The following is a 112,285-nucleotide window of genomic DNA, read 5'->3' as shown; positions in this document are numbered from 1 at the left end:
CTCGTTTCTTCTTTATCTAAAAGGCAAAGTATATGATATTTTGTCTCTTTTCCGTGTAACCTGCGTGTAACCAAAGTAAAACGGGTACAAAGTGGCTGTTAAATACTCAAACACATATAATATTCGGAGCAGAACGTAACATGAGGTGACGATGAAGCTGCGGCTGAATGGAGCAGAAATCAGAAACTTGAAGTTTGGCCGTTCTTTTACAAAACGTCATCGTGACGAGACGCCAGAAATCAGCCGCTGAAAGATGCAGTTATTCGAAAGCTGTGGAGGCATCTTGCATGGGGAGAAGGGGGAGACGTCTACAGGACAAAAGGAGTACTGCAGCTGAAACGGACATGAGGCATCGAGTCCAGGATGCGAGGAGGGGTGGGGGGGAGAGGGGGGGCAGTCGTGGTGAAACGCTTAACATTTAAATGGAGCCCAAACATACAGGGGCCCCGCTGGCACTCAAAAAAGCTGTACAATAAGCATGAAGGGTAAAAAGGAGGGACGTCGCCTCCTCCTCCGCTGCTGCTGCTCCTCCTCCTGTTTCCCTTTGTTTACCAACACTGGACAAGGAGCCGGTTTCTCTTCTGCCGTTTGTGGGGATGGATGTAACAGAAACGGCCACCACACACACAGAGAGAGAGGGGGGTGGAGCCAGGACGAAGAATCAAAGACGAGGGAAGTGACGAGATGTTCTCTCGCTCTTCTCCACCTCCTCCTCATCTCTCTCTCGTTTAGGACGACTCGATGAACTCCAGCGCCAGGTCGTAGCTGAACCGGTACTGTTCCTGGAAATCAACACAGACGCACTGGACTCAATGTTTGAATGGTCACATGATCACAGACAGATCGCTCAAGAGTTCATTTTTATAACTTTTATAGATGAAAATAAAAGAAAGTAGACATAAGTAGTTATATATTGTTTCTAAGGTTTCTATTGTTCTATCCCTGACAAAGTCTGACATGACGATGTATATAAATAAATTCAGATATTATCAATAGTCAGTCATTCAGGTCCCTCTCCCTCTCTCTCTATCCGTGTCTCCAACTCACCGGAGTGTCCACCATGTTGGGTTTGCTGTTCCTCAGCGTCTTCACGGAGTGGAAGACGTCCACCACGCTCTGCCTCTTCGCCATCTCACACACGATGCTGCTGGCACAGAACACTCCGCTACGCCCGCCTCCGTTTCTACGCACAGAGAAAAACGGCTTTTTAGAAATACACCCCTTGCTACATGGAGAAAGAAGGTGTATATATATATATATATCTGGTGTTTACTCACAGGCAGTGCACGATGGTTCTTCCCTCCCCCTCCTCTCCCTCGCGCTGCCACTGGTCCACCTGCAGGATCAGTTTCAGGAAGGAGCGCTTGGAGGCGGGGACTTCTCTGTGCCCCGCCCACCCCAGGTACTGGAACTGACGGACCATCAGGTAGCCTTCCTGAGGCTGCAGAGGCAAAATCACATTCAGAGGAGCTGACACATCTCAACCTTACTCCAGAATTCACATCCAAACTAAGAAGTTTGGCGTTATATTCAATATTTAGCATAATAACTTTATATATCGACCACATGAGAGCAGGAAAATGGCGACAGTGTAAATCTACGAACCCTGGTGAGGTTGCAGACTCTGAAGAGGCGACTGATGATGTCACAGTCCATGGAGCAGGACATACATTCCACCTGGACGGGGCCGTAGCGCAGCATGCCCTCCTCTGGCCAGTACTGAGGGCAACCCTGGGAACAGAGCATCTTAAAAGTCAGCTTCGGAGAAAATAAGAATAAACAGCAACATGTCTTTTATTTAAAATGATAAGACATTGGTGTGGCGAGTTACCTGAGCCAGGTCGATCTCGTTCAGCATCACCAGACTGGTACATCCATAGTCGTAAACCAGACGCCAAAAGTCTTTGACGGTGTTGGGCAGAGGATGCTGGGTAACGATGAACGCAGCCGGCTGCCGGTAGCTCTGCGGGAATCAGACAGAGAAACTCAAATCAGCTCCTTTATTCTTCTCTTAAATCCAGAATTAGTTAGTTTTACAACTAAGCTGAATATTCTTTAAATGCCTTTACTTGTTACATCTCTCATACATTCACACACACAACAGGGAGGAGTGACACAGTTTGTGGAACACGACACAGCGAGCATTCTTCTAACACAGGGGGATGTTTGGTCACATGATCATGCAGTGGGCCTATCGGATGTGAGGGGGAGGAGCATGCATTACAAATACACGTCTACATCTACTGGGGTCAGTTACCTTCTCGTTCCGTCAGTTCAAGTCGGTCAAAGTCCAAAGTAAAACGTGTAAAAGTGAAAAATCCACCCACGGGTTTAAAGTTTCTGTCGACGTGATGAACTGACTGAACTGAAGGTCCGACTCCTCCTGAATGAACATGTGCAGCCAGATATGTGACATGGGTGTGAATCACGGGGGGGGGGGGGGTGTACATGAGGGGAGTCTGATGTGAGGGTCGGGGGGGGTCGGGTACAGTAACATGAACCTGGTGGTGGAACGACACTGAAGCCATGAAACAAATCCAGTATTGGAGATTTGACACATAATCGCATTACCTGGAACTCTTCTGACAGCTTGGTTAGAGAGAGGCCAAAGGTAAGTTTGACTTCGCTAGACTCAAAACGTTTTGCAGCATTTTGCAGTATTTTTTGTTTTCGTCCTCCAACGTCTTTGTTGGAGAGAAGCCAGGTCTCATTCCACAACATGCATTTATTACACGTCTTATTTCAAAACATTAGTATGAAACTGACCCGCCCGCCCGCACTGACTTCTCCTCCCTCTCCAATGCATATTTCTCAATAAAAAACAGAACGGCTAATCAACGTTAACTTCTGATTATCACTGACAATAACCTGCCAATCCGATATTTAAGGTGAGATAGCAGGTCACTGTCAGTGATAATCACAAGTTGATATTTCTCCCCACGGTACAAAGGCAACACGTCGAGACAGAACCAGCTGTTTCAATGTTTGGGTGGCGGCCAGAGAAGCTAATGGTCTTTTCAGAACCTGGATTTGTCTCTAGCCTTCTGCTGCAAAAAACCACAGACACAGCATCACACAAACAGGGAGGGGATTCTGTGTGTGTGTGTGTGTGTGTGTGTGGTGTGTGTGTTACATGAACATGTGTTTTTCTTCATCAGTTTAACCTCTTTAAAGTCTGTATCATTTTCAACAAATGTGTGACTGTAGTTTGGGACCACAGACATTATACGTTCATTTCTTTATAATTTCTTTCACATTTCATTGCTCGAATATCACCCAGTGACCCACGAAATGAAAATGTCCCAAACCACTCTTCCTCTATGTGTTGAAAATAACACGACCTTGCTTTGTGTGCACGTGAGCGTGTGGGAGACTTACATCCATGAGCGCGGCGTTGATGTAGTTGCTGCTTTCTCCATCTATCGTGATGAGGAAGGGGAGGCATCTGTCGGGGGGAAGGCCGTCCATGAAGCGGTTCTTGTCTTGGTTTCTAGGCAACAACGCAATGCTGCAGTCTTCAGGCTGCGGCTGCGGAGTCACCGAGTTCAGGGTCTGGACAAAAAGAGGTGGACGGACAAAGAGACATAATCACACATGAGTGGTGGGGATGTGAGAAAGTACATTTACTTAGCTACTGTACATTTTTCATACATCTGTACTGTACTTAAGTAGATTTATGTTCGAGTACTTATCACTTATACTGCATATATCAACATTTTTACAATGGTTTCAAAGGTGAGTCCCAAGAAGACGAGCACATGTTCTTAGATTATGTTAGAGAATTAGTGTCGATAGAACTTCTGTGCTGCAGCTGCACAGATGAGCCTTCATGAGTTGTTTGAGTTGTTTTGACTGATGCTTGTGGGATGAAGCTGGAGGATAAAGACACTGAACACTGGATTTAGACGTTCTGAAGATATTATTGTTTGCAGAACACACTGAGCAGCAGAGAAGTGGATTGTGCTGCAGGAGCAGCTCCAGAAGTTTCTATTGACATTTGGATGTTTGTTTTGTGCTGTGAAATTCAGCTCTACTGACATACTCACCTTTTACTGTTTCAAACACAGAGCAGCTGAATGTGCAAAAATAGATTTGTGTCACTTCAATGTCTGAGAACAGAGATTATGATCCGATCTTACCTGGAACTCGTCCTTTATATGTGACGAGTTGGTCTGGGAGTCGATGCGGATCAGCTCATAAAAAGCAGCTTTGAACTCGCACACTGGGATGGCTGTTTCTCCACATAGACACGCCTCTAGTATGGCATCATGGATGAATATGTACTGCTCCTGGAGACAGGTAATTCAAAACACAATGTCAAATCATCCACACAAACATTACACTTAGATATTGGCAAACAATAAAACACACACATCCTGTGACAAGGTGGGAAACACAGACAGCTGTGATACCACGTGGAAGTGAGCAGGCAGACGCTGTGAGTGAGAGGTGGCTGATGGGAGATGGAGTCATGAACGAGGTGAGATGACGACTGTGAAAGTTTGAGTTATTTCACTTATGAGTCAGTCTGTGTGGGAAATTGTCATTTTAGGTTTTTCCAAGCTGTGGGTGTGAATGTTCTTGAGGCATTCATTTATTATTAAAATGTACTGACAATAGTTAAATTATTATTATTATCATTATTAATATGTCAATAATAATTCATTATTTAAAAATGTTTTTGTTATACAGCGTGAACAATAAAAACTGTCCATGAAAAAATGAAAGGAGCTACTCATTAAATTGTTCTATATAAATTGTTGTCGCCATAGAAACAACTGATACAGAGTTTTAAACCACAACCGTTACAAAAATCAAGAAGTCTTTTAACTAAAGAAATAATGATTTATCATGATAAAAATCACTTTATATGAAAATGATTATTATCTAACATGTTTCAGCCCTAAAGTCCTATTTGCTGAAACTATGGGAAATGGAGCAGTCACGGTGTAATTCTTGATCCAACCACTGGATGCTGCCAAAGTAACACATTTTCAAATCCCTGCAAAAAGCAACTTGATGAGTGACGATGATTTTTTTCACCTTTGTCCGGGTCAGAACAACATTGTGTGGTTTTCTGTGGAGGGATGGTGTGTTTATGAAATGGGCGCGGTGTCACCTCAGCCTGCACCATGCAGAGGGCCGGGCCTCACAGTGAGAATACTCTTAAGATGGACATGTGGATGGAGGATGGGTAATGCAGTCACCTCAGTCTGTACCATGTTGATCCTCCTGGAGCGAAGAGCCTTCACACAGTTGTAGATGTCGACCACGCCCTCTCTCTCCGCCATGTCCAACATGATGTCAATGACTATGAAGCAGCCGGTCCGCCCTGCTCCAGCACTGCAGACAGAGGGAGAGGGAGGTTTTAAATTGATCTGTGTACGTGTATTTATAAAAGTAATGGTAATATTAATCGTACAGAACGTGGTATTGTACAGTGTGTTCATACCTGCAGTGGACCACAATCGGACCAGCAGATGGTGGGTTGGAGATTTTAACCCTGCGGATGAAGGAAAGTAGTCCCGTGGCGTGATATGGAACTCCGTGATCAGGCCAGCCTGTGAAGTGGAACTGCTTGACTTCACGGACCTCATTGAACCCACGCTGAATAAACACAAAATACATTTTAAGGTTAAGTTCCGAATGATCGATCACAACACAGCTCAGAATTTTGAAGAACTGTAAATTACACTCGAAGACAGTTTATCACATGATGCAAAACGTAAACTAGCAGAAAACCACTCACCCTCTCCAGTGTAAACGTGCGAACCACGTATTCAGCAAGAGGCTCAACCTCCACAAACGTCACCTTGAAGTCTCCGTACACCTCGGCATCATCTGGCCAATACTTATAGCACTTGACCTGTTAAAAAGAGAGAATGCAGGATTAAGTATTTAATCAAATTCAGTGTAATTATCATAATAAAACATGTTCTTGTCTGACTGATATATAGACATGCGACATCTTAAAGCATGATGGGAGTGTGCACAACTTACCCTTCCAACCTCCACCAGATTGGTCACCATGACGATGCAGGCGGACTGCTCCTGCCACACCATCCTCCAGAAGTCGTACACGGTCTCATGAACAGGACCTGCACACAGATACACACACATATATATATTCAGCACTTTCTATGACTTGCACCCTGTGTGTGGCAGCATGGGTTCGAGCGTGTTGTAGTATTTCACCTTGAGTAGCGATGTAGTGACTTGGCCTCTGGTAGCCCTGAAAACACAGCACAACCAAAAACAACTCAATATGCATCAAAAATAGATATTTAACATCTGCAGTGCAAGATTTTATCTGTCAAAATGAATCTTGCTTTCACCTCAGACGAGAGAGAGACATTACGAAGCATCTCCAAGATGTTTGACGTAAAGTTAAGAGTATATAGTTTTATTCAAAACTGCATTAGGAGAGTTGGTCGTTTCCAGGAGGTGCGATTTGACTTTTGCACTTTTACTTTTATGCTGCAAAATAATTATGATCCAGAATCTACCGATGATCTGCATCGCTACCTGTCACCTTCCTAACAGCAAAGAGCAATGACAACCACTGAGCGGGTTTTCCTGAGGGTAATAAGGCAAAAATGGCGACTAAGCAAAAGCAACGTTTACAGCTCACAGTGAGGAGTAAGAAACGCTGGTGAGAGGTCGAGATGTGGAGGAACAGTTCATGCAGCCGAGGCCCCAGCAACTCAAAACGTACATTCACCGTGTCGCGATGCACGTGAAGGTGAGAGTGCATGGAGGGATGTGTAAAAAAAAACAAGCGCGGCATGAATGCAAAGAATCCTCAGTGATACTTACATCCCTGTACAGCCAAATCTACAGCCCAAGCCACAGGCAGAAAGAACGAGTGGAGGAAAGAAAGGAGGAAAGGAAGGAAGGAAGGAAGGAAAGAAAGAAAGCACAACAATGTCAGTGAGTGTCAATCAGAAAAAAAAAGCTGCATTGATGTAATGGGAGTTTGATCAGGCCATGCAGAAAATAAAACATGATCTCTAGAATGAGAATGAATATAAAGGGCACATCCGGACGTCAGGTCACCACCTCACTAAACACTACTGGTGCAGATTAGATCTATTTCCAGTACAGTCCAAGTTTAGTCCCAGTCGATATTGACTGGATACATAGTGGTGCCCTGTCTATTCATTCTGATTCTAGCTCAATGTGAGCAGCACCATGCCTGCACCAGCTATAATGGAAGTTCATGATACCATAGAAGAGCATGCGATAAGCATAACAGCATAAAAAAAAAGCACAACGTGAAAGACCAACATGCAGATGAGTGTTGTGAAGGTGACAGTCAAGTGGAGGTGATGGAAGATGAAAGATGGAAGATGAAAGATGGAGAGATGGAGAGACGGGTTCGGATGATAAATGAACACATGATGAATAAAAAAAGTTTAGTAAAAGTTTAGTAAAAATGAATAGATGGACAGTCCAGTTAAAAGATGGATGCAGTAAACCCTTGAATCAGAAATGCACTTTAATGTGCTTTAATGCTGAGAGTTAGATGAGAAGATCCTTCCGACTCTCATGCTTATAGGTGAATTATGAAGCTACAGCCATTAGCCATTTATCTTAGCTTAACCTAAAGACTGGAAACAAGGAGGAACAGAAAATCCACCTACAATTAACCTAAATTTGAGTTCATGTAGTACTGGCTGTAGTTGACAGTTAACTGACCATCTGAAATCCAATCCTACTTAAAATAAAATCCCTTTCCAACTTTCAATTTCTTTAAAACTGTGCTTAATCCAAAATCATGAGTATCTACAAATCTACTGTTCATTTAATGTAAATCACATATGAAGTGGTTTAAATTGTCTGGACGGGTAAGAACCTATAACCTCAGGATGAAAGGGTGAGTGAATGGACTTGGGAGGAAGACAAGAAGGACACGTGCTGCATGGACGATGCGTGGGCTTGATGCGTAAATGGTGACGATGGGATGACTAGAAGACGCAATAAAGGTATAGAGGCCTGACATACGAGCGAGGGAGTGTGGTTTCGTTGGTTTCGTTGGGAGCCAATAGTAGCATTCGATGCGTTTCCACTTACATCGATGTAGTTGGCGTTGATGTAGTCGGAGGAGGGGTCGTCTTCGATGGGCTGAAGAATAACCCTCGAGTGGTCATCTACAGAAACACACGGGGGGGATGGAAGAGAGAGACAGTGAGAGAGGTGACGGCAGCGAATGAGTGGTTCCCCTTTTTTAAAATTTTCCCATAAAGCCCCTCTTGTTTTGGTTTTCTTTGCTTACATGCTATTATGTTCCCGTAGCGGTTCTTGGTGCGGTTCTGCTCCTTCTTGGCGACGTCCCAGGAGGCCGACTGGCCCTCGAAGAAGCTCTGTATCACCAACAACACACAAGAACATGGGAAGGAAAATTACACGTCATGGATCCTTAAACATACCCCCCCGCTGAGGGGGATAGAGGGGCTGGAAGGACGGTTCTGCTCTGGTGGCGCTTGACTGTTAATAAGGCAGAAAACAACCTCAATTAAAGGCAATTTAATCGTAACCTTCGTATATCATTTTAACATAAAGCATCAAAGTTAAATTACAAAACAATAAAAGCCTAATGTGTCGTACATCAGCTGCTCTGACACCGGAAACATCTGTGTCTGGGTTTGTACTTGAGATAATAACCAACCAGCCAATAACACTTCTGTTACTGCTCCAGGCTCTGGTGTAAAGAAAAGTCCTGATCATAATAATCTTACTTCATACTCCTCCTTAAAGCCGTAGCTGTCGGAGGTTTTCATCAGGTTGATGTGCTGCAGGAGGTCGGCCACTCTGATGGCCGGGTGGAGCTGCCCCGTCTGATAAGGAGACTCGGTGCCTTCACAGTGATACCGAGGAACATCCAGGAGCCGACTGTTCTCCGCTGCCGAGGCGCTGTGGTTCTCATCTACAAGAGGGGACGAGTTCAGGTTAAATGATTATTTACCAAAAGCTGATTTTCTCTCTTCCCCACATCAGTACAAACTTTTGTCTCTGACCTAAAACCATCAGAATATTCTGCATTTCCCCAAAACCAAACAAACGCGTTGTCAGTCTGTCTCTTTCCCTTTGTACTCACCTGTGATCGGAACTACAAGTCAAAGCAGCAGAAAAAGAAAAGAGGAAAAAGGGGTTTGTGAGGATTTAGTTAGCTCCAGGTTCAGTTTGACCACTTTACTCCAGCTACACAGAGTGCAAAGGTACATTTATGATGGAAAAAGACGGGAGAATGTCACAAAACAATGGAAAATGGGCAAACGCATGTAACCAGGGGCTTCACTACAGGACAGGAAAAGCCAGGGGGTCCCAAACTGAAAGGGGCCCCCAAGAACAGCTGATTATGTCATCTATGTTACCTTAAATGGGTCAGAAACATGGTCGGAAACAATCTCGCCACGTCGCTAACTTTCTGCCCAAAGCTTCGTGGTCATAGAGGTTTACTTGAAATCAAACCACAGATAATAGAACTATTTCTTATATTGTGCAGAAAGTTACAAATTGAATTATGAGTTCAGAGTTTGGACATAATGAACTTTGAGAAATGAGAAACAGTTTGAGAGTTAGAGGTAATTCAAGGGTCAAATTTCTTGCGCGATTTCCACCGTCTCTGTGCTGCGGGGAGGTAACGCGAGGTGACAGTGGAAATGTAAAGACTGACAGGTTGCATAATGGAGTAGCTCGGGGGTTGCAGCACAACCGACTGATTTCATCAACACCACAGTTCATTAACTGACACTGTTTGTTTAATCCAGCTGATGCTTTCCTCTGCTCCAAGGACACGGCAGCTCATTACGGATTGTTAAAGGTTTGTTAAGCCCTCATCAGGCCAATTAACGGTAAACTTGACCTGACACCGCCTCTTAATTCGCTACTTCCTGCTAGTCGCCCCCCCCCCCAGTGTGATGTGATTGGCCGGGACGGATTGTAACTGCAGCCTTCATTTTGTATTAGAAGCTATGAAACAGTTAATTAACACAGTTTGGTGGCGCGGTGGATTGCAGATGCCTCGAAGACACGTTGGAACTCCACATCGCGCCGCAGCGTCGACACCAGAGTGAACGACAGATAAACACATTGCAGTCGAGCCGGAGACATATCCCAACTTGGCAAAAACCTACAGGTTTCACGGTTCAGATATTCAGACTGGGGCAACAAAACAAGCCCGGGGACTGACACAGATGGCTCGCACTCAGGCAGACGTCTCGATCCAGCGCATTGGAAATTTAAAAAAAAAACTAAGACGCAGAGCTGCAGGCACAAAGTTGTTCGCTGTCACTTGATGTCACAGATTTTAATCGGCGGCGCCAACGTGAAAATTTGTCCTCCTCCTTTCAAGCGTCAGTTGCTGTCGTTATTTGGGACAGGAGATGATGGCGTGCCTTAAAACAACGCAGCGCTGTGGAGATAATGAGGTCTCTAAGGGAGAATGGTGGTGATTACTGTGAATATCAATAACGCTCGGTAGGAGACAGAATCCATGGATGGAGTTGGGAGTGATTGAACCCCGGCAAACCACAGGACGACAGATGAAGTGCTTGGCTGCTGGAGGTTTTGTACTGGCCATGTTTTACACAGACAAGTTGGCAGTGGGAGGCAGAAAAGAACTAGATAAAAGACGAACACACAGTTTAGCTTCCCCTTAGATATCCGAATCCATTGCACTTATTTCCTTTGAGACAAGTCTTAGAAAGTTGCTGTGTTTCCATTTAATTTGTGGTAATACTGCAGTGAACTTACTTAAACACTTAGTACTTTTAATTGTAGATTAAATACAACGTACAGATACTTCAAACGAGCCAAACTATCCACCTGCACAGGCATAGATGTGGAAGCACGGGGTCACGACAGGATGTAATGGAGGCTTTGACCACGTCCGACAGCCACAGTGGGACTTATGTAATGACGCACAGGGACACACAGGACAGGGGCTACAAGCGCGGGGGGGGGCTTCATGACACTGATGGGTGATCGCTACAGGGCGTTTCTGGTGATGAATGGGATTTGTCCAACCATGCTAGAGGTCTCACCTAACACAGCAGTAGGAACCAGAGGGTCGTTGGGCACTGTAGAAGGAAACATGGTGAGGAGACGCTTTCAATTTCAGCAGAACTCAAACACAGAGGAGGACCAGAAAGTGTGTGTGGTGGTGGTGGTGGGGGGGGGGGGGGGGGGGGGGGGGGGGGGGGGGGGGGGGGGGGGGGGGGGTGGGGGGCATTTAGTGCTTCCCACAGAACCAGGGGAGGAATGTGTCACTAGATATTCTCCAATACACATCTTATACCTTTATTGACAAAACCATCCACAATCTTCGCTCTGTGGTCCGGTAAAGCCATGAATTCTCATGCAATCATTTCATTTCTTTGCAGATGATGCACTATTCTCTCGTTCACATATCAGACCAGAATATTCACCCTTTCTACAATTCAGGTGCCACAGGTGCCACTTATAAGGTTAAAGATAAATAACAGCGTTGCTTATGAACCTACATCTGTTGTTGTAGTTGTGCGAGTCCATGAACGTGACGGCCATCGGGTCTTCTCCGTGCAGAGTGCTCTGGTCGGCGTAGCTGCGATCCATGGCGTTCACCATGTGCGTCATTTCCTGCCGCGTGGTTCCGATGGCGTCCTTACGTTTTTTGGCCAGTTTCCTGTCGGGGGGGCAGAGACGGACACAGTCAGGCATCTCACAGACAGAAACACAAACATCAGCCAGCCTGCAGAACACAGCCTTACTGGGTAAATGTTCAGATCTTCATGTATAGTGCGATATTGAAATCTTTATGTCTTTTTTTTTTGGTAACAGTAGCTTAGCTGGGGGCTGCAGGCTTCTGATTCAAGATGCAGAGTTTAGAGAAGAAGAAGGGAAGGGAGAAGAGAAGAAGAGAGGAAGAGATCAAGCAAGGAAAGTAGAGGAGAGGCTTGTTTATAAATGGCAGCATTAAACAGGCTATAGGAACAAAGGGAAAACAGCATCTAGGGAAGTGACTTAAAACCTACGGTCAAGAAGCAAAGGGAAAACCTGTTATCAACCTTGGAGCTATAGATGAGCTGTCAGAGGAATTCCACCTTAACACTAATTTTATATGAAATCAATTTCTAGTCGTCTGAAACTCTTAATCTTTTAAATTTCACAAGGTGTCTGTGTTATCTGAATCAAAACTTCATATCAAAGCAAATATAAAATATAAGACACAAAAATGGGAAAATAAAATATTTGGTTTTCATCTGACAGCTAAGATAGAAAAAAATCCCATTAAAACAACAGCGGGGGGGGGGGGGGGGGGGGGGGGGACTATTCTCTATAAAAACCATTTGTAAAACCATTTACCAACCAAAGTACCACAGTTAGCATCATATGAGCTGGAGCATGTGAGGTCTTGTCAGTCCAGCGTTTTAAAAGAGCAGGATACTGGTTTTTAATGAAATACACATTTTAGGGATGCCTAATTTAAAAAAAAAAAAAAGTTAAACTTGCATTTTTCTTCAAAGAAGTTGTTTTTTACAAGCAACTGAAACTTTGTCTCTATCATTTCGCCTGTTGAAGAAAAATAACAGCTTAAAATCTAAAAGGTGTCCTTTTCAGTTTTAACTCCCAGGAAAAGCAACCGCAGACGACTTAATGTCTCGAACATGAGAGCATGCAGGAGCACGATGGACCCAGAGCCATAGATATACATCAGTGACGACAACATCTCTACTGGTGAACTGATGTTTTTCATGTTGTGCTCGAGAAAAAGTTAGCGTCTCACTTGAATTGCAATTTGAGTCCAAACGCGAATTTTGAAAATAAAATCTTGACAGCTGGGAAACAAAATGGCTGCAGCTAATGAACGGAAGCAGAGGATGGATAAAAAAAACAAAAAATTTGATTTTCGGTCGTTGCCAAACTGATACAATATACGGCTCTGACTTCTTCCCACACAGAATGCATGCTGTGTGGGTTTGTTGTGTATTTTTTTTACCTCTTGACCCCAAAATACACCAACTCCACCTCCAAGACCGCACACACACACACAGACACACACTCTCAGCAGAAAACATAGATTGAACCACTGGCCACGTGTAGCTGTTTGTGTTATTGGTCGTCTCACAGAAAACATGAAAAGAGTCGAGAAGGAGAGTTTGAATTATGCACCACCGTTTGCTGTCAACTGTACAAACTGTAGAGGACGGAGACAAAGAAACAGATATAAAGAATGGATGTGACCAGAACTAGGGGGGGGGGGGGGGGGATATCATTAATAATTCATTATTAATAGTAACTGACATTAACTTAAGGGGTTTTCAAACTAGCTACAAGATATAAAAACGGATTAGATGAATCAATAAAAATGACTTTATATGTGTGGCATTGCTTCTTTTGCTTCATTAATTATCTCTATTTTCATGTTAATGAACAGTTCTCCACCTCTTTTTAAAGTCAGTGCAGGTTTTGTGGATCTATTTTGGTCACAGAGAGACAGAGAAGAGCAGGAAGTCCCCAAAACACAAGAAGAACCGAACTCAGAGCTACCGACACAACACCAGACACCGTGAGTCCCAACATGGAGGAGCCGCCTGGTTTCCACCGACAGTGAGAGACGCACTGTGCACGTGTAGCAGAGTTTTACCATGATACCTGTGACTTGATGGGCGGATGGATGATCACATGACTACATGCACACAAAGAGCTACAAGTCACAAGTGCAGCATTCTTTTTTCAAATAACACGCAAAAGGCCCGTGTCGTCCCACTCTGGCCTGCTTGGGTCTGGTTTGTGGCCAACTTTGGCCTTCATGAGCCTGCTTCAGAGCAACTTTGGAGCATGTAGAGGACACCGGGGCCTGAGGCCAATTCACTGTCAGTTCAGTCCCTTTGGTGAAAGATGACATTTCATCAGCTAGTGAGTCAACATTGGTTTGTTTCATGGGATTTTTATGACGGTTAAAACATCATCATTCGCGTTCCAAAACCATTCTGGATGTTTTAAGGGTATAGTATAAAATGTGTTTATATAAAAGTGTTGAACTGACTGACATGAAAGTGAATTGACCCCCGCCCTGGTGAGGCATCAATGAGGATGGCTTTGGCTGGTTGGTCAGAGCTGAAAATGTGTTTTGTCTTGAAAAAAGTATACTGCATCTTTAAAAGAATAACAACAACTAGCCACTAAGAGTTCGCCCAATAAGGTACCAGCGGCTGGGTGAGCTGATTGTTTGTTTACTTACAGGTAATAAGAGTATGAATAGTAGGTCCTCCTGGGGGTTGTGAGCCAATCAGAAAGCAAAGAATGAGACACAAGGGTCATGAATATGCAAATAAGGACAATACTTGTCCTGTCCCAACCAGCAACAACAGAAACAGAAGAAAACACCTTTCGATTGCTACAACTTGAGGGTCATGCAAGGGGTTGTTGTAATTACTACGGGCCCTATTTCTTTAGTAATAATGAAAACTCAAATTTAATACTGAATAAATACTATAAAACAAGCTAAAAGTATTACTACAATAACAACAAACTATCAGGATTAACCTCTCAACATGCTTCCTCTCCTTTTCGGGTGTTATATTTAAAGTATTCATGCAATATTTTCAAATCTGCTTCCTCAAACCTAATTACAGATTTAGCCCCGATCAGCCAATCACTCTCGCTGACCCCTAACATTTGGTCAAAGCTGAAAACAGAGCTGTCGGAGCTGTAACAGCACGCGGCTCGCTTCCTGTAAAGCAAGCATGATGTCATAGTGATGTCATCATGTCCCACTATTTTAAAGATGCAGTATTGTTCAAAGTTGTAAAGGTTCAATGACGATGACGATTGATCTCCCCAGAAACCTTCGTGGAAAAGAGAGAACGACTGAACAGCTTCACTTCGTCCTCATGAGGGTGACGTGAAAATCAGAAATGCGTTCATTACATTTTATGAGTGCTCTACTGCTACATCACAATTTTGTCATAAATCAATCTAGAAATGTCTGAATGAACTTAATGTGGCTGAAAACAAACTCAAAATGGGACCAGAAAGTTTCAAGAACTTGTTTTAAGTTACTCGAAGGTCATTTTCTGTCCCATTCACTTGTTATTTCATCTGGAAACATCTGTTATATGTTGATGAATGTTTGCTGCAGCACAATCAAATATATCCTCGTAAATTACACAAAAAAAAGAACTAAAAACAAAATAAATGTATAGAAACATACTTGGAAATATTACATTTCAAACAGTAATGCTCTTTTTTAAGTTAGTAGATAGATCAACCTGTCAAAAATCAACTTTAGTGAGAACTTCCCTCAGGCTCAGGTAAATGATTGTGGTGTGAGCTTCTTTCACTTTGGTTGAGAACAACAACAGACACTGAACTCGGTTCCTTCAGGCGTTGCATTAAATTACACAACAGTGACATACTGAAAATGCATTATCTCTCAATTTGGACCAATTAGTAATTAGCAATTAGGCCTCATATCAAAAGGCCTAAAAATCCTCTAGGGACAGATAATGTTCAGTCAAACAGGTTATCAGGCCACTGAGCGCAAACTGTGGATCAAACACAGGCGATAATATGTCTCGTACTTCAAATACTGGACGGCTTCCTCAATAAATACAGTATTTATAAGCTACACTTTAAGCTCAGGGCCTCACTTTAAGATAGACAATTACACTTTGACACGAGAGCTGCGTGAGCCGGATCACATGAATTCATTACGAGCATTAGAAGGAAAATACGCACGTCAGGAGCTGCAGGAGCGGATAAGTGCAGTGACCAGAGTTCAGTTCTGACTGTGATTTAAAGTCTAATTGTTTTTTGGTTTGCTGAGTGAGATTGGGATTGGTGGTTGAGAGAGAGTTCTCCTGGTTGTTCTCTAAAACATCTGGAAATACTATTCAAACCAAATCCTGTAATCTAGAGTTTCCTGAAAGAGACATCTTCCTAATTGACCATGATTAATATTGAAGTTTTTTATAATGTCCAATTTACAGAGTGGCCAAATAAGCATTTCACCTTGTTTTTATTTAACTTTACTCTGTACAATTACTTTTCATAATAATATGAAATAAAAAAGACTTGACATGAATGTATCTGTTGAATTAAATTGCTGATTAGTCTAATTTTAATGAGGCACTTAGTTTCCCTTGACAACAGCTTTTTAATTAATGGTCACAAGAAGAGCGCCGTGTTAAGGGATAGTTAATTACTGCAAACAAACACACTTAAGTTGTAAATGTGTTTGTGCACAAATTCAACCTAATCTGACCGTTCAACCTAATGGTTGACACTGAAAACTCTCTCTGTTTTCTTACCAAGCCAATAATCCAGAAAATTGGGTGTGGACATTTGAATTTTGCTGATATTTTCCTACTGTATTCTAACCATAGACTGTATATAAGATTCTAACATGGATGTACGTAAACTGTGAAATAAGACATAACATGTGGGTCTGTGTGTCTGAGGCCGACCCAGCAGCACTGAGGTGGTTCACGAATAATGCTGCTCTCATGTAAACAGCTTCTGGAGACACCAAACAACTGCTGGGGCTTCGTGGACAAACACTAGTGAAATCCTTTTATTGTAGAAACAGGACATTTACTCTAATCTTCACCTTCTTAATACTTTCTGAGAAACATTCTGATAAAACACAGAAATAACAGCAGGTTGTTTTCACACTATTGTCTTGTGCTTTGCTGAAAAAAGGACCTGTGTGATTCAGCTTCTGTGTGGTGCTCGTGCTGTGATTCTGTCCAGCCACCACATGGGGGAGCTCTGAACCAAGTGAACACAACAGAGGCCAAAAAACGTTCCAGTGACACCAGAACCGACTCCGACACCTCGAGATGCTTCTGAGATGAAGAACGAGGAGACACTGATGTTTCTAAATATTCTCTCAGCATTAATGTTCACTTATTTCTTTCTTTTCCATTTCTCTGAACAAGGCTTAATTATACCTGCACTTTATTACACTGAATGAGAGAGAACTGCTAAAACCATGTCTGTGTGCTCCACTGGCTTCAAATAATCACTTCTATGTTTCTATCGGACGTTTTTATGTCTTTGTTTCCATAATCCGTTAGTCTGGTGAAGTTACTTGACATCTTCTGCTTCAGGATTGATTTCACCAGCTGCTCTGACTAGTTGTTTAGTCTCGTTTGTTTCATAAGCTGTAGTGTACACGAAATAAAAAGAAAAAACCTCAGATCTAAATCACACGACAGCGAAGCAGCAGTTCCTGATTTAGAAAATATATTTCTGCGTGGATCTGGTGGAAGATAAAAACCTTCAGCCTTTGCGACATGCAGTGATGAGACCCGGTTCTGAGGGGAGATCAACGTTAATGGTGGATGGATGGAAGATGGCGTTACTACATCAAATACTGGACCAACACACAACAAGAGAAATGGATTCAGGTGCACGCCGGTGTCCACGTGTTCTTGCATCTGCATGCGTGTCGGTGTGCACGTGGAGCACTGTTCACAGTGAACTTCGTCAACTCCTCCTTAGGTCACGTATGATGTTCATATCACTCACCTCTTCTTGACCAATAGGATGGCTACCAACACCAGCAGAATAAAGACGAGAACCCCCGCACTGATCCCAGCGATCTTTACCACCCGGTCCGTCTGTTTCGCCGGGTCGGGGATGACTTCTGGCTCCTCGGTAGCACCTAGGTAGGGACAGTAAGAAAAACATCAAGTCTGAGCCTCTAACGTACCATCATCAAACTGCCAGAAGTTTACATTTTGTATTATTACGAGCAGATAAAATAATTAAAATCGTAAAACCTCATCAAATGAAAACATCCATGAACTACAATGGCACTCGGTGAAGCTCATACCACCACCAAGGCCAAACAGTCCAATTAAACTCAATCAAAATGTACCAAGTTTCACACACTCATAAATATCAGTCCCTTAAATCAACATCCATGCATTATTCCCAGGGAAATCAGTGAGAATGATGAAAAACACCCAATCTAACAATGTTAAAAGAAAACGTATTCCTGGATCCGCCCCCTGATCCAGATCCACACCAAAGGTAATGGGTTTTTCCCGGAAACAATACAACATCCTCCGACCAAGTTTCATGGAAATCGGGTAAAAAATACCACATCCATAAACAAATCTATCAAGTATTAAGTATTTAACCTAAAAGCATATTAGTGTAATAAACTGAAAGAAAATCTAATTGAAAGAAAAATCAAACAAACATTTGAAATGACTTTATGATACAAGAAGAAAAAAGTGAAACTGTTTCTAATCACACAAACCTTCTGTCTCAGTTCAAATAAAAACCAAACCCATCAGTAAAATAAACTTTCCAGGAGCCCTGAAGCTGCAGCTCAGTAAACCGTCTCCACATTTCTGAATTTTCCCTCACGTGGCACAGTCAGTGAGCCAATAACACAAATAATGTCAGATCTTGGCTCTATTCTGAAGTATTTACACAACCCGGCGTCACCTCCGGCTGGCACCTGGCAAACACTGCCACCTGAGCGACAGGCCTCAGGGACGATATCTCCCTGAAGACGTCTTTAACAGAATGCCCTCACATCGGGAAAAGTGGTGAGCGCGATATGGAGCAAGTCCTGATGAGCCATTTAATCAGGGAGGTTTAATCCGGCCTGTGCTGGAGATCAGGTAAATATCAAGACTCTAGATATTCAGTGTAAAGGTAAACGTCACGATGCAAATAAAGTGAGGGGGTTTGTTTGAGCAGCTTGTTTGACTCATAGATTGAAATACTGACATTAACAGTTAATTTTGGTTGTACTGAACCAGTGAACTCTGCACACCTACTCCTCCTCCTCCTCCTCCTCCTCCCAGCTGCAGACACACTAACAAAATAACACAAGACAATGTGTATAAGCATAAAGAAATGTTCATATTTGATTGTGTGTCTGGTACTTCGTCTTCTCAGTGCATTTCAGGCGTCATGCACTCATTTGAAAATGTGATTTAACCTTGTGTATAACATGAACTCAAACTCGTTTCTGTTCCTGATTCAATTCAGCGAGTTGACTCAACTCTCTAAATTTTGGGAAATTATTTTTTCCAGGCAGACTGAGGTTAAAGCCTGTTGATCATAGACAGAGAGCGAGCGAGAGCGAGAGAGCATCTGTTTTCATGCTTCTGAGCTCTACTTAGTGATCTGATCTCATAACGCCAGAGCAGTTCATACTGCGACGTAAGAACATTATCATGCATTATGATAATCCAACACAAAGACGTGCACAAAACTCAACATAATGCAATACGTCTATCAAATAATAATCCACTTCTAAAAGCTGAATAGCAACAAGATAAAAAATAATCTGCCTCTTTCTCTTTATATCTCTCAATATTTGTGACCTTAACATATTGTGGAGTTATAACGTTTTTCTGGCACTAAAGTCTTTGGCATGTGCTCGTCCACAGTTATTACGCAACAATATTCCCCCAGCACACAGTGTAGGTTTGAGATTGATGGATGAGGTATGAGCAGAAATGTCAGGTGAAAAAAAATTGCTTTTATAAGATAATTATTCTGTATTTTTCTTTCTGTTCCGCTCTGAATAGTTTATATTCACAAAATGATGTTTTTCATTAAATTCCTCCTTTGTTTGTATATTTCATGGTCACAATACAAAATAAACTAACTCAAAATAAATCCGTATCAATTTATATGCATGAGTTTGTGAAAAAATATTATAAAAAAATATCTTAACAATATTGGCCTCAAAAATCAAATATCTTGGTAAATTTATCTTGAATATTTAGTCACCAACGAATAATAGTTGTACATTAAACAAAGTTACAAAAATCTGGTTTGCTTAATGGAGCAAATTTGCATAACACTTGCTGTTTTAAACATATTTTATAACTGACCAAGAAACCTTTGGTATGTAAAAGGGACGAGACAAAATATAACAAAAAAAGGAAAAACAAACTTCACAGGGTTCTGAGTCTGACCTCATAATGTCGGCGGTAGCTCTTAATGTCTGCAAAAATTATCCAGGTCAGTACACTAACAATCATAACAACAAGTAACACACCGCCACACACACACACACACACACACACACACACCGACAAAAAACACCCTGAGGCAGCAATGACAATACACAATACCCCAGATGACCTAATAGGACCATCATCACTTAATCCTCCATCCCGGACGCACGGTTGAGCGCACACACACAGACACACACACACACACACACACACACACACACACACACACAGGGACATAAAAAAAAGAAGGGACAGTCGTCCGACCTCTCTGTCCATTAGAGCGTCTTTCTCCCAGTTATTAAAAAAAAATCTAGAATCCTCTCTAAAGTCTTTGAGCTTCACTCAGACGCCCTCAGGCCACAGAGACCAGAGACCAGAGACCAGAGACTTGTCTCTTTCTGGCAGATTTTGGGTGAAGAAACCACCTGTTCCAGTAACTGCTTCTCTATGGTCAGGCCCCTGATGTCAGATGGTAGTGATGATGATGACGCTACTCTCAGCCGGTTTTAACCCAAATAACTTGCTTTGTTGATTAATCAATTTCTTGACTGATAAAAATGAATTGGCTCTTTTATAATTTATTATAATTTTCTAGCCAATAAAACATGGGGATTACTCAGTTTCATATTATATATAGTTTCTATATTTTTGTGTATTGATGCAACCATTTTCAATACCTATTATAAAATGATTGGCGGTTAAATTGATCCTGAAAATAATCAATAGTTGCAGCCTAAGTTGACAAAGCGACAGACATTACTGTTGTGTTCTACATTACGAGCCACGTAAACATAAAATTGTCTCCTCTGTTAAAAGCTCTCCACTTCACAACCACACATCTGTACACATCAGTTTCAATGAAAACATGTTAATGTGTTTTTCTGTTTATCCTCGTTCTTACTCCGCGCGGCTAAACTCTGATCCGTCAGCCACATTCCTGAAAACACTGTGTGTGCACACGTGTGTGTGTTCTGTGCATGTGTGTACTTGTGCGAGGTTGCCCCGGGGATTAACTCCGCACCATTTAAAGCCAGTCTGATAATCTATAAACATATGGCTACTTGGAGAAGCATCAAATGTTAAACTCCGAGTCCAGTTAAATGTGCAGATAGACATACATGACGTTCACATGTTTTCTCTCTCTAGCAAGCACAAATATTATCTTATCCTCTCTAATGCTCTTAATACAGACTCATCTCTGTCAAACACCACTCCATTCAGAAGTAAGGGACTGAGAAGATTATGAACACTGACTGCATCAAACAGTCTGTCACTCAGGAATTCAACCAAATAAACATCGTAGCATTTGATCGTCAAAGAAACACAGAGAGATTTGTGCTCTCACCTTTAGTCGCCAGCCTCAGACACTGGGTTTTAGTTTCCTGAAGAGAAAGACACATTAAGACCAATAAGTCCACAAACAAACACAGTGAAGCATGAAACCAAGAGATTGTGACTTTCTATGTTAAGAGTAACCACGTGTGTATTTACCCGCTCTGTGCTGCTAACAGCCTGAAGGTAGATGTTGTAGTTCTTCCTCGGAGCCAGCGGAGGATTCCAGAAACCCTGGAGATAAAAACATAAAAAGTGATTATCGACTTTATATAAAGTGAAATACAGGCACTGATTTCACTTGTTAACTCTTCTACGGAGAAAATACTTTCTGTCCCTTTTCGTTTGTCGCCCGGTAAATTCAGCTCAACACAAACACTATACAAAGTGTAAAGTTACCACAATCCAATTCTCAATATCTCGAATGCAAATGTTTTAACATGTTATATCTCATTTGCGTGAACTGCACTTGCTTGAATTAAGAAAATCCACGGTTACGGGTTTGTTACCCTCTTGATTGTGAGTGTGCTGCACAGTGCTTCCCTCTGTTTCATATCTAATGATTTAACTATGATTTATTGCTTCTAACTTGCCTGATACGTCTTGTTGTCGCCCACAGTGAAGGGGAGCGGCTCAGGCAGGTTGCTGGGGGAAAGCTGGGCGGCATAATAATATGGAGATCCACCACTGGACGCACTGTGGTAGGAAACTGGGACCTGGGGAAGATGATTTATTAAGAACAACATGTTAATAAATCTGACGTAAATAAAACAACATCAATCAAATTAAAGCTCAACAGTCAAGTTTTTTCTGAAAGTAAAAGCTACTCTGCTCTAAAATCTAACTTTTTTTTGCAGTGGAGAAGTATGTTTGCAAATAAACACATAGAAAAGCTTTATATAGAAAAGCTGCGATGGCCTGGCTTCTTACATGTACTGTAGAAACAGATTAATAATCACCTCGTAACAGTCAGAGGAAGCTTGGCGTCGAGTCCGCTGAGGGTTCACCTCCTCCACCACAATCTGGTACGCACTGTAGACACAAGTAGACAATGTTATCATTATTTTAATTATTTCAATACACTCATATATACAAGACACTAGAATGAAAAATGAGATATCAATCAACTCTAATTTCAAAAACAAGCTCTGTAGTTACATGTTTATGTGGTAATCTGATCCCATGCTAATCCTAGAAAATAACAAGTGCAGCGTATTTGTTTTTGTTTTCCTTTATGCTTTAATTGTTGCTCTACATTAAGGATAAAACCCCCACTGGACAATATGCAACCCAACCTAATGCCAAAGGTGAGAAATATGAATTCTAACCACACACGTACCTTATAGGAGCTCCCTTGGCCTGTGCAGGTTTGAGCAGGACAGTGATGGTTGTTGCAGTTTCATTCAGAAAAGCCTCCGACCCGTCGTACTCATCGATTGTCGGGGCTGAAAAACGAGCACCAGAGCGTTCACGTCACTTTTCCTTCTATCTAAACGTGATAATAAAACATGAAGCATCAAATCTCATTTTCTACCTGAGATGTTAGTTGACACGTTGAGCGTGGTTGCGGGACCAAATCCTTTGGAGGTGGACGCTCGTATAGAGAGATGATACGTGACGCCCGGGTGGAGCTGGGGAAACAGGTGGTAGGTGGCGTTCGAGGGCAGAGACGCCGTGAGTCCCGGCCGCTGCAGAGGCACCGAGGGGTCGTATGAACGTATGCCGCTGTAGCTGATCTGAGGCGTTGCAGAAAGACAGAAACAAGTTTTTAATATTTTTCCAAACATGTGGCTCCTTCATCAGCTCCTTCTACTGCTGCGGCCGTCAGTACCTCGTATTGTATGATGATTCCATTGGGCTCAGTCGGTTCCTTCCAGTAGAGAAGAATTCTGTCTTCAAACGGAGTGGCTCTCAGCGACTGACTGGGAACTGCACCTGGAACTGTTGACATATACACAGAGACAATTATTCAATGCTAATGGAATTAAGATACTGTTAAGATAATGAAAGAAATCCACCAACGACCGGAATACACACAACAGTGATGCCTTAAACTGTGTTCTTTAAAGTTATATCTTTCCTATTTAATCAGCCATATGATGCTGTGGTAATTTACAACATCCTACAACTCCTTTTTGTACTTTATTCCACAGCATCTGTTACCTAACCTGTCAAAATACCTGTAAACATGCTCTACAGATAAAAACAGGCATTTACCATCTTCATCAGTTTGAATGACGGTCTCGTCGCTCTCTTTCCGTCCCTCTGGATTGGTGAGGATCATCTTCAGGCTGACGTTGGTGTAGGGCGGCAGGTTTCCCACCAGGTGGCGTGGTGCTGAGAAGGAAAAAAACATGTTTAACAATTATTTATTATTGATTTAGTTTAACAACCAAAGATATTCAATTTACAACGATATATAGCAGAAAAACGCTGCAATTCACTAATCAATCAATAATGATTTGTTTTAGCACTAACTGCATCAATATCGCTCTCGTCAGATCGGTAGTAAAGGTCGTTCTTAGCATAGATGGATAAGATTCCCAACAATATTCGGTTAGTTTTAGTATTATTAGTTTTCAAGGACTCATTGAATATATATGAAATTGTGTTTCATATATATGTTAAAAAGTAATTGATCCATTTGAATCTATATTTCAGAAATTAACAGAGTCAATGATCCCACTGAGAATCAACAGTCCATAAATAAGGTGTTGTCTTATTAATCAGACAGTTTTAAATTGGTATTTAATCAATAAGTTATGAACAATATATTCAGTTCAAAACCCTCATAGGTTTTGTTGTATAATATAAAATAGCAGTGAGTAAAACTGCATTAAAACGTTGGGTCGTACCTTTAGGGTCCATGTCCAGACAGTCGGCCTTGCTGCGGTTGCTGGACGTCATGTAATGGTAACAGATGGTGACGTTGAAGGTGTGACAGCGGGTGATGTTGTAACCCAACGACTCCCAGTCCACGGCGATCAGACGGGACCTGGTCTCTGCGATCTTCAGCCTCTTGGGGGTTCTCATAGGTTCTGCAGGAAGAGGGAACACAGAGGGAAGGTCAACCACCATGACGAGGAGCAGCGGCGTTACGGGAAACGTTTTACCATTTTGTGATGAATCCACACGCAAAGAGACTTCAATAAACTTTAGAAGGTTTATAATTAATGTGTACGGTACTTGCAATGTACTTGGTCTTGCCAAAAAAAGCCCAAGAGAGCTGAGTCAACTGTTTCCCTCTATAAAACGAGGGTTTTACTAACATCTATTCCGGCTCCTCGCTGCCATTCAACTGCTCCTCAAATGCAATAACTTCTACGAGGCACGTCTTTGATTTCCATCTTTTATGTGTAATCAGGACTGTAATAGTCAATATAATCTCCTCTCCCGCCGGCCTGGGGCTTTAATTACCTTAACTGGCTCATTTAACTGGATCAATACCCCCCCCCCCCCCCCCCAGCCCCCGTCCACATCCCACCAGCCGAGCGACTCCAGGCCACACAGCCCAGCATTGAGATGTAAATGGCCGTGCATCCTCGCACCACTGGTGGTTTCCTCAGCTATTCAACAGTGAGGGTGGACCACCTCACACAGAGGAGCTACTTCTGAGGCTCCCCATCTGCATGGAGGACCTGCCCTTCTCTGTAGGAAAGCCATTATCTTCAGCAGCCATCAATCGTTGCAGAAGAGCGATTTCTCGAGTGGAGGGAACCACTTCTCCGGCTCGAAAAAGATATCTCTCAATCAAAGAGGCTGCTATTACTCCACAGGACAAACTGCTCCTTCTACTAATCACACAGCGGTTACCACTTGATCTACAAGAGTTAAAGTGCAGCGTACACATCTGTGTGCGAGTGTGTGACGCCTGACATGTATTCAAAAAAAGTGGAGCTAAACTTTGGGGCTTGAAAAGTGTAGTTTTCTGTATTTTCATCCTCTGCAGGAACCACGTTTTTGTTTACAACACATCGAAACCGGCGTTGGTTTAATTTGGGGCTGGAGAACGCCCTGAGCAAGTGACTCTGATATGTGTGTTCTCACAAAACAACCCTACAGAAAACTTCAGGAGAATATCCAGAGTTCAGTGCATGACTGAAAGCAGCTTTATATATGTTTTAAGACATTTTTAGAAAAGGTTTTCTTGAGTTAATTGGGGCATTAGGTTATCGTGACAAAGAACCCAAAAGAATACACAATGTATTTCGGATCAATAAGAGCCAATTATAAATATGCCTTGATTAACTCTGATACTGATCTTTGAGATTGGCTCTGGACAACCCTGGGCAAGCAAAACAAATTTAATTAAAAGTTCTGTTTACTGTTCCTTGTAATGAACTGACAAGATTTAATTCACAGTGATAATCATTTTTATCACCTGGTGATGTTCTATCTCTGCCTCGCTGTCACCCTCCTGCTCCCGTAGTCCTTCCCATATATGAAAATCTCATTTTAAATACAGATGGAAGTCTCTCCACAACCCCCTTCTTGTCTCATTTTCTGTTTTTCCCTGGGTCTTCCTCTCTCGGGGGAGACAACACAAGGACACAAACTTGTCGCTTGTTCTGACAGCCCATTATCTGCCTGTCACTCACACACACACACACACACAGACGCGCACAAATGCACAGAAACTCACATGCACGGCCAAACACACAGAAAGGCTTCGGGTTGTGACCGAATCAAGATTAAATCTGAGCCGAGCATGTAAAGGTTTATTTATGTGCGTGTGCATGTGTGTGTGTGCGTATGAGCCTGTGTGTGTGTGTGTGTGCAGGTCTTAATAAAACTTCTGTCAATAAGAATGCATTGTCAAGGTCAAACGTGCACTCACTCACAGAGCTGAGGGCAGAATACAGATTTGAGGTTTGCTAAGTCATTTAGATGCTAATCGCTCCCTAATAAAGAGACATATAGACATGTGAGAGAAAACCGAAAGAGAAGGAACACAGAGAGAGGGATGGAGGTCGTGGAGATCCTCGGACGGACAGGTAATTGTCTGCCGAGCTGCTGCACAAATATTATTGCTCAGCGGTGTGTGTGTGTGTGTGTGTGTTAATAGCTGAGGGGTCGGAGCATTTCATTTTAGCCTCAACCTGTTATTAGATGGTTGACATTTAAATAGAGTGAGAGGGAGACCTGCTGTATTCTCTGCCTGTCTCTCCACCACCGTCTCCTCTCTCTCTCTCTTCCTCCATCCATCCATCCCTCTCTCTCTCTCTCTCTCTCTCTCTCGCTTTCTCTCCATGCTCAAATCAATACTTGTGATCCTCATCATAAACCTGGCTATTACACACACACACACACACACCCCCCCACACGCACGTACGCGACTGTGGGAGTGCAGGGCAGTCTAATAAATTGTATTGATTTCATGGTCTCTTGATGCTAACAGTGCTTCACACTGATGGTCCTCAACGTGGAATTAAAACAAAATATATGACTCACTGCCTGTCTGACAAACACACAAACACACAAACACACACAGACACAGAAAGAAAGAAAGAAAGATAGAAAGAAAGAAAGATAGAAAGAAAGAAAGATAGAAAGAAAGAAAGATAGAAAGAAAGAAAGAAAGAAAGACAAGAAAGAAAGAGAGAGTAAAAACAAAGCGTGCATGTAAAAATGAAAGTGGGTCTGGAGGGAGTGAGGGACAGATAAAGGGAGCAGAAGATGACAGAGGGAAAGAGAGAGAGAGAGAGACCGAGAGGGGGAATGGGAAAAGACGATAACTAGTTTGGAACGTGGCCAGGGCGAAGCGGGACCCGGTCCAACGGTAAACCACAGAGGCTGCCTTGTCCTCTCCTCCTCCGGTCGACAGACAAACGGCTGGATTCATGTTGGAACTAAAAGGCTTTGTTCTCCACAGATGGAGCTTTGAAAACAATAACAATACCAATAAACACCAACAATAACACCGAGCACGGCAAGCTTCATATCAGCACAATCCAGAGGTTGGAATTAAAGAGCACACAGCAAAAGAGAGAGAGGAAATAAAACTAAATTAAATAGAACTACGCTGAGGGCAACAACAAAAAAAAGTCTCCTGCATCATGAACAATTAGGAAGAGCCAAGAAATATACAGTAAAGAAAAGAGGAGGAAAGAGAGCGGAGCCTGGAGAACAGAGGGAGGGAGAGGGTGAGGAGGGAAGGAGAGGAGAAAGGGGTGACAGGAGACACAGCCAAATCCAAGTTAATCTGTCCAATTAGTTCCTGGTAATCCTTCCACTGTCATGAGGAAGACAAATGAAACTCCGCTCATTCGTTCTCATTGTCTCCGTCTCCCTGGACCAGATTTAAAAAACATGAAAGATGCACATTTCAGCCGGACCATGTTTTTCAATTTGCACTTTCAAGCCCCGTGGACTCTGATCTACCGACGCGGAGGTTAATTATGAAAAAAAAAAAAGCCGATTCCGTGCGTGGGGGAATCGTTTTGAAATCAGGATGTTCGGAGCGAGGAAACAAATTCTAACTGGTGATTGATGATGAAAGAGGAATGTTCGTGAATAAAAATGACATTTCAAGACATCTATATTTACAAAGAGAGGTAAAGAGGGGAAATTAAACACTCTTCTAAGGAGGAAGCTGAACTATAAACGATGCACACAATCAAAGGACGACAACATTCTACATATTTACTGTGGAGAAATGCCACAAAAAGACAAAAACTAAGTGTGTGTTACTTTATTACCTTCGTCAAAGAGGTCATGTTTTCATCATAGTTTCTGAAATTAAGGGCCCGACCCTTAAAGCGTCGCCCTGCTGACGTCGTACGTGTGAGTTTTCAGACGTATGAAGAGGAACATGTGAAATATTGTGTGTGTGATTCCGACATCCTCTGTGCTTGTGGGTCTGAAAATGTGCGTTTTTGTGATTCCATTCTTCCATTAATCCAAGTGATGCTGAGTTCGTGCAACACAGGAGAAATACTGTGACTCCTCTGAACTGTGTGTGTGTGTCTGTGTGTGTCTGTGCACTTCTATACTTCTTAGTGCATCTCTCTTCTGTGAGTGCCCATGCCCGTGTAAATATGGCTTTGGAGTGTGTGTGTGTGTGTGTGTGTGTGTGTGTGTGTGTGTGTGTGTGTGTGTGTGTGTGTGTGTGTGTGTGTGTGTGTGTGTGTGTGTGTGTGTGTGTGTGTCTAACCTGCCATGACCAAGAGGTTTTCAGCAGAAAATTCAGGATTTGGATTAAAAGCTACTTCATCACCTTCCTCTGTGTCACACACACACACACACACACTCTATGTGCACACTCTCACGAACTCTTCACTTCAAGTTGATTATTTTTCACCCTTTAGACAAGAGCAATAAATCACCACAGAAGGAAAATCGAGAGGAGTGGGAGAGCAGCGGAGACGGAGGGGAGCGCGAGAAAGAAGCAGAGATAGAAAAGAAATCAAAAAGAAGAGTGTAGAAGAGAAGTGAGGAGACGAAACGCTGCCTCGCATCACATTAACTGCTCTGCGGTGTGCGATTCCTGCATTTGATCAAACTTTATTGGTTTTTAATTAAACAGTGTTTAGCGTGGTGATGGATCGGGTCTATGTCGGGTGTTTGTGTGCGTGTTTCATCGTGTTGCTGAGCGCGCATGTCTTCATTACATTGTGTCGGACTAAATATTCAGTAAACTACAGGTGGTGGGATCAGACAGACCGAACCACACAGGAGAAGCAAAGGAATCATTAGCATTTAAATAACTTTCTAACCTGCGTGTACCTGTCGCTCAAAACACTAAACTCTGGGTGTGTGTGTGTGTGTAAGTCTGAACTGTTTAGGCTATCTTGATGTGGACATGTAAACTCTATATTAAATATATTTATAAAGTAATTAATAATATCTGGTTGTGTGGTTCAAAGGTAGAGGGGGTTGTCCATTAATTAGAGGGTCGGTGGTTCAATACCCGGCTCCTCCAGTCCATGGGAAAACTACTGTACCCCACATTGCCCCTTTGGCCGAAAGTGGTTTGTAATAGAAAAAGTTCTGCATATAGAAGTAATGTCTGAATGGATGGGTGAATATGCCACTGGTACTGGATAAGACTGAAAAAGCGCAATATAAATACACTCTAATATTTATTATTGACCTTTTGATCAATACTACTCTCATATCCTGGGAAAAAACTGAAATGAAATCCACCTACCAGCTTCAAAGCTCACTAGCTAACACCAGTGTTTCCCATGAATTACCCAGACTGCCATATTCTAATTTGTTCTTTTTATAATATATATATTTTGTGTGTTTTGTGCCGTTGCTTTATTGTAGAACCGTGTGCACATTATATCCTGTTTGTTTAATCTGTGTGGAAGTGTAGAAACTCCACGTTGGGGATTTATCGGGGGGGGGGGGGGGCGGCGGGAGGTTATGTGCTATTTCTTGGTCGGCTATTGTCTCTGCAACCAACCTAAGCCACTGGGCATGGAGCTGGGATGTGGGGGGGGTTTTGGAGTGGACGGCACTGTGATGCACACTGACCCAGATTTATCCAGGCACTATCACAGGGACACACTGGAAACCACTGAGCCTCACAACCTCCCAGAAATGACTAGAGCTCGATCCATATATCTGATATGAACCTTATAGTATGTCGATATGAAAACTTGTATTTTACAGGATAAATACTGAAGAAAAGAGATTCGAGTATTTCCTATAATGTCGAATGTCTTTTTCAGCCTTCTTTTGAGGAAACTATCCCAAACTGTGGAATAGTTTCACTCAGAAGTGGCATTTAAAAAAAATCCTTTTATAAACTGAACAGGAAACTGGGTGATGTCAGCACGAGGACATTTGCTTTAGTGTCAGTAAACGCATTAGAGCAGAAATCGCTCTGAACACGATGAAAGGTTTCTGATCATGTCTCGTAAACTTGATTATTTTCTCGTGAGTAGACAGAAACTATTCAGATGCACAGGATGATTTGATTCTCTCAACTCATAAACCCCCCCCATTCAACTGCTTTGGTCTGATAATCAGCAGATTACGACAATGACGTTAACGGCTTTAACACAAACGTGCTCCTGCGTGAGGGAGGACCAGATTCATTTCCTCTTCCTGTCAAACAGGAAACTGTTCAATACACGAGTCGCCTGAACAAGTCTGTGACTTCCTCAATAAACACACACACACACACACATATACACACACACACGAAGGTTCATTCAAGCAAACACACACACACACACACACACACATGTTGGCAGACATCAGTCAGGCCCTGTGGTTATGGGTTTTTCCTCAGTTTCATCTTTCTCCAGCGCTCTTTCTTTTCCAGCCTTATTGTTTTTCATCATCTCTCCATCGCTCCCCTTTTCTGTTTCTCATTCAAGCTCATTGTTTCTCTTTCTGTCTCTTTCTCTCTCGCATCAACCCGCCCTCCCTCGCCCCCTCGCCCTGTCTCTCTCCCTCAGGCTAGCTGTGTTTATATTTCAGTCGTTTATTTCTACAAATGTCAGACAGTGTTTCTGCCCTCCGTCTATTGATCCACAGAGAGAGGGAGGGAGAGAAAGAGGGGAAAGGCGGCGACAGGGAACGAAGTAGAAAGTCGAGACATGCAGAGGGAGGAACGGGGGAAATGAGAGAAAAGAAGGGGAACGAGGTGAGAGGAGAAGAAATAAAAAGAGCCAGATACAAAACGAGCGAGGTGGAGAGAGCAGCCAGTGTTTTAATCACTCGTTCTCTCAGATCACGGACCGACTCTCCCCTCCTTCCTTCTCCACTTGTATCCCTCGACACATCCCTCCTCTCCTCTCACTGCCTGCTCACAGTACAAATATCACTCCCCCCAACTAAAATATAGATACACAGATAAGAAAGAACAGACTGACAGACACACACACAAGGAAAAGGCTGTGTGCACAAGCAGACACACCTCCCACTAAGTTTCCTACAGAATCCAGTTTATCGTGATTTAGGTGGACATCCATCTTTAAAACCCACTTTTACAAAATACATTATAGCAAATACTGTATAAATCACATATTACATCTATTGCTGATATCGATTTTGTTTATCTTTGCTTCACTTGATTTATTCGTCTGCTTAGCTCAGTGCACAACTGATGCATTTCTCCATGTTCCTCCACAATGTGTCACTTCCGGCCTACCTGCACATTTGGTCCTGGTGATGAGCGGCGGTCCAGATTTGCCCGTCCCTCCCTCTCCGGGTCTGGTCAGTAACACTCGGATCTCGTACTCCGTGTCCGGGTCCAGATGCCACAGCTTGTAGTTGGGAGAGTTGACGGCGTGAGTCTCGATCCAGCTGCCGGATGTCATACGGTACTCGACCTGAAGGGAGAGGAAATCCAGTATTTCTTGTTGTGGCTGCTCAGTATTAATTAGAACTTGAGTGTTGATGTTGGGCTTTGATGAAGATTTACTGGCTTTTTTAGACTCAGTTTGGAATATTCACTTTTTGGCTTTCTTGAGGAAACTTTAATGAAAAGAGCGACACTAATCTTTTATGCTGAACAATCTCAGTCATAACTTGCAATTTAGCCTCATGTCAGAAATAATTTCCATCTTTGGTGAAAAGTAAGACTGATGATGAGGTGGAACCGTTGCCTATAAATTATGAAGTCATATAAAAATGTTAGATTGTTTTTTTAATCTGTACGTGCAGTAACTTTGGATGAGCCACGCCAGCTGTTTTCCTTTCCTTCTCTTCATCTCCCAACAAGAAAACCAAAAAGGTTTGTTTCCTTAAATGTGCCGCGAAGCAGCCGTTTTATTTCCCTGCTCTCCGCAAACCAATACGACTCAGTGAGAGAATCAGATGAACTTGGTACGGTCACATCCTTGGGGATTTATATTGTATTTTCTCAACAGGGTTACACGGGTGTTGTTACATACAGGTTATTGGTTAAAACTGTCTTATTATCTCATGGAGGAACAAACCTCTTTCAGGATAATCGGTCCGTCTCCAAATATGGAGTTAGCGTTGAGTTGAATCAGGAGGTAGGTCGGGCCGACGCCCAGCAGCTGGGGGGGTGCGATGGGGTGCGGAGGCTCTGGGGAGAGAAAAACAATGAACGGGGTCGTGAATGGTGGTTTCAAAGAGATGAATGGAAAGACGCTGAAACAAGGTCAAACTATAACAGAGGAGGGCTGAGGCGACAGCAAGAAGAAGCCTCGTCAGTGTCACGGATGGGAAACGTCAGAACTCAAACGAATATCTGAGACAAACACATAAATAATGGCGTCTATACTGAATGATTGATTTAGATTATTTGGCGGTTGATGAGGAAGAGGTGGCACCGATGAGGAGCTGTGATGAGTTTAAGAATTAATGGTATGAAAGAAGAAGAAGAAGACGAAGAGTGATTACAGGCTCAGGAGTGATGGATTCTAAAACGGTTTCTGTTGAAACCATAATTAATGACCACGACCAGGAGATGCTCGCTCCTGCTCGTCCTCCCCTGATTCGTCCAATAAATCCTCTCGTAGGTTTCCTCATTTATTGTTATTACACACAGGATCCTGATAATGAAGTCCGTCGGTGCACAGGCGGAGAGAATGACAAACGCCGAGTTAACCTCTCGCGCCCCCCCCCCCCCACGCACAAACCTAAAATTGGCTCTTCAGTGTTTTTTTTTTTTGGGGTGGGGGGGGGGGGGGGGGGTTTTTCTTATCATCCTTTACCTGCTGCAGTCTTATCGTGTATCTCGTGGCATTCAATTCAGACTCTTGTGTTGAGAGAAACGTGAAAATGTCACTGTGGTCCGACCCAGGCAGACGGCCGTCGTGACTTTTATGTTAAAGTGACTGGTGTGCTCATTCAGACATGAGATTAACATTGCACTTCAGTAATGAGGTGCCTGTCTGAGAGGGGCTGTGAAGAGTAATTGCTCGATAACTGCAATATAAATACGTCTGGATTCTTCCTGCACTCTTCTTGCTTCGGCTTCTGGCCGCGGCCGCTCACGGCGTCGCTCACGTACTCTACATCTTCCAATGTAAAACCAATTTCACCAATGTTTTCTCTCTAACTCATGTAGAAGACCCACGCAGACACAGAAATCACAAGGGGATTTGAACCGGCACCACTTTGCTGTGAGTGCTTTCCACTTTAACGCCGTGCTGCCGTACCCAACCCGAACATGTGTTGTGAAAACTCTCTATGAAAAAAACACTGTGTGTATGTTTGTACTTGAGTGTATCAGAGCAAACTGTCACACGTCTGTGATTGACAAGTGCAACAAGTGCCACACACACAACCTTAAAACACGTTGCATCAAAGGTTCACATACTTGACACACACGCAGATCAACACGGGCATTAATAACACACACACACACACACACACACACAGATATGCACACGCTGTGATTTGTCTCACATACAGTAAATTATCCAGATTTGATCTTTCAGGCACAAACACACTGCTGTGCAATTGGCAAGAAGATAGAGGGAAATGTGTGTGAATGTTTTTTTTGCAATCCAGCATCTATCAGATCATATCAAAGTGAGCGTTATCCAAATTGTGTGTGTCTGTGTGTGTGTGTTACCGTGCATTTGGTTCCATTAATAGTTATATTTTGCATTGCTGTTGTCTCTTTTTCTCTGGATGCGAGTGTTTGTGTTTACTTTTTGTGTGTGTGTGTGTGTGTGTGCGGCTGTCAGAGAGGTGCAGACAGGGAAGTGTTTTTATAGCAAAAGATGAAACACTAGGTTGACAGCACATGCAACACAACGCAAGCACACACACAGACACACACACACAGACACACACAGTCAAATTCTGATAATGAATGTTGAAGTGAAAACCAACAACGTCAACACTATGTCAGCTCCCGACGCCATCAAATACACAAAGTAAACAACTTGATGATTAATAAACAAATAAAGAAATAAAACTCACTAAGATTTATTCAAGCCAACAAAACAGTAGGTTCGCCCGCTCGCAGCATGTGTGTTAACCTGAATACATGTTTGTGTTCTACTTTAAAAAATCTATTGAATATCTAAAAGATGAATAATAGACATAAGAATGAAACAGTAAAGAATTTAAGTGGGTCATTATGTGACTCCAGAGATTGAGCTGAAACGGGCTCGTGCTTTTCATTTCTCTTTTTTCTTTTTATTCTCATCACTTGTCATTTGAACGGTTGACCTAAAAAAAAAAAACACATAACAAATCATCAATGGTGTTGTTTTTGAGATGGGTTTGTTGTCAGCGTCTTTTTTATTATTAATCACGTGTGAACCCTCTCATCATTTGTCACTTTTTAGGTCAAATCTAAATGATAATAACAAAACAAATCAAAATCGGGAAAACGTCAAAAAATGTGCGTATTGTTTCTGACCTCACTCGTCTCCTTGATTCATTTGTTTTCACTTTCTTCAATGGTATTAACATTAATAAAAAAAAACACTCCTGAGGCCTTGGTGGATGATTTAAGATGTTACGATTTAAGATGAAGTGAATAAACGAGAAAAAAGAAAAGAAAGACGATAAATATATTTCATCGGTGCCCACTAGGCATGTTCTCCTGTTGTTGTCCATCGTCAGCAACCTTGTCAATAAAGTTTAGCTTTCACAGAGTGCTGCTGACATCACTGTGGTTCTCACTGGAGGACGTCTGACCTCCAGGACGAGCGGAGGCCGTGTATGAGTAAGTGTGTGTGTTTCAGTCGGATCAACAGCCACCAGTGGTCGCAGGTTTCCTGTAGTTCCGTAACGCCTCGAGCTCCACCTGTCACCATCACTTAGAGTGAGAGGAAGTGTGTGTGCGTCTGTTTGTGTGTGTGTGTGTGTGATAGGTTAAAAGTAAGTAAAATGACATTTTAGAAGTCGACCATTACAGGTTTAAGACAGTTGTCTAAATTCAAGTCAGTTGTGTGTCCGCTTAAGTTAATATGTGTGTGTTTGTGTGCATGCATGTGTGTGACAGAAATGCTGCCGAGCTTTTTAGGCCATGAGTTGTGTGTAATGCAAGCTGGCATGGTGATGTATTGGGTATCGGTGTGTCTGTGTGTGTGTGTCTGTGTGTGTTTGTGTGCCTCTGTGTGTTTGTGCCTGTGTGTGTTTGTGCCTGTGTGTGTTTGTGCCTGTGCGAGATACAAGCTGGCGTGATGATGCGCTGTGTCACCGTAGGAACCAGAGGGCACGGCTTTATTAGAGCTCGGCTCTGACCAAATCACTAATGACACACACATTCACATTCACACACACACACACAAACACACACACACTGACATATCCATAAACACGCATGCATATACAGACACACACATTCAAATGCAGTTATGTTCACATACATAGTCTTACATATACACATATTTACATACATACATACACACACATATACATACATACATACAGTAGACACACATACACACATTTACATACACTTACATACCAATAGAAATAAAATGTACTGATAAGTGTATTTTTTGTCACATCTTTGCTTCCTGGGGGGGGGAAAAAATGTCTCCAAGTGTGATGTGGGATTCCCATGTCCCCGCCGCTCTTGCTCCCATGATGCACCTCTGTCTAGAAAAATGTGCTTCTCCTCTCTGATCTCGACAGCTCCCGGACACGGAGGGAGAAGCTATTCGCACCATCTCTGTCATCTGCATGTTATAAATATCAATAGACCGGGCCTGTGTGTACCTGCACCGAGGCAATCTCACGTCGCCCAGCGGACCACTTTCCAGGCTTTGAAGATGAAACCCTGGTTGCTGTCCTCCTGCCAAACATCTCTAATGTACAAAAGTCGTATTCTGGCAGCTCCCTGCGATTCCTTCTCCCTCTTTTTCTTGTTCTCCAGAATCCTACCAGATTCCTCCAGTAACATCCCATCCCTGATCTTTCCCCCCTCACGTTATAGATAAATATTTAAATATTCAGAGTAAAAAAACATTAGCAATGCAGTTTAACTCCGTCCATATCCGCGGTCGTCAATGTCCTGCAGGAAGCTGCGAATCTCCGACTCGCAAGAGCGAAATAAACACATTCCCTGTTTCTTTGATTTCTCTCTGGCTCTCATCTCCCATCTGATATTGCTAATAAATAAACATGAGGCTCCTCTCCTTCCGCAGTTATACATGCAGTACTCGTTCTCCCCTTTATTGTGATATCTCTCTAACAACCAGACTCCGGATCAATATTCATAATCACCAATATCCCTCAGAGCTCCAAAAGCATCTTTTCACTAGATTGCGAAAGTGGCAGCTTTTTCAACGCCTGGCCATGAAACGCTGCACTGCTCACTCTATGCATCTTCTTGAACCTGAATCTATTTTCATATATGTAGATTGGTCCTATTCATGTTTAGACACATATCTCCTGCTGTGCAGATTCCTCATCTCTATCATCTTCGCCTTCTCATATTCAAGAAAGAGCCTCACAATAAATAAACATTAGCCACTTATGTATTCTTACTAAATCAGCAAGGTCCTGCAGAGAGAGTGTATCTCTAAAACTACTTCCAGATCTTATGACTAAAGGAAAACCTTTTCATTCCCGGTGCGGATTTGAACCCTCGCCCCGGCTGTGTTGGCGTCCTGCTCGGACCACACCACGCCTCCGCCGGACGGTGTGCGAGCTCCCTAATCTGAGCCACACCGGCTAATATTCATATTCATGGTGCTGGCTCCGGCTTTGATTTCTCATTTCATTCTCCTCTGCCATCTCTTATGCAGAATAATAAACACGTCTCCGCTCAGCTGTTCACATATTCAGACATATTCCTGATTCTGATATGGATATTCTCGGGATAATGAGCTGACTATTTACATTTAACTTTTTCTCACCATCTCCACTTGCTCTGTTTGCATCCCCCCCCCCCCTCCTCCCTCCTCCCTCCCTCCGTTCTGTCACTCCGGTATCAGTCTTTCTGAATCTCTTTTTGCCTTTACCCCCTCTCTCTCTCTCTCTCTCTCTCTCTCTCTCTCTCTCTCTCTTTGCCCTCCCCCTCTGTCTCTCTCTGGGAGATGAATCGAATATGTAAGCTATTGGATGTGAATGAATAAAGCATCCCGTCTCAAACACACATTGGTGACACCTTATTAACCACATGTCAGCTGCATATGACAGCTGGAGCACGCGCGCACACACACACACACACACACACAAACACACACACACACACACAGTTTCCATTCACACACAACATGTGCACATTGACACAACTGCAGCAGGCAAACACACACAGACACACACAGACACACACACACAGTACAAAACACGAGGCTGGCGTGCAGACATCTACATACACACACACACACACCACCTCTCCTCATTAGCCAGACACAGTGAATGTGCATCTGATTGGAAAGATGTTTGACATTCTAAAAGTTGCAGTGCAAAGTTTGTCATGGCACAAAATATATATATAAAAAAAAAAAACACACAAATGTGGTCAACAACAGGGTCATGATTTAAATAAACCCTCCAACACATAGCAACTGTCCAATGTTTGGCTTAGTCACTGTCGAGTGTCCCATTTTAGCCCCAGAAAAACAACAAATCGCAAGAGAAACTAAATATCGTAAATAACCTCCTCACCTCTGACGATGAGACCTGCGAAGTTAGACACCCCCGAGCCGCGCTCCGATTGGGTGACACAGCGGTACAAATCCTGATCCTGACCGGTGACTTCTTTGAGGTGGAAGGTGGCGGCAAAGCGTCTGTGGTTGATGTTTTTGGTCAGAGCCACGGGAATATCTTCTCCATTTCTCCTCTGGATCACAGACGGACGAGACACAGACAGATAGATCAGGTGCCGCAGGGGTCGTGAACGGTTAACTGCCTTGCTCAAGGTCACAAGGCAGCACTGGACCACACACACACACACACACACACACACACACACTCACACTCACTCCCCCCTTCTGCCTAACTGACAGCAGGTTTGAAGGTCATGACTACAATAGAGCCATAATGAAATCAGGAGCTATTAAAGTCTTAATCATGTTAGCTGCTAGGATGTATGGCCTGGAGTCGTGTGTGTATGTGTGTGTATGTGTGAGTGTGTGTGTGTGTGTGTGTGTGTGTGTGTGTGTGTGTGTGTGTGTGTGTGTGTGTGTGTGTGTGTTTGAGAGAGAGATGAACACTGTGAGAATAGCAGATATCTAAAACACGCGAATCTCACATAAAACCAAACCTTCATGGGAACTGCGGGAAATATTGTGTAGAACCTCTTTCAACACACACTTCTTATTGATAAACAAGGTGTGCATTTGTGTGTGTAGCTTTACCTGCAGCCAGAGTTTGTTGTTGGACGTTTCTCGTCCCGTGGCGATACACTGAAAAGTGGCGTTCTGTCCGGCGTTCACCTCCACGTCCCCGAGACGCAGAAAATGAGGGGATTTATCTGCAGGGAAAAATGGTCAAGCAGGGATATTAGAATAAGTTCACAGCAAGGTTGCATTATTCTGTGTTTTAAAATGTGTTTTTCAGTTTCATTTCATTGAGTCTGCTAAAAGTGGAAATGAGGCGACGGAGCCACAGGGAGCTATAGATACAAACAGGTCGGCTTATCACGGACGCACGTACACATTTACGGGCCTTTTTATATCCCTGAGGAGTGTGTTCATTATTACTGCGATTAGATTTCACCAGAGTCAGATGAAACCAAAACACGGCGCTGCGTTGCCACTGGGAGGAAACATCAATGTCACATTCAGTGTGTATAATTCACATAGCCTCCAGTTCTTAAATACTACGCTAAAATATGAGATGAGGCTTTAAACCCCGAAGATGCAGTTCGGCTATGACATTTTTATTCCGGGGAGGTGATTGCAATCATACATAGCAGCTCCCCTGGTGAATGAAAAACACACACACCCTTCCACACACACAAGCTTGCACACATGCATTCATGCACACACAAACCTGTGTGTCCAGAAATGCAGCTGTGAGAATGAATGCTTCCACTGTGGAGACTAAGTACTAATTCCTTTTCAAATACGAGCTCCTTCCTATTAGGAGTGCTGCTCCTCTGACCTCAAAAGACTCACGCTCTTCTTTTTTATAATTACTCAGATTCCTGCTTCGCATTAGTGACAAAATTAATGTGCAGATATTTCTTTCAGAGGAATATCGACGAGGTCTGACAGAGACAAGTGCAGCAGTGATACCAGGACATCAGAACCTGTGCGCGGGGACGACGCGAGACAGTTTATCTCTCTGACTTATAATCAATAGAATCTATTAAGAAACAAAATTCCCGTCAAAGATTTCGGTGCCGCCACGAGACAGATGACCAAAAGGAGTTGTAATTGGTTCCTTTCAAAAACATAGGGACCCTCCAGGAACCGGCCCCTGGCTTTGAATTAACACACGCGTCTGTTAACAGATACAGTTCTTCACAACTTTTTTTTTTGGGGGGGGGCCTCGAGCAGCAAGGAAACACTCAAGCAAAGGAGAGAAGAAGACTCGACACAGAGTGAGAATTTAAAATGGATCGCAGCCCTCATCTCTTTCCTGTCAGCGCCAGACAAGACAGCTACTGTTCGCTCTGTGTGTGTGTGTGTGTGTGTGTGTGTGTGTGTGTGTGTGTGTGTGTGTGTGTGTTTAAGAGAGAGAGAGAGAGAGAAAGTGCTGAGTGGTCAAAATCTTCTCTCTCCATGATTGCCCTAATACTGTCTCATTTCCCGCTTCACTCTCTCCTGTTCCCTCTTTCTCTCCCTCTCACAATCTCTTGCTCTCCTCTTTTTTTTTCTTCTATTCCTCTCATTTCTCTCCACGACTTGCCTTCGCATCCCTCCTCTCCGGTGTCACCTTCCCACTTATCTACCCATTCAGCTGCAACAGAAACCATCCCAGGTACAGTCTAATTAGTGGCCAAAGCTATCAGCGTCTATTCAGCGAACTAGGACTAATTGCTGGCATGCTAATGACTCACCGCACGGGTAGCTGAGCACCTGAATGTCGTCGATGGCGATGAAGCCGGCTTTGCTGTCCGAGACCTCGGCTTCAAATATGACCTGTGGACAGAGAGGGTATCTGTATTTATTTGTATTTACAAAAAACATCTTTGCAAATAGCACATAACCAAAAGAAGGAAATCACCCGTCAGAGCAGTGGGAACATTGAAAGTGTACGAAATACAACAAAATACAACAAAAGCAAAAATGTCTGAAACTGAAATGACATAACCTACAAATGCTCTGCTTGCAAATCACAAACCAAATAATAAACTGTGCCTCTGAGCTGCAGTTTGAGAAGCATGGGGTGATGGCTCCACTCTGAATCATCACAGAACACCGGCATTGTGCATAAAACTGGATAAATACAAAGCTGCCGTCCTGACTGCAGCTGGATTTACAAAATCTGGCCAACAAATCAGGAAAAGGATAAATGAGGTACTTTCTGCTGGATCACAGTAATCTCCTTTGGTACACACAAAATGGCTGCCAAAGAAACGATAATAAGTACTGAAAGCCAATGTGGTGAGGTGGAGAATAAAATGTGAGAGCCCATCTATTTGTTTTTCATTATCCTCACGTTCTGTCTTTTTCCGGCTTCATTTCATCTTTACGCGACTTGTTTTGCTAAATCTGTTTCTTCACTGGCAAAAATAACACGTACACACTAATTTCTTTACTTTTATTTGTCACAACAGTTGTTTGAAATATCTCCACAACTACAATGATCCCCATAACGTACTTTGTTCTCTAAGGGCTGCTGCACACTGGAGGATTTTAAACTCTTGACTGATTGTTTAAAAACGTGGGCGACCAAATACACAAAGATTTAATGGATTTCTAATCTTCAGAGCCCACACACCTGTCGATTTGGCCAGAACGTCAGACCACACACCTGCCGTTTGTAGGAAACGATTTCACAGTGGAAATTCCAGAGACTTGAAATCTCACAAAAACGTGCTCAGTACCGCCACCTTCTGAACCGGAGTGTGGAACGCTCACTCTCGCTATTGAGGGATTCTGTCGGAGCCGATTATTCGAGATCGGGGAGGCTCCGACTCAATCTGTAGCATTAACAATATTTTGTAAACCCCCCCACACTTCAGGATTATCTTGGCAGATGATGATCCCCCACCACGATCTCCATCTATCAACACTATCACTATGATTCCTTTGCTAACCTGCTTCTCTAAATCCTGTATTTCCAGCAGTGTGTAAATTCTGCATTCAACAGGTGCTTCAGCTCGCCACCATCTCCGTTCATCAACTCCTGGTCTGAATAACGAAGATTCTCCTCATCCTCATCCATCTCAACCAACTCATCCCCCCCCCACTCGCTCCTCCTCGTCCATGTGTTCGCCCTCCTACTCCCTCTGCTCGTCGCCATCCCCTTTTATAAACATTTCTCAGCCCCTAATTTCTCTCTTTTTTCGTCTCCTCTGTTTTCCAAGAGTGTTTACTCAGAGAGCAGCACTGTAATGAACAGAGGAGGAGGAGGAGGAGGAGGGAGCGGGGGTCGCTCTCAGAAGAGAGACAGAGGGAGAAAGAGAGCGAGGGGGTGAGCCGTTGTTGTCATTCATCACCTGTAAAAGGAAATCTGCCGTGAACTGTTTACCCATAGCTTATCACCCCCTGCTTGTCACACACTCCCCCCCCCCCCCTCTGCCTCCCTCCTCCACCAATCTATCTTGTCTCTCGCTCCTATCATCTTTCACTCATCGCTCAGCGCGGAGCACGGCAGAAAGTCATCAGTTGACTTTTAATACCTTCATCTCTGTCTGTGTGACGACCGGCTTCGCTCGCTCGCCCGTCCGCCCGTCTCTCCCTCCACACTCTGCTGATCATCGCTTGTCATTATGTGCACGTTTGTTTTGGAAGCCGCCATGAAAAAAATCAAACGTCTCCTTCGTCTGCACGCGTGTGTGTGAATTTGAGACTTTCTCTTCTTTCTAAATCTACTTCAGTATAAATAAGCAGGGGTGTGATTAGGTCAAGTCTCATGTCATCACTGTGCGGTTTTAACCTTTCTCAGGAACGTGCCTGAGAGATAATGGTTACATGTTATAAATTGGTGCCGTACAATTAAAATCCATTTGAACTGAGATGAGAGTTACTTATAGCTTGTGTTGGCAAGTTCTCACGTGGGCAAAGCGGCTGTGAAACGCTGAAGGCTGAGCTCTGACACATCATCACTCCAGAGTCGGGTTGAGCAAACATCCTCTTATCAACCAATCACATATATCATTTTGATATATGCAAGTATGGGCACAGAATCAAAAATGTTTAAACCTGCAGGGAGGGGATTGTTTTTTGTTTTTTTACATTTCTTGTTATAGTCTGAATCCTCAGATATGGCAGCTGGGGCGAGGCGCCACCTGTCTCCAAACACGTACTTGTATTTACTTGAGGAAATATATGTTAAACCGGGGGGGATGAAAAACAGCAGTGGGATTTTGAATAGAGATGTAAATGAAAGACAACCTTGCCAGAAATTCACTGGAAATAAAAGTAGACTGTTGTGTATGAAATGTCAAAAACGTTATTAACAGTCCATAGTTATATAAAGTATCGTAAGTAAATAAGTATCGTAAGTATCTGATACCACGTTTTTAAAACTACTAATTTCTTTAACCGTAAATAACTTCTTCTTCATCGCTTCATATTTTTTGGTATATTCTTATTTTGGTATATTCTATAGCTAATAAATTACTGACTCATCGATTAACAGATTAATCACAGCAGCTCTTGATACAGTAGGAATTTAAACCTGAGTTTGGTTAACTTGTGATTGTTGAGGAATCCTCATTCACCTCATGTGATGTGAAGTAAAAGTAATAACAAGGTCTACCTAAACAGAGCTGTGTGTGTGTGAGAGTGTGTGTGTGTGTGTGTGTGTGTGTGTGTGTGTGTGTGTGTGTGTGTGTGTGTGTGTGTGTGTGTGTGTGTGTGTGTGTGTGTGTGTGTGTGTGTGTGTGTGTGAGCGCGTGCCTACACATGTCTGCATGTGCCGAGTCTTCCCTGTGGTGGAACCAGTCTCATTACAACTCAAGCCAAAGTGCTAACACAGAAACATGTTCCAACGTGATAGGAAATAGCTTCATAACCACAAATCTAATAACCTGTTTCATAGCCTGAAAAACCTACATAAGCCTCAGCAAACCCGGATGATTATGTTCAATTAAAACATGTTGACACACGAGTTTCAGGACGGTGATCTGCTCCCATAGTCACCAGGGGGGGGCGGGGGGGGGGGGGGGGGGCACCAGATGGGCCATTTGGAGGATACTTTCTCACTTTGCCTTACAGTAATATTATATGGTCCCCAGGCTGTGTGTGTTAACATAATCAGTGTGTGTGTGTATGCCTGCGAGAACAAGCCACCCGACAACGTGCACACATTTGTCAACACCAGCCAACACACACACACAAAAACACACACACAAAGAGAGACAGATCACATTGACTGACATTAATTAACAATGAAGAAGAGACAGACAGTAATCAAATTAATTGCAACTGTCCTGCGATACGTGTTACCTCTGTGAAGCTTATATTTTTTGTGTTTATTATTAAAAACACGTAAAGCCACACACACACACACACACACACAAATACACACACACAGTTTTCCCTCAGTGTCTTTTCTAGCCTCGTCGTCACCTCCTGAGCCTCAGTCAACACAAATAAATCAGCTGCCTGCCTCACAGCATGTGTGTGAGTTTGTAATCTGTGTGTGTGTAGTCACATGAACACAACTGGAAATAAAGCAGTACGTGCATGACAAAGGAATCATGCGTTAACACAACTTGACACGGCCGTTGGTTGTTATTTAAGGGAGTTACCTGATATTCATTAGGCCAAAAGGTGGAAACAGCCAGTTCAGCCCTCAGCCAGTCTTTACCTGCACGACAACGAGTCAAGTGAATGAAAATCACAACCGTGTCAGAATATGAATGAATGAGGTGTACTGTGAGATGGTCGTTACCGGTGTAGGACGTCACGTTCCATATGGGGTTGGCCAAAGGACCCTTGTTCACCTAGAGGGAGAGAGACACAAGACAGGGATTAAATATTTCACACAAATATTTAAATGTTTATAACTAAAGTCCATCCAATGTATTGTTTTTCCAATAAAACTGTTCAAAATGTAATATTTGAAAACTCTGTAAGTCCGTTTCCAAAACAAGAAGGTCAGAGGTCAGTGCAGATCCTCTGGGTAAACCACACAATATCTCTCTCAAGGACACTTCAGCAGAGATCATGTTTGCAAAAATAATCTGCAGTGTGAACTGAATTTATCATATTTATAGGCAGCCAGAGCCAGTAAATGGTAAAACCAATAAAAACTGCAATCTCCTGTTAACCTTTACAAGAACCTTTTTTTAACAACTTCCACAAATTTCCAGGAGGATGAGATGACAGACGAGGAGTTTGATTGTTTGTAATTTGTCGAATCTGATTCATTTTTCCATAAAATAAAATAGTCTTGTCGTCAAATCAAAACATTTCATCTAAACATTGTGATTTAAACCTAGACAAAGATGTAAAGGGACATTTTGTTTGGTTTAAACTGAAGACTTTGACAAACTTATCTTAAGTGTCCCATGAAATCAAACCAGCCTCACATTAAGACAAACAAACCACTATATCTTTATTCTGTTCTGTGTGGGTGGATGTTTCGTACCTTCACCAGGACGTTCAGGGTGCCAGGGCTGGAGCCGTCGGGGCTGGTGAGCAGATAGTTGAAGTCGATGCAGTGGGTGTCATTCTCCTTCATGACCGGCAGCTGAAACCGGGCCTTTTCGCCGACGTCGTACTGAGAGACGTCCACGTACATGAAGGAACCTGCACACGGAGACAAAGACAAGGTCAAAAGGTTGAAAGAGACACCCACACAACCTGAAGATCATTTTGTTGTGCAATCAGTTACACAAAATTGTGATATTTCCCTCAGCTGATTTAGTAAAGTCAAAACCTCCTGTCATCAGCTGAACAGCCTCTTGTTTTAAATGGAGTTTGTTTAGTGCGCAGGTGTCGGGTATTGAATAATCCTGTAATTCAGAGTCAGCGATAACAAGTTAATCCCTTCAATCCTTTAAAAGCTGTTTGGGATCTTTCTGTCGCTTGTTGGTGAAAAGTTCTGAGGTCAGAGCCGACTCTGAAACAAGTCAAAATCATCATATAGAAAAAATAGAACATTTTATGAAACTCAAAGTATCATAGGCACCACTTCTTGTTCTGATTACAGTAATTTATTAAGTTTCAAGAAAACAGTTTTCAAGTTCTGCTCCTGAAACGAAATGATTACTGACGAGCGTACAGACTGTACTGATTACTGTATTTTCATAGTCCATGCAGATTTTGGAGTCTGACCAAAATGACGGCCTCCTGAATTACCTCATTCTGTTTTGAGAGGTTTGTGCTCGTACATCACAGACCAGCGGAGGTTCACTGCCGGAGCAGACGAGCAAACGCTGCCCTCTGAGGAGGTCGTTAGTGAACAGACACAGTGTGTAGTACTAAATGTGCTTCTGTGTATATGAACTGAGGGAATAAATGTGTTTTAAAAAGTTATACACTAAAATTTTGGAACTACTTTCTTGCTTGTTTGTACTTTTTCCAATATCTTCAGAGGTTGAGGCCACCTGTCAGGTCAGTGAATTTACTTTAAGGTAACAGAGAACTTTATTTAAACTTTAATGTTGTGTTGAGATTATTTCTTTAGTGGGTTTTGGCGTCTCTTCCACAGTTGTGCGATACTTGTCACTTTTCAATTCACTGCACTTGCTGACAAATAAAAATCCTTGAATCTAAATCAGGGTTGGAATCTGTCAAACAACCTGACATATGGATGGTATATACAGTGAAACTATGTATGCTAATAACCATTAAAAAACATTGCTTGTTTTTATCTGCTGCCGAATATTAAACTATCAAGTGTGCTGCTGCTGGCTTGTGGTCGAATAAGCTGCTGGTAATTAACTTGATAATAGTTTTAAATTCAACTTGTCTGTTGTCGGTGTGTCTGCTCTCTGCACACGCCTGTCAGTGCTTGTCAAAGATTGTTTGTGAGAGGAAGAACCACCACTCTGTAACATCACGGTACACTGACAAGTGTCTCTGCAGCTCCAATAAATCCAGCAGAGTGAGACCTCGTAAACGTTGTCGTGGCATGTCACTGACGGGGGTGGCATTCTCCAAACTGAACTTTCATCGATATGATTTATAAAAATAAATCTCCATCGCCACCTACCCGTCACACATACTTGCCTCCATGAGGTATTATAAACATAAAAACAAAAAGATGGTCGACAAGACAGCTCCCCACAACTATCTTGAACTCTTCCTCCATGTTAGTGGATGGGACACGTCAAACATGGTTTCTGTCATTTTAGGTTGTTCATATTTCTGCTAAGTTTGCTTTTAATTAGTTATTTGATAATATTAAATTGAGTGAAACGTCATGATTGACAGCTGAGACTATCTGCCGATGGGTTGAATACAGCTGGACCTCGATACTCCTGTTCAATCTCCCTTGGACCCCAAATCAATCGTCAAGTCGTCCATCGACATACACTATGGTTAAAACGTTGTCAGTCCTGGGAATTGAACCTTTTGCCACCACATTTCCGTGGAATCCCTGTTCTCTGCTGTACCTTCCCACCCGGTTTGGCCTTCCCTCCTTAGCTAACGTTTTCTAACCGTGAGTTTCCTGTAATGGAAACAAAAAGCTTTGATTCCACCCTTTTATGTTTGCATGTTGTCTCTCTGCTTTCATTCCTTTTGGGCTTTTTGTAGAATAATCCCCCCCCCCCCCCCCCCCCCCCCCCCGACACATAAAACAAACCGCCTTTCCTATGACTGTGTCGTTTGTTTCTCCTTTATGATTGTGGGGCTGTTTCTTCACTCGTAGAAAACAAATAAACAGAGAAGAGAAAAATCCTCCTTTCATGTTATATGAAAACCTTCCACTTTTTTCTTGACGCCGTCTCTCCTTTCATTTCTGTAAATAAACGGTGCGGTCTCGAGGTAAATGTAAATGTGTGAGAGAAGAGAGGCAGATCAACAAAATTAATATTAGTGAAGCTTCATCAGAATAGTGTATAATGATAAACTTGCAGCCAAAAAAAGCATGTTGAAACCAGTCCACGCAATTTGCACAGGCCCGTTAACTGCACTCGTTTCCCACAGTCTGCAACATATTATTACCTGCGAGTAGCCAGCAGTGAAACGTTATTAGTTGCATTTTCACAGAGGGGCCCCGAGGCTATGCTTTTCTGCTTTGCTTATTTTGTTCGCATTATGTTTCTCCTTTCTCTGCTGAACTCAAACATAAATCAGTTAGCTTTGTTATGCTAGCATTCTTTTTCCAGTGCTATACCATATACCTACAGTATGAGAGCAGGAAATGAAGCTCAACATAATGCTTTATCAAAATCAGTTTACCAGCCCATCCAGATGTTCTGGTAATCAGCTCAGAGCTCAACCAGATGTCGTTCCGGGGAAAAATAGGATGAAATGTGATATTTTTCCTACCTGATGTTTAATCTCACATTAGCTCCTCACAAACTAGGAGAACGTCCACGCTAATACTGGATGGAGATCGTTCACATAAATATAAATAATCTCTGTTTAAACTATCACACGTGTGAACGTAACAAAAGTGACACGTTGGGATGCGGATGTGGCCTGAGAGAGAGTAGCCATGGTAGTGCCGGTTAATCCCTCAGATTAGATTGTTGACTGTGTCGGTAGCTGTGAATGATGAGGGTTGATTGCATTAGGCTGAATGACAGGTACACAGAGGTGTGGTGGTGAGTCCTGCCTGCTGACAACTACACGCCTGTCACAGGGACAGGAACAGTTTAAGCGGTGTCAATACAAGTTCTCCCTGCCTGCTGAGGACAGTAAAAACTTTATGGATGCTTTGAAGGCCCACCTGCGTAGTCGGACTATGACACGGGGGTCATAGAGAGAGACACAGCTCTACAATAACGCAACAGTGCAATTTTCTAAGTTAGAGACTTTATATGTTGTTGTGAAAAGGTTTGTTATGGAACCGTGGTGAGACGAATTATAAGATGTCTGGCTGCCACTGTCAAGATAATTAATGGAAAACACTTTAGTGATGTTTCTGTTTGAACAATTGAGGTGGATAAATAGAGCGACTATCATACATTGATGTATTGACAATATTTGACAAATGATTAATCATGTGTCATTCCTCAAGCAAAACAGATGATGTCTCCAGCTTCTCAGATCAGAGAATTGACTAGATTGGCTGTTAGTAAAAACCCTAAACTGAACAAAATAGAACGGAAACAAATAAATCAAAACAAACACGGGCTGCAACTAGTGATTATTCTCCATTATCCACAAATCTGCTGATTTAGTTTTTTCAATTAATAGATTGTTTAGTTCATAAAATTAACAAAAGAACTAAACTTTGTTGCTAAATGTTTTATTAATGTTTCATTTGACTCAGAGTCCCGAAAATTTGAATTTGCAATAACATATGACAAAGAAAAGCACGAAATCGTCTAATTTCGGAGGCAGGGATCAGACTTCCCCCCCCCCATTGTTTCACTGTTTTGGCTTGAAAAGTGAAATAATCAAAATAATACAACGAGTTAGAAGAGAAACAGGAAAGAACAGCGCACAATCACAAAAATATTAAATAAACGGAACATAATGGAGTCGAACAAAGAAGAACAGAACAGGACCAAATTAAATACAATTGAATAGAATTAATTGAAGAAAATAAAGCAAGGACAATATAATAAAACACGATGTCTGTGCGCCAATAAAAAGAAACACAGCACTTCTGGGTAATTCTATTTTCAAATTATAACATAAACAATATGCGCTTCACAATAGGCTGCAGAACAATGGTGATTATCAGTTATTGTTTAGCTAATCTACTGTGAGAAAACACTGTTCTCTGCAGAATAGAGCAGAACATAACAGGTTTTTAACTGGTACACACACACACACACACGCACACGCACACACACACACACACACAGTATCAAACATGTATCCCAGTTATTGGTTTGGCACTTCTCCTCTCTCCTCTTCCTGTCGTTTCCACCACCCAACCCCCACCTCCACAGCAACACACATTTCTACCCCCGGCCATTGAAGTATTATAATAATCCTACTTCCTGGTTCTGAATGTCACTAACAAGCCTCTGTCCAAACAGGACTTCAGCCAAACAGGCCAGAAACAAGACGAGGCCAGCACCACTCTCTCTCTCTCCCTCAATCTACATCCATCCAGAATGAACACACGATGGATGTCACTCCTATTCCTTTATTTTCTGGCACTGATGCCAAGATGGTGACATGAGAAAAGTGTCTTGAAGATGGCTGCCAAGATGGTGTGCCAGCTAAAAATACTCCCAACAGGCTGTGGGCCCCAGATATGTCATAATAAGACACAACAACATGGCAAAAATATAACCTTTAGCACTTCAGACAATCATAACACTGCAAGCTGCAAAATCACAACAACAAGTGGATTAGCAATAGGTAGAAATAGGTGGATGATATTTATAAGAGTAGAGGGCTGTCAATTCTACAAATCATTAAAATGCTTCAGTATCAGCGAGGGAACTGAACATTAATAACGCCTTATCTGAGAGAAAAATTCAACACTGAGAAATATGACTAATTAAGATTGACAGTACATGGAACTGATACAAGCAGACCTGGTGACGCCAAGAACATCTGACACTCGAAGTCTGCCAGTTTCTAAAATGGCTGATGTCTCTGAACTGCCAATGTCTAAAATGGCCACCACTAGAACGTCAACACAAGATAACGACGAGGCTAAAAACAAACAAACACGCTCTTGACAGCCTTAAGACCCAGATACAGTTTGTCACATACAGTACAACAGCAGTGTGGCAGACAGAGGACACGGTTCTGCAGCAAGAGCCTGCTAACGTTAGAGTTATACCTTCAGTCTTTTTATGGTGCCGACCAATTTCGGTGATGCAATTAGCTAACGACCCCAAGGAGTAAATTTCCCCCACAAAACACTAATAACAGCTAATAGCAGCTCCTTCAAAATGCAGAAATGCACTTTCCCTGCCGGCACCAAGAAGGAAGCATGCATGAGATGATTTGTCTTTCATGCATCGTCCTTGTGGCCAGATTTACTGTCAAGACCTCTCAGGTTTACGGACCAATCACTGCTCTTCGTCCCATGTGTCCACGTCAAAATTCAACGATGATCAAGTATTTTTTTCGAGTGTTGGAATAATTTGCCCCTCAAACTTCCACCCTTTCATCCCATTGTTCATTTTAGGATTTACTTTGATGAATGTTATTATGATGGCATGATTCATTGATATTGGATGTTTTGCTAGGTTGTCTGTGTTACCTTAATTTCCAATAAAATTAAGTCAAAAGTAGTTTTTTCCTGTAAAATATAAGAAAATAACAAAATAATTAAAACTACGGCCTCCCAGTGTCCAAAGAAAATCATCCAATTATTATTTAAGACAGACAAAAAGCAGTGAATCTCCACATTTGAGAAGCTGCAATCAGAGAATTCTTGGTATTTGGGCTTGAAAATACAATAACAATTATTTTCTATCACAATGCCACACAAATAAATTTAACTTTCTAAGTCTAATTTAGATTTAACTGAACTAACAGAGTGGATATAATACACCTAATGCAACCCGGAGCTTAATGTTCAGGTCTTGCAGAGACTCATGTCAAATAGATTTTAATTTGACACTGTTTGAGCTGCTGTATCCATCATTATTTGATCATTATTAAAACACCCAGTGTACAAGGAATCAGCTCTGCAGCAGTTTAAAAGCCTTTATTCTCTTTCTTTACCGGAGCGAACACAGTGAAAAACAAGAGGACAGAGGGAGGCGCGGGGAGCAAGGCATGCCAAATAGGTTTAGAGTGGTACTGGCTGACAACATTATGAGTCAAGAGTATCTGCTTTAGTCCACTGAGCCACTGCACCACAGCCCATGAATGTTCGACTGGCACGACGCACAATGCCAGCGTAGCATCGAGACCCTGCCACGGCGACGAGTGCCAGCATCAACCCTCAGAGAAATTACACAGAAGAGTTTTATCTCTATTACAAAAACTGCCAAACCATCCCTGCACACTCGATACTGCCTCAAGCACAAATGGCGATTAGCAACTGGGACGAATCGATGTAGGTTATAAGGAACAAAAGTATAATTGTTGGCTCAACTACCCGATGATTGGGCGTGAAGCCACAAGATGGCTCCTCTACTTCTGCCAATACCTTTGACAATATATGACCCTGTGAACTACTAATCAGCAAAATAAACTCCCTCCCTCAGGTCTTTCAGATGCCAAATGCTCTTAACATCCCCCCTTAATAAAGGGCGTCGGCATCTCTTTGTTTTCAGGGGTCAAAAGCTAAAAAGGTTTAGTGCCACTAGCTCCTCTAAATCATGTCAGGCCCTCAGGGACGCAGCAGCCAGCCAGGCCAGAGTACTTCTAAATTACTGGTGGCTATGATTGCCAGAGAAAATAACAATACTAATAATGGCCGTTACCCACGTGTCCCTGGGCAAGGCCTTTAAGCTAGCAACTCAGCCCCAACCCATTTCCTATAAGTGCGTCCAAATACAAAACCTAGCCAAGTGTTGTATCTGCAATCTCCTGCAGCCATGTTGTTTTCCATCCAGTGCACCGCTGTCCCCGCAGCCTGCCGGCATTATTAACACATCAAATGTCAGTTCACGCTCCCACACCTTTAGGCAAAAGGCTCTGAACCCCCCCCCCCCACAGCAAGGGACGTCTCCAAATCATTAACCTGCTGTGCCAACCTCGTGCCCCCACTCATTCCACGAAAGCTTCTGCAGGCCGGCGCTGCTGCTATGCTAATGCCAGGCGCTCTTGGGCAAGGTATTTAACCTGTTCAAGCTGCCAACTCTGCCCTCTCTTAAAAGCAACACCTCTTGGTATTAATAGCAGCAAATGCAAGAGTTTGGCCTTGTACCACTGGGCAAGGCACCCGACGCTTGTGTTATCGCTCAAATATATGCGGGACCACATGTGCAAGAGAGCTACACACATTTTGCGAGGAAATGTTTGTGTGTGTGAAAACCGTAAAGAGCTGGTGTTGAACCGAACCTTTCTCTAAATGTCAGCGAGCCTGGGTTGTCATGATGATAAGCATGAGAGATAAATAACGGCATTACATTGTCATGGTAACAAAGACATAATCTTCCACAACAGACGAGGAGGAGAGGAGACAAAAGGACGGGAAAGAAACGGAAATGAGGAGAAAGGAGAGGAAGAGGAGACAAAAAAGGGGAAAGGGGGATTTAAAGGAGAGGAGAAGGCAAGAGGAGACAAAATGAAAAGAGGAGAGAAGTGGAGGGATGGAAGGGGGCGGAGGAGAGGACACGAGAGAGGTGGAGAAGAAACTCCTGAAAGACTTTTTAACGGTCACCGTCATTGCTCGGACAGCAGTGGACATTTCTACCCTGTGGTATTCAGGTTTTTGTAAAAGCCAGCAGAACGATCTCAACACCGCAGAGCTGCTTATTGTTATAACAGTTTGCTTTTAACACTGTGAAGTAGGCAACCTTCCCCTGTTCACTGCCATTGATTAACGACCTCATATTCTGTTAATTAGACCCCCAGCCCTCAGGCAGAAAGATTTAATTTCCCCTTCATCATCATCATGGAGGAGGGAAAAAACAACTGATTAAAGAGGAGAGGAAGAGAAGACGAGAGGAGGAAGAGGAGGAGGAGGAAAAAGTACCACAACAACATATATATATACTCTTCTTAGACCAATGTACTATTACATGTTACATAATTACATTGTTAATACAGAGAAACAAACTTGGATGAAGCATTTTATTGCTGCATTGGTTAAAGTTGAGCTTGTTTTAACTACTCTATATAATCATGAATTGATTGCATCATTATTTTATATTTTAAATCCGGTGGTCATCTCTAAAGTGTCGTTACATTAATCTGGAGGGTCGCAGATGATTGAGGGCGTATAAAAGAAGAAAAAACACAAAGTTATGTCACAAAAATCAAATATTTCTATAATCTTGTGAAGCTTTTGGTCTTGAATACTTTTGGATTCTAAGTTTTTAGGATTTTTAGAGAGGAAATGTCTCTTGGTTGTTTTCCTACCGACTAAAAACCAATGAAGAAGAGAAGGTTTGGTGGGTTAGAGGATGAAGAGGAAAGGATCAATCTTTACCGTGTGGCAGGTCCGGTGAGACGTAGGGCACATCCTGGGTGTTGATGTGTGTCCAGTCAAAGTCATCATAGGGATCTTGCTGGTAATCACACTGAGTGAAGCCCTCGTCAAATGTGCAACTTCCTGCAAAGAGAAACAACAAAAGATTTAGTTCACCTCATAAAAACAATGATTTTTTATTATTTTTTTCAACGCCACACAACTTCCTCTCTGGTCTGATCCGGTAAAACTTCTGCTGTGTGTTGTTTGTGTGTGTGCGTGTGTTTGTCTCGGCTCATTAATGAAGCACCAGGAGTCTGAGCTCCGACAGTCATCACTCAGGGCCAGTCAGGATCACCTCTGACTCAACCACCAGGGCCCTTCAGCTGATCATCTGAGCCCATCGCCGCCGCCCGGGGACACGCATGTGTGAGCTGGCCGCCCGTGGATCCGCCTAAACAAGAAGTCGCACTAATACAGAGAGACGCCACTTGTCCCCGGCGGCGAGCTAAACCAATCTACTTGCAATGATATGTGGCTGGTGCCGGCGATATTGCTTATAGGAATAGCATGTTAGCCGGCTGATTCATTGACCTCGTAGTGACGTGCGTCCCTGTGTTAGTAAAATGGCTAAAAGGAGCGATGTGGCGAAGAAAAGCCAGAGTGGCATCTGATTCAAGTCACTGGGAGTTAGTGGTCATTGTGTCCTCTGTGCCCTTCTGTAGGTGGGGGGGCAGGGATGACATCTTCTATATCAAATAGTATGATAGTGATATATATCATGACAATTGTACTGCACACAAATACATAGAAAAACCTCATATTCTCTTAAAAATATAACGCTTGGATCGCTGTCGGTGCTTGAGGAAACACTTTTCATGCAATGTCATATCATGTAAATATGAAAACCAAACAGGTAAATCTCCTGTTCAGCAACAGTGACTCGGTCGTGACAACATTTAACATTCATTTCAAATATCAATTACCTTCACTGTCCTTTAATCTGACTGTTATTTCCTTGATTAATTAATTATATGGTTAATAAAATGGTAAAAAAAAAATCAACTATTTGAAAACAAAAGTTATTAAATTTATTATCTCAGAGGGCTGAGAAAACTGGAGCAGTTCAGTGATTCTTTTGATGCTTTTGTTGAACTGTTGAGCAGTCAACAAAATAGCCGTTCTAATTAAATCCAATTCATCCTCAACAATGAAAAAAAAGATAAGATAGCATTGTTTAAGTGCTGACGTTGTTAGACAAATTAAATTGGCAAAGGAACAGATAGATAATCTAACTCCTTACGTCAAATAAACATGATAAACTCAATGTTTTGACCACAAGGATTAAAAACTACACAGAACTGAAAACTAAAGACCAGAAGTTTTATTTCTTTGTTCTTTGTAGCTCTTCTACTTTTCTGAAGAGTCACTGAGAAAAAAAGGAGATATACAAGAGCAAACCACCCAATGGAAAAAACTAACAGCGCCCCGGCACTGCAGCAACATAAATCTCCCCGCGTTCAGTTAGTGCTACAGCTCTGCTACGTTTGTCCTGGAGCGAGCGGCGGCGGCTGTGATGGAGAACAGAACGACAGGCCCTCAGATACCCCACTGATCTGAGCTCCTGCTACAGAGGGATACCAAGAGGTGACAGCCACCACCGGAGGAGAAACAAGTTAACATCAAACTAAGTGACTGTCTTGGGCTGCCGGCTGTACGGCTGGCTGTGACTCACAGCCTCCGAGACGCACTGGATCACGTTCCTCGTGGCATCACCCTTAAAACCAGCCTCTCTCTCTTCGTGCATTTCACTTCTCTCCCCATTCAATTCAATTAAGTCTCCGTCACAGCAAGTTTACCTCAAGTCGTAGAAAATGTGGAGGGGGGGCACAAAGAGGAGCACAACTTGAATTTTTACACTATTATATTATAAAACCAAACTTGGACGCACACTATCTAATTCCACTGCTGTCTAACAAATGTTCCTGTGCGTGTGTGTGTGTGTAAAACTCCATGACTTCCTGTCTCCGACAGTGTGTGTGTCAGTTTACATCTTGCCGTCAGGTTGCTCTCTCTGCGTGGCTCCCCAAGAGTGTTATTCAAGTGTGTGTGTGTTTATGTGAACAGAAATGTGCTGCACCTACAAACCTGATATATATTTTTAAAACAGAAAACCAACTATTATATATATATATATATATATCACTATATAAATGTTAAATATCACATAGAAGTTGCAGTGACATTAAAAAAAGGATGTTTTAAATGCAAATTCACATTTAATTCAGTTTAAGTAAGTGTGTTTTAGGGCTACGGTGGAGAAGTTTGGTGTAAATCCTGAGTATAAAACCTGGCTTTGAATGTTTTCCAGGTAAAAAATCAGTAGCTGTGAATTGCAGAACCACTTATCCTTGCTTTACCTACCAAAACATTTGTTTGGCCTTGCTTCACCTTGCCGACGGTTCAGAGAACATACAGAAGCTCTATTTAGTTTCCAAGCTTTTTAAATGCAATTTCTGCCCCTGAAAGCAGTATACAGTGAACGGCAAAATTGGATTGAAACCCACCATGTTTAAAATATGTGCTGTGGGCTTTTAACTGTGCACACACACACACACACACACAGTGTTCCACTCAGCTCGCAGTAGAGGAGGTATTTCGCCTTGGCTTAGCGGTGAAGAAAAACATGTCCTTGTTTTAAATTCCGCTTTACCGACTGGTTTAAAAGAACCTTTCTCAATTGTGGAGCATTCCTCTCCTTTCATCTGAACACCTCTGACAGACCTTCACTCTCAGCGGCTGACACACCAAGCAAAACGACTGTGTGCTCCTGTTTGTGCGTGTGCTGGAAAGGGGGGGCTTACAGAAACTGAAGTAAGAGTGAAACTATCTGCACACACACACACAAAAACCACATGCTAACTCGCTCAAATTCTCAGTTAACACTTTCCTCAATGTCCTGCCAACTTAAACCCCCCCCCCCACACACACACACACACACACCAACAGAAACATGTATCTGACTGTAAATCCTTGTTGCCAATAATGAAAAGAACAGACCCCAAAAACTTATTCTACCTCTGCTGAGAAAAGCCATGTCTTCCCCCAAATGCTGTATGGAGTTCACATCAGTCTATTTCTGGAGCATATGTCTGTTTCAGATGTTTTAACCTAAATGTCATGAATCAAAAGTTCTTAATCGTACCTAACAAACATAGTATTCAATTGTGGAGTTGTGTATCTGCCCCTAAAGAATTGAAGTTGAATTCCTGAGGGAAATATGTGGCACTACGTTCTCCAGCACCACAGCTCATGGGGCCACATCTCTGGGAAGATTCCTCTGGACGCCATCGTAGACTGAGTAGCCCGCAAAGCCTGTGCAGAAACCCCCCCCCGCTGTATTGTGCATGCGTCTGCGGATTTGACCTGGAAACAGCTTTAGTGGATTCCTCTCCTAAATGATATGTGTCACCATTACGCAAAATTCAACAACTCCTCTTTACCCTGACAAACCAGTCACTGAGGTTTTTATAGTTTCCTGGAACATGTCTCATCTTAACCAAAAATCTCTGCGATATCCCCCCCCCCCCAGGATACTTGCTGGGAATATCTGTGCTGCACTTAGCTCGTTAGCTTCGTCACCGGCAAGCAATGAATGCTGGGAGAGGTCGGACAAACCAGCATCCAACCAGTCCGTGAGAGAGCCTTGAAAATGGGACAGCCTGGTTGAAAAGTGCTGATTATTGTCGCTTTAAATGTTGCACATATACTGAATGTGTGTATTTGTGCTGTGTGGCTGCATGTGTGTTAACTGTGTAATACGATTTAACAAATCCCTACAATTGTTTTCAAACTAAATGCACAAATGTGTGTCCAGATGGGTCATTACTGCCGCCGTCCCCTCCATTCACAAGGACACGGAGACACACGGAGAGAGCCCGACTGCATGCTAATCACTTCCTAATCAGCTTCTGTGATTGGCTGCCTCGCTAATGAAATAATGGTGACTCATTTACATAATAAAATAATTAGAAGGACTTGATAAAGGCTCAAGGGCACAGAGAGGAAACCACACACACACACACACACACACACACACACACACACACACACACACACACACACACACACACACACACACACACACACACACACACACACACACACACACACACACACACACACACACACAGTGACACAGGACAGCCGCAGTCTTTTCGGAGAGATTGTTGAATGGCATCAGACACAACATCTGCCACCGCCACTCAAAATCATTTGGTGCATTGACCCCCACCCCCGGGAGGTGAGTGGAACAAAAGTGGTCTGACCGAAACTGTTCGAAAAAACACGGGTGCACAGGGGCCTCAGGGGAGCGGCGGCGAGGACGATGTCCATTCCTCAGTTATTAGCTTACATCAAGATTATTAGCTGGCAACACGGCGAGGACGTGTAACAAAAGCCAGTTTGATTAACTTTCCCTCGCTCCGATGTGATCTCACCGATCTGCAGAACAGGCAGTATTAAATCTGATCCAACAGCTGAAGTCTGCTCACATAGACGTTCCAGGGACGCGTTTAAATCAAATGAAGGTCTGAGGTGTTTTGTTTTTTTAGACAATTCCAGAAAATCTATTATGACAAAGAAGCAGATTATCAAATCTAAGAAAGTTAAATCAATACTGGTGCCCTTGTGTGGAACATTCCTCCAGTGAGACTGTCTAATGTTGTTTTCTTGGGAAATTTACTCGATCACAACAGTGGCACGGCCTTGACGTTGCAAAATCACTTAAAATAAATAGCTATACATTGCCTGAATTCAATAGAACAAATTAAAAACAATGCTTGTACATTATCTGCCTCATGTCATATTTACTACCATTACTGTTTTAAGTCTAATTTTTGTTCCACTGAATCCAGCTGTTTAATCACATAAATGTTTAAAGTCCTGATAGGGATTGAACAGTAGATGCTACCGAGCCCTCAGACAGGAAAAATACTCAAAACTTGCATTTCATTCATGAGAAGATGAGTTAATGTAAGGATAACAGCTGAGGGCGGCGGCTCTGTGAACTGTGAAATTATGATACAGCAATAAGGTTCGGGAGCAAATACACGGACGCGGAGCTCTGCAGGCAGGAGATTCAGGTAATGTCAGATGTAAAAGATATTAAGTGATGTCAGCGACGTATGTGTCTGCAGAAGGAAACTTTTCCTCTTTCACGAGACTTTCTCACTGAACACGCTAATTTCTTCTTCCTCTCGATTTTGACAGTTGAGACGCTGATGCTACAACTTTCAAAGTCGTCGGATCGCTGTGCGGCTCACGCTGCAGGACTGACCGGCAACGACATATTTTGCCTCTTGAATCTTTGACCAGTTCACGCGCAGCAACTGGCAAATGCCGATCGAACGCCGATTTTGCTCCGATCTGGGGCTCTTGTCAGCAACTTCCAAAAAAGTGGCTAAAAATCATGCGGCGTGAACTTGACATAAGCAGCATAACTTACATCTCAACGCCCCCCCCCCTTCCCAAAACCTCACACAGTTCTTTGCTTCTCTGTCTCGCTCGCCCCTATCTGCCTAGTATTTCTCAGCCGAGCTCCGTCTGCAGGCAGAGATATTATCACCAGAGAGGAGATAAGACGGGATGAGTGAGAGAGGATGAAACAGGATGGAAAGAGAGAGGAGGCGGGGGGAAAGAAACTGAGATTGGCAGAAAGAGAAACGGGGAAAGTAATTTTGGGGAGATCATAATAAGCCTGTTGATTAACGACATGATACAGTAAACACGAATACATGAAAAAGATCTGTCTTCAGTCGCCGTTAGTCTTTCCATTCATGTCCCTTTATTATTTGCTGCATTAATAACGAGGAGGGAAAAAGACGAGACGCTCTCCAATTTGCGAACGGAAATATCATTTCAAGGACAATAATTACATTTACATCATTAACATCCAATTCCGACCACCAGTAATCCTGTTTCCCTCTCAATCATTCCAATTTAGCGGAGTCCAGTTAATAATAACGTTCGCTGACCCGGATTTGTGATGCTATGTGGCTTTGTGGGACGTTTTCTCGCCCGAGTCTTGGGCTCAGACAAATGAAGGAGGTTTAAAAAGGAGAAGAGAAGGAAATGGGAGGAAGGAATTAATTAAAAAAAAACAATGGTGTCCAATAACAATTATACTAACTTTCCTATTGCCCCTTTGATCTTTCTGCGAGTTGAGGTGTATTACACTTCGCACTCCTACGGCTAGTTCCTGTTTGTTGTTTGTATTCTAAGTGCATGTGTAGCACGGAGAAACCCCGATGTCGACCGCCTCAAGGACACTAATAAAGTTGTACCTTATCATTTACTTTCTCTGTCGCCCTTTTTTGTTCCCTCCCTGCCTGTGGTTCTCTCTCTCGCTCTCTGAGAATAGGTGAAATTAGCCTGAAATGATACAAGGTGACATCAGAGAGGCTGACAAACACACACACACACACACACACTCTCTCTCTCTCACTCGTCACGCCTCAGTGGCCCTTGCAGCGCAGCGCGACGCCATCAAAGCCAAGACCCATATACACACACCTCGCCTGTTAAACATACACACTGGCAAGCGCAATCACACACCCAAATACACACGACTTGCGCAGCAACGCACAAACACACACCCACGCATGCACGCGCACACACACACACACACACACACACACACACACACACACACACACACACACACACACACACACACACACACACACACACACACACACACACACACACACACTCACACACTCACAAACACACACTCAGAGCGGTAGTTTAATTGGAAGTGCTGAAGGCTGAAGAATTTCTCCTTCATCTCACGATGTTGTAATTGAATCTGAGGCGTGTGTGTGTGCGTGTGTGTGTGTGTTCAGCTGATTCAGGAGTTTCCATTGACAGTATCAGTAAAACAGAATGTGTGTTTTCCCTATGTGAGGAGCCTTTTTGTCCTTCCATCCCTGACTATCTCACCCCACTCCTCTCTTGCGGTTAATGCAGCTTTTCAATTCAAACTCAACCTCAAGCGCTTTTCAAGTGCCGCGCTATTTTCCACAAACCGATGATTTTTGTAGCGGCGGCTTGCTGGAGCCAGCCATGACCTCCATCTCTGCGTGCCGGCATTTCACTGACCGGCGTGTCTGGACCGAGTTTTTGATGAAAAACCTTCATTTACGAAAGCCAACGATTGCGATTCTTCAAACTTGAACTGTGTGTTCCTCTGACCTTTGCATGGACGTTTGCTGTTGTGATCTCTGCTTGGACAGGCGCAAACAAAAAGCACCATCAGCGCACAATGAGGCATGAACGCCTTACTAATGACCTGCCATCACGGTATCACTGTCCCCCAGCACAATAGGTAGGGAACTGAGCTGTGAGGAGCCGTCTATTGATGCCACGGCCCCTGTTGAGCAAACTCTTCACTTTTCACGTGGCAACCTTATCATTAAAAGGTTCCATCTGAAAGGGGAAAGTCACATATACTCAGGGGAGGGATGTGATGTTGCCTTTTGCAGGGCTGCTGCATATTCAATGTGATAAAAAGACGACAGCTCTGAGAGTGTGTGCTGGTGCGAGGCTGAATTATTGACGACACCGTTGGCAAAACAAACCAACTCCAAACTGACTGTTTTGTCAAAATCAACAATAAATACAACAATGTTAAATGGATATAGGCAGAAAATACCCTTTTTGAGAAGCTGAAACAAATTAATATTTGGCATTTTTTATTGACAAACATGTCTCAGAAAGATAATTTCTTGAGATTGATTAATTGGCTGATAAAAATCTGGCCAATACGAACCTCTTACAGCTATGTTAGTATCAGAGTTTATGTTTGTAGGTACAGAACAATGCAGAAAAGATGTGCTTTAACACTGATTTAAATTATTATTATTTAATTTTACTTTAAGAAATTAAATTAAGTTTATTTTCTTCATTCACTTTACGAAAATGATTTATTTATCATAGCATTTATAATTTAAACCATTAAAAAAAAACAAGAAAAATGCTTTTAGGTTTTTGCTGAAAACTAATGACTAAAAAAAAAGGTGAGGGCCAAAAGTCAAAGACCACTTTCACTTGTGTGTGAAGTGTCCCACTGAGGCTCTAATTCCTCACGCTGGTGACAATGAAACAACATGAATGACCTGTAGACAGTCAACATGGCACCTCAACCCTAAACGCACCACACCTCCGAGGCAACGTCTGCTTTCTCCATTATCTTCTCTTTATTTTTCTATTTGTCAGTGCGTGTTTGTGTGTCTGTGTGTGTTTGTGTGTCCAGCTGTTACCAGGGGTCGCAGCCTTCCAGCGACTCTATCTTTATGACATTCACCTCTCTTCTGTGCCGCCTCGCTCTGCCTCTCGCGCTCCCCCTGTCTATCTCTCCATCATTAATCTCTATTGCTATTCAAATGCTGACATTTAAAGCAACTTCACATGCCGACTGACTGGCCGACTGGCTGGCAGATAAGGCCGGGGGAACGGGGGGGACAGGGGAAGGAGGTGAGGGGGACGATAGAGAGACGGAGAGGAGCGCTTGTCGTTCACAGAGAAAATTGGGAAAATCCTCCTCACCTCGCCTTTACCTCCCTCCCCCCCTCCTTCACGCCTCCCTGTCTGTGAATGAGTTCATAAGCCCCCGGAGGGAGTCGGATTTCACTCGTTCTCAGGGAAGCTGAACCGTCCCCTCCTTTTTTTCTTGTGTGTGTTTGTTCACCCATTTACCTTTTCCCCACACCCACTCTTCTGTTTACCGTCTCCCTCTGTCGGTGAGGGATAAAGTTTGGTACTGTGGGCGTCTATTTAACAATTCGCAATTAAACACAGAGCTTTCACAAACACTAACACACTTCATCTTTTGTGGCAAACATGACAACTTTTCTTTCCCTCTTCCACTGGAACGAGAGCCGAAACCGACAGGGGAAAAACTGTTTTCCGGCTGCGATTGGGTCTTAATGGGACTCCGGGCATTGGTGTCCTGTAACGTCACTGAAATCCTAACCCATAAAGCATCTGAACCCATGTCAGTGTGTCTCATCTCGATGAGTCAGAGGGGAGTAATTACTGAGCCCTGGGACGGCACTCGGCTCAGAACTGAGAGCACAGCTGGTATTTTTCTTTCAAGTAAAATCCCCAAAACAACAAGTCTCAACTGGCTTCCTCGCTCCATCCTTCACCGCACACTTGACCCCAGAAATGCTGACTGGCTGACTAACTGCAGACACTCAGGCTGTATAAACTTTAACCACGATATGACTCAAAGAGGGAAAAATTCCGGGGGAGGCCGTTAATATTTAATTGACGATCTCCTCGCCAAGCATCTGAAGATGATGCGAGTGATGTGTAATTCATAAGATGTAAGCAATAACCCTGCTGGGTTTTACTGTACCGCTCGATGTCGGACCCACTGACTGATACCAAAAGATGCTGGACTGTAAAGGGATCAATACGGGACGGGATGGGGTCCAAAGTGATTGCTGGTGGTCGGTGGGCTGCATTTGGGCCCCCGGGGCTGCAGCATCTGACTAAGTTTTGATAACTGGTGACATGGGCGTTACCACTGACACACAAAAATGAACCAAACTGGTTTCTCTGTTTACAGAAAATCAAACAGGCGGTGTGGAATGAGCCTGAACAACGTGTAACACCGGTAACACAGGCCGACCCTTAACCACACATCATGTTCTCTGATAGCTGAGTCATTGTTTAAAAAACCACAACAGGAAAAACACAATCAAATAGGAGGATTGAAGGATTTAAACGGGCCAATCACAGGGCGGACAGGAGGCAGTTTGTTTCTGAGCCAATCGGGCCACAGCTGAGGTTTTGGACTCAAAAGCAGGTCTGGTGTGGACGAGATAAGAGCAGAACAAACACACATTAAACAGCAACCCCCACAGACACACACACACACTCCAACAGACACACAAGGTAAGTAAGGCCAGATGGAGAAGAGAAGAGGAACATTTAGGCAAAAACAAAAGGCAAAGTGGAGTGAATTAAAAAAAAGTGAGGACGAAGGGAGGAGGCAGGAAAGTGGCAGAGGGAGAAGAGGAGGAAACCCAACTGAGAGTTAAGAAAAAAATCCCATCCGAGAGCCGTAAGCAGGTTAAATCTGAGGCAGCTAGCTTAGCAAGTCAGCACAGGGGCTGGTGGCACACGGAACTGCCTGACTGTCCAGCACGCCGGTTCAAAGGCTGGCGGACTGATTTAATGACTGAACGACTGGCGGGTTGGATTTAGTCTGTGTTTGTGCAGCAGAAGCACTTCAGTTGTTCAGCCTGTCGGACAAAAAAAAGCGCTTCTCCACACCGACACACAAAGAAACAACCTGAAACAGCACTAATACTGGAGAGACCGACAGAGAGAGAGAGAGAGGAGACAGGGAAACAAATAAACACACATCTAAAATATCTAACTTCAAAGGAGAGAAGGTGCCGAAAATAACAACTGGAAAATGTTTCTGGGACTTCTGAAACCAATAAAAAAAATCAAATATATATCTGAGGGTAGAGAAGAATAATGTGTCAAAGAAGCTCTTTTATCTGTGGTTGTAACACAGTTCTGTCGAACAACAAAAGATACCTAATGATAGCATTTACTGTCCTGGAGGAAATGTACTTTTCACAGAAAGAGGCCATATTACACAGCAGTGGAAATCATAGACACCCAAACAAAGGGAATAGCATTCAAGTGGGAATAACATGCGAGCAGGCCAGACAGCTACCAGAGCTCCCAGTCTGTCTGAGGCTGTCTGCACAGAAACATGCATTACACGTTTCTGTGAGTCTGACAAGGCAGTGGAGGAGCCGAGGATAAAGACTTGTATATCTGCAATGACGACAAATATATAAATAAAAGACCCGCAGCTGTACGTCACCGGAGCCAAGACCGCGTGTGTAGAAACGACTTAAAACAAATATTTACAGCTACGCTAATACTGGCATTAGTCTGTTTACACCTGTGACGACAGGTGTTTATTAAAAGGTTAATGTTTTATACAACCTGCATGTTGTGTTTTCTAACATCTCATCAGGTTTATTGCTAACATCTGGACAGACGGGATAAATCTGACAGTGGTGAGACACACGATCGTGCAGATGTTTTAACAAAAACTACAGGTTAGCCCGACTCATTGCTGCAAAACAGTCACCAGTCTGCAGACAGACCTGAATTTTACATTTGATGCAACCAGGCCTTTTAGAATAAAATGACTGGCTGAGGTTTTGTGTTTCATGCGTCGTCCACCTTAATATAAACTCTATGCTTTAGTCACAAAAAACAAATCACAAATGTCGTTTAAGTCCCTGAGAGAAATGTCTGTTTCTAACTTCAAGTACTGGAAATAAGTTCCCCTGTTTAAGTCATTATAGATAGAAATAATCACCAAAAAACAGTAAAAACAAATTCCCAGACCTGATAAACCAGAATTTTTCAAATTGTGCGCATGTTGCTTTACACGTTTAAATTTTAACGGCCATTCCTCGGAGCGTAGCAGAAAAGGGAAACTACAGGAATGCAAAGACACTTCGACTTTCTCCTGCGTCTCTGTTCTCCTCTCTCCTTCACAAACACACACAATCAGTCACACTGGCCCGGAGACTGGAGGGAGCGCATGCTGCGGCGTGTGCATGAATATCTGGGTGTACGTTGTCACCTTCAGCTGTAAAGTGTGGTCAAACGTCACTTATGGGGCTGAAAAAGAGAGCGATGTGAGGCGGAAAGAGAGCGAGAGAGAGAGAGGGGGACAGAGAAAGGAAAGGGCAAAATAAATGCAACCGAGACCTCCACTCTTTCCTCCCTCCAGGTCCACGACGTGTGTGTGTGTGGTAAATGAGTTCGGGGAGTTGACGTCTCTTTACGATGGCTGTAACTGGCCCGAGGACAGCTGTTATTACACTTTACAACAGGGAAATACTTTATATGAGTGTGTATGTGTGTGACAGAGAGTGTGTGAGCGTCAAAGAAAGAAATGGAGAAACGCTGTGGTCATGTACTTGTGTCCTTGTGTGAGTTTAATGATATGGAAAATTAAAGATGTTTTCGATGGGACTCGTTTGGAAAAGGAGCCAATTTGGCAACTGATATTAATTCACCTTGATTCAATACACTCATGTCTAGTTACAGCAACTATCATGTTTCAGTGTGTGTGTGTGTTTGTGTGTGTGTTTAAATATGTGTCTTGGAGCTAAGGAGTGGCTCATGGGAAGGAGAGGCCACTTACCTACAGGGGAGTAGGAGTGGTCTCTTAATAGAAATACTGTTTGTGTGTGTGTGTGCGAGCTCGTCCATTGTTAAGTGACAAAGCTGAGCGGAACCAGTTTCTGACTCACATTCAGGTTACAGAGCTTTGCCTCGGGGACACACACAAACACACCAGACACCAGACACCATTGTGGAACTTGTCCATTCTCTGGATTCTTTATCTCCATCTGCACATATTGAGGTCAATAGAAAAGTGCATTGGGCTGGTCTGGGCTGCCTTTAACGGTCAGAGACATGACTGGAGGGTTGCTGGTTGAAATCCCAACACACAGACACCCAGCGCCAGGCAGTAATGAGTGGCTGTCCCTCAGTTGTTGAGCACAGAGCACTTGTGAGTGAGCAGCGGGGACTCGGGGGTCACTGGAACCGTGTCAGTCTTTCTGGAGGAAAAACTCACGAGGCCTCGGATGTCAGAGCGGAGCCGTGTCCTTTTCTGTGGCTGTCAGATGAACACAAGCACAGTCGACTTCGTCAGAGCTCAGGATCTGAAGCAAAGTCCCAGTCGTCATTACGCTCATTACAGTAAGTTGTAGAGAGCGAAAGTCGTCTTTGTGGATAAAGTCAGCATCGAAGACAAACGGGTTTGTCTGTCCCCAAAAAATAAAATGCATCAACAAAGCCATTTTGGTGAAAATGTTCCAGTGACTGCAATAATTATTAAATTATACTTCTACTCCCTGTATTTGTATTGCTTCCTGGGTCGTCATTATTGTTTTTCTAAATAACAGAACACAACACCATTGATTTGAATGCTCTTGCAAATAGGGCTACAGTTGTAGATGGTTTTAATTATTGATTAATTTGCCATTAATCACCTCCGTCGAGGAGGGTATGTTTTCATCGGCATTTGTTTGTCTGTCTGTCTGTTAGTAGGATTACGAAAAACCTACTGAAACAATTCCCATGAAATGTGGTGGAAACAATCGCCCCATCATGTGAAACCAATTGTGAAGCTGCGACTCACAGAAAAGTGTAGCGGATGCACTTGTGTCTCGTCAGCACTGAACAGATTCGGTGACTCTTACTCCGGCTGACAGCAAACACTGTCTCCTGTAAGCACAAAATGTTTCCTGACCTTGACAGAAAGTCTGAATGTTGATTTGGGGACAGCGGTGCATGAATGAGCAGCTTTCTGGAAGTGCTTGTTGGAAATGTCAAAAACACAATGTTTTGTTTTTGTTTTTTGTACAAGTCGGTAACCTTCTGCGATACAAGGATTCTGCCTGAACTCGTGTGTACTGCAAAGTTTGTAAAGTGTATCAATGCAAAACTGAATTAAAGGTTCCCATATTGGGGACTGTGTGAATAGATGTTGATTATAGTTTTAATTGTCCCAGTAGGTAATAAACTTGAAACAAAATACAGTTAAAAGAAATTCCAAGACAAAGTAAACCCTTCCTCTAAGGACTGCAGCCATGTCGCTGACCCGGAAATGTCCACTTCATGGGGAGAGTGTGTGGCCTATTGCTCCAGGGCATCAGACCCTGTTTTATCAAGCATGGACCCATACTGCGCTGGACCCTTTAACGTCAACGTCATGGGAAGAGATACAGAGGAGGGCAACACTAATGTATACACAGGCCGCACCCGTGACCCGAGACTTGGACACGAACACAGCAGAGGCTGCACAAAGCGAGTACTGCAAGTCAGCTCACTGTGTACTCTTCATACCAGCACTGATTACTTCCATAACATTTCATGTACGCAGCACAAAAACCCTACAGTTCTCTCACACACAGTCCCACTGCCAGCTAAGAGCTGCATGCGTGTCCTGTTTAGCCCCAGCTGAAATGAAAAGAGGTGCGACAGGGACATTTTCTCCTGCAAATTTGTTCTATAACTGAAAACAAATAGTCAGGGGAGTAATATTTTTACTTTGTTGACCCTTATGGGTACATTTATTTTTGCGTGCGCCCGTCGGGGAGGAGGAGCAGAGGTCAGGATATGATGCTGAACATGCTGCCCTGAAGCTGATGAAGAATTATTGTTTTGGAGACATGTCAGCAGTGCTACATGTTACTGAGGATTGCAGATGAACACACCCCAACCCAAAATATCCATTTGTCTCCAAGAAACAAATATAATCTTGTTTTTCAGGCTCAAAGTGTTTGTGTGCAGGAAAATGATATTAAGGATGACGTGCTGCCAGAGTAGAGCCCCTCAGGGATTCATGACGATCACCAACAAGAAGCAGCCACTTTAGAGAAAGTAGAGAAAGTAGTGTTTCTCTAGATTCAGCAGATTCAGCATCATCAAATAAACAAATTGATTCATAAGAAGTGGGTCACTTACTGCAAATTGATGCTATTTAATTACTTAACAATTCTTTAATCTATGCTAATGCTGTAATGGCGGCAGTCTCCAGAAGTTAATTTGTCCACATTTTGCCGTCACTGCTGGTAGTAAACTGGTGATGGATTAGAACCAATCAGGACCGTGTCATCCGCTCTAAACGTCTCAGTTTTTGCTCGTCCATACTACGACGCAGCCGTGGAGTTTTCAGACAAAAACGAGGACAGCAGCATTTCCAAACGTCTCTGATTTACTCGCTCACAGACTCTGGAGTTGGCAGCAGGCGTAAAATGTAGGACTATAAAAGGCCTGGACTGGTGTGAAGGGTTTTGATCGGCACAAAACTGCACAAACCTCCAAATAAAACATCTGGTTTTGTTGTCTGCGAATGATCAAGAACATTGTGTTTTATGTGAGAGGTTGGGTCACACGTATCTAATTCACCTGGAGAAGTTATTTCCCCATTGGCTGAGTGGAGAGCCTGTGAAACTAATCAAATTCCGGTGACTTGAAAAGCAATCATCACTTGAGCCAGTTGACTTTACATGGGAGCGTTTCTCCAGATCATGAGCGCGGTTATTTTCTTACTAGGTGAGAACAAGTGATTGAAGACCACCGGAGCAAAGTGCAGGAGCTGCCGATGACCACCCTCAGGGGGACTGTCCCACATCTTTTAAACTTTCCCACAGCGTTGTCCTTTCTCCCCTCGTCTCTGTCACATACGAGCTTGTCATCCTCTTGTTTTGTATACATGCGCACACATTCACGAGCTTTCATTCCCATTGTGGCACGTACGCAGCAGTGTGTGCCAAGTAATTAACGCTGTTTGTGTTTGTTCTGTGAACAGTTTGGAATCTTGATAATGGAAAAACAAGTACAGACCGGCCCGGATTTTTCATTTATCCCATCTCATGTCCATCCATCCATCCATCCATCCATCCCTCCTCCGATCCTCCTCCTCTTGATCACTCATCCCTCCCACCGAACACACACACACACACACACACACACACACACACACACACACACACACACACACACACACACACACACACACACACACACACACACACACACACACACACACACACACACACACACACACACTCCATTGCTTTCCTCCTCCACCTCCTCCACCTCCTCCCTCCATGTCAGTGCCATCGTTCACGGCAGCCAGGCAGAGAATGCTGGTTCCTCTCTGGTTTGTCGTACAAGGAAACCATTGGTTGTTGTACAACGACACAACAATCACTGCTCTGTTTGGTTGTTGACTTGTGTCTGGGCCGAACACACACACAGACACACACACTTTCTCTGAAGAGCGCACACACAGGCGAATCCAGAGCACAGTCTTTTTCTTGCTCATGTTAATGTAAGTAATCAAAGTGGACAAGGGGCTTTGTAATGTTGAGAGTGAGTGAGAAAGATAGAGAGAGGCAGGGGGAGAGAGGGAGAGAGGGAGAGGGAGGGAGAGAGAGAGGGAGAGAGAGGGGGATCATCTCCTTTAACTGTCCGCTCCTCTCTGCCTCCTGTCCTGCAGGCGAGGGGGAAGGGAGAGAAGGGGACGTGGGAGAGGAGTCGGGGGGGACTGATAGTGACACGGGCGGAGGAGAGAGGGGATGGACGGACGTGATGAAAGACGAGATCAAACCAGTTTCCCACTTTCCCGACATTAGCAGCCCATTCTGTCCCATAACTGGGATCACTACATTTTTCTTTCCTTTCAGAATAAACAAATCCCCTGGACGACATCACCGGCGCGAGTCATTTGCCGTACCAGGCTCTCTGTGAAACTCCGGAGATGGACTGTAATTTTCCCAAATCACAGCACGGTATTACCACTAAAAGCATCAACTACAGCACACTGACTCCATCCTTTGATTTACAACAGATCCACGTCCATCAGAGACACGGGCGGAAGCTGCTCTTAAAAGTTGTGCCGCAACAAGAGAGACGCAATTTGAGAAAACACGCACATTTACAGAGTAATTGGCCTGCGCAGCATTTCTGGCAGGTGAGCTACTCCAATCTGGCGGCTGCTTTTTGGACGGCACCTCTAATCGTCCAAATGTATACGCGCGTGCGCGTGTGCGCGTGTGCGTGTGTGTGTGTGTGTGCCATGCCCAGCGGAGCAGAAGTCCGTATAATCAGGCCGAAAAACGTGCATGTGTGTTTCCACGTCTCTTTGAATGCGTGTGTGTGTGTGTGTGTGTGAGTGTTATGCCGAGGGCGTTGTGTAGAATCCACTCAAACAAACAACTTGAAGTGTATTAAAGCAGCTTCCTTGGACTGAATATGTAGCCATGGGAAATGTGGCGAAGTGTACGTGGGTGTGTGGGTGTGTGAGTGTGTGTGTGTGTGGCCTGAGGCAGCGCGAGTGAGTGAGGAGTGGATAGCTTCATGCCTGGATGGACATGAAAGGTAGAAAGAGAGAGCATGCCCACATGCCCACACACACACACACACACACACACACTACAAACAGGAGAAAGCCTTTTGACATAGGATTCATGTATGAATGCGTGAACAAACAGCCACCATCTCCTTTCAGTCGAGAGGACACAGACGCACAAACACTCATCATCACTGTGCAGAGAGAAGCCGAGTTTTTCAGTATGTTCGAGCTGACGATGGAGGATTATTCATATTTCATCCCTCTGGACTTCTATCAGGGTTTTTGTGGGAGATTTTTTAACAACAAATGGATCTATTGTAGTTTTTTCTTCATCATCATTTCATTAGCTTGAATAAAATTAGGGCAAAAGCAGCTGTATTTTTAAACATACTATTTATATTGTGTGTTCAATAAGTGAACATCAAATAACCAAAAACCTGAGACGTATACAACACATAAGAGGAAAGAAAGATTGAAAAATCCTAGAGTTGTCATTGATTAAAACGAGTAGCTGTTTCCGGCATAAACAGAAAAACAAATTCGAGGTCATGAGGATAAATCATTTGCACTAAACTCTTCTCCGGATGAATTTGGAGAAGAATAAAGTTGAAGGTGCTTTGTGTAATTTTGTGGCTTTTTTACCGTGATAGCATTAAACAATAAGTGTTAACTTTGCATTTAAAGTGGCTCAGGCCCAGTTGGCGGCTGCACCACCTAAGCAGCAGCACTGTCACTGTGTATCTCCTCTCACTGATCTTTGGAATATTAAATGGGTGAATCTTTCTGTAACAGCAGAAAAGCTGAATGGCGTATATTCCTCTATACACACTGAGGCTGATTTCATTATAGATAAATCAGGTTCATCTATTCAATCTCTCTTTCCTTCTATCTGTCGCTCCCTTTCCATTTCTCCCCCTTTCTTCCCCCTCTGTGTTTTTATTTCCCCCCCCAATTCCTGCTTTCTCTCCCTTTCCCTCTCTCCTTTTTCTTTCTTGAGCCTTCGCTTTTGCTTTTTCTTAGTCTTGTATGTCTTTCTCAATTTCTGTCATTCCCTGTATCGGTCTCGTCTGTGTAATGTAATAAGTATGCACACGAGGAGAAGAGAAGAGAAGAGAAGAGAAGAGAAGAGAAGAGAAGAGAAATGAAACAGTGGCGAGAAGAAAGAGGAGATGAGAAAGAAGAGAGATACCAGGGGGAAAACTGAAAAAAAAAAAAGAAGTGCTGCGTTAAAAAGCTGAGTCCACCAGAGCAGTCACAACAAATTCATCTCTCTCTCTCTCCTTTCTTTCTTTCCCTCGCTCCCTCCGATACAAGCTGGCCTCAGTAATACAATAAAGGACTTGGCTCAGCTCTGTGCGTCTGTATGCATGAAAGTGTGTGTGTGTGTGTGTGTGTGTGTGTGTGTGTGTGTGTGTGTGTGTGTGTGTGTGTGAGGTAGACGACACCTCTTACTCCCTACTCTCTGTCTCATCATTGCAGCTGTTCCACAGAGGTGTGTTTCAATATATCACCCTGTCACACACACACAGACACACACACGGCCCCTGCTTAATAAGCGGTATTCAGAGCTCCTGGGTTTATAGAAGCTGAAACTGCACTCCTGCACAAAGCCGGAGCCTCTTTCCTTCCTTCAGTCCTTTCTTTATTTCTTTCCTTTATTCCCTCTCTTCCACCTTCTTCTTTCCTTTGTTTCCATTTCCCTTTTCCCCTCATTTTATTCAATTCGAAGTGCTGTGCTGTTTTTTATTAATATCTCTGCTTACTGCACCAATTCATTTCTTTTCTTGACCCCCACTTCCTCTCGCTCTTCCATTCTTTAGAAAAACCTGAGGGACGCGATGTGAGTTGATGAGTTGTATAAAAAAGATTTAGACCAGTGAATCAGTCAGTCACCATCAGTGGAGCTGAAGCTATTAACCAGAGGAGTAAGGGACATAATGAACTAACCAGTATCTACAGGCTCCCTATGGAGCTACATGTCTAAATTTAACACAAATGGAGCTGAATCAGTTAATTGCTAAATTGATCTGGCCCTAATTACTTACAATTATCAACAATTTGTTTCAGTCACGTTTCAAATGAAGGAACACTGAAAATTCACTGATTGCAGCTTCTCAGATGCTTTTCTTCGGCTTTTCTGACTCTTTTACGAAGTGGTCAGAAAAGACATCACTACTTTCACATATGACGAACGCAGCAGGAGATCGTCTCGTCCAAGTTGACGTCGTCCTCTGTGTCCGGACATTTCACTGCTGTATTCTCACATGGGCTGACTCTGACTTTTAAATCGGGGGCTGGCAGGAAGAATTTCCAGAGAATGTCCGCAGCAACCGACTTGAATGTTCAGCTTCTCCCATCCAGCCATTTCAGGAGAAAATCCAGGAATCAGTGCAGCATAAATTTAACTGTGGCCTGACTAGGTATCACATGTGAGCGATCTGTCACTGATCCAATGTTTTACAACAGGACGGAGAGAAAACAAAAGGACAGCAAAGAAGAGAAAGAGGAGGAAAAGGAGCCGGAGGAGGAGTGTGGACACCTGGATGAGTCCTGAGGCTCCGCGGGGAGGAGGGGAGAAATGGAGGAGGTCGGAGGATGGGCAGTTTCCCTCAGCTGTTCCCTTGTGTACGTGTGTACGTGTGTGTGTGTGTGTGTGTGTGTGTGTGTGTGTGTGTGTGTGTGTGTGTGTGTGTGTGTGTGTGTGTACGGTCCATATGGGCATTAGTGCTGGAGGAGTTGAACAGGGGGTCATACCAGATGGACATACACAGACTCGCACACACAAATTACAGATTCCACCAAATGGCATCATGTAGCCACAACTCAGCAGCTCTCCTGCGTGCACGCTCCTCCACAGACACTCTTCTCACTTTCTGTTCTCACTCGCATACGAGCAGACGAGGGTTTGGCACGAGAAGCCGAAACGAGAGGTTTTTTTCTGTCCAATTCTGTAAAACACAACAAAGTTAAATCCTCTTTTCTTTTTCCCTGCTCTTGCTCTTTGAATTAAATGGGGCCAAACTGTTCTTGTGAGCAGTGTTTCCCATTAATTACCAAGACTCTGGCGGGCTGCCGCTTCTAATTTGTCCCGCCACAGTTTCATGGTGAACTGAAACATTTTCTTTTACACTTCTCTTAAGAACATGGGAGTTGGGCGCTGTTGCTTCCTCGTAGAGCTTGTGCACAAACCCCATTGTCTGCGATGGGAAGCGCTGGGAGGAAACCTGCCACCTCCCGCCTGGCGAGACGCCGACTTCACTGGTTTTAATCTTCACAGACATTATGTTGTTTTGCACCTGTACATCAATAACAGGTGTTCTGCCTTTGATCGCAGACGGGGAAACACCAACTGTAACGACGCAGGCTGGGACGTGGCCAGAAGAGCGACAGAGCACTAATGTTCTCATCCCATACAGATTGATGCAGCACGGTTTTACTGCAAGTTAATTTAATTTTGGATTTTAAAAAGGGGCTGCGATGATGGAGTATGATTACTTTGAGAGATTTACTGCAGCAGGGCCTCAATTAGCAGGAAGTATTAAAAAATGCCAACTGCAATATCCCACAGCCCCTGATGATGTCTTCAAATTGATCGTTAAGCAAAACAAAGAACCAAACCCCTGAGATATTTAATTTACTATCATAGAAGATGAAGAAAACCAGCAAATATTTAGCTCTACTGGTTATTAGAGATGTTGAGATCCAACTTTTATCTTCCCAATACCTGGATGATACTGACTCTCTACTGGTTGTTGTCAACTTGTTACACATGAAAACCTAAATTCAGACTTTGTACATCATCCACTTTTTGTTAAGAGCGAATCCTGCAAAGCTCTCACGGGCAAATTGTGCCTATTGACCCCGATCAGCATCTCACTCTCAACACAGAAACTCCCAAACATACAAACACACACGTCCTCCCTTTCCGACACACACACACACACACAAACACACTCCACTTAATATCCTCAGCGTTTGACTCAACCCTCCATTCCTCATCTGGTAAACTAGCTGCATGTGTGTATGAGAGTGTGTGAGGTGAGAGGTTAAACGATGGTCATTAAGATTCATCTCTGAGTTCACTACCAGCAAACGGTAAAAACCTCCCACGCACTCGCACGGAATCGTACGAGTGCGGCGTCTCTGTCAGAGTGCAGCAATTGTCTTTCCTCTCCTGTTGGTCTCTCCCCTGTCGTTTAGGCCAATTCAAATCTCTGAATGCATAATGAATGCAGTAATCATCGCCCTATACCCGGGGATCACAACAAGCTACTCATCTCGCCGCTTCGCCGTTTTTTGGTTTTTAAATTCCAGTTTTGCTAAGTGATTTCAGCGAGAGGTGAACAGCGTGTTTTGTAATTCCTGCATGAATCACTTTCTCTGCAGTCGGGCCGTCTCTCCGTGGATCTGTTGTGACACGTCGTCCAAACATTTCATAATGTTCGCCGGCGTCCTGCTGCCTCCCAGGATGAATAAAGGAGAAGAGAGTTGCAGATAGAGGGAGGGGGGGGGAGAAGAGAGGGAATAATAAAGTGATGACCGAAGTCATTTCATCTTCACACCTACGGACTGGAAATCACCAGGCAATTTCCTGGTTTCCCTGTGCTTACCACACACAAAGTGCGTGTGTGTGTGTGTGTGTGTGTGTGTGTGTGTGTGTGTGTGTGTGTGTGTGTGTGTGTGTGTGTGAGAGCAAAAGTTTAGACTGAAGAAAATGAGACAGTTTGCCAGTTAGTTCTTTGTTAGTCAGTCAATCATTTAGTCACGCACACACACACACACAGACACACGCACACACACAGACACACACACACAGCAGGATGACGGAGTGGACCCTGTGTCAATCCCAGCATGCCTCTCTGCTCCGAGGCAGGAGATTCTGTCATCGCCACAGTTACTGTCAGGACACATCACTGGTAACCGTGGCAACTAATTAAGACCTGCCTGTCAGGCCTGTGGTCACCGTGCACGTGTGGAAGTGTCTACAAATGGACAAACACACTCATGTCATTAAGTTTCTATAATAAACGCACGCACACACACACATGCTCCAAGTTACTGTAACTGCCAGTAGGTATCACATCAGCATACTCAGTGCATTACTCAACACGACTCCCCAGCCATTAGTCACACACACACACAGACACACACACACACACACACACACACACACAGACACACAGAGACACACACACACACACTTGAATCCTTATGAGACTTACTCATTTTATTGGTTTCATTTCCGTTTCAGTGCTCATCAGATATTTAATCAGAAAAGTGCTGGAAGTTGTGTAAAGTGTTTGCTATGCACAACATTTAAAAGTGTGACTATTAGAGTGAGACAACTTCAGTTCATTTACTGAGGTTTAAGTGTTGTTATTAATTCAAATGAAAGAAAAATAACCAGGTATTACTTTGATAATCGATAAACTTTGAATATATTTGTGAAACTTATAAGTGCTTTTCTATTTTTGGCCTATGTAATATAATATAAATATGACATAAAGAAGAATTCACTATTGTTTGACATTTGAGAGTCTAAATTCTCAGTTCAAAATAGTCACTGCATAAGCAGAGATTATAAAAATACATCATAAAGTATAAATAGCTAAAAGTAAAATCCTCATTTAAAATACAATACTTCAGAAATGCAGTATAGTGTGTACTTAAAACCTCTAGTAAACTGCAAGTACCTGAAATATGCGCTTGAACACAGTACGCCTACTTGATGTACTCAGTTTCTGCACCACCGCTGAGGCTGATTAAATCTATAAAATTGCCTTTGATGATGATGGACTGCTAATACATGTCTGCCCGTTAGCTAAACAACATTAAAATCGTGTTTCGGCCAGTGGCTCTCTCTCTCTCTCTTACACGGTAAAAGGAGTGAGCGTCCACATCCGTCCACACCACATTAAACAGTAATGTGGGTTCACTGACTGAAAGCTGTGTGTGTGTATGTGTGTGTATTCGTGTGTGTGTACGTGTGAGTGTGTGTACGGTCAGTAATGAGGTGTAACTCGTGCGCGTCAGTGGAAGTTGAGTGATCGGCGTAATGAGCAGCAGAACATAGAGGATGGGGGGGGGGGGGGGGGGGGGGGGGGGGGGGGGGGCACACAGGAGTAGAAGAAAGAGGAAGAGGAGATGTGCGGGAAAGAGGAGGAGGATCGTGTATTAAATTCTTTAGCATAACGATTGATTACACATGTAAAGGCCGCCTGAGTCTCTACACGTGATGTTTCATGCTGCTGGAGATGTGATGCCTGATGGGACAACTCATAAATAATAAGTCAGGGAAAGTGATGATTAAAAATCTAGAAATTAAAGCATCTAAATACACTTTTTAAAGTTAAAAACATGATAATTAAAAGGCCGACTTTGAATGGATGAGGCCAATATTGAACTTTTGATGATTCCTTCAGGCTCTCACAACTTTTCACAACTGGAATAAACCTTGCATTTGGATTTGTAAGATTTATGTCGGGTTTAAAAGGTGAAAAACTAAACCTCGACTGATCAAAATGACTGATGCCATTTTAATCCCTCACTCCATCTTCCTGGTTAAATCTTCAACGGCTCCAGCCAAAAGCTGAAGAATGTGAAACAGAACCAGCCCCCCCCCCCCCGAAAGACAAACAGACTGATTTCGGAGCAGGAACCCACGAATCTCTGCACGGGATTCCAGCCAGTTAACAAAGTAAACACGCACGAGAACAAAGGACAAAGTCTCCATGTGGGTTAGCGCAGGTTAACAACTCGTAGTTCCTCTCCTCTTGGTGCAGGTCAAAGTGGAGCGCAAGTATCGCTGCAAACGGAAAAAAAGCAAATAGTGCGTTCTGGTTGCTTTTTCCACTGAGCGTGTTCGAGCATTAAACCCAAAACCGGGCGCAGATTTATGAGGAGGGGGAAGAAAAAAGAAAAACCTCGCCTTACAGAGCGAGATCTGACAAAGAAAAATCCGAGCCCTGCATCCTATCAAGCCGGCATAACTTTCACTCCCTCCCTCTGTCTCGCTCCTCTGTTGTTATCAGCAGATATGGAGGAGGTAAGGAATGAAAGAGTGCAGCTGCAAGTGTTTGTTGTGTCAGTCCGCTCCGGTCTGAGCTGTTCCTGCGTAGTTCCTTATCACACTTGAAACAGCTCTTGCTCCCTCTCCCACACACTTTTCTCGTCCCACTTCTATCCCGTATCATTTCATTCTCATCCCATTTCATTCTCCCCTCCGTTTTCGTAAAAAGGATTATGGAGCAAAGTCTGTGTCACTCAGATTCGAGGCCCTGTAACGCAACACATCTAAATAGCTGCTTATCGCGCGCTTGTGAGCCAATCGACAATTTTACAAAACACAGTGCTTTCATATCCACTTCTGCTGAAAGTAAGTTACACAACACAACGACGACAATAACGGAGCAGAACTTTTTCTTCTCCCCCTCCAGCATATCTCTGTATATCTGCTGCCGTGCCAGCTTTCAACGAGATGGAAAAAAAACGGTCAGAAATTGCAAAACTTTGCGGAGCTAACATCCATGAAAAGAGACTGGTACCAATACAGTCCTGGTTGTTAGCCGGCGGGTTCAACAGACACCTCATCACAGGATTCAATTTCCCATGCACAGGGCTCACAGGGATTTAAAGGAGATCTGATTCAATACTAAGGCAACAGGAATTTAACTGCCACAGTCAAATATAGAAATGAATTAATTTCACCTCCGCACACACACACTGTGCTCGGTGTTCACTGTTGTTTAAAACAAACGTCATGAGGTCATTTTTCCAGACTACAAATTACCCCCATGTAAAAAAGATCAACTCTCTAATTTATCATATTGAAAAAGCCCCAAAAATGAAATGCAGTCGTGGTCCCATGATAAATTACACTGGAGTGTGTTGGACCATGCTTCATTACATTGTAATGATACAACAAATTGATATCACAGCCGCCAAGAAAACAGTGATTTACAATTCACTTAAGAAATCACAGAGTGTGCTTATAATAATAATAATAAAAACTCTGTCTTCTGCCAAACCCACTCTTTGTTCATTTGGAGAAAGTTTGGATTCCTACATTGTTCTCACTGGTAGGTGAAGGTTTTAACACAGTTTGCTAGGATGTGTTACAAGGCTGTGGATTCTTCTCTGGTTTTAATAAAATATTTATTTGGGATATGTTTAAAGGTTTTGTGATTTCCATTTGAAAATTTTGTTAAATAAACTTAAGACAATTAAATGTTCTACATCTTTGTATGTGTGGGTTTTTTTTTTATTCGTACAGCCACCAAAAGCTCTTAAAAGTGTTTTTAGTGCAGAAAGTCACAACAAAATATCATTAGGTTTGTCTGTTGGAACTTTAAAACACCGCTCAGTGGGACTAATGAAATCTGGCATCTTTGAGTGAGTGAAGTGAAGTGAAATAACAAACCAAAGAACAAAGATAAGTGTCCGCTTACTGTGTCAGCCGAGCTGCTGATAAAAATGAAGAGGACTTTTCAGCCCCGCCGCCCCCCCCCCCCCCCAAATATTCAGTCTTATCTGTGTCCTTGACAAAAGCTTTGGGCATAAACGCTGGTGAAATACGAGGTGTTCTGTGCGTTATGTCGTTATGGGCCCGTATATAAGCAAATCTCAAGTATTTCCAAATAACAGACACCGGACCAATCAGTGGGCTCGTGTGTTATCATTCGTTCAGACATTTCGTTTATCCACGCTCAGACAGTTTGGGATAAACGGTAAATGAATGGTTGTTGGTCACAACCACATATCTACAATAGGGCGGGTTTGACACGATGACTGAGAGAGGAGCGCCATTGAAGTATTTTCAGTAGTCCTGCTTATACCGAGCGTCTTCATGGCCTTAAAGAGACAGGAGCTTCAACCAAGTGTTTCAGACAGAGGCTGAAAAGAGGAGCTGCAGCAATGGACAGTCTGAGGGGAGTTTTCTCAACATTGGAACCTGTTCAAGTAGTAACATAATGATAAACCTGACTATGAACAGAATATGTCTCCTTTAAATAAACTTGACACAATACATTCTGCCCACACAGCGTTCCTTTAATCGAACGTCTACCCAACTGTGTCCAGATAACGCCCCATGGAATTTCGAAATTGAAAATGAGAGGCTATCGAAAACACTGCTAACAGCAAATTCTTATTGTTGTCCTGACTAGTGTAGATGCCAACTTTGTTTAGGAACATGTGGTTCCTCATCAGAATTTGACCAAGCATCCATCTTTACCACCACCACCACTTATAGATGTGTCTTACACCGCGAGTACAGGAGGAACCACTCGGATCTACTTCCTGAGAGAACAGTCCAACGGGGTGAAAAGTGTAGAATAGACAATATCCTATTATTAGCAACACTGCAGATGGATAAACCCACTAACAGCAGATTATTTCTGCTTTAAGCCTTCAAGAAATAAACACTCCACCGTGACCTGTTTTTATCCACGTTCACGGGCTTCCACGTCAACATTAGCACCAGTTGGATTAATATAATTATGTGCCGCTCGTACACACAGTTCAGTTGGAATTGAATTCACTAAAACCTGAAGTGAAGTCACTCTCTCTTGTCTCCTCTCTCCACCACTGCTGCTGCCTCGATTAAAGTCTCCTCTCTCCCACTCTTTCAATCTCTCCTGCTCTCTTTGGACCACTAACCTTGATTCACTGTTCTCCGCCACTCTGCCTCGGGCTGGCACACACACACACACACACACACACACACACACACACACACACACACACACACACACACACACACACACACACACACACACACACACACACACACACACACACACACACACACACACACACACACACACACGAAAATACACTGCGGCATACACTGAATGGAAGATATACTGTACACATGTACTTGACCATGGTAAAGTAGAAGTGGTTTGTTTGGGGCCAGTGTGAGGGGAAAGTGTGGCTAACCGAAACCACATGTGGCTGACTCGCTCGCTCTCGATCCTGAGGTATGTGAGCCTCTGGAGTGTGTGTTTATGTGTGCGTCTGCGAGTGTGTGTGTGTGTGTGTGTGTGTGTGTGTGTGTGTGTGTGTGTGTGTGTGTGTGTGTGTGTGTGTGTGTGTGTGCGTGCGAGGGGGAGGTGTGATACGGGGCAAGCGGTGGAGAGAGAAGCAGAGTGAGCTCATGCCTTGACTTTAACCTTTATTTATCCAGGGAACGGTCGTGTTGAGCAGACAAGCTGCTTTCTTTGCCGTGTCGCTATACGTCCACACGGGAGCTGCTCTACTGTAACCACCGTTTTCTGCTGGTGGCCGCTGCAGCGGTGCCACCAGATCAGTCAAGTGCTTTGCTCAAGGTTAGAGTTGTTAACACTATAAATAGTACTTACTGGAGCAACTTCATACTGCTGTTTATGTGTTAAATAGGACACAGCACACAATAGTTATTAAATGTTTGCATCAATCTCTACTTTGAGTCTATAATCTAAGGGACTTCATTTTGATAAATATATAACCGTTTTCAGACGTGTACCCCAGAAGATGTCCGGAGAAATTGGGTACAGAAATTGGGTACAGACGAAATTCTGAAATAAACTTTAGACGAGGATGCGATTGCCAAGAACTACCCTTTCCCGAGATATCGAGGATGGAGCGCCTCTGCACCCAGGACAGTAAATGTCTCACGTTCTGCAGTAATATTAATCCCTAGTGTAGATATGAACGTGGTCGAAGAACAACGGGCAGGCACGGCCTTTCACATTTTTTTTATTATTTCTCTATCTAGCTCTGAGTGAGAGAACAAACGGGAACAAAGACACAAAAGACGACAGTAGTTCAGTTCAGAACCTGCACTTAACTTCATATCGCTCACTTTGTAATGAGGGACTAACCCTTCAAGACAGAACGACGCTGTGTGTTAAGGTAGTTCTGTGTGCATGTGTGCGAGTATGTGTAAGTGTGTGTGTGTGTGTGTGAGGTTGAGTGCAAGAGACAGTTTGTGTCATGGGGAGGTAGCGCTGTATCTGCTAACCGCTACTTCAACGAGACAGCTCACTTGGCTCACACACACACACACACACACACACACACACACACACACACACACACACACACACACACACACACACACACACACACACACACACACACACACACACACACACACACACACACACACACACACACACACACACACGAATGAGATGCACACAGACACTTCATTTACCTTTGGCCCGATATAGACATTGTGACAGTTAACCTAGCCACTTAATACAAAGAGACAGTTTCTTCTACAAAGACTTATATCAGGGGGGCAGCGGTATGTGTGTGTGTGTGTGTGTGTGTGTGTGTGTGTGTGTGTGTGTGTGTGTGTGTGTGTGTGTGTGTGTGTGAGTCAGAGTAAATCTGGCTGAATTGAAAACAGAGCAGAGAGAAAACACCAACAAAAGCATTCCAGAAAGTGGGTGAGAGAGAGAGAGACACAGCCAGACCTTGACGTCAGGACGGGGGGGGGGGGGGGTGGGGGGGGTCTGTCCTGGTGTGACACTGATCATTTGACCTAAAACTATTTCTTAACTGTTGGCCGGTAACATTCTCACTTTTTTATCTCCTAATAAACCCATTTTTCAGTTCAGGTTGAAACAAACAATCTGGAGATGCTGCTTTGGGGTTTTCGATGCTTTTCAACCTTTTAAAAAATGAATCAATGATGGAAAGAGACATTATTTGCAGCATGAAACACTTTTTAAAGATGAGTTCATGTATTTCTATCCTCGCTCTTTCCTATCCACCACGAAGACCCAGTAACATCTGGCTTTTATCTACAATGGGAACAGATACAATCGACTTTCTCTCCCGACTCAAATAACTCTGCGGTGGACACAGGTTTGTCTCGGCTGCGTTTGGCAGTTGTGGAAATATGACACCGGGAGGAACGTGCTAATTTCTTCTTGTTTTATATTTTGGCAGTCTCATGCCGCACATGTTGTGGCACGGTGATGCACATTGAACCTCCGGGCATTGCCGCGTAAATAGCCAAGAACAATTGGGTTCTTATTGTTTGTTTTACATCTTGGGAAAATTGTGCAACAGCAAGTTCTTCTTTGCAAGATGCAGCATTGACAAGACTCCACTGATGGCAATGGGAAAGGAGTTAATCTAATTTATTAAGCCAGTAAACCTTGTTTAAAATAAGTATTAGATGCTCAAAAGTTGAACGATTGGTAGATTGAACTGTCAGTTCTTAGACATTTAACCAAAACTGTGATTTGAGTAAATGTTGCTTTCAAAAAATCCAAACTTCTACTTCAGTTATTGAGTCAAACTACCTTTTTTTTTTACTTAATTTTTATGACCATCTGTTGTTCTGCATATTCACTCTGTTTACAAGTATTTCCACCTTAAACAGTCTGGAAACATGAAGTCCCACCCTTGCTCTTGTTGTGGGGGGAAACATGGAAACAGGAGAAACAGGGAGGGAGGGAGGAGAGGGGGAAAAAGAGGTAGTGTATATGCGTGGAGGAGGACAAGAGGGGAGAACGAGGGGGTCAGAGAGGGAATGGCAAGTACATGAGAAGGGGGGGGAGGGTTCGATAAGCGCCGTGTTGCTTTGTTTAGGTTAGTGGGCCATAAATTCCAAGGGTAGGAAGGAATGGAGGGGGGGGGGAGGGGGACAGGGGATAAAATAACCGTTAGGAAAAGCTTGGACGACAGAAAAGGAGTGAGTGAAGTCATATTTGGAGAGGAGAGGAGGAGGAGAAGGAAAAGAGGAGAGGAGAGTTTGTTTGACTAAACTGACTGATTTTGCTCGACTCCACCAGACACGGTGCCGTCTGCGTAATATCAACATCCCAGGGGAGTGAGTGAGTGTGTGTGTGTGTTTGTGTGTGTAGCGAGTATCAGCTTTATAAAATACACCTCCACATTAAGAATCCCAGGGCTACCTCCCAATGAAAGCATCACATGTCCTATTTTGGTGTTTTTCTTGGTTCACATGTTGCTCCGCAGACCCGAGTCCGTTGGGAATTTTTTCACTGCACTGTTTTCTTATCACTTCCAGTGGAAGGGAAACACTGTTTGCACCGTTCAAACAACCCTGCAGTTCACTAATCGGAGCAGCAGAACTCACGGTCAGGGTTTCCCACGAGCATTTGCTCAGCGCGGCCCACTTAAAAGCACAAGTGCCTCTGGGAGTTATGGTCTCAGTAGGTGCTGTGAAGCTACCATCTCTGGAAACCGTGGAAAAACTATTGTTTGGTTGCATGAATGCGTAGAAGTAGAAGTGAAAGGAAAGAGTGTTTGGAGGTGTAAGGTCACAGATCAGCAGGCAGCCCAGAGCTTTAACAACCTCAGTTAAAGCTGTTGGTGGTGCTGCATATTTTAATTTTAATGTAGGCCAGTCAAGGCTCATTTACGCTCAACCGTTGGACACGGAAGCGGTCGGAGCCTTCTATCCATACTCTGAGCTCATTTCGTTCGTACCTGCGCACGGCTTCTGAATGCTTACGGATACAGATGAAACGGAGCAGTACCACCGGAAATCATCGGGGGGCAGTGTAGCCCATAGTTCAAACGAGACGACCTTCGCGACACGACGAAGTAACATCGTATATATATATGTGTTTTTTCCATCTCTGAAATACACTTCAATGCTACAAGAAAAATATTCAAAGAACATTTTTCACGATTGTCTTAAAAAAAGTTTATGCACTAAAGAGTTTTTGGTTGTTGTAACCATAACTCTTCTTCGTACTGGCCGTGAAGATCCATTTCCAGTGTTGCTCCGGTGGAAGAGATAAGATACAAGATCTACAGTCCTTGTTCTGTGCAGAAAATGCATTTGAGGGCTGAAGGTAATGCAATGTGTGCTGCCGCAGTGTCAGTTAGACAAATCGAGTGGGTATGAAGTCCCTTTATTTTCCATAAACATGTATTCTTTGCTCAGCCAGGGTGAAGTGATAACACCACAAAACAGGCATTTTATAATAAAACGGACTTTAACTTTGTAAAAGAATGTTTGGTCGGAATAACTCGACTTTTCTAACTCTTCAGACTTTTAGCACAAAACCAGGGACTGATATCCATACTGAGAATACCGAGGTAGCGTTTTCTTGTAGCTAGCTGCTAACTCCGCCTCTGCTTATTGGTGTGCGATGTTTCCCCGTAAAGCAAACCAGGCGTTCTGGGAGTTCTGTGGCAATTTCAAGTTTGTGTAGCATCAATATGATTTTAAAGATGTTACTTTTTCGTTAAATTAACTACATTGTGTTGCTTTAAGACAGGCTTGAAAATAAGTGAACGTATAATTTATATTAGTTGATTATTTTTTACAATTACAGTAATCAATCAGTCCATTAACTGTCAGTGAGGAACTGTGAAAAGTGTCCATCAGCATTTCCCAGAGTAAGATACTTAGTCATTCTAGATCACCAAATTTTAAGTAATTAATTAAATCATTCAATAAGTTAATGAATCAATGACTTAATCATCTTTCTGTTTGAATAAATTTGTGTCTTCTTTGACTTGTCTCTTAAACTAAACTGGGACTTTAAAGGGACGATTGTTGGGGGGGGGGGGGGGGTACTGAATTATGATTACAGACATCAAAGCTTAAGAATCCAGCTACTTACATATTCATACAAATGAGGCTTGTTTTGGAATTAATAATGAAGACATTATATACGACACTATATTTATATATTCTGAAAGCTCTCCCATGGGAAATAATGTAAAACATGCGACTGGGTTGAACTTTCAGGACTGAGACGAACCAGCCAGACGTCTGACGGACAGACAGATGTTCAACATTTAAATGTCCGTCTCCCGACTCTCACACACGGCCCCCGTCTGTTACAGCGATCGGCTGTAAGGTGCGTACGCCATCGCTGTCAGACTGACCATGTGTCTGCAGTCATCTAGTCATCTGCAGACAGGAGGGACACACAGACAGACACACACACACACACACACACACACACACACACACACACAGGACGAGTGGCTGGCAGACAGACCGACACAGATTAGGATGTCAGACAGACAGATAAAAGAACTCGGCGAAACACCATTTAGAGGGAAAAGACAGCTCAGGAAAATATCTGCTGCAAGATTTAAATCTCTGCTCACACAGACAGACCGAGGACCAGCACCGTGGTGATGTGAAGATACATAGTCAGGGATGGAGATGATAATCTTAATGGACCGGTCATCTGTCTGTAAGCTCCTGGTTCACACACACATACACACACACAACCGAGGGTTTATATATCTCGAAAGCTTATACCGCTCTTGACATGAAATCAGCTTAAAGAGCGGAGAGTTATCAGCAAGGAATGTAAGAAGAGTAAAAATAGTGTCCTTGTCTTTTTGATATCAGCGTATACATACTGTACGAGGCTGAAAGTGACTGCAGCACAATGTCCTCTGGGAGTTAACACAAGACTACACACACACACACGTAGCCATAAGCAATCCAGGATCAGTAAACCAGAGAAAGTCTCGTTCCTGATGTGTGTCTGTGTGTGTGTGTGTTCATGACAGATGTCTTCTTAACTGTACTAATGTAAACCACTTCAGCCACTGCCCAGAGCTACACGCACACACAGACACACACAAGAGCTCTTTGGACATGTACACTGTAGATCCAGTCCACCTGAAGGCAAATACAATGAGGCTGAAAACACACACACACACACACACACACACACACACACACACACACACACACACACACACACACACACACACACACACACACACACACACACACACACACACACACACACACACACACACACACACACACAGAGATCGGCCGTCACATTAACTCAATGCAGATAAAACCGTTGTCTAAAGTAAATAAAACAAAGAGCATCTTTTATGTAAGGTTTCTAAATCCTGATATTACCTGTCACTGTAAATACACTTTCCGTGACTCACAAGGAGCTTTGAAGGAGACGAAAACAGCAACAGCACGTGCCTCCGGAAAGTCAAACTTTGGATCATCTCCTCATTGAAATTCTTCTTTATAGATTATTTTGGGCATTTCGCCTTTGTTTGGAAGTTGAAAGGAGAGGAAGACGAGGATGAAGGGTTGAGGAAAAACAAGGAGACGTGTGTGGGAGCAGATCTGTTTTGGGTTTTGATTTTTGGTTTCACATCAGCAACTGAGTCAGCAGAATCCCCCCCAACACCCGATATGATAAACACACAGGACAATATCAGGGCTTGGTTACAGTGACAAGAGGAAAACTGCAGATTAACTGTGAGGTATCACTTTTATGCTTCATTTAATGGCAGAGAACCATTTTGCCTAAAGTACAGACCTCCTTCACTAATGTGAGAATATAAATAACAAAAGAACAGAAGAGGTTTATGTTCACTTTAGGCTTTTCTGGCCGTTTTAAGTCCAAAGACTCAACTTATCAATAAATGAGTGGATATGAAGTTTGTGTTTTACATTGAGTATATTTATACATGTGCATTTATTTTTTACATATAGTTATTCAAAGAAATTGTTTGTTGGTGCAAACATGCGACAATAAAATTCCTTAAACGTCTGCTAAGTGGAACAAAAATGATTATGAGCTGTAATGTATTATAGTGTAAATGAAGGAAGGAAGCCGGGTTGGAGATTTATATATGTTGAGTGTTTCTGGGTGAAGCTTCGTGGGTTTTAATTCCCGGATGGAAAATTAAAACTTGATGGATATGAGGGTTTGATGTGGAGTCTATTCACAAACCATCAAAACAAGTTGGGGGATCTCCACCCTTTTTATTGAGTCATGAATGATTCACAGCAAAACAAGATAATTACAGATTTGGCCTTCAGAGAGGTTTCAATTCAAGTTAGACTCTGGGCTGTACCACTTGATAAATCTGACCTTATCCTTTAAAAACACTACACCTGTGTTAGTCTCTACAAACTATCACCTATGAACCAGAAGACCATCAAACACATTTTCGTCTCAGAGGATGAATTAAGGGAAATCTCCTGAGATCAGTGAGCGCAGATGCAGAAGCTGTCAAATCCATTTTCAAGAACCTGTCCTGCTTAATGTGAACCGACAGGATTTCTGCCCCAACGGCCGACCATTAGCTCGCCATTATTTCTGTATTAAATAATTTGTGTTTTCAAGCGGAGCACTGCCCAACACACTCTGAGCTTCTCTTTCAGTTTTTAACGACTAAGCAGAATAATACCTTGTGCAAAGTTTGACAGTGTAAAAATGAATTTGGCTTTTTATTTCTTTTTATTTTGTACATAAAGTTTATAATTGCTCAGTTTTTTTGGCACAGCAAAGCCTTGTGGGATACCACATGCACCAAACTCCGCAGTGACACAGCGATCTCTCTGCCTGTCCCTGCTGTGTGACGCGTCTGTGGTGTATTTTACTAACCTGTCACTTTCCCGAGAAAAAAAAAAAAAACAGTCCCTCATTAACAACCCACCGCCATGAGTGTGTTTGTGTGAAAGAGAGGGAGACGGAGAAGAGGAGAGAAGATGACAGAAGAGAAGAGAAAAGATGAAAAGAGGTGTATTCGGCTACTGAAGTTACTCAGAGCTCTTTTTTATTAAAGACCAGGCTCAGCTAAACAAACGGCACCTGAAAACTTCCAAGACTCCCAACAGCTGTCGGACTTCACACAGACAGACAGCGACAGGAAGGGAAACACGCAGACAAATGGCAAATGGATTAACTGACAGCCAAGCTGGCAGAGCGGCAACGACACACAGCAGCAACGCTTCAAATGTTTCATTGATTCAATGCAAGTTGGACTTTGTAGAAATTATTTCCAAGGAACGGAAGAAGCTGCAGACGTGACCTGAAAGAACCAAAAACCATCTCAACATCGAATCGGCTGCGGTGTGTTTGTTTAAATATCACTGTGTACAAGGCTGAGTTGTGCGTTCGTGTGGTGTTGAAATAATCGGACAAATTAGTTCCAGACTCAAAACAACTCGTAAAGTCTGTGAAGATTTTGGTACACGAGTTGCCAAATTGCTCTGCAGCTCTAAATAGTAGTTTCTAATGTGAACTTGTCAGATGTTACTTTAGTCACTTTCAAACTTTAGCCAAGACGTTTTTAGGACCAATTTACCCTTTGTTAGTATATAAATATTGCGATGAGCATTCAAGGTGTTGTTTAAACCCTCCAGACACATAAATACAACACATTTTGTTTACAGCCTCCATGTTTTTTCCCCAACATTCGTCTTCAAAGCACACAAACACACTCAAGTTGGACATTCTGAGGAGCATGTGAATGCACAGTAAATAACGGCTTCTAAGAGACGCACAGAAACCACTATACATGTAAATGAGCTTTAAGTCCAAAAATGCAATGGTTAGTGAAGACACAACAGCTAAAACATGGCAGGAGTACGGTTGACAAAACTAACAATTAGGGATCAGGGAACACTTAGACCACTGCAGCTGATCTCTACACATGGAAATGAAGGGAGGTTAAGGCACAGACCCAGGGTTACGTGTGACGACAACAAAGACGATGACTATGACGATGACGATGACGTTGACAGGTGAAGCTCAGCTCGTGGCTGGCCGGTCATAACTCACCCTTCTCAGCGCGCCCCATGTGAGCTGCGTCCGGTAGAGGCAAAGCAAAGAATAAGAAGACAGAATTAGTTTGGAAGGCATGCACAGGTCAAACACATGCACATCAGAGAAAAGCTCTGGACGCAATTTGCTGTCCAAGCACAATGTTTTCCATGATTACAGGCACATGCCGTGTAAATAAATCAAGCAGAGAGCCCAGCCAGATTTCCCAAACCCTGATTAACAATAAAGTTTACAGAGAAACTGTCAGAAGGTGAAGAACAAAGAGTGTTTTTTAAAGTTTTCTGCAGGTCATTAGCAACAACACACACACACACAGTGGGAAAAACCCGCTGCTTTAGTAGGAAGCCATGTTGTCATAAAACACAGTGCATATAAAAAGGCATTCAACCCTCTTGGAAATGTTCAGGTTTTTACTGTCCTATCGCCTTTACTGCAACATGTGAGAAGTCTGGCTTCTCCTTAAAAGAAAAAGGGGGATCTTGTAAAAAAAATAAAAGCTGTAAATATCCTTGCAGAAATTGCCAAGTTTTAATGTACATGCAGTTTAAGAGGGAGAAAAGGGACCAGGGGCCTCAGAAATAATCTGCAATAAAAGTAAACACCTCACAATAAATGTACAACCTCTCGTTTAGCACAAATTGGTATTTTAAAAAAGGTTGTTTGTGTGGACAACTGTAACTTTAACCTTTGACCCACACACGTCCGACCTCAACCCTTCCCCTCTGCTTCACCTAACCCCTGTGGTAACCAAAAATAATGGTTTTCCCAAGACTGTCGTCACCTGCCTGCATCTGTTAATCTCTCTCACACACACACACACACACACACACACACACACACACACACACACACACACACACACACACACACACACACACACACACACACACACACACACACACACACACACACACACACACACACACACACACACACACACACACACACAAACCAGCCATGCCTCCATTATATATACCATTATCATCACACACACACGCACACACACAACTGGTGCTGAGGCCGCTCACATCTGTGTGAGTCAATGAGTGTGTGTGCGCACTGTAATGTAATTAATCAGCTGAGAGTGTTGATTACTTAATCTGTCATTAGCCAGCCGTGTGTGTAAGTGTGTGTAAGCGAGTGTATGTATGTGTGTGTGTGAGGTAGCAGTGTGTTTCAAGCCCCCTCCTTGTACCGACAGCTGTGACCAGAGCCAAACAGGGCAGAGCGGAGATTGATGATGTTGGACTAATACCATCATTCATCAGGGATGTGATATTTCAGGGATTCTGGATTTGTTTGGGATGTGCTGCCTCCTTCATTTCCATAGGGACTGTGCCACCTTCTAGCTTCACTTCCTGCTGGATGACTGATGATTTACATCCATCATCTACCAGTGTATAAAGGTTAATCCTGGCCACAACAGTCAGTATATTCACATCTGTCTCTTTTTGTGTAATTTGTGCAAGTGGAAATGTTGCATATTAGCTTAACTGAGGGGGTAAAGTTGTCATATAAGACAGAGAGAACACAATAAAAGCTCAAATACAGACGAAGCCTCCATGTCACACATTTTCTGGAGGTCTGATTGTCCAAAAATGGTCACAACAGCAGGAAAATGTCCAAAATAATCCGGTGAAGGGTGGAATCTGGGTAGAACATGCAGGAGGCAGGAATCACATGTTCTTGTTTACAGCACATGGACGCCAGCATCGGCCGTTATCGCCAAATGCTCTTGAATCTCATCATCTTTCCAAGTTGATATCTCCTCGTTGGCGACTTTTCTACCTGTACAACACCTCTTTTTCATCCTGAGATATTTGTGTCTGCGTGTTAGAACTGTCATTGCAGTGAATTCTGCAATAAGACAATATTCTGCTGTATTCTCACGTGGGCTCACGCTGACTCTGACATTTCACTCGGGGGGGGGCAGGCAGAAAAAGTTCTGGGAAATGTTTGGAGCAACTGACTCGTACATTCGCGTTCCCACATTCGGTCCCTCTGGATAATTTCGGGAAGATTAAGAGTTCAGCGAACGTCTAAAAGCAGCCAATTAAGTCTCTTCTCCACCAGAAAGCCCCCAAAAAATTAAAGAATAAAACATCTCTGGTTGAAGTCCAGGCCGAGACTCTTGTTTCTCCTACTCTTTTGCCATAATTGCTGATATACAACACCACAGGGTACTTACTGTATATCTCAGCATAGACAAGATTAATTAATTACCAGTCATCTTATTTAGGAAGCAGCCGTTACATCAGCGTGCAAAACAAAGGGACATTTTTCTTTTACCATGTGCTGAGCCCAAATAACCCACAGACTCACAGCACAATTAATGACTTCTTTTAAAGAGTTTTTAAACAACTCAAAATGTTCTTCACCAGATGCAGTAAAGTAGAAGCGAAGCAATGTTGCGAGGCAGAAAAGTCAACAAAGGAACTCTGTGATTTACGAGCATCGCTGGTGTTCGGTTAATTGCGGCCTCTTGTCGTGTCCTCTTGAAAAACGAGGCGCTGATTCACGCCAGAATTCCACAGATTTGGCAAAAACGCGTGGCATGTTTCAAAAGAACACACATCCAGTGGCTAGCATGACACCCTGCGGTGTGGTTGAGATGTTTTCCCTGACAGGTCGGCGTGTCAATCATGCGCTGTCCTCCGTGTCGCTCGCTCTTCGAAACTCTCTGACAACTTAACCTAAGTCGCTGTGTGTCGCTAATGCATTTCTCAACCCCCTCCAACTCACACACACACAGACACACACAGACACACACATGCTAATGGGGGATTAGCTAATGAATTCTCTCAACAGATTAATTACATTGCTTGTGTGCGCTCAGACTTCATCCCCAAACAGCAGAAGAAATGAGCCAGTACTTTTCAAAGAGATGGGTTTGTGTTTTTTTTCCCTCTCCCCATTTTCTTTTTTTTTTTTTTTAAATCTATCACTAAATTGAAAATCCGTAGAAACAGATTGGCTCTGGGCAAAGTGGCGTTTTATTTGAAGAAGAAGACATTAAGATGGATCTGAGGGATGGCGGCGAGAGGCATTACTTTTAACGAGAAAATAAATAAAAACGGGCCTTTGATTTGGCGCCATTTTAACATGGCATGAGTAGAATGAGGCGTCTTTCTAAAAAAGTCTAAATGAGAGGCGAACATTTCACATGCTCGTCTGTGTTACCACTGTACTCCGCGGGGCTTCAAAGCATCGGCCTCCCTCTTCCTCTGTAAATGACAGCAACACACATTCTCACACACAGACACACACAAAGAGGCATGACAGAGAAACACACACTGACACACACTGACACTCCCTCCTGCCGTTTTCACAGTCTCTTGAGTGGAGGAGATGCCCACGGCCAAAAACCAATGGTTGCACTTCTTGTTATTTTCCTCCCTCTCCTCTTCTTGTCCTCTTTCTCACTATCACTCCCTTCCTCTCGCCTTTCTCTGGGAAAACAGACAAATTTTTTTTTTTCATCTTCCAAATGGAGCGGGAAAGTAATTATAATTAAACCAACTTGGTTCTAATGCTCAAAAATACTAAAATAATTTACAATTATAATTAAACCGGCTCAGTAGCGGCGGCGGAGGCCTTCTAATTCGTCTGGAGACGCTAATGGAAAACAATTATTTCACTTCATTAAGATTACAGACGCCGGAAATCTGTGTCACAACTCGATCAGAGAGGAGACACATTTAGAAAGTTGTCAAATTATCATGAAGTCGGTCGTCGACTTCGCAAAAGACTCACATTCATTATGCTGACTTCCTCGGTGATAAAGCCAAAACCAAACAGCCTCAGAAACAGCACAATAACAAGAGATGAGAGTGAGACAGACATATTTACATAAACGCCATAATTTATAGTTTCCCTTTGTAAATGGGGAATTAGAGACAGAAATGAGGCAGATCCAGAGACGACGTGTTAACGCAGACTCTGTCGAGACGTGACGCGTTTTTACATTCCTGCTGCTGACGCATCCTGTCAGTGAAACAGGAGGCTGGTGAAGCAAGAAGACACACGTTTGATTCCCCCAGTGATTTCCTTTCATCGGCAACTTAATAATCGCCACTTTTTCTCAGCGACGGGTCACGTTGGCTGCGTTATTGATCCGCCCATTAACCCCGTCAGCCTCATCACTTACACATACCGTGGTGAAATGATTGGATAAAAGTGCTGCCACAGAAATGACCGATCCACAAAATCCCCCACGCTCTGCACCAAGGTCTCGCTGGATTCACAGTATAAGGCCATTAATTCCTATAAACTGGTTCCTTTCATTGCAATTAAACATTACATTTTCCCCTAAAGAAAATGTATTCTGCAAGAGAAAAGCGACTCTTTTACCCCCGTCCCCACACTAATGACAACCCTCCTCCCACTCTATGTTAATGCAGCATCCAGCCACCAGCATTTACTTGCAAATGAACGGCACTCTAATTCCCAGAGAGGCCTCCAAGAAGAAATTCCACACATTTGTTACCCACAGGACCAAATGGCTGCAAGGGCGGAGGGGGGAGGTGGGTGGGGTAGATACACATGGGGTATATAGAGGCTTCAGAGGGGGGGGCTCACAGATGAATTGGTAATTAATGTGTAATTTCTATGCAAATCATTGACAGGCCGGAGCCGGAGAACAGTGGAGCAGAAAACGACATTGTTACACAGTTTCTGGTTATTTCCAGCACTTAAATGGAGCGTGATGTGTCCTTTATTACATCCTGACGTGGCCCGGGTGTGAGTTTTTGGAGGTCAACTTGGAAAACAGCCGTGTGTGTGCGTGTGCGTGTGTGTGTGTGTGGGGTTCAAACAACAGCTGAATACGGAAATAAAACCGCACAGCAGCCACGCAGACACAGGTACAGAAAGAGTTTGCGTGACTTGCAGGGAGACATGTCTTGTCGTGTGTTTTCTCTACGTGGTAACTTCCTCTGCGAGTTCCTTTATCGGACCTTTGCAAACGCACGGTCCCGTCACAGCACCGGGCACATGCACGCACCGCTGCAGGGTTTTCTCCGTGCACCGTGCGTGTTTCTGCAGGACAAAAAACCCCGAGTCCTGCAGCGTGCATCCCCGCAAAAAAAAAACACGCAGCGGTCATTTCACGCATTCTGAATACTCAACACCCCGTATCTCCGCAGATTCCCTCCGATTTACACTTTTATCACGGGATGAAACCCCCAGGAAATAAAAAGTAACCGCTCTCGCATTCCTCCAACAGGCGATCGGCGTGCACGCTATTTTCCCAACCATTAGGTTTTAGTGCGTAAAAGCGCAGATAAAAGTTGGAGCATGGATCGTTTGGTTCGCGAGGAGCTCACGCACGAAGCGAAGCGACCGCTGCCTCACGCACAAGAGCAACAGTCCTCTAGTCATCTCTTCACACCACTATCATTATATATAATTAAGTATGTGAATGACGAGAAGCTGCACGTGCATTTAAAAGGAGGATAAAGGTCGGAATAAACTCTTCTCGGACGCAGCTCCACGACCTGAGAGGACCGCGGAGTGGAAAACACCACAAAGTGCAGGATCGTTATAATAAACACGTATGATACAGATCATCCATGTGACGTTACATGTGTATTGTGGCTTTTACGCAGCGATCGTGCACACATGCAACTTTTTTCTCCATCCACGCGCTGCACGGATGAAAAGTGGACGATGTTTTCCACGCACAGGATCAACCACTCCTCTTATGTCTTCTTATAATAAATGTTATTATAGCATTACAATATAAAAGAGATGAGACGAATGTTGTGTGTGATCGCGGATGCAAGTGAATGCACCTCGGATCGTTTGTGTTTTTCGGGATCTTTAAAAATCAGATCAGCTGTTTTCTAACGATTTGACAGGGAGTCCTGCGATGAGAACGTAAAGAGTCAACTAAGTTCTAAACCTTTAGGATTATAACAAAGTTCGCAGTCTGCGCCACGAGCACCGTGTTAGTCATCGGTTCAAGTGAGAGCCGAGCACCTCGCACGGGCTCGGGTACGCCACTTGCGTAAAAGGAGAGAGACATTTTTCGCGTTGTAATTGCAACAAAAAAAACAGAATTTACCACGCAAGAGAAAGTGCGCAAAAGGTGACAATTGTACGTTTCCAACGCGGAGGTTAACTTTTTTCTTTATTTCCTCCCGCACCTAAACACACCTGTGAGGAATGCGTGAGCAGAGAGAGGGGGACGAAGAGCAGGAAAACGAACCAACTTTAAGAAACCGTGCGTGAGAAACATTGCGGGGACTCTGTTTGCGTGTTGTCGTACCTGTCGGCATCTGCGCGGACACCGTGGAGAGGTGAAGAAGAAGAAGAAGAAGAAGAAGAAGTCCAGGACGTTCACGGGAAAGTGTATCCATGTTTTCAAACGTGGCCCGAGTCCGTGACAGTCTCCCCCACCCCCCCCACCGTCCGGAACAAGCGAAAAAAGGGGAACCGAAAAAGTAAAAAAGTTTGCTCTTCACTCCTCTTCCTCCTTCACGCGTCTTTTCCTCTCGCTCGTCCTCTTCTTCTTGTTATTCCTCCCGTGGAGTCGGACGCTCCATTCTCTCCTTTCTGCGCTTTCTCGTACGCTTTTTTTTTTTCTCGCTTGCTTGCGGGCTCCCGCGGACCCGAGTGAGGGAGCGCGGGCACGAGAGAGAGAGAGAGGTAGAGAAAGAGAGAGGGAGAGAGGGAGGTGTGTGACGTCACGAGGCAGGAGTCCGCTTCAAAAAGCAGATTAAAAGAAAACAACGTGTCTCGAAGCGAGGATTCGTCGTTTTGTCCGGTTTGTGCGTTTTTCTGTCGATATATACTTATTTTTATCAAAGTCACATTATTTCATTATGTAGAAATCCCCACATCAAAGGAATAGTTCACCCAAATAATGAAAGTTCTCTCTTGACGTATAGGGATAGTTCACCCAAAAATGAAATTTCACTCATCATCTGCTCATCACTATGCCGATTGAGGGGGTGGGATCTAAAATAATAAAATAATAGTGTGTTTCATTTTAACTGTATGATTGTTTTTTCTCTGTTTACCGTAGAACGAGGCCAAACTGGACAAACTAAACACCTTTTGAGTTTTTATGACAACTGAAGGCTACCACAGGTTCACTTTCTTGTTTGGAAGGGGAGGGTGAGGTGAGGGGTATTCAGCTGCAACATGCAACTTCACCACTAGATGTCACTAAATTCTACACACTGAACCTTTAAAAGTTCTACATGTAGCTTTTCCTTCCGTGTAACTTTTGGTTTTGTTTACAACACATGGACACCAGCGTCGGCTCTTATCACCAAAAGCTCTGTTGACATTTCCGTTGGTGTCCTCCACATGAAGGCTCCGCTTTGTCATCCAGAGATATTTGTTTTCTTTCTGTTTTTTCATCTGTCACGTATTAGAAGCATCATCAGCACCTCCTCTAGCTCGTGGTGAATCCTGTGGAGGATCCTGCTGTGTTCTCACATGGGCTCCTCCGGAGTTTCTGCAGTCTTTATACTCGGGGGGGCCAGATGGAGAAAGTCTGGAGGCTCTCACTCGGACATTTGCGTTCACGCATACTGAGGAGAATGTGTGGAGGATCTCCAGAGCTCAATGCAAGTCTGAAAGCAGATATAAAACACAGATTTTTCAGTGAAATACAAATTTTGGCCTTGGAGTTATATTCAGAACCCAAGGTGATTTCTTTAAATGGATAATTATCTGACATAAAGTGTAGAATGAAATGTGAATGGCTACATTTTTCTAGTCTTAACAGCCACTCAAAGTGCTTTACAACTACGAGTCACATTCACACATTGACACGCACATTCATACAGCACTTCTTTACTTCCATATATGCAAATGTATCGCACTTCTCTATCAGTCATTCAGTGACGGCCGTGCCCAAGGACACTTTAACATGTCAAGTGAAGGAGCCGGGGGTCAAACCCACGACCCTCCGCTCATGGAACGGCTCGCTCCGCCTCCTGAGCCACAGAACAGAAACAACTCATAACCTCCTCATGTCAAGAAGCACAACACACATCCAGATACAAAGGGAGGAGGAAATTCAAGTGGGCCTGTGTTACATCACCACACAATGTTTGTGCTCATGTTCATTTCAGCAAATTGAACTCATGAACAAAAACAAAAAAAGAGCAAAGAGAAACATAAGAGAATTCTGCAGGATCTGCAACCTCATCAATATGTGCAGCCAGGGGGCGCTCCCCGCTGATTTAAAGGAGACCATGAGGACTGTTAGTGGACTGTGAACACAACTGCACCTTTCTTTTATTTTGTAGTAAAACTTTTCTATCAAATTGAAAGTTAAAGGACGACCTTTACATCCCCTGTATAAAAATAAACGTGTAAACTTTGCTCACGTTTGCGGTTTATTTCATCTTTATACAATTAGCTTATCGCGCTTCGTACACCAGCATGTTAGCAACCATTTCTGTTCTTTCCCGTGTGAAGAAAGTCGCCAACAGCAGTGACAGCCAAGCTTGTCAGACGTGGGTTAGATAAAATCATGACGGGCCTTCACAACATAGATGTTTTGATTTGCTGCACGGCTTGAGCTATAAATATGGTGCAGGGAATGTACGAGCAGGAAACAGATGTGCATTGTGTCAGCGCGTTTTGTTTGTCAAACTATTACAAGAATAAAGTTATAATTTAATAATGGGGGAAAAGTCCAAGTGATATTACGAGAATAAAATCTGGATCCAAAATCTTGAACCCCTTTAATACCACGTAGATGTAACCGATGATAAACAGTTGACCAATACAAAACATTTCCTTCTTCACAAAAGAGTTAATTTCCTAAAAGTCTGTGTGGTTCTCTTTTTGGAATCGACTCAGTTTCTTGAACAATTTTTATAAATCCCGAAGATAATGTTATGCTGAGCAGCCAAAAGATGAAGTATTTAGTTGTTTTGTGAAACTGAATTATAAAATAAGTGATGCTCCACATTCTTCATTCAACGAAGACAACAGGCTCATCTGATATTCCCCCTTTAAAATGACTCTATTTTAATACATTTATGAGTTTTTAATCACATAATTCAATTCAATTCAAACTGTCTGACCTGGAATTAAATGTCCTGCAAATTAAACCTGGGACCAAATATCACTCTGAGGTTTCTACTCGGCTTCAAAATGGGAGTTCTGCTGTTGTCACGCAGTGTTGGCGCCCGGTCATTATACTGAATCCTCACTGTTGTGTTTGCTGAAGTTGCAGCTTCATGTGCAGTTTCCTTCTCACACACATTGCTGTCGTGCCTTTCTTTTGTATGCACTGATGCAGGCAGCACTGATGCAGGCGGCTTTTACATTTGCAGCTTTGTTCCATGGGCTTGAATCATCCCAGTTCACCTGTACTTCCAACATAACAAATGATTTGTTCATGGGTATACAGTGAATACAACCCTGTTTGCTGTCATGGATGCTCCTACGATACACAGAGTATATTTACCCGCTGTCACATCTTCAATATTCACATTTATTGGCAAATATAGTTGCACAGATCTTGTATCTCGTGTAACGTCTGTCAGATGTGTGCTAAAGTGAATGTAAAAGTGGATTTTGTCATTGAAATGTTCACATGGAATCAGTTTTTCAGTAGAATTTGAACCAAACATCGTATTTCACAGTGGGAAATCTGCTCTGCGGTGATTTGAAGTTGTTCATTTCTCTTCCACCCTTGTTTTTTTCCATCACGTTGCAACTCTAATCCAGCTTCAGGTAGCAAATAACATGGCAGGCAGTCATTGCTGTGTAATATCAGATCTGGACTGAAAGTTAGTCTGCACGAAACATTTCCTGTGCTGGAAAATGGACAGCGAGCACAAATAGATTTTATATTTGGAACTACTGGACGACCCTGTTCAACCCCGACACAGGTACATTGTTCCTGTGCAGACAATTTCCAGCAATCTAACCTGTCAGCGCGCTCAGTGGAACTCACCAGTGCAATTCTGAGACCAAATGTGCTCCAACCAGTGTCTCTATGATGGATTACACAGGAGCTTCCTCTGTTTTCAGTCCAAACCCCCGTACGGACAGAAAATAACCTTAATATCAGACAATTTTCCGGTTCCCATTCAGTGATGTATTTTTACATCCAATTCCAGGCTGTGGTTCAGTTCAGTGTAATTCAGCTCAGTTCAGTGAGGGCAGGGTTACAGGGAAAATTGTGTTTGCAGTTAATAAAAAGGCAAATTTGAACTGCCACATTGTAACAGGATGCAAATTCACAAACTGGTACATTAAAGCTGTTCTCACTGGCCCCAGCTGCAGACCAGAGCTCGGCAACGGCCTCATATGGATGTGATTGAGAGGAATATGAATTTGTTTTAGTGAACTTTTGCTTTGTCATAATGATAAACAACTTCAGGTCAAATCAAAAAACGATCAATTCTCAGCTGATTATGTCTAAGAAACATTAACATAAACACTTTTAAGCAGTTTTCTGGTATATATCACACTCAGGATGTTCAACTGCTTACTGTTTAAAATCTGTGTGATACAAGCTGGAACATGTCATATTTTCTAATGGCTAATGGCTTCAGCTTCCTCTCTTCAAACACTCTGGTGAGTCTGCAGTTTTTGGCCTGGCTGGAGGAATGGAAGGAGGGAGAGAGGGAGGGAGGGAGGGGGGGGGCTCAAGGTTTGGCAAAGTCCACCTGTTGTTCTAACTCAGACTGAAATCCCAGCAACAGATCGCTATTAAATTTCACACTGATGTTGCCAGAGGAGGAACCGCACAGGGTTCGGTGATTCCCCAGACTTCACCTCTAGCACCACCATGAAATTAATTTTCTTATTTCCCTGTGTGTCAGCTTGGCCAGGGTTTTGTTTTCACTCCCGTCTGTGTGTGAACAAAATAACTCAACAACAAAAACATGGATTTTTACCAAACTTGGTAGGATGATAATTTGGGAGATTATCTCCAGATGATTAACTTTTGGAGCTGATCGGTGAAAGAGAAAAAGTCAAGAATGACAACAAATATGGTCTGAAATGCACATTTTCCAAGAGATCTCTGCAAATTATCAGGCTAGAGACACAATCTAAAGCTTATATTGATCAGAAAATGATTCCCTATCATATAAGTGAAATCGTATGATGAGTGACATCAAGAAGAAGTCAGAAAATTATGTGATAACCATAGTTCAAAATGTATCTCTGCATCTTAGAGGACTATAGTCATGATGGTATTACTGTGAAATAAGACAGGGAACACAGTGAGCATCATACCTGCTAAAGATCGTCCAGGAGAGGCCTCAGATATAAAGTCAAGTTCCTCTATGACCCCTTCTTGACTGAGCGCTCTGTGACTTGCTTGTTATTTCACCACCTGTTAAGGAAGGACAACTCCTGTCTCTGTCTGTCATATAGTTTATTTGAAGTTAGACAGCAAAGTCAAGAGAGACGGCCCCTTGTCTTGTGCTCTTGGTTTCAGGTACATTCAGAAAGCTGAATAATTTGCAATAAGTAGAAAATGGAAATGCAAAACCCATCAGCCTGCACCTTATACCCCGGCTTGTCCTCTCAGTTTAGGATAAAGACTTGAATTGTGGCTGCTTTATAATGTACAGTATACGACACGGCCCTGACTCCGCTAACCAGAAATGTGAAGTTGACCTGAGCGTGAATAGAAAACAGCAATTTAAGTTTTACTTTTCTGAAAAGACACAACCTTCACTCTGTCATGACAGACGACAGATTGTTCAATGTTTGAATCACCGAAAAATGGATTTTCTTTAATACAGTAAAAGTCAAAGCAGAACATAGCAACAAAACCTATAACTGAATAGAATAGAGTGATTGTTTTAAATATAATATGATGTTTCTTTTATCCTTTTCCTTTCATTTCAAAGTGCTTGATTTTAGATTATTTATTATTTGATCCATTGTCGATATGAATATATTGATTCAAGCAGCTTTGGTGAGAGGATCCATTTGTATGTGTTGGTGAGATTAAATTATTGAGAATTTATTCAAATTACCGAGGACTGAAAACTCACCTCAGGCACAAGACTGGACCTAACATTATTTTCGGATGAGGAAGCTGTGCCCTTGTTTCGGTAGCGTGGCTCGATATGAGGGTCATTCCGTCCTCTTTCATGATGTGACGTGGAAAATACCTGCTCTCCTCTACAGCTGGTACAGTTTGTCGTGATTGTCTATCAACCTTAATTGAGAGAAATCTGTCAGATTGAGGGGACTGATGTTTATGAGTTTATGTTATTTGGTGCATATTTATTGAATTCAAGGGGACTACAGAACAAGTATGTGCTACAGAAAGCCGTTCTTGTGTTTGGGACAGGACGGCAGCACCTTTCACCTCCGATCAGAGTCAAATAAAAGAGAGAAAAATCTGGATGAAAGTGTTAAATTAATTAAAACAAACACTGAAGGACAAGAGCCAGAAAGCCACAGGAAATAGATGAGAAAGAGGAATGAAATCTGAATAGAAAGAAAACGTAAAAAAAACAGAACACCACTGCTAATTTTCCCCTTCAGAAAATGAATAAACAGAAGCAAATCAAAAAGTCTATTGAGCAGGTAGAAGTTAATTTTTGAAAGAGTGCAACTGAAAAACAGGATTTCAGCAGCGCTTTCATTCTCAAAGATTAAAATTTAGGGAATTTTGTATTTTAAAAAGTAGATGTTTGCTATTGACCTTGTAAATAATAAACAGTTGGTATTAAATATATTATGTATATATCAATATTATGGTCAAAATATAATCACACACTTTATTATGTGTACTTTTCAAGATGCAAGTGAGTCAAGTCCAAATCCAAGTCAAGTCTTAATGTTTTGTGTCTGGTTTAAGTTTTACGTCTGGAGGAGAAGAGAGAAGGAGAGGAGAGAAGAGGAGGAGGAGAGGAGAAGAGAGGAGGAGGAGAGGAGGAGGAGAGGAGAAGAGAGGAGGAGGAGAGGAGAAGAGAGGAGGAGGAGAGGAGGAAGAGTTTTTCTTTTTGCAGACAGAGCTGGTGAAGCTCCATGTTAACACACATACACAGAGATTTAGAATTTGGTGTCTGTGTGTGAGAGATATGCTCGTTCATATTGAGTCTCAAGGTCGCAGCTGTGGTAAGAAACCGCTGTGTGTGTGTGTGCGTGAGTGTGCGCGTGTGTGTGTGTTTATTTAAAAAAAGACAGATAGTGATAGAAGGTGTGTGAGCGTTATTTCTCTCATGCATACTCAGGTCTGAGGTATGCAACCTGGTGTGGGAGTGTGTAAACACACGTGCGCACAAATATGTACTTTTGCTCACCCGGAGCTCTCACTAAAGGCGAAGCCAGTTTTTCAGCTCTTCCTTCAACACAGTACCAGACTGGTATTGTGCTCTGGTACAGACAGACGTTGCAGATTTCTCCAACTATCTGAAGGAAACTTGGCCTGAAAAGATTACGACAAAGACACAGATTATTTGGAACATTCCCAAAATGTTTGAAAGCAATTTTTTGAAATCAGACGGAAGATCTTTACTCAGTCTCTCAACTTGACCTTCTATCAACTTATCTGTCGATCAAAGATATAAAAAAAGCAAAACATCTTTGAATCACCACTTTCTATGCAGGAGAATATTTTCCACAGGAGTTTGTACAAAAACCTGAAATTTGCTCCAGGAAACAAGGCGAAGCAGTTTTATTTATAAAGCAGAATTTCATACACGGAGGTTGTTTCAAGGTGCTGGACAGACTAAATTTAAAAGAAGTCCATTTAAAAATCAAAAAGCACAAAACATCTCTCAGGCAAAGAGATTAAAAAGAGTATAATAAAAGAGGAAAATAGGAAAAACAAATTTAAAGGATAAAATCTGTTGAAAGAACTTTAAAAATAAGTCGAAGGAGAAAGTTAATACAAATAAAATATATACAAATGTGTAAAATAATGAAATAAAAATAGAATGATACACAATAATGGTATGACCTTGAATTTTATAAAATAGTTAAAGGCATTTGTGAATAAAACGTATTCAGTGTAGATAGAAAAAAATAAGTTTATGTCACCTGAGTTCATGTAAATGTGTATTTTTGTATCAATGTTTTTCCTGCAGAACAAACTTTTCCTGTATCCTTACAACAGACCTTACCAAAATAAAGCTACAGTCAAACACCTCACTAATGACTCAGCTTTGCACACGTGGTTTATTTGCACGGTGCTGACAATGCACAGAGAAGGAAAAAGAAACGATTCCCTGTTGGACAAACTTGAAGAAAACATTGTGGAGGCAGCTGAACTTTATTTTTGGTCGCACATTATCTTCCAAATCTATATCCTGCCAATGTATGTGCATGCCCACAGAAGCTATGCGACAAAAGACGTGGCCAAGGATGTTAAATTTAACCCAGATCATTCAGTCCCTGTCCTATTGTTGTCGAAAATGAAATAGTTGGAAGTATGACGTTTTGTGTTTTGAAGCTTGTTTTGTTCTCTCGCTGTGCAAAATGTTCTAATTTTTAAATTAAAATGTTCTAGTTTGTCCAGGAAATAGTTAGAAATGAGAAGAATCACTGACTCACTTCGCTAAAAGCTGTGACCTTGATTTAAAGGGATAATCTGCGAGATCATTCATTCTGATTTGTTGTATTTTCCACGTTAAGACGAACATTTTCTTTCACGACCGACAAATATTAGAAATAAGACTTTTCATAAAGAGGTCACATGTAGAAGTGAAACAACTGGAGACAGAGAAACAGCAAATATTGGACTAAGTCACATGTTGTTACTTTAAGTCATGTGTCTATGTAAATGTCAGCAGCTGTTTTATAGAGCTCTGAAGAATCAGTGTGTGTGTGTGTGTGTGTGTGTGTGTGTGCATGTGTGTGTGTGTGTGTGTGTGTGTGTGTGTGTGTGTGTGTGCATGTGTGTGTGTCTGGTCCATCCTGGCCTATAAAGCTGGCACTGCCTACTTGTCTGATCTCCTGTTACCATGGCAATGCCAACTATGGCAGGCCAACACCATATGGTTGCTATGGTAACTTTCCATTTTTTTTTGGCCGATGCTGGTGAGCCAGGTGTATCAGCCAGCTGGTGACGACAGGTGGAGGGTGGGAGTGAGTGTGTGTGTGTGTCTGTGTGTGTGTACTTGTACTTCGATCTTTGTGAGGATTAAATTATAGACCTTTTAGAGAAGTAAGGACACTTTGTTTGTTCGTGTCAGGGTGAGGACTTGACTGTACTCACAAAGATACACGAATCGTCCAGTGTAACATGCCATAATGAATTGTGTGTATTTATTGTCCCGTGTCCCGTCCTTCCACCAAGTTTCGTGAAAATTCGTACTGTAGATTTTGCGTAATCCTGCTGACAAACAAACAAACCAACCAATCAACAAACCAAAGGACGGGGGCGGGAACATAACCTCCTTGGCACATGTAAAAAATAGTTAAATAATACATTTTTGTTCGTGTGCTAGCTTGTAGTCGTCTTTCACTGCATAATTAGCTTGTTGTTGTTTCTTTGTTCGAAACCTTCTCCAACTGTCCATGAGCTTGTGTATGTTGGAAACCCACAAGTAAACCATGGCTCCACAGCACCTCTAGTGGCACACTAGCAGTATAACTAAAAACCTGGTTGACCTGTTTGCGTCTTGCTCTGATGTCTTGGCAGCCTTTTGTTTTGATTGGAATTGTTTATAAGAACTTATCAGACGCCAGAGTCAACAGACGGCATTGTTGAAATACTTCCATAGAAACTGACTGTACTCGCGCTGTCTGATAAACCAGTTTAGACTGGGATTCCGCTCAAGATGTTGTGATCGGCCCGTTCAATTATGCACCGACTGCTTCGCTCTACCAGACTGAGGATTTGTTTTTTTCCAATACACTCACTGTACCTTTCGCAGCAGCCGAGTGGTAAAGATCCGATTGGTTTCATGTGGGAGCAGAAAATCTTTGGATGTTTGTGGGAAAATGTGTCTGTGTCCTAATTCTCATATCGACTCTACACCGGCGGGTGTTTCGTCAGACCAGGAAAGTGAAAGCGATATCTCTCCTCACATCTCAGAACAGCAGATCTCTTCCTCATAAAGGATCTGATATGATCTAATTGCATTAATCTTGTAATTTCCTACACTATGGTGCTCGCAGCAGGTTTGTCTCTCGAGGTTGGGGATTCTGCTCATGGCTGTGGCCCCATTGGCGAGGACTCGGGGGTTGTGCAGCGGAGGGTGGAGCAGCATTTCATGAGCATTTGGACGAGCACGTTGTTGATCATCCTGGGATCGTTGAAGGGTCAGAGTTTCCCTGAAGAGCTATGACCTTAAGTCTGCTTGTGAAGAAAGAGGAGTCCAGTTGAAAGATAAAACACGTCCATTATCATTTGCAGCCCAATATCTGTTTTGGTTTGTTCTTTAAGATGAAGACGCTGAAGAGCATCAGTCAAACTGTGACCTTGAAATGTTTCTACCAATTAAAGGTCAAGAGTTTTTCAGCAACACGTTTTATTTACTCACCAAGGTCCTCTACAAAGTGTCTGATTTACAGATACGAGAAATATGGTCACAAATAGATTAAAATTGAAATATACTTTCTTTCAAATACTGTTTCCTCTGTGGATTTGAAACGTCCCCTGCTCTCTGCAGCACGTTCACAAACTGTTTCCTCATGTGCTTTCATTTCATTTTCATTTACAAATAACTTTTTTTTCAGTTCCCAGTTTTTTTCCATCTGCATCACACCATATTTTTTAAATTTCATAATGAATCAAATTTGCAAAGGAAATGATCTTCCTGGTTAATAATTGAATTGAATAATCTAATCCCTCATTCAATCTGTCGTTTTACTGTGGTATTGATACAGAATTCATAATTCATATGCCTCATATTTTAACATTTCCTAGTGGACGATGTGACTCCCCTAGGATTATGCAGTGTATGAAGAATGGGTAAGTCCCAAACTCGGGGTCATAAGGTCTATAATTGACATTCACAGCGGGCCAGGAAGGACGGAGTACATGAGAAATTACATCAAGCTTTTGGAACCTGTGTAAGAATTTGCTCTTGCCAGAGGAGGTGTGTGTACGTGTGTGTGTGTCTGTGCACGTGTGCCTCTCAGTGTGCACGTACATGTACAACACTACAAGCATCTCTGTGTTGTTGGTGTGTGCGTCTTTACCCATGGAGAGAAGAGGAGGTAAATTCATATCAGACTGTTTTTGCTACAGGCGTGGTAATTATGGCAGTTTTTAATAACTATGCTTTATAATCATTTAGCACTGATGATGCACAGACACACACAGACACACACACACACACACACACACACACAAATACACATCACTTGAGGCCCTAATGAATTTAGATGTGATAGGCACTGAAGCTGAACTTAAGGAGGGCGGCAGAGAGAGATAGATGGATAAAGAACGAGGAAGGCCAAGAGAAACAGAGACGGGTAAACTTTATTTTCACCCGAACAAAATAACCATTTGTGCATTTAACGGTTGCACCACATCCATCATTTGTCATCCGTGTGTTTGCAGAAAAAACCTGATCCGCTAATGAGTGTGAGACTGACACCTTGAGAATTGTAAGAAAAGACTCCAAATGGCGAAAGTAAAGCAAATGGGAGGGAATGAAATCATAGCCGAAGAAAGCACTTGTCTTTAATTGACGGATTCAGGTCAAAGCAGATCAGATTACCCTCATCATTAATGTTAGTTAGCTTACTCAGCATATAGACTCATCCAGCGAGTCCCAGTCCAGGGGGCTGGGATCTCTGCAGGGGGGGTTGAGAGATAAAGCTGAGGCTGGGGATCGTACATGTGGGAATCCGATCTCCATTTGTACGATTGTATGATTCTATCAAGTCTACAAAGACTTGCGGAAGACGGAGAAATGAAATCGGTCCCATACATGATACTATTAAGGGCTGGATGGCTCAGAAACTCAGGAAAGTCTGATATTTGCGTTCTCACAGGCGGCTGCTCTGGATGATTTCAGGAGAATGTCTGAGGTTCAGCTCGTGTCTGAAAGCAGCAGCGTGGCTTGTTTTCTTCCTCCGTCTTCCCTGATTTGTCTACAACCAGTGGTTTGGGTTTTCAGTTTGAGAAAAGAATAAGAAAGCCTCTTAAACAAAAGAAACCTTCCTCTCCCCTTCTCTCCTCTTCCTCCTCTCCCCCTCGCCTCCTCGCCTCCTCTCCTCTCTCCTCATAGGTTCAGACAGGTACTGAGTGTGGCAGAGCTGAGTGAATTGGTTGCTGAGATGGGTCATTAGCTTTTCGCCCTCGCCATCGATCTGAGGCAGAAGCGATGGGGGGAGAAGGAAAGGAGAAAGGGGCGCGACAAACAGACAGAGAGTGAGAGAGGGGGGGGGCAGGACTGTAGTTGCGCCTTTAGATTGAGACAATTGCAGGGAATCAAAGAGTGAATGGAGTGACTGCGGCAGGATTGGCCAGGATAAATGGATTAAACTGTCCAGAACACTTTGTTTTAACGTAATGTCACAGGCCCAGGGAGCCGGTCTGATAAGGACGCCATTTTGTGCGTATGGCGTGGAATTCGGTTTATTCGGGATCACAGAATCGCTCGAGTGAAATCCATAAACTAAGCAAAGAGGATTATTTCTGTTTCTCAGTTATCCTGCTAATCTACTAAGCAGAATTAATGAACTAAAGTGGAAGTAGTCTCAATGTTATTTTAATTAATTTGTGGAATTGTTGTAATTTTCCTGCCAGTGAATTAATAAAAAAAACATGTGTCAGACGAAAAGAGGTAAAAGAAAGTTTAGGACTTTTCCCCGTGGCCTCCAATTCCTATATCCTGAATTTTCTCTCTTTCTCCGACAGTTTCTGCATCTCTGACACATCCTCCGTGCATCTCTTCTTCCTCCTCCACCTTTCCTCCTCCACCTTTCCTCCTCCACCTTTCCTCCTCCCATTCATCCCTTCCTCCTCCTGCTTTGCCAACACCATGTAATTACCAGGGATGATGTGCTGCGTTTGTGTTTCTCTCGTTTCACGATTTCTACCATCAGCCTCACATCTGCAGTATTTATCAGTGTAGGTGGAAACTCCTCGAAGAAAAAAAAAAGAAGAAAGGAACAGAAACCCAATCCACTCCGCTCGTCCTTTTCCGCCATCTTTACAATCTTAACGAAATGTGACATTACCGCCGCACCGTTCTAACGGACTGTGACATCACTGCGGTTGTGTTTATTGATTAAAACGCTGGCAGCCTTCAGGAAGTTGAAATAAGATCCCAATCCAATCACGGCTCTACTTAATGGCATTAGTAGCTGCCATTGGCTGGCTTGTTGCTCGGTAACCTGATTAGTACTAAAGCGGTTTGATGTTAATGAGATTTGCTCTTATTGGTGTCTGATCAAATCACATCAGGGAGGCAGGTGCACACTTACACTCGGAAAACACGCACACGTGCACCTTAAAAAATGCAAGATAAGGCAAACGCGCACACACCCGAACATAGGATACATGTTTTAATGCACACGTTAGCAAAAGTACATGTGGAGACACATGCATACACGTATCCTGGATGATTTCACTGCTTTAAAAACATTTAGAGAGACAAGAGAAACGATCAGCAGGAGAGAGAAGAAAGCCGCTGAGTGGAACTTCTTGGTTTCGACCCCAAAGATGAGTCATCGGATGTTTAAAGTCGGTGCCCGCAACGATTCCGTTAAAGCTGCTGATTTGAGGCAACAACAACAAACTGGAACAGGGAGATAGAAGGCAAAGAGATTTAGAGCTCCTCAGAATCCAGGTTCTGCAGTAACACAGACACCATCAATCTCCGGCGAGAAACTCCATCAATCCTGTGGAATTGATCCAGTCGGAGAGGCGAAGCTAAGAGGTAAAACAGCCCGGCGGGGTACACAGGCCTGTTTATACAGCACATCAGCAGTTTACCACACTCCGACATCTGCTTTGAATGTTTGTCAGAGGGTTATAAAGTCAGAGAGAGTTGATCACATCGAAGGAGGAAGCAGATTCCCACGATCTCTGGCTGCAGCTTATATTCATTCACCTTTGCAGCGTTTCCACAAGCAGTTATTCTGAATTCTGAGTGACTAATATGTCCCAAAAATGACATAGCTGTCAATTGTAATTACTCTCAACGAAAAATGATTTTAAAAACAAGAGGAAGTGGATAAGCCGTTATCACTGGTGCAGACCGAGTTCTGCTAAGTCTGTGATCGTTAACTATTGGTTTCGATGAGTGGTTTGGCAAATGGAGCACAGCTCGTGACAACCTGCCAACTGGCACTTAATGAATATTCATGGAAGCCTTAATGTCCCCGATAAATTGGCAAAAATGTTGAACTTAAATTCCTTTGCCCTCTTTCTTTTGAATGGAAGCTCGCCGGAGAGGCAGCTGAGTGTTTTTGTAGAAGCCGGATCACAAACCACTGTCTGGATATCGATCCCTCGCTTCAGTCGACTCTCAGGGAAAAAAGTAAGTTATCGGTGCAGCAGGTTGCACATATGAGCCAAGATCGATCCTCACTCAGCACAGAGACAAAGAAGTGTGCCACTGAGGACACCCGGAGTGTTTGTGCCATTGTACCAACAAACAATGTAACTGATGATGAGGCAACATAAACAGACTGTCTGTTCCTTCCCAAATGAAAGAGGGCTGAAAAGTTTTTCTCATTAGTTTTGGGGTATTTTACTGTTCAGCCATCTTTCCTCCCCTGTGGCCTCACACGAATGTTAGAACCGCTATTAATAAAACATTTAATTCCACTGGGCCTGGACTTCCAAGATCCCCTTATTATATATCATTGATAAACACATGAATGATAAAGGTAAAACCAAGTGTTAAACACAAGTTTGGTTTTAATTGATGCTATGAAAAGAGGGGGGGGGGGGGAACGTCATGATTGGCAGCTGATTGCCACCGCGCAGACTCTGGCTCCAAATGACGTAATCGGCTCAAGACGCCATTTGGATTTTTTTGGGCAAAATTTCTGGATAGTGGAGACATGTTGTGCATCTTTAAATACAGCAACGACAGTAGGTTTGAAATTGAGAAAATATTTTTGGGATAATAAACTATAGGATTAGGTTATAAATACGGTTAGGCGGATAAAACACACGGTTTGGGTTAGGAAAGTCCGACGTGCCCGTTCACCACCTCCACACCCACCTGATAAAGGATGGAAGTTCTGGCTCTGGACATAAATCATGATGTACAGAAAGAAAAATACTGATTCCGGGGGAGTTCATGGCTGCGTCTTCATGTGTGCGCTGCCTTTTGTACTCACCTTGTTGCTGAGGTAAACCTATCGTGGAAAATAATCTGCAGTCCTTTCAGTTTCATTACTGTTCATGTTGAATTTAGGTCAAACATCTAAATCGAAGTGTTTCTTGTGCGATGTTTGGTCAGAGAATGTGAAGGAAACTGGAAAGTGTGTGTCCTTCTGTGTGTGTGTGTGCGTGTGTGTGTGTGTGTGTGTGTGTATAGGTGCAGCGTTCCTCTCTGTAGGTCGAAATGCCAACTTCTCTTTTCACTCTTGCTGATTCCCTTATAATTAATCAGCCGTGCAATTATACTGCAGAATAGAGAGAGAGAGGGAACAAGAGAGGAGGAAGCGACAGAGCGAGGGAGAGAGCGAGAGAGCGAGAGCGAGAGAGAGAGGTAGGGAGACACAGCATATATGGAAAGAGAGAGAGAGAGAGAGAGAGAGAGAGAGGGTGCAAAAACTTCTATTTGAATCTGTCGTGCGGGGGGGGAGAGCGAGGGAGAGAGAAAAGAAAGCGCGGCGGAGAAAGAGAGAGGGTTTCTCTTGAAAGGTGATAATAAGGAGCCCTTAAAAGAACAAATGAAAATGTCATTTCTCCCTCCACCCTCCGCCACCACTCCCCCCCCCCCCCCCTCGGTCCTGTGGAGGGATAATAAGGGGGGAAAGGGAGAAAGTGAGGAAGAACGAGTGTTTCTCAACACGAGACCTTTTGTCGAAACATCTCCGCACTCCTGCCCCCCCTCCTCGCTCTTTTCCTTGTGCCCTGACATCTTTCTTCCTCCTCCACCTCCTCCTCCACCATCCAGCCTACCTTTCATTCCTGACTCCCCCTGCGCTCCCTTTTTCCTTTTGTTGTGGGTGTTCCTTCTTCATAAAGACATGGCTTCCAACGCCCACACCAGTCTCCTCCACCCTCACTTTCCCCCCCCCCCCGCACTCCATTATGCTGGACATTAATTCCAGGTTGTTATCAAGATGATAGAGGTCTGGATTGGGCCGCGTCCCCCTTTCTCAGCCAATAGAAAGGTCAGTTATTATGGTAATGGGACACTGTTTGATATTAGAAGCGCTCGCTTTGTTCCAGACAAGTTTCATTACTCTGGAGAAGCTCTCATTACAAAGAGCCAAGCATCACTCCGGCTCGCTTTTGTTGAGCGGATAATACACGAGGCGGATTGAATGCAGGAACACTGTCTGCTGCTCTGAATGCGCTGCCGAGGTGCCCTTGAGCAAGGTAATTAACAGGTGACAGCTTCAGTAGAGGCCGGTGACATTGTAATAACATAACACATCGTTTTTAAAGCAGCGCATTGGTGAAATGAAACTCGACTTTGTGTTTTCGTCGGAGCGTTTCCGTTCAGCGGTGTGTAATCAAAGCAGAGTGAATGGTTCCTGCTGCCTCACAAACGCATCTTGTTCTAAGTAAACACTTCATTCAAATGTCAGAGCTGTGCTTTTAGTGTTGCGGGTCGATAAGCGAGTTCACCGTTTGGCGCCGCCTCGCCCGCTTTGTCGTAAGCGACGACCACTGACAAATTAGTCATTTCCAGAGGAAGCTGCGTGCCGAGCTGTGGGCAGGTAACTGTGTGTGTGTGTGGAGCCGTCTGAGTCATGAGATGCTATTTACATAAAATGACTAAAACACCATGTCTTCAGAGTACAGTCTCTGTCTTCATACATTCAATGACCATTATCTCTAAGATACTTCCTGTTTACCTCAGAGGGAGGTTATGTTTTAACCCCTGTCTGTCTGTTTGTTTGTAAAGAGGATTATGCAAAAAACTACGGGACGGATTTCCACGAAGCTTGGTCGACGGATCGGACACGGGCGAAGAAAAACAATTAGCTGTTTTCAGACGTGAACTCCGGAGAATGTCCACACGCTTGGGTCCGGACTTTCTGCAGAGTTCCTCATATGTAGAAGACAGCAGGAGATTCACCAGGTCAGTCGTGTTCACAACAAAATCAACAAAATCTTGCGTTCAAAATCTCCCGTATAAATTTCGCTACGGAGATCCTGAGCTTTTGTTTTCAGCTCCTCCACACGAGCGTTTCCTGAGTTCATGTCTAAAGAAGAACAGACTGTAAAAACAGATAAAACCGTTGCTTCTGCTGTTGAATTTCTACTCCAAATAAAATTCAAATGAAAGGTGACGCACTGACTGACT

The 112,285-nt window shown here is 43.1% G+C and overlaps 1 protein-coding gene across 24 annotated transcripts; it reads right to left on the bottom strand.

Moving 5' to 3' along the window:
* Positions 1 to 236: 236 nt before the first annotated feature.
* ptprk (protein tyrosine phosphatase receptor type K) lies at positions 237 to 95,570 on the bottom strand. 24 transcript variants are annotated; one of them, XM_034579666.1, is made up of 42 exons: positions 95,203 to 95,569; positions 88,932 to 88,955; positions 53,421 to 53,543; positions 44,871 to 45,031; positions 44,172 to 44,223; positions 44,029 to 44,087; positions 40,165 to 40,246; positions 38,516 to 38,631; positions 37,824 to 37,998; positions 32,210 to 32,322; positions 31,420 to 31,600; positions 24,167 to 24,349; positions 23,529 to 23,648; positions 23,143 to 23,252; positions 22,846 to 23,047; positions 22,651 to 22,756; positions 22,271 to 22,343; positions 21,905 to 22,027; positions 21,471 to 21,545; positions 21,325 to 21,361; positions 17,518 to 17,653; positions 14,225 to 14,254; positions 11,505 to 11,665; positions 11,046 to 11,081; positions 9,098 to 9,109; positions 8,739 to 8,926; positions 8,276 to 8,375; positions 8,005 to 8,150; positions 6,817 to 6,834; positions 6,196 to 6,232; positions 6,001 to 6,098; positions 5,750 to 5,866; positions 5,453 to 5,607; positions 5,208 to 5,343; positions 4,140 to 4,289; positions 3,379 to 3,552; positions 2,572 to 2,589; positions 1,832 to 1,963; positions 1,606 to 1,731; positions 1,278 to 1,441; positions 1,048 to 1,183; positions 238 to 782 (listed from the first exon to the last, which is right to left on the bottom strand). In XM_034579666.1, exons 1-42 carry the CDS (start codon positions 95,291 to 95,293, stop codon positions 729 to 731), a joined length of 4,530 nt encoding a protein of 1,509 aa, XP_034435557.1. In that variant the 5' UTR covers positions 95,294 to 95,569; the 3' UTR covers positions 238 to 728. The 24 variants fall into 24 exon arrangements, with proteins under 24 accessions (XP_034435581.1, XP_034435582.1, XP_034435557.1 ...); XM_034579669.1 differs by having other exon boundaries at positions 5,220 to 5,343; XM_034579677.1 differs by having other exon boundaries at positions 8,074 to 8,150.
* Between the last annotated feature and the right edge of the window lie 16,715 nt (positions 95,571 to 112,285).

This window comes from Hippoglossus hippoglossus, chromosome 24 (genome assembly GCF_009819705.1).
Source record: "Hippoglossus hippoglossus isolate fHipHip1 chromosome 24, fHipHip1.pri, whole genome shotgun sequence".
NCBI classification, from domain to species: domain Eukaryota; kingdom Metazoa; phylum Chordata; class Actinopteri; order Pleuronectiformes; family Pleuronectidae; genus Hippoglossus; species Hippoglossus hippoglossus.
The sequence above is the reverse complement of the archived record's forward strand: the minus strand, read 5'-3'. Positions and strand labels throughout refer to the sequence as shown.

Bases quoted from the DNA above. Each gene is read 5' to 3' on its own strand.
- ptprk (XM_034579666.1), bottom strand. From the start codon at position 95,293: ATGGATACACTTTCCCGTGAACGTCCTGGACTTCTTCTTCTTCTTCTT. The intron at 21,546-21,904 runs GCAAGTTAGAAG...TTTTATCTCCAG, and splicing joins GCGACAACAAGACGTATCAG to GGTTTCTGGAATCCTCCGCT. The intron at 5,608-5,749 runs GTGAGTGGTTTT...GTGTTTATTCAG, and splicing joins GCACGTTTACACTGGAGAGG to CGTGGGTTCAATGAGGTCCG.